Source organism: Pristis pectinata, chromosome 10, assembly GCF_009764475.1.
Source record: "Pristis pectinata isolate sPriPec2 chromosome 10, sPriPec2.1.pri, whole genome shotgun sequence".
Classification (NCBI taxonomy): domain Eukaryota; kingdom Metazoa; phylum Chordata; class Chondrichthyes; order Rhinopristiformes; family Pristidae; genus Pristis; species Pristis pectinata.
Window position 1 is genome coordinate 65,981,033 of NC_067414.1, and position 126,488 is coordinate 66,107,520.

Here is a 126,488-nt window from a genome sequence, read left to right on the forward strand (position 1 = left end):
CGGAGGACAGTGCGTATTGCAGACGATCATTGTGTACTATAGGCGGACAGTGTAATAGGCAGTGTTTATATTAAAGGTGGACAGTGTGTGTCTACCTGCTATGATCTGGATGTTGCCGGATGCCCGCAGACTGAGTTGACCAGGCTGGGTGAAGGGTCGCAGTGAACACCGTGCAGAGGGGGGCAGGGGACCGCACCGCTGGCTGCAGCCTCCGAATAGATGGCCAGCGAAATGATTCACGGAGAGGAAGAAGCGTCCGAACGTTCAAAACACACACTAGTAAAATACATCAGCTGCGAGGGCAGCCCGCGATTGGATAAGGTAAATACTTCTATCTTTCCGAAAGATCAGCCCCGCAGACTGTGCCCAGTATGAATATCAGCCGGAGCTGACATTAAGCATTTCAGTAACTGATCGGGCTTTATCTGTTCGGTTCCCGGTAGGAAACCATTGCATGGCTTTTCTGGTTTCGGTTTTTACTGTGATGGATTCTCCCTTAAGCTTGACACCCACGACTTGTATTTATAAAGCTCCATGTCGTCAAAGCAGCGTTTATTACTTCCACGTTTAAGAAAACAGCCAACCATAGACAAATGAATATGTTGGTTTTCCTGAATGTCAAACACTAGGGAAAATCCAAGAAATGATGGTTATGTTAACTGCTTTCTTAAAAGCAGGAGAGGTGTTGAATAATTTCCCCTCCCCAGACGAAAGAGATGAGTTATCTCCCCAGTAGAACTGAACTCCACTTTGAGCGCGATTGGTGGAGATGGAGGGAAATGAAATGTTCAGCTATTGTCCAAAGCCCAGACGTTGACGATATTTCCTCAAACGGGATATTGAGAACAAACACAAAACACAAATTGCTGGAAGCACTCACCGGGTCAGGCAGCGTCTGTGGAGAGAGAAACTGAATGTTTCAGTGATATTCTAGCAGAGCCTGGGCTAAGATTTCGGATATTATGGTGCAAAATGTGACCTGTTGCGCTTGGCGAGGCGGTGGTGTACACCCGCCGGTGAATATGTGAACAGACCGCACTGCCTAGAGCAAGAGTGCCGGCGAGGGAATTTAAATAAGGGCAGCAGAGTCAGGTTGAGAAACAGCGGCACACGCTAACCAACGTTTAATGAGTTACTTCCATGGTCAGAAGAGATAAATGCTAACTTGGAAAGCTGTTGGGGAAAATGCTACATCATTCCCTACACTTTCCACCCCACCCAACATTTCTGTTGCTGTACCTCAGAGATGTACTTCAACTCACACCCAGTCCATATTCCTACCAAGTCTCTTCATCTGTTACCCTCGGACCAGCTCCCAATTGGGCAGCTTCTCAGCTGTAAAATTCTCAGTCTTGTTTTCAGATCTCTCCATGGCCTTATTCCCGTCCTCCTGTGGAAATCCCTCCAGCCTGAATATGGTCCGTAATCTCCGCGCTCGTCCAGCTGTGGACTCACCCACCACTGGTGGCCACGCATCCAGCCAAGGTCCAGAATTCCCCCTTTGCAAGCTCTTTTTTTCTCTCTACTGGTCTCTTTTTCTTTAAGGGCAGCCCGAAGAAACCGATCACACGTTTAGGATACATGAGGCAGTAAATCACAGCCTGGATTGGCAAAAGTAGTTGAAACTGGCCTTGCTCACTCAATTTGTATTCGCCTCAATTTGCAACAATATGGTGAATCCTGCTATATGGGATCTGCTAGGCGACAGCCGTTGAAACGTTGAGTCTCAGACTTCCAGGCATGAGCCGCAGAACATAAAGTCTGAGGCCTTGTTTAGTGACAAATGGCACTGAATTGGTCACTGCACTTTGTCACTGGACTGCATATAGAGTGAAATACATTTTTTGGGAGATTCCCCAGCATTACACTGAGGAATTGTGATGGGATCCTGCATCAGGAAAGACCATGTAGGGTCTGAGCCCCATTGATTTTAATGGGAATTCCAGGGCAGTAGGTTAGGAGACAAAATGGAGAATCATTTTCAGATTGATAATGAGTGGGATGACACTGGAATCAGTGGTAGGGCCTCAAATATCTACATTAAGGATTTAGATAAAGTGACCAAGTATATTGTGGCCAAACTTGTTGATGATACAAAGAGGATGGGTTAGCACACTGTGTGGACAATATAAAAAGCCTGCAAAGGGATATAGGTAAATTAAATGAGCGACCAAGATATCAGCAGATGAGTAAAATATAGGCAAATGTGAGGTTATCCACTTCGGTAAGGAAGAATGAGAAGGAAAATTAGGTGACAAAATGTTACAGTGTCAAGAGATCTGGGGATCCTGGTGCATAAATTACGACAGACTGGCATGCACATACAACAATTAGTTTGGCAGGCCAAAGGAATGTTGGCTTTTGTATGAGGAATATGGAGCAGAAAATAGGAATGTTCTGATTCAACTTTACAGGGAGGTAGTGGGACCATTAATGAATATACTTGCATTCAAAGTAGTGCAGAGAAGATTCACAAGGTTGATTCCTGGGAAGAAGGGATTAAGCTACCAAGAGAGGATAAGCAAATTGGGCATATTCTTATTGGAGTTTAGAAGAATGAGAGGTGATCTTATTGAAGTATGTAGATTCTGAGGGTATTGACAGGGTGAATGCTGAGAACTCCCCCACCCGGTAGGAGTACCTTAGAAACAGGGAGAATAATTTCAGAATAAGGTATCATCCATTTAAGACAGAGATGGGGAGGAATTCTTTGGAATTCATTACACAGAGAGCAATGGAGTCAGAATCATACAATATATTCAACGCAGAAATTTGCAATCAAGCACAATTAAAGAGATAAGAAATAACGTAACACTTAAGTGTACAATAAAAAGTGGCACAGATATTGGTGATTAGAAGGAATACAAAGCAAAAAAAACAAAACAATTAGTAAGAGCCACGAATATGAATATTGGAAACAAACTCAAAATCAATGGAAAAACACTTTACAATTTTATTGGAGAAAAGGGGGTGGGCTGGATATGTTAAATAATGATTTTATGCCAGTACTTATAATAGAGGAAGAGGCTGGCATACTGGATAATCTAAGGAATGTAATCATGAATCAGGGACATGGACGTCAAAGTAAATGTAAACAACAGAATAATAGTAATGAAGAAAGTAAAGGCAATAAAGAATGATAAAACCCCTGGACCAGATGGCTTCCGTTCAAGGATTTTGAAGAAAGCAATGGGGAACACTACACATGACCAAATTTTACACATCTTTCTCAGAAACCTTTCCCTTGTTTTGGAAAAGAATGCATGCCACTCTTTGAAGAAGATGAGAGAGAAAAACAGAGAATTGTAGATAAGTCAGCCAAGGGATGCTAGGACACTTGTGCTTCCTCATGGAGTCCAACAGATGTATGCAGATCTCCTTAGATTTCCAGCACTTTTTTTTCCCCCAGAGTTCATTAGATTTCCATTGAATTCTTGCAGCCTCATTGAATGTGGTTGTGGACAGAAGGGATGTTTAAATTAATTTCTTTTTTGATTTAAATTTATTTAATTATTGTTGTGTTTTTAATAATTTTGTTTTAAAAGGTAGTATATTTAATAGTTTTGAGCCGTTGTCACAAACAAGTTCTCAGTGACAACTTTAACAGTCGGTAAGCCTGGAGTCAGGGCCTTATTGACTGTCCAGGCAGCAGTAGAGGTAGAACTTATCAAAAAGCTTGGAGAGATGTTGTGCTATGCTCGGCCAAACTAGTCACTAGAAGATATAGCCTAGTAAAAGATAAAATGAATAGCCATAAACATGGTAAATGGATTTCAATGTAGGCATTTGTGAGGTCATCCATTTTGGAACTAAATATGATTGAACTGAGTACTTTCTAAATGGATTCAAAATAGAAACAGCAGAATTGCATGGGTCATTAAAGTACTATGGTCAGGTATGGAAAATATTCCATAAAGGATAAACGGAAAGTTGGCCTTAAAACTAGGGGACTAGAAGGTAGAAGTTATGCTCCAACTATTCAAAGCCCTAGTTAGATCACACAATGATCTAACCAGGGCTTTCAGATCAACCTCTTTCACTCAATCTTTTCAGAAATGAACTTGGGAAACACTCCCACATGTTGTAGATGGCAGAGCTTTTGAACTCTCATCCACAAATGGAAATTGATGTTGGGTCAGTTGTTAATTTTAAAGAAAAACATAGATTCAAGCAGGAGTTAGCCATTTAGCCCCTTTTACTTGTTCCACTATTCAAAACGATCATCACTGATCTTTTGCCTTGGCACCATCTGCCCATATTCCATGATTGCCTTAATATCAAAAAGTCTGTTGAGCTGTGCCCTTTCAGTGTAGAGACTTCTGAAGATTTGCTGTTCCTCTGGGTGATGAATTTTCTTCTCATCTGAGTCCTGATTGGTGAACCCCTTATGTTGAGGCTTTGACCTCTGGTTCCAGATATCCAGGCCAAGGCATATATTGTCCCTGTACCTACCCTGTCAATTTTTTCAAGTTTCAGTGAGACCACCTCCCATTCTTCTAAATTCTAGAGAGCCTAGGCCCTGTCTGGTTAATCTCTCCGCAATGGACAATTTTCGCCATCCCAAAAACTGATCTGGTGAGCCTTTGCTGCACTCCCTCTAAGAGAAGAAAATTCTTAAGTAGGAAGTCATGACCTATACACAATATTCCAAGTGTGGGCTCTAAATTGCTGTAAGACATGTTTACTCTTCTCTTCAAATTCCCTTCTAAAAAAGGCCAACATACTGTTTGCTTTCCTCACTACTTGCCGTACCTCCATTTTAACTTTAAATAATTCATATTACAAAGAGACCGAGGTCCCTCTGAATATGAATACATTTCAATCTCTTACCATCTAAAAATACAATGCTTTTTAAATTTTTTTTCTATCAAGGTAGAAGACTTCACATTTTTCTCCATTATGTTTCATCTGCCATGTCCTGGTCTGTTCACTTGCATCTGACATTGATAAATTATTGTTAACCAAAGATATTGGGAGAAACAGGAAGGGTAGGTCTATGGAGTTTGGACATAGATTATCTCATTGAATGGTGGAATAGGTTTGAGGACCCACTCTTATTCCTATTGTTTCTATCTACATTGGGATTCAGGCATAAATTCTATGTCCATAAACCAGGCATAGAACCAGTAAATTTCTAAGTCTTACAATTTCCTTTCCTGTGACTGAAACTCGTGTATGACTTTAAAATGTGTTCCAAAGTTGAAACTTCATCTTTGATGAAGAACCCCATGGAGACATAGAGTTGTACAGCACAGAAGTGGGCCCTTCAGCCCATCTGGTCCATGCCAAGTTTTTTGCTCGCCCACACTAATCCCATTTCCACTCATTATGATGGTATCCTTCTGTGTCTTGCCTATTAAAGTGTCTGTCTAAAGGCTTCTTAAACATAGTAATTTTATTTGATTCCACCATCTCTTCTGGCAACAGGTTCCAGATATGGAACTCTCTGTGTAAAAAAGAAACTTACCCCTCAGCTCCTCTTTAAAACTCTTTCCTCTCACCTTAAACCTATGCCCTCTTTTTTTTGTTACCCCACCATGGGAAAAAAGATTTTGGCTATCTACCCTTTCAGGTCAGCCCTCAACCTCCTTCACTCCAGGGAAATCAAGCTCAGCCTATCAAACCTCTTCCCATAACTGAAGTCCTCCAAATCAGGCAACATCCTGGTGAATCTCCTCTGCACTCTCTCCAGCACAATCACATCCTTGAATTAGGATCACAACCTAATTCAGATTGATTGTATGGTGAGATATAGCTTTAATTTCTATTATACTTGACAGTTTTTATAAATATTGTGCTGTTTCCAGTCTTTCTATTCATGGATGTGACAGCTCAAAATAGCTTTTTGCCAGCTGAATTACTGAGCTCAGCTGCAGTGTTGTTTTGCGCAGGAATTGTTTATAACAGACCGACTAAGGGAATACCATTTTATTGATTGTATTTTTTCTAGCTTGCAGTAATGGAATGGAGCCATATCACTTCTAGTACCTGTGTTATTCTCTGTTGTATATTCCTATATTTGACAAGAATGTATATATATTCAGAGTGTCTCAAAATGCTTTACAGCCAATACATTATTTTTGAGCTGAAGTCACTTTTGGAATAGCAGTGACCAATTGTGCATCCCACAAACAGAAATGGAGAAACTACTCTATCTGTTTATGTGATGTTGATTGTGGATTAAATATTGGTTAGGGCAAAATGTATTAACTCCCTTGTTATTCCTTGAAGAACTACTGTGGGGTCTTTTGCATCTACCCGACAGGGCAGGTGGGCCTCATTTAAATATCTCTTCTGAAAAATTCATGTGTGGTACAATGATGCAGCACTAGTTCAGATTTTTGTGTTCAAGCCTTTACACATTGCGCACACATATACTTCCTAGTCTAGTTGAGGAAAACTGAAATTAATCCAAATTCTTTTGCCACACTATCAACCTGGCTAAGACCAACTTTAGTTAGCCTAAATTGGGGGATGAACTTGAAACAAGTGCAGCTGCTTATGTCACAGAGAAAACAATGAAAATAACACCTTCCTTGTCCTTGTTAGGATGGTTTTGTAGTACTTTTGAGATGTCATAATGTTGGACAAGAAACAAAATGCCCTTTATCTATGCACCAAGTCTATTTTGAATTGTTTATATTTTAAAATAATGTGTTAGATCAGTTTCCAAAGTGTGGTTATAGTGATAATGATAATAATATTTGTCTGCTTTAGGCCAAAACTTCAAGAAAATTGTCTATATGCAGCAAATTATGTTTTGCAATTGGAGGTGCTCCATATGAGGTGGTTGGAACTGCAATAGGATTCTTCCTGCAAATTTATCTACTTGATGTAGCACAGGTGGGTATATTTAGGAAAAGGATAGACCTGCATAAAATAATCTTTGGAAATAACTGCATTTTATCTTTTTGAGAACTAATAACTACTATTACCAATGGAAGTTGCCAGCAGTCACAGTGGGGTTATATTTAGTTCAAAAGTTGAACTAGAGAGTTCACTCACTGTCTCTAAATCGGCAGTGTGACATAAATTGACAAAGGTTCACATTGTGACTAAAACCATGGTCACAAAACCCTAGTTCTAATGTACAAATTGATTGAAAATGCATGCTTTACAGAGTCAACAATATACTATTCAATCCAATGAACTGTTTGTCATCCTTTTGGAAAGAAAACATTTATTGAGCCAAACAAATAGCAATACAACTGGGTGATTCTAATTCAGTTGAAACAAGTGCAGCTGCTTTAATGAAAACAAAAATGAAACAACACAGATCCTTCCATTAAAATAGAGAAGAGAACTAACAGTTTACAAATCAACAGGGACTTTACCCATATGAGAAGTGCAGCACTATATCTATAGTATAATCAAATTGACATAGTCACTCCATTGACAGTGAATGATTTAAAATATGTTAAGACCTTAAAGTCTGTGGACTCATTGGAGATACAGAAGTTGCAATCAATAGTATTAAATCAATGGGTCAGAATTCTATTCAGATTGGGCATGTGTTATATTAAGTGAGGTCTTGAATTGGGGCCCTGTTTGACTAGCAATTTGCTAAAAAGGTTTATTATATTCTTTCCTCTGCAATAGAGAAGCAGCTCTTATATTTGTGTCTGTGATTTCTCCAAGTCTTCTTACAACTTCCTGCACTATATTACGATAAATAGTTTGCTTAGTCTACCTACTCATGTAACCACAGGGATGTCCATGGCAATGAAGCAAGGCTGAATAAAAAGCTGATTTGTTCCCCCTTTCCTCTCCCTCAAGTCTACCACAGCAAGGAGTTGTTTATTTACTGGGCATGCAACAGAATTCTCTGTATTCTCCCCACGTGATGGAAGCTGTGCTTTGGGTGACAAAAATTATTAAATTAAACTTTTGACCTCCACACAAAACTTTGCCAGTTTTTGTCATTAGGGACACAGGAAGCGTGCAAGTAAGGATGAATTAATGAGGAGCAGAAGTCAGCTTAGCCCCTTATGCCAGCTCCACCAATAAAAAAAATCATGGCTGATTAAATTTTGCTCTCAACACCAGTTTCCTACACTCTCCCCACACCTACTGATTCCCTTATAGTTTAATTATCTTCAATGACCTTATGTCCATGTCTTCCTGGGGTAGAGATTTCCAGAGATTCACGACCATCAAAGGGAACTAATTCCTCTTTGTTTCCATCTGAAATGCATGACCCCCCTTACTCTGAAAGAACACTGCCTAATTCTCGATACCCAGCTGGGGGAAATAATCTCTCAGCACCCACGCAGTAACTCTCCTTCAGAATCTTGTATGTTTCCATAAGGTCACCTCTCATTCTCTAAACTCCAATGAATATAGGCCCAACCAGTTCAACTCTTCTTATGTCAATCCTGCCATCCCAGGACTTGGCCTAGTGAATATTTTTGCACTGTCTCCAGACAAGTATGTGCTTCCATAAACATGAAAACCAAATCCAGCATTCCAGGTGTGGTCTCATCAGTGCTCCGTAAAGTTGCATCAAAACTTCCCTACTTTTACACTTCATGCCTCTTGCAATAAAGTAAGGGTAAGCAGAGTCAGGTCCCCATCCACCCCTCAATAGTCATCTAAAAAATTATACCTAACATGAGCTTGTAGATGTCTGTGCACATGTTGACTCTATACAAGTAAGAACTCTGTCATATGTGGCTTCAGAAGCCAATGTTAAATTCCTGTGCGTACCTCTGATGGGATAGGGTTTTGAAACATCAAAATGTTTTCTTCCAACCAGCTTTTCTGAATGTATGTGTCCCACAGCACTGAGCATCAGGTTTTTATTATAATCTGATATCCCCTTTTGGACAAATTTATTCCTGCTAATGTGGGTGAACCTAGCTTGCCCACAATAATTCTCTGTCTGAGATTTCCATCAGAAGATCTTGCTGAACCTTTTTATTAACAAAGTCAAAGTCAAGTTTATTGTCATATGTACATGTATGCACAGGTGCAATTAAAAACTTACAGCAGCATCCACAAGAAAAACAAACTGTTACACAATTTTTTCATGAAAGAACACAATTAGAACAAAAACAAACATTTTGAAGATCTTGTAACGGTGGCACAAGCAGAATTCTCCCTTGAAACAAGGTGCAGAACTGAAGGTGATGGTGTTCATGTGCTGTACCAGTTATTGTCCTTTATGCTCGCAGTGCCACAATGTTTGAATGTATGCCAAAATAGTTTATGTCAAAGCAGTGCACTACTTTTGGAAAATACCAAATATAAGACCAATCCAGAGTTGCCAATCAATGGATTCTTTTTCAGATAGTGTATAAAGTGAGAACGAAAGACTTGAATTTACATGGAATATATTAAAAAAACATTAGAACTAGTCAGCATCTGTGGAGAACTCTGACAAATGAATGACTCTGTTTCTCTCTCCACAGGTACCGTAGCATTTTCTGTATGTATTTCAGATTGAGCATTTGTCGTGTTTTGCTTTTGAACTTGTATGGCGCTTTTCATCTCTTTCATAACATCCCATAGGGGTTTGCAGCCAATGAAATGCTTTTGAAATGTAGTCTATATCGTAGGAAATGCAGTATTCAATTTGCAGGCAGCTAGCTTCAACTAGTAATGTGATTAAAAACTAATCTGTTTTTGTGATGTTGCTTGGGAAGAACTCCCCTGCCTAGAGTTTAGGCTTTGTAACAGCTGTTGTTAGATCTGAGACTTGATAATGGAGGGACCACTCACCCCAGATTACCCAGGTTCTGCTATAGTCTTTCCAAAAAATTATTGATTTGGTTAGTCCACTTGAACTAGCTGGATATTAGTGGGAAAGCATTTGGTAATGGCTTGTTGATGGTAATGAAGATTATGGAAAGATAGTTGAGTGTAATCTCGTCAAAGGTGATTGATATCAAGTGTGAATATCGCCTGCTTTTAGTAGGTCTAATCCTGGATATTTTCCAAACACTGTTTCATCTTCTAAAGAGTAGTGAACATAATTGAACTCTTTGCAATTATCAACAAGCATCCCCTGACAGAGGGAAAATCATTTGTTATAGATAATGATGATTTGGAAAAAGATGCACCTGACAAATTCCATATCTGTTGCTCTGAATCTGGCCTTTATCCAGAATCATATTCCTCATGCTGCTGTGTGTTTATCAGTGCTTTCGTATAATTAATTGGCCAAAGCTCTTCCCATTGCATGTACCTGCACAATTCCAGTTGCATAGATTATTGCACAATTTTTGGTAACATTTTATTTTCAGTTTACAAACCTTGGAAACATCCAGTTATATCACAGATTTTACTGTCATCCAGGCGAGTTTGCAGCATTCTTATCTAAAACTGAAGGCTGAGAGTTCAAATTCCTGCTCCAGGAACACTAGATGTGAGTGCACAAAACTACTGTGACACCCCAGTGTAATACTGCAGGATTACTGCATCATCAGAAGTATCATCTTTCATGTGATATGTTAAACTAATGGGCCCATCTGTCATTTAGGTGGATGTAAGACATGACTTCAAAAGGTGAGCTGGGAAATTAATTCCAGCATCCTGATGAATATTTATTCCTCAATTAAACCACAAAACCAGATTTTCTGTATCACATTGCTGTTGTGAACATTCACTGTGCATGTTGGCTAGATTAGAACAGTGATTACACTTCAAAAGGAATTTGGAGATGAGACTGCAGATGCTGAAATCTGGAGCAAAAGACAAACTGCTGGAGGAACTCAGAGCATTGAGTAGCATCTGTGGGAAGGAAGAAATTGTTGATGTTTTGGGTTGACACCCTGCATCAGGACCTGTGTTTTAAAGCAGTTTGAACCCCACATAATTTGTTTGATAGGCCAAAAACATAGGCACAGATATTCTGAGGAGTGCTGACCAGGTTTTAGTTTGCAAGGCCAGCTTAGTATAATATTTAGCAGATGCTTCCTTAGTGTGGGTGGAATATCCAGTGAGATATAGTCCCAATCTGAAACTTTTGAGGCTTGAAGATCAGGAACGTACAAGAGATAGGAGCAAAACTGGTCCTTTTTCCAAAGGTACTGCTCAGGAGATTTTATTTAGGAAATGCTGCAAAGTAAGATTTCAGCTCTTACTTCAAGAACAGCTAAATTATGCAATGCACTATCCCATATCCAAAGCTAATGTTGCAGGTCTAAAACAAAATCTAGTGCTTTACCAACATCCACATTTCATTCATCTTTCCCACAAGTAATCTTACAGTGAATGCCAACAAGATTTAAATATCACCTTGAGACAGTACACAAATAAACAAGGACGATTTTTAGCACCTCACATGCCTACATAACATTGCAGAACTATACATTTAATCTGCTTGCACTTCAAGGTTGGATTCAGAAGCATACTGTCAATACAAGCTACTGGAATGCTATACCTTGCAGTGTTGAGCTCCAAAAAAATGGCAGCGCCCCTGTTAAATTAATAGTGCATACTGAAGCTTGTGATTTTCTCACTGATTTGGTGATCACCACCATGGGGCAGCAGAAAGGATATCAGGAAATTTGACTGTGGTCACACATGTCAAATTATCCTGAAAAATCTGTGCCATTCTAATGGAGCATGCCATTGAAAAATAGCAGGCCACAGTTTTGCCAGAAATTGAGTCCATTTTACTCATTTCCCTATTTAAGAAAACCATTATTTTTCAAATTTCCTGTGAATCCCATTCTTGTGACCCGAGTGACTGCTGGACTTCTATTACATATCAATATCCACTGTAATTGCATTGAAGTTGCTGTGGTTCCATGTAGGATCCTCAGGGACATCAGAAAAGGAAGTTAGTCTTTTCACTATTTAAATTCAAAGTACAGAAGTGAATAGTGAGGACTCTTGCTCAGCCAGACTCTTTGCTTATGTTACATTAGTTGTGAGACTTTCTGCTTATTCTTAAAAGTATTTTTTCATTTTTATTTTCAGATAACTCCATTTCATGCTTCCTTAGTTCTATTCATTGGAAGAGCTTGGGATGCCATTACTGATCCAGCTGTTGGATATTTAATCAGTAAAAGCAAATGGACAAAGATCGGGAGATTAATGCCCTGGTAAGTAAGCTTTATAAATATTATAAAAGGAGGTGTATACAAGGGATTGTCATGTTTTGGGATCAAACCTCAGAGAGCACTGACATTATGATGATCACCAAATCAAAGATGCAACTAACAGGCTAATCCTGCCTCTCATCTAGTAGGAACTCAATGGATGAGGACCATGCTAGTATCGGGTATATAAAGTTAGTAAGTGGTACCTTAAGGACATGTTGGCCTTTCAGCAAGGTGAGCAGATTTGCTACAATTCTCTGGAATATCAGTAGTTAAGAATGATTTGAAGTTTTGAAAGGAATTGATAGGGTAGACTGAACGGCACTGTTTTTTTCTTCTGATGAGGGAGTCTAGAACGTCAAAGCACAACCTTGAAATCAGAGCCAGTTATTCAGGAAAGTAGGAAGCAACTCTTTTCCCAAAAGGGTATGTGGAAATCACTCCCATAAACAGCAGTAGATGCAATCTCAGTTAGTTTCAGATCCAAGGTAGGAAGATTTTTGCTCAACATGTGTAATAAGGGAAATTGAGCCAAAGCAAATTGATCAAGATGCAGATCCATCTCCATCATGATCTCACAAAATAACAGAATAGGTTACAGGGACAGAATGACTGATCATGTTTCTACATTCCATTGTTCAGGAAAGGCAAATCCGGAAAACTTACTCCAAACTAATAGAGAGATTTGAATGAGGCACTTGTTCAAATAGGTCAAACATGAATAAAAATTAGATAATAATTTTGGCCTTAGTGCAAATTTACCTTTATACTCCATGAGAAATACATTTTCAGGGTAACTGTAAAGTTTATTTATGTTAAGGTTAGTCAATACCATTTTATCCCAGGGAATGTAATTTCTCTTAGTAGAACTTAAAAGTTGAAGGTTTTTTTTAAAAACAAGAATAGTCTTAGTGAAATACCAATATTATAGCATGCTTTCAACCTGCCATGGGTAGGAATTGTACATCATGTAGAAAAAAAACAACTGCAATTTTGGTCTGTTAAACTGAGAGCTCTATTTTCTCCTGGTAATAAAAGCTAGTTCATGAACCCTTGTGCAGTAATTACAAATAGAATAATGTTCTTTATTTGGTGCTTTATATAACCAACAATTTTAGTGAGGTATTGATATCAATGTAACTTTTCTATTGTTGTGAAACAATAATAGAAATTGCCCATAGAATGCATGTCTGTTATTGTTTTACCTTGTACTCCCTCAATGCACTGTTGTAATGAATTGATCTGTATGAATGGTATGCAAGACAAGAGTTTTTCCACTGTACTTCAGTACATGACAATAATAAATCAATTTACCAATTCAACTTGCCAAAGTAATAAATTTACTTTCTGACCCAATATTTGTGACCCAGTGCTGCCTAAAGCTGACTGTGGATAATAATTTCTTGCACTAGAATGCAACAATCATCCACCTATTACATAATCATATTCAATGCAAATTCACAATTGGACCCAATACCTCATTTGAATAATTCCAATGAGCCGTGGTGTTTTTTGTGGGGGGAGAGGGGTAAGGAAAAAAAAAGGGAAAAATTATTGAAACAGCTTCTCTGGATTAGTTTACCCACATCGTAGCTCAGGGAAGCCCAGAGAGGCTGAAGTAAATGGTGAGTATGGGCTGAGAGCATTCCAGTGGTGTGGTGTGAAAAAGGAAACATGTCTAGCTGTCCTGGATCCACAAAGTAAATTAAAGAAGTCCTGGCAATTCATCCTTGGTGATCAATACAGCAGCTGAATGTGTCCGGAACACGAGCAAGTTACTTCATGAGCAAGCTCAGGAAAGTGAACAGATCAGAAATTCAGATCTCAGTGACTCACATTGCACCAATTTTGTTGCAGATTTGCTAAGCCATTGGCACCATAGTGTCTAAGGCTTCTGTTTCACATTATGCTTAATGCAGCATATTCAAATCAACTTTTCTACGGAATTTAAGTGTGAATATATAGTTGGAAAAAAGTTTCATTTATGGCATATGTCCCAGCATTCCAGGAAACCAAGCCAGCAAATTAACCATAATGAAGAGTACATGTCAGATCTAACATGCAGAGAGGCTTTGAGGAAGGAGAAGCAGAGTACAGGGTATAAAAGTAGAAAGGTGAATGGGCTAAAGTGCATTTACTTAAATTCAAGAAGTATCAGGAATAAGGGTGATGAACTGAGAGCTTGGATAAGTACATGGTACTATGATATTGTGGCTCTTGCAGAGACTTGGCTGTCACCAGGGCAGGAATGGATATTGAATATTCCTGGTTTTCAGTGTTTTAAAAGGGATGGGGTGGGGGTGGGGGTGGAAAGAAGAGGAGGAGGGGTGACAATACTGGTCAGGGATACTACTACAGCTGCAGAAAGGGTGGATAATGTAGAAGGATTCTCGCTAGAGTCAGTATGGGTGGAAGTTAGGAACAAGAAAGCAGTTACTCTGCTGGGAGTATTCTATAGGCCCCCCGCAGATTGGGAGGCAGATTTTGGAAAGATGCAAGAATAACAGGGTTGTTATCATGGGAGACTTCAACTTCCCAAATATTGATTGGCTCCTGCTTAGTGCCAAAGGTTTAGACAGGACAAGAGTTTGTTAAGTGTGTCCAGGACATATTTCTGTCACAGTATGTTGACAGACCAACTAGAGGGAATGCCATATTACATCTAGTATTATGTAATGAACTGGGTCAGGTGACAGATCTCTCAGCGGGTGAGCATTTGGGGGACAGTGACCACCGCTCCATAACCTTTAGCATTGTCATGGAAAAGGATAGGAGCAAAGAGGACAGGATGATATTTAATTGGGGAAAGGCAAATTATGAGGCTATAAGGCTAGAACTTGAGAATGAAAATTGGGATGACTTTTTTTTTTAAAAAAGGGAAATGTACAGAGATGTGGTCGATGTTCAGGGATCTCTTGCAGGATGTTAGGGATAAATTCGTCCCAGTGAGGCAGAGAAAGAATGGTAGGGTGAAGGAACCATGGGTGACAAGAGGTATAACAATTAGTTAGGAAGAAGGCAGCAGCATACATAAGGTGTAAGCAGCAAGGATCAGATAGGGCTTGTGAGGAATATAGAGTAGCAAGGAAGGAACTTAATGGGCTGAGGAGAGCAAGGGGACATGAAATGGCTTTGGCGAGTAGGGTTAAGGAGAATCCCAAGGCTTTCTTCTCGTACGTGAAGAGCAGAAGGATGATGAGAGTAAAAGTAGGTCCAATTAGAGGCAAAGGTGGGAAGATGTGCCTGGAAGCTGTGGAAGTGGGTGAGGTTCTCAATGAATACTTCTCTTCAGTATTCACCAAGGAGAGGGGGACACTGAGGACAGTGTTGGTAAGGTTAATGTTCTAGAGCATGTAGATATCAAGAGAGAGGTTGTGTTGGAGCTGTTAGAAAATCTTAGGACAGATAAGTCCTTGGGGCCTGACAGAATATTCCCCAGGCTGCTCCATGAGGCGAGGGAGGAGATTGCTGAACTGTTGGCTAGGACCTTTGAGTCCTTGTTGTCCATGGGAATGGTACTGGAGGATTGGAGAGTGGCAAATGTTGTCCCCTTATTCAAAAAAGGTAGTAGAGATAGTCCAGGGAATTACAGACCAGTGAGCCTTATGTCTGTGGTGGGCAAGCTGTTAGAAAGGATTCTAAGAGATAGGATCTACGAGCATTTAGAGAATCATGGACTGATTAGGGACAGCCAGCATGGCTTTGTGAAGGGAAGATCTTGTCTCACAATCCTGATAGTGTTCTTTGAGGAGGTGACCCAAAATGTCATCTATCCATTTCCTTGCCTGACCTGCTGAGTTCTTCCAACTTTTTGTGTTGCTCCAGATTCTAGCATCTGCAGTCTCTTGTGTCTTCAGTAAACAGATTGTCCATTTATTTTCTTAAATGGAGTCACACGTTGTATACATATATAAATTGCCTTCCAAAGGGAGTTTCTTGTAGATGATATGTCAGTAATACTTGAATTACTGAAGTAGTAAAAAGCATTGTAACAGATAGTTAAATGCCAGAATAATTAAAGCAATGAATTATTCTAGAGATTTAAGAAATTAGATTTAGAGAGGACTCTGGCCCAGAATATTCTGGCTGAATGAACTGCCCACTGCTTGACCGTCTGCAAAATTCGTGATTTCCTAGTGCAGATCTTGCTGCAGCAGTTTGTTGAAGGTAATCTGTTCAAACCTAGGCAGCTGCACAGTGCCATTTTGTTTGAGATGATATCATGTGGTAGTTCCTTGAATAAGCACAGTCCACAGAAATGCATTAATAGTTTGCTAGGCTAACCCACACCCCAAGGTTGAACTGGCTGTTAAATAGTTTGAATGTTTGTGAATCTGACATTGAAAACCATTCAAAATGAAACACAGTATTTTAATTTATTTTAAGAAATGTTAATAATTAAACCAATTAAATACATGATATTTAACACAATTAGAAATGCAAATCATGAGGATTGCCTCTCTCCCTCGCTGCTTTTCTCCTCCATTGAAATGAATGGAGTCATTGATTTCTCACCAGATAGAACCTCACAGGAAATTTGGAATTTTCAGTTATGGGTAGTCCCAAGCTCTCTGACAGAGAAGGATGGAAGTGCTTTAGTTCCAAATGGAACTACTGGTATTTCTCATGAAAAATTAAAACTAATTAAACAAATCTAAGAATTTAACATTTGCAATAAATGTTAAGCTTGAAAATCAGAAAGAAGAAGCTTCTGAAAGGGTAAAGAAATTGTTATTCTCTTTTACTTTGCCTTTTGCAATGTAGTTTCTTCATCCACTGGTAGTTTAATCACCCAATTTCAAATGCAGAGGAATTGCCAGCTGAGGCCAAGGGAGGTTGATTAATCTGCACGACAATGGCTTTATTCTACATAGCAATCACAAAGGATTAATGGAATCCACATGACATGCAATTGCCTCTTCATCAGTTTTCAATGTATTTGTTCACTCCACTGCATTTTAATTATGAATGATTGACAGATTCAACTACAAAACTCTTGGCAGAAATAATTTCTGGTTGGAGTTTGATGGGTGGAAATTGACTATGACAAGTTTCATAATCAGTGACACAATGACAGTGCACACCCCTACCTTGAGGATGAAAAGGCTGACTCAAAAATTAACTTTTCTTTTTTTCACCCCCCCCCCCCCCCCCGGCATAAATTGGCACAGTTACAATTCCTCCTCTTTTCACTACAGCAACAATCCCCAAAATAAAAACTACACTTGGAAATTTGATTGCTTGGAACAAACATTTAATACTAGAAGTCCCAAATGTGTATCCATTGAGCATTTATGCAAATTATTTCTGGATAATCAATCTGGTTATCTTCATGCTTATGATGTGCATGTAGGAGATCCTCAGGCAAAATGTCCAACCATCTTCACCTGCTTTCTCAATTACCTTCCCTCCATCAAAAGGTCAAATACAAAGTTTACTGATTATCTTGGTGTTCAGTTCCTCTGTCAGTTTCTCAGATTATGAAACTGCTTATATGTGCAAGCCACAAGAACCATGTAACATTCAAGTATGGTATGATAAATGGCATTCATGCCACACAACTGCCAAGCAACAACCATCTCCAACAAGCATCTAAACACCCAACCATGACATTCAGCAGCATTACTGTCACTGAGTCCCCTATCATTAACATCCTGCAGTAATCATTGACCAAAAACAATTGGGTCAGCCTTGTCAATACTGTGACTACAAGAATAGTCAGAGGCTGAACATTCTGCAGTGTGTGATACCACACTCCAAAGCCCTTTCACTGTCTATACATCCCTCCTTAGGAGATTGATAGAATACTCTCCATGTGCCCAAACGAAGCTCAAAAGGATAACTCATGACCTCCTTCTCAAGGGTAATCAAGGATGGGCAATAAACACCAGTCTTGACAGTGATATCCACATTTACTAAATGAAGAAAAATGAAATCATGACAATGTAATCACATTAATTCACCTCATTTATTCCTGGGATGGCAAGCTTGTCATATGATAAGAGGTATGAAGACTGGGCCTATATCCTCTGGAGGTTGGAAGAATCAGATGATCTTAATGAAATTTAGAAAACCCTTACATGGATTAACAAAGGAGATATAGAGTCGATGTTTCCCTGGGCTGGGATGTCAAGAACCAGGGTCTCAGACCATTTCACTATTCAGGGCAGATAAGATGATATTTCTTACCCAGAGGGCAGTGACTCTTTGGAAGTCTCGAGCTAAGTGGGCTGTGAAGGTTCAGTTGCTGAATACATTCGAGAAAGGGATAAGTTTTAAGGTATTAAGAGAAGCAAGGGATATAGGTTACTGCAGTCAAGTGATGTCGAGATAAAATATAGCATGATCATCGAATGGTCAGCAAGCTTTGTTCTCATGGTCACCACTATTAATGATCATTTTATAATCATTATTATTTTGATTAACTGAACTTAAATTTCACAACTGCATTGTTGCAATGCAAATTTGCATCACAATGATGACACAAGATTTTGGATTACCAGTCCAGATAAAACACCAGGGCAAAGCTTTTCAATATTTCTTCATTAGTCACTAATACACCATGTGCCCAAATCTTGCATTGTATATACAAAGACCTCAAATGGACCAGGCCAAGTTGAGGTGCTTAAAAAAAGGGATTTGGAATCCTTGGCCTCACTAATTGAGTATGGATCACAAAAGCAAGGAAATAATGCTAAACTTCACTAAAATATTAAATAGGCCTCATCTGGGTAATTGAATTCGAAATGCTACTACAGGAAAAGAGGAGGATTGGGTAGTTCCAAAGAATTGTGACATGATGATCAGCTGATTAGCACTATCCTCTATTGTTTATTACAAAAACTATACAGACCTTCCTTGCATCATCACCAGTTTGTAGGGAAATAAGATTCTGGTTCACTGGGCCTCCTCTCATTTCTCCAAATAGAAACATAACATAAATTACATCAAACATCCCAAGGTGAATGTCATCAAAAGAACAACAGAAACCATCAAATTTCATGCCAATCCCATTTGCATTTAACAAATTCGAGGATTGATATCAGTTACAAAGAAGCAGCAGAAGAACCTCCACAACAAATCAGCTCTCAAGTACTTACTTCATTTTAATATCTTTTAGCTGTGATACTTTTGCAAGGCACAAACAAAAATGTTCAGGTTATTTTTCCAGTGGTTTTCCCCAATTCATCATTCACACATTTTTCAAACTAACACATACATTCACACTTATGCTTTAAGTCTCACTTTTTTTTCCCCAAATGATGTAAATGGTTTCAGCTGATTTCTTACAAAAACATACAAAAAAACCAAGAAAATAGAAGCAGGGGTCAGTACCTGGCCCCTCAAGCATTCAATATCATCATGGCTGATCCACCCCAGGCCTCATCTCCTCTTCTGTATCTGCTTCATACAACTCTCAGTCCCCAATCTTCCAAAAAATGTATTTACCTTCTCCTTAAACACCTCCAGTGATCTAGCCTTCACAACTCTCAGGTAAAGAATTCCAGAAATTCAGCCCCCTTTGCAAGAAATTCCCAAGCACCTCAGTTATAAATGACCACCCCTTACCTTGAAACTACCTTCCCTTGTTTCCACTAGAGGAAGAGTCTTGAACATCTCAAAATCTACCATATCATACTCCCTTAGGATCTGGTATCTTTCAGTAAGATCACCCCTCATTCTTCTGAATTCCAAAAGAATACAGGTGTTGTCAAATTTCACACCAATAAAGTGGCACAAGAATTAAATTGACACTGTGGACCAAATGTCAACATCACCTTCTCGTCAAAGTATTTGCATCTACCATTATAGGCTTTTTTCAATGCAAGATAGTTTACCTTTGATTCTGTATCATACCTAATGGGTAAAGATGTTTCAGATTTAAACAAGGATTTGCTGAAATGGAAGGTTAGAAAGAATTTTTAACTCAAGAGCAAAATGGTTTGAGTTCAGTGTCATGACCACAACTCCTACCCAATGACAGTGTTAAAAGGGCTGAACATTTTCAAAAACTGGGATTTGAGAATCCCTTTATGTTGCTCTAATCTTTTTGTAGTAATACAAGGATAATTTTGTCCTTCTCCCACTCAGCTTGAGGCAACCTTACTGAAAGGATTGGCTGTGATGCAGGGAATCACTTTGATGATCAACCAACAACTTGGTGTGCTGGCTGCAAGTCCTGAAGTTGGAATTAGTTTATTATTTTCACATGTATTGAGGTACAGTGGAAAAACTTGTCTTGCATACTGTTCATACAGATCAATTCATTACACAGTGCATTGAGGGAGTACAAGGTAAAACAATAAAAGAATGAAGAATAAAGTGCAACAGCTACACAGAAAGTGCAGCACAGGTAGACAATAAGGTGCAAAGTCATAACAGATAGATTGAGGTCAGGAGTTGTATTATAAGGGTTATCATCTTATTATACTGGGAACCATTCAGGAGTCTCATATCAGCAGGATAGAAGCTGTCAATGAGCCTGGTGGTACACACTTTAGTATCTTCTGCCTGATGAGAGAGGGGAGAAGAGAGAACGTCTGGGGTGGGTGGGGTCTTTGATTATGCTGGCTGCTTTACTGAGGAAATGAGAAGTATAGACAGAGTCCATTAGGGGAGGCTGGTTTTGTGATGTGCTGGGCTGTATCTACAACTCTCTGCAGTTTCTTGCAGGTCATGGGCAGAGCAATTGCCATACCAGGCTGTGATGCATCCAGATAGGATGCTTTCTATGGTGCATTGATAAGAATCAGCAAGGGTCAAAGGGGACATGCTAAATTTCTTTGGCATCCTGAGGAGGTAGAGGCACTGGTGAGCTTTCTTGGCTGTGGCATCTACATGGTTGGACCAGGACCAGCTATTGATGATGTTCACTCCCAGGAACTTGAAGCTCTCAACCCTCTCGACCTCAGCACTACTGATGTAGATGGGAGCATGTGCACCACCCCTCTTCCAGAAGAGAATAACCAGCTCTTGTTTCCTGACACCGAGGGAAAAGTTGTCGTCATGACACCATGTCACTAAGCTCTCCATCTCCTTCCTGTACTCTGACTCATTATCATTTGAGATACAGCCCACTACAGTGGTGTCGTCATCAAACTTGTAGATGGAGTTAGCGCAGAATCTGGCCATGCAGTCACAAGTGTATAGGGTGTAGAGTAGGGGGCTGAAGACACAGCCTTGTGGGTGCCAGTATTGAAAATAATCATGGTGGTGGTGTTGCTGTCTATTCTTTCTGACCAACAGACTGCAATCAGCAAGTCAAAAATCCAGTTTCAAAGGGAGGTGTTGAATCCCAGGTCTCAGAGTCAATAAACAGTCTAATGTAGACTGGTTCAGAAATGGTGAACTGTTGCGCAAAGAAAGCACTGTGGCTACTTCCTGGGCATCAGGCACTGATTCACAGGATATGGTAATTAGCATTGCACATTAGTTGGATATTACCAGAATGAAAGTCTGTCCTATTCATAAAACTGAAGGAGTTTAATGCCACAAGGGTTTCATCTATTGCAAATCTTTGGAATAGGACATTCCTTGCTCTCTTTGCTTGTCAGGGAAGACGGATTGTTCAGCTCTTCTGAAAAAGTGTTGATAACCTGATTAATCCAGCTGGCTGACTAATTTGGTACAAAACACCTGATTCTGCCAGAAAGACCATAAGACATAGGAGCAGAATTAGGCCTTTTGGCTCATCACGGCTGCTCTGCCATTCAATCATAACTGATTTATTATTCCCCTTAACCCCATTCTCCTGCCTTCTCCCTGCAACCTTTGACATCCTTACTAATCAAGAACCTATCAACCTCTGTTTTAAATATACCCAATGACTTGGCCTCCACAGCCATCTATGGCAGTGAATTCCACAGATTCACCACCCTCTGGTGAAAGAAATTCCTCTTCATCTCAGTTCTAAAGGGATGTCCTTCTATTTCTGAGGCTGTGCCCTCTGGTCCTAGACTCTCCCACTACTGGAAACATCCTCTCCACATCCATTCCATCCAGGCTTTTCAATATTCGGTAGGTTTCAATGAGATCCACCCCCCCCCCCCCCAATCCTTCTAAACTCCAGCAAGTACAGGCCCAGAGCCATCAAATGCTCCTCATGCATTAACCCTTTTGTCCCCAGGATCATTCTTGTAAACCTCCTCTGGACCCTCTTCAATGCCAGCACATCCTTTCTTAGATAATGGGGCCCCAAAACTCCTCAATACTCCATATATGGTCTGATCAATGCCTTATAAAGCCTCAGCATTACATCCTTGTTTTTATATTCTAGTCCTCTTGAAATGAATGCTAACATTGCATTTGCCTTCCTTACTACTGACTCAACCTGCAAGTTTACCTTTAGGGAGTCCTAGTGTAGGATTCCCAAGTCACTTTGCACCTCCAATTTCTGAATGTTCCCCCCATTTAGAAAATATTCTACACTTTTATTCCTTCTACCAAAGTGCATGACTGTACATTTCCCCAATGCTGTATTCTATCTGCCACTTCTTTGCCCATTCTCCCAACCTGTCTAAGTCTTTCTGCAGACTCCCTGCTTCCTCAACACTACCTGCCCCTCCACCTATATTTGTATCATCCGCAAACTTGGCCACAAAGCCGTCAATTCCATCATCCAGATCTTTAACGTACAACATGAAATAGCAGACCCAATACAGACCCCCTGTGGAACACCACTAGCTACCAGCAGCCAACCAAAAAAGGCCCCCTTTATCCCCACTCTTTGCCTTCTGCCAGTCAGCTAATCTTCTATCCATACTACTACCTTTCCTGTAATACTATGGGCTCCTATCTTGTTTAGCAGCCTCATGTGCAGCATCTTGTCAAAGGCCTTCTGAAAATCCAAGTAAATAACATCCACTGATTCTCCTTTGTCCATCCTGTCTGTTACTTCCTCAAAGAATTCCAACAGATTTGTCAGGCGAGATCTCCCCTTAAGGAAACTATGCTGACCTTTGGCCTATTTTATCATGTGGTTCTAAGTGCCCCAAAACCTCATCCTTAATAATGGACTCTTGCATCTTATCAACTACTGAAGTCAGGCTAACTGGCCTATAATTTCCTGTCCTTTGCCTCCTTCCCTTCTTAAAGAAGAGAGTGACATTTGCAAATTTCCAATCCTCTGGAACCATTCGCAACTCTAGTGATTCTTGGAAGATCACTGCTAATACCTCCACAATCTCTTTCAGAGCCCTGGGGTGTAGTCTATCCAGTCCAGGTGACTTATCCACCATCAGACCTTTCAACTTCCCAAGCACCTCCTCCTTAGTAATGGTGACTAAACTCACTTCTGCCTCCTGACTCTTGAATTTCTGGCACGTTGCTGGTGTCTTCCACAGTGAAGACTGATGCAAAATACTTACTCAGTTCATCTGCCATTTCTTTGTTCCCCATTATTACTTCTCCAGTGTCATTTTCCAGTGGTCTGCTGTCCACTCTTGCCTCTTTTACTATATGTCTGAAAAAACTTCTGGTAGCCTTATGTTATTGGCTAGCTTTTCTCCCCCTTATTGCTTTTTAGTTGCCTTTCTGTTGGTTTTTAAAAGCTTCCTACTAATTTTTGCAATATTGTATGCCCTCTCTTGTTTTTATGCTGTCTTTGACTTCCCTTGTCAGCCAGAGTTGCCTCATCCTCCCTTTAGAATGCTTCTTATTCTTTGGGATGAACTGATCTTCCATCTTTCAAACTATTCCCAGAAACTCCTGCCATTGCAGCTCTACCATCATCCCTGCCAGGGTCCCCTTCCAATCAACTTTGACCAGCTTCTCTCTCATGTCTCTGTAGTTACCTTTACTCAACTGTAATACAGATACATCCAATTTTAGTTTCTCTCTCAAACTGCAGGGCGAATTCTATCATATTATGATCACTGCCTCCTAAGGGTTCCTTTACCTTAAGCTCCCTAATCAAATCTGGTTCATTGCACAACACCAAATCCAGAACTGCCTTTTCCCCAGTGGGCTCAACCACAAGCTGCTCTAAAAAGCCATCTCATAGGCATTGTACAAATTCCTTCTCTTGGGATCCAGCACCAATTTGATTTTCCTAATCTAGCCGCATATTGAAATTCCCCCATGACCACTGTAACATTGCCCTTCTTGCATGCCTTTTCTATCTCCTGTTGTAATTTGTACTCCACATCCTGGCTACTATTCGGAGGCCTGTATCCAACTCCCATCAGGGTCTTTTTACCATTGCAGTTTTTTTAACTCTACCCACAAGGATTCTACATCATCTGATCCAATGTCACTCTTTGCTAAGGATTTGATTTCATTTGTTACCAACAGAGCCACCCCACCCCCTCTGCCAACCTCTGTCTTTTCAATAGGATGTGTATGCTTGGACATTTAGCTCCTAGCTGTGATCTTCTTTCAACCATGACTGAGGCCCACAACATTATACCTGCCAATTTCTACCTGTGCTATAAACTCATCTACCTTATTTTGTATACTGCGTGCATTCAAATATAACACCTTCAATCCTGTATTCACCACCCTTCTTCTCAAATTTGTCTCCATGTTTCCTGAAGTTAAATTCTTATCCCTTTCTAAACTTTGTCTTATTCTTTATTCTGGAGACTTCAGTAACCTCTCCTGCACTCTCCTTCCCTTTTACTCTATCCATACTCTTCCAATCTGTTGAGCCCAATCCCCCTACTATTTAGTTTAAAGCCACATCCACAACCCTAGTTATGCAATTCGCCAGGACCTTGGTCCCCTCCTTTCCTAGCACTGGTGCCAATATCCCACAAATTCAAACCCACTTCTCCCACACCAATGTTTGAGCCACACATTTAACTCTCTAATCTGATTGACTCTGCCAATTTGCATGTGGCTCAGGCAATAATCCAGAGATTATTACCTTTTTGGTTCTGCTTTTTAATTTAGTCCCTAGCTGCTCATATTTCCTCAGCAGAACTTTTCCTTGTTCTACCTACTTTGTTGGTACCCACATGGACCACAACAGGATCTTTCCCCTACCATTCCAAATTCCTCTGCAGGTCAGATGAGATGTCCTGAACCCAGGCAGGCAGCACAGCCTTCGGGTCTCTCAATCCTTGCGACAGAGAATTGCATCTATTCATCTGACTGCACTATTCCCAATCACAACTACATTTTCTCTTCTCTACCCCCTCTTGAATGGCTCCCTAAACCACAGTTCAGTTGCTCATTCTTCCTACAGCCCCCACTCTCATCCACACAGCGAGCAAGAATCTCAGTCCTGTTGGACAAGCTCAAGGGCCGAAGCTCCTCCAGCCTCTTGAATTCACCCTTTGAGAAGGGTGGTGAATACAGGACTGAAGGTGTTATATTTGAATGAACACAGTATACAAAATAAGGTAGACAAGTTTATAGCACAGTCAGAAATCAGCAGGTATAATGTTGTGGGCATAAGAGTCATGGTTGAAAGAAGATCACAGCTAGGTGCTAAACAGCCAAGCATACACATGCAGTCACACCCTTTTATCCTTTACCACAGACCAAATTAGAAGCAGTTAATCTAATGGATGTGACTGCCTCCAGGTAACTCTCCCCCTCTCTGATGTGTCATAGTGTTTGAAGCTCAGATTCCAGGTCATCATCTTTGAACCAGAGTTCCTCAAGCAACCAACAGTTGCTGCAGATGTGGTCACCAAAACCACAATGGGGTCCACCAGCTCCCACATCATACAGCTACAACACATCACCTGAACCCTGCTTTATTTAAAAAGTTGAAATTTAGTGTCTTTTTATTTAATTACTATGTTGTCAGTATCCTCATTCAAGTCTCAACTAGAAGCCAACTGAGCACGTCAAAGAGGAATGATTAAGGATCTTACCTAGTCAGCTCCAAAGCCCCACTCATATACTAGGCCACTCCTACAATGGAGCTTACCTTCCTTTTATTGGCAGCTGCTGCCCAATTAGCTAATCAACGAGGCTTGCTCTTTTAACTCCTTCCCGCTCTTGCTTCTGCAATGTGAAACTCACCAGCAATGAGACTTACTCTTTTAAATCCTTCCCTATGAAAGCATCATAACACAAAGAAATTGAAGGCAACGGTGACCCTAATTGGTACTGACATCACTGTTCTTCTGGTAGATGTAGGCTACAGGCCTTCATTCAGTAATTGCTGTGTTTATACATTAACTCCTAAAGTGGTGCATGAGTTGTGTAACCTTCTGAAACACTGGTTATGGGAAACTTTTGAATAAGGTTATCTTAGTTCTGAGGTATGTGTATATGAATGATATAAGAAAAGGTGGTTTCAATGCAGCCTGGCTCTGAGGGATGCCAATCTAACATCTTTCATGTCCTCATATTCTTTCTCTTCAAAGTATAAAAATAGAAATATTCCCTTTGAGAAATTCATATCCCCTTACATTGTAGCACTTTGAGGAGAGATGAATTAAAATTGTAAACGGGAATTTTGACTAAACCTTCAAGATTTAAATAATTTTTCAGTCCAAAGTAAAACTGATGTTCATTCTTTTGACAGAAAGTAGCATCCTCAATGTAAAAGATATTACTTAAGGACTATGCTCCTGAAGTTCTATCCATTGTTTTTATAGTAGCAGTAAACATTTTGGTAGACTGGGCTGGAATTTGGGATAAAAGGTGTTAAAAGGTTAGCCATCTAATTTACATGAGTCAATTTGGCCAGCACTTGTCTGGCCCTGTCATTCAGATGCAAACTTTCTCCAATGGATTTGAAGTAGTAGCTTCTAAGTTTCTATTTTATCTCATTTGGCATGACAAATCCATCTGCTATACAAGCAGTAATTGAAAAGAAAAATCAAGTGGTAGTCCTCCTAAGTCATGTAAAGTACAACTCCCTCCTTTGATGAACTACTCCCTGTGTCCAGCCTATCAAGCCCTTAAGGATTCTGTAAGTTTGATGAATCTTCTCTCATCCTTCTTAATTCTGAAGAACACACCATGTTGCAGTTGTACAAAACATTGGTTAGACCACACTTAGACTATCGTGTACAATTCTGGTAGCTACACTACAGGAAGGATGTGGTAACAATAGAGAGATTACAGAAGAATAGATTCATTATTGTTTATTGACTACAGCTCTGCCTTCAATACAATAATTCCAAGCAAGCTTGTCACCAAACTCCGAGACCTAGGACTCAACACCTCCCTCTGTAACTGGATCCTTGACTTTCTAACAAACAGACCACAATCAGTGAGGATAGGCAGCAATACCTCTGGCACCATTATTCTCAACACTGGTGCCCCACAAGGCTGTGTCCTCAGCCCTCTACTCCCTATACACTCGTGACTGTGTGGCCAGATTCTGCTCTAACTCCATTTACAAGTTTGCAGATGATACCACCATTGTAGGCCGTATCTCAAACAGTGCTGAGTCGGAGTACAGGAAGGAGATAGAGAGCTAGAGAGAGTGGAATGGTGTCATGACAACAACCTTTCCCTCAATGTCAACAAAACAAAAGAGCTGGTCATTGACTTCAGGAAAGGGGGTGGTGTACATGCACCTGTCTACATCCATGGTTCTGAGGTCGAGAGGGTTGAGAGCTTCAAGTTCCTGGGAGTGACCATCACCAACAGTCTGTCCTGGTCAAATCACGTTGATGCCACGGCCAAGAAAGCTCACCAGCGCCTCTACTTCCTCAGGAGGCTAAAGAAATTTGGTTTGTTCCCTTTGACTCTCACCAACTTTTCCCGATACACCATAGAAAGCATCCTATCTGGATGTATCACGGCTTGGTACTGCAACTGCTATGCCCAGGACCGCAAGAAGCTGCAGAGATTTGTGGACACAGCCCAGCGCATCACGGACACCAGCTTCCCCTCCTTGGACTCAGTCTTTACCTCTCCTTGTCTTGGTGTAGCAGCCAGCATAATCAAAGACAGCACCCACCTGGGACATTCTCTCTTCTCTCCTCTTCCATCAGGTAGAAGATACAGGAGCCTGAGGCCACATACCACCAGACTTAAGGACACCTTCTACCCCACTGTGATAAGACTATTGAACGGTTCCCTTATACAATGAGAATGGACCATGACCTCACGATCCACCTTGCACCTTATTGCACTGCACTTTCTCTGTAGCTGTGACACTTTGTACTGTTACTGTTTTTACCTGTACTACATCAATGCACTTTGTACTAACTCAATGTAACTGCACTGTGTAATGAATTGACCTGTATGATTGGTTTGTAAGACAAGCTTTTCACTGTACCTCGGTACAAGTGACAATAATAAACCAATACCAATGCCAATACCAAAATGTTGTCTAGAAAGGAGGGCTGTAGTTATAAGGAGAGATTGGATAGTCATGGTTTATTCTCAATGGAACTTAGGAGACTGAAGGGTGACCTTATAGAGGTTTATACTGGTCCTCCCCAGGTTATGGCAGGGTTCCGTTCCTGTGAACTATTCATAACCTAGTTTGCAAGTCAGAAATGTGGCTGCAAATTGAATTCCCACCCAGCAGAAGATACCTGCAACCTCACAGCAGCCAGCAAATCCATCTCACCAATCTCCCATATGCCTAATTCCCTAATATACCAGAAGTTGAAGCGAAAAGCAAAGTAATTCTTTAATTCCTCTGCCATTTTCTATTCCTATTATAACATCTGTTGTATCTGTCTGTCAGGGGCCAACATTTGCCCTCTTTAATCTTTTCCTTTTTACATACCTATGAAAGCTCTAAAGTTCTGTTTCACCTTTCTGGTCATATTCTATCCTACCTTTCTTTATCAATTTCTTGGTGCTCATTTGCTGAGTTTACATTTCTGACGCTATGATTCTAACACGGTCCCAGTCTAACTCAATTTCTCTTCATATCGCATGTATCCAATCATCAGGCCTACCTCCATTTCTGGTACATTATACTCTTCATTTTGTTCAATATCTTAATTTCTCGCAAACTACTATGGATCTTCAGATGTTTGATGCCTTGTAAGGGAGGTAATAATGTATTGCAGATTGCAATGCAATCTCATCTTCTTTACTAAGCAGGTGAATTTACAACCACCAGACCAGGGTTTAGGTTATAAATCAACAGACAATTTTATTTAACACTAAACAGATAGATGGATTGCATTAACAAGGTATTTACAACTTTAACAATCGGTGTCAAAACATTACAAATGTTTTCCTACCTTTAAATTTTAAATTCAGATAAAGCAGCCAGCTATTTTATTTCACTCTGTCTGGTACTTTCAGAGTGGCTGCTTAAATGAAGCTAGGTCTAAACCCCCAACTGAAAACTCCTAGCTGGAGAAGTGTCCAAACAGGGGATTAGAAATAATCACCAAGCCTATTTCTCTCAGAGATCTAGCCTCACCTAATCTCCAGACACAGCTATCAATCAAACTGATTATCCAATAATATTTCAAAGGTATTGCTCGTATTTGAACAGGATGCCTTGACTAATTGAGCAGCATCAAATATTTTAAAAGACTAGTTTCATTGAAACAAACCAGAAATTTAAAGAAGTAAATATAAATTTATAACAGAAATGATCATTTATGAACATTACTGTCATGAAAAAAAAGGTCTTGCAATATAGGGAGCTCTTCATTTGAATCATATTGGATTAACTGACATCACAAAGTGCTTATTAATACAAATGTTTAGGAGTTAATGGTTGATTCAATAAAGACAAACTAATTCCAGATTACAGAAGATGTTAATATTCTTTTTAATTAAAAATTGCTTTAAAGTACATAAAATATGCCATCAATAAAATGGCATTATTATACTTGGCATTCCTAATCTTACAAGAAATAAAGTATGAAACACACACACACACACCCACACACACCCACACACACCCACACACACCTCCACACACACCCACACACACAAACGTCAAACAGAAATACTGGCCTATACTGTTGGGCAATAAAAATAATAGATGATTCTATATGCTGACTTTTTCAAAATCAGTGCATCAAGTCATAAAGTCAAAGAAGATTTACAACACATCAGAAGGCTCTTCAGCCCATCATGTTTGTTGCCTGCTGTAAAGGAGCCACCAGCCTAATCCCACTTTCTAGCACTAGATCCTAGGTCCTGCAGCCCATGACTCTTCAAGTATGCATCCAAGTATTTTTCAAGGCTTATGAGAGTTTGCCTTCACCATCATTCAGGCAGTGAGTTCCAGACCCTTACCATGTCTGAGTGATAAACAATTTTTCCTCACTTCTCCTCCAATACGTCTGCTGATTTTATCTGTTCCTCCCAGTTTTTGACCCCTCTGCTAAGCAAAATTGGTCCTTCCTGCTTACTCTAAGCTCCTTTTAATTTTGCACATCCCATTTAAAATATCCCTCAGTATCCTCTGCTTCAAAGAAAACAGCCAAAGTAAATAGTTTCTAAATATCTGCTGAGCCTTGGTGTGTTTAATTTGCTGTCTGAGAATAAAAATGATCAGGGATTTGTTTTTAAATCAGAGTCACAAGATTAGGGCTCTTTTATTTAGAAAATTTAAATTGTTTTTATCCTTTAATAGATGTTAGCAAGGGTGATGTCACTGTGCCTCTGAATGCAAAAAGATTAAATTTATATTACCAACAAAAAGAAATTTCAGATACATCAGATGTTCAAATATAAATGATACCACTTACAGAGTTATTTCACCAGATGAATTTAATTAAGCTTTACTCAAAATGACCTTGCACTACCATTGTGGTTGTTGATTACTTCTGTTTATTTTTTTGGGATTTGAGCTTTGCTAGCAAGCCCAGCATTTATTGCCAGTCCTTTGCAAAGGTGGTGGTTGGTTACTACTGCATTCCCTCTAGAGAAGGCACTTCCACAATACTATTGGGGAGGGAGTTCCAGGATTTAAACCCAACAATGATGAAGGAATGACGGTATATTTCTGAGTCTTGATGGTGTGTGTGTCTTGGAGGGGAACTTGCAGGTGGTGTTGTTCCCAAATGCCTGCTGGCCTTGTCCTTCTTGATGGTAGAGGTGTGGGTCTGCAAGGTGTTGCCAGACTAGTCTTGGCAAGTAACTGCAGTGGTTGCCATCGATGATGGAGAGAATGAACGTAGGTTGGTGAATGGAGTGTAAGTCAAATGGGTTGCTTTGTCATGGATGGTGTCGAGCTTCTTGAGATGATGGAGACTACTAGGCATGTACTGTGACATCAAATGGCATCAAATGGCAACAATAGAATTTTACTGTGCAATTGAGGCCTGCAAAACAGTACAATGTAAATTTAAACTTGCTTTGGCATTATTTAAAGAGGAGTGAGCCTTATCCGGGTCACTGTCAATGAGTCTGCAGTATCCTCTTCCAGGTGGTTTCTTCATGGTACTCACTTCCACATCCACCTCACTGACAATGTCTTCGAGCCTCACTGATTCTGTTGTTGACACCCCCAAAATTCCATTCATTATCATCCCAACCAATAACTCCCCACCTCTCATCAATCATCTCCCTGATCATACCATTCCCCACTTAAAATCAAACCCCCTGAACATCTCCCCACTTCCAGGTCCCTCCCCACATTCCAACCCCCAATCCAAACTCACTTCCTCTGTAGAGTATACTATTGATAATGAAGGGATCTCACAGAGGTAAGGATTTTGTGTTATTATCGTCAAGTAAGGTCCTTTCTATCACGTGCAATGACCTGAGCATCAAGTTAATAGAATATAACTGTTCAAGGGCCACATACAAAATTGATGATGGACCCCCACCTATCAGAGATTCATTGTGCCTTTACTAGTGAGCTATACTGAAGAAAAGGTTCAACGATGCCTTAGTTTCTTTTGTTAGAACATTTCTATTAAAATAAACTATTCCTTCTGCATTCTTCCAGGATTATCGGCTCTACCCCTTTTGCAGTTGTGTCCTACATTCTCCTGTGGTATGTACCACCACTGAAAGCAGGGAAGTTCCTTTGGTATCTGATCTTCTATTGTCTATTCCAGACTCTGCTCACAGTAAGTACCTAAAATAGTGATTTAACACAGTCTGAATTATTAAAGTATCGTGCAAGGATTATAACAGGTGCAGAACTGAAGGATCATACAAAGTCATTTAAAGCAGACATGATGGAGGATAGTACAACATCTAACCATATATGAAGCATGTTTAGAGTATTTCTGGAGCAAATGTTTTGAAATAATTTGCTAATAAGATCTATATTTAGAGCAGGATGAATAGATGGGGCATACAGATATTATTCAAAGGAACCTGGATAAAGTAAACGGCTCACTAAAAGAGTTTATGAATTTTCATGCAGATAAATATAACATAATGGACCAAATAACAGAAAATGTAACAATGTGCCCTTTATCAATTGATAACTTCAACTGTTCTGCACATCACTGTACTTGATGTATCTGAACTCTGTTAGGTACACCAGAGTGGCATACTGTCAGGAAATAACTGACAGTCACTTCTGGGAGACTGCAGGCTATTCACTTAACTCAAAGTGCATAGAAACAAACTGAGCTGTGCCATGCAGCTCCTTTTCCATGTAGCAAGCAAAAGAACTTCCATTGATAGAAAGGTACAGGGGGGCTGGATTTTACTTCTCGGGGTCATTGCGAAGTACCAATAATTAGCATCTCATTCCTTCAGTGTTAGCCAGTCTTGTGGGCTTTGTATGAATGTGATCTAAAACAAAATAAAAGTAGCAAGAAAACCTATTTTTACTATCAAATCATTTATAATGTGGCCCATCATGAACTATTTTATGAATATGCACTGCTGGCATGAAATGTCACCCATCAGGAGGATGTAATGAGAATTGGGCATGCATCTTTCTGTTTATGCACTAACACTTGGAAAATCAAGGGTGGTACATGTCTGAATTCTGAATATGTAGTAAGCTTTGAATGCTATACAAGTGGAAAACAAAAAAATAGCTTTTTTTATTTATGTAATCAATTTTAAGAGGTGGTTTTGCCTAATACTGCTTGATTCCCAGTATACTAGAAGACGGCCTTGCATGAACTATATTATAAATCATTGAAGTATTTAAATCCAGTAGAATTTTGATGATTTCTGATTATATTTATCCAAATGATAATGCTATTTATCCAAATATACCACTCATAATTAACCACCAATCAATAACTGCTTCCATATGCTACGTAGGTAGGAAAGTTCTGTTATGTATTGAACAGTTACAGTACACAACTTCCCTGAAGATACACTTGTTTTAATCTTCAAACAGCCCCCAGGTCTGTGTTTCTCTCTATATTCCCTTGTATGGCTGTGAACCTTCAGGCTGTGATGGATTATCTGATCCATGGAACTCTATTCTCTCTAACTCAGGTGGAGCCACTGTAAATTTCACAGTCATATTCCAGACTGAACAATTCATGAACTATGCATGAGAGGTAGACTAGTTCCATTGAGTACTCTGCTCCAAATTTCATAGCACATTGGCGTATATCCATTACCGAAACTATTAGATAGAGGGAGAGCACAATTTGTGTACTGTGAACAGACCTGACCTGGAAAAGGTACAGAAATTATTTACTAGAGTGGCACCAGAACTGGTTACGACAAAAGGAAAGAATGCATAAGCTGAAAAAGGGAAGATTAAGGAGCAACCTGATAAAGACCATGAAAGGCTTGATATAGAATGGCTTCCAGTTGTGGGGGACATCAGATCCAAGGGCCATGAAAATAAGATAGTTAGTAATAAATCCAACAGGAAATTCAGGGGAATCTTTCCTACTGGAGATTTCTTGGAATGTGGAACTCACTAGTACGAGGAGTATTAAACATGAACCTCATAAATATTGTAAATGGGAAAGCTAGATTATCACATGAAAGAGAAAGGAACAGAGGAATATGAAGAAGCTGTGAGGAATACAAGTACTAATATAGACCTAACCATACAAGTAGCCTGTATCTATGCTGAAATTAATGTGTAGCATCATATAACTCTGTATATTGTAAAATCTAGTGAATTATTTGTGAAATAACATTTATATCAGTAACATACCAGTTGTTTTAAGTGTTGGGAATTATTATATATGTATGTTATCACTATGAGAAAATATAATGCAAAATTATTTGAAAATAGTCGGAAAAGTTTTGGTGAATATTTTTGCTAACTGCTTTGTGTAGTTTCGCACCGTGTCAATTTATTTTTATCTGTGATCCTTGTGAATTCCTTATGAAGCAGAAATAATGGAGAAGATGCATTGCTGTTATCGAAAGGCCAATTGAATATCTAATATATTCACTTGTTCCATGCACTCATAATTCTGCATATCAGTGGCCAAATCTATGGGTTGATATAAAGCTTTGGTCGTGAGGATGGAAAAAAATATATATTTCTCCCCTGATTCCAGTGCATTACAAGAATGAAGGCTTCAGGCCATCTCTTTTGGAGGCTTTATCAGTGCTTGTAGTGAAATGTTCCTCTGGTGAACCAGTGCCACAGAGAGAATAAGACTTAAGGGCCATTATGGAGACTATAATTTCCCAAGATATGTTTGTTTACAGATGCTGAAGTTTGCCATTTATTTCATTGAAGGAAGATTAAATAACTTAAAACAAACCTCTGAAGGATTTTTTTAGTTCTACTGAGAAGATTCCTCAGAGATCTGATGTTCAGGTTGGAGACAGAGTTACCAAATCAGTTTGTAATGCTGATCCCATGCTAGTGAATCAATGTGTCCCAGGAGAAATTAATATGGACATCAGCTTATATCTATTTGTAGTATCATCCCCTTAAATCAGGGAGATGAAGTGTTTAATATTTTCTTGTCTGTGCTTCCTGGAATATCATCATTTTCCACTAGAGCATTGAACGTCCTGCTGCACCATATAATCTTACCTTTACAATAGCATTGCATCCGGTGCAAACTCACATAGGCTTCTCCGGTTCCTAGTTCTTCACCAGTAGGCCTACATCCTATGCATTGGATAAATGATGATGTGATTGCAGAATATGTAATATGCACTGATGTATGTGATAGGTATTCTCTTATGCCCAACTCAACTTACCTCAAAAATGCTTGATAAGGTGTCCTCATGGGTGTTCCACAACTTCCAAAGGCTGTGCAATGTTTGCATTCGTTTTCTCAGACAGTGGGTCACATTTATCTGTAACAAATTAATTTCTGTTATGGTCGAGCTGAGAATTCACAATATTATGTAAACTGGAAATGTTGGGTATTATAACAAATGGTTTCCTTCAACATTGTAAAGACTGAAGTTTAATCATTCATCAATACGGTGTCTGTTTGAATGCCCAAGAATATGATAACAAAATATTCTGTTTGGATCTATGATACACTTAAAATAAATATGGGTGTGTGTACGTGTAGGAACTCCATTACCTTAGCACTCAAAAACATGAGACAGAATAACATTAACTGCACCTTTAATGTCCCAAAAGGTCAACTGCCTTTATTCAGTATCATCTGAAAATATAAATAATTTGCAATGAATCTCTGAAGCTGTCATTGATGTAACTTAGTACTGAGAGTGGGATGTTAGGTATTAGATCAGTGAATTAGTCACTTGTCCAGTCCCTGAGATCCCACTCTCAGTATTTCCTCAGCCCCAATGTTATTCCATAAATATGTACTTAATGTATTCTATCTTTCAATTAAGTTCTTCATTCCCACTGATTATCCAAAAATCCCAGTGTTTTGTGTTTAACTTATATGTTTAGCATTTCTATTTGTTCTCTGTTGAAGCATTTTAAAACAACTTACCCTATTTCTATGAAATTAAATTTTTTAAAATTAAATACCTCATTCTTGATTCATGGATATATGTGATTTCTTGGATTATTTGGAACATCATAATTCTGTGGTAGCTCTCCCACAGAAGTCTCGAGATTCTTATATCATGCATCTTACTGGTGTGATTTACCATTACCAAGGTGGGTGGAGCATTGTCTCTCGAGTTCCTTAATATACCAACTCATAAGGTAGTGGTGGATTAGATTTATCATTGCAGACTCTGAACTGCCTCAGGCTTTCTTAGTTAACATTTGGTTGAATGATGTTGCTGATGAAAATATTTTTTGTACCTTTTCACATAGCAAGCTATCTTCTGATTTACCTTTGAGATGTAACACACCTAAATTGTTAGTTTATTTCATTTGTATTGGAGATATCTACCTAGAATAACTCTTTCCATTTTAGCACCACTTTCCTGCACTGATCCCATATCCCTGGCTTCAGTGTCTCCCTTTCTTAATATTTTGGACCTTCTACATCTTTCTTAGTTATTAAATTCACATCCTCCCACTTACTACTAATTTTACCTTAGGGTCTTGTCTCAATTCCAATTTCTTTCCCACCCTCCTTCTCTCTAAAATAAATCTCACTTTTCCTTGTTTTCTTTCAGGTGCCATCTTTTTCATACTAGTTTTTCAATTTTTATCTGGTAAACATTCTCAGTTACTTACAGAAATGTTATAATAATTTTCATACCAGATTGGCAATGACTAAATCCTTAATTTGCTTGATAAACTCTCCTCTGTGGAGGCTGGAGCAGAATTTTAATTTTAATTTCAAGGGAAATAAAGAGCAACATAGATGAAGTCCCTATTTTAAAACCAGTCTAATAAAGGGAAATTGTATGAAGTGCAGTATCAGTGAGAATAATATTTTGAATTCATTACATTTGTTTAACATTTCCCTTGCTAATAAATATCATGTTTAGCAAATGTACAATGGAAAAAGACAACTGCAACATATACTTTGTAAACCAATACTTTGTAATAAGTTCGATTATGGGGAATTCTCCTATTGTATTCCATTAAAGAACAAATATATTCTTTTCTTTCCTGAAGATAATTTGAAATGGCAGGAAGTCCAAATGCACAAGTGAAAATATACAAACTATCAGAAGATAGTCAAAAATGGTCCGAATGACCTTAATTGTGAAAATCTGTGTGCTTTTGTAGAAGTATTAGAATAATAATAATAATCTGTGAAAACATTCGATTCCAAATAGGTATTTGTGGATCAAAACTACATACTGATTACTCCACGATCTGGAACATATCTGTCAAGTGATATTCTGTTGTGAGTTGCTCTTGATTAAGCACTGGGGACATTCCAAGGGAACCCTGCTAAACTTCATCAATTATATCTCCTTTTGCAGTGTTTCCATGTGCCATACTCAGCCCTCACCATGTTTTTAAGCAGTGATCAGAAGGAGAGAGACACAGCAACTGCTTACCGTAAGTATAATTTCTTCCAAAAAAGGTTTCAGTAAAATCAATGACATGTTTTATGGACATTTACTTTGAACTTATCTGAGGCCATCTGCTGGTAACGGTAAGTAGATGTGTACAGTCAATTAATGGATACTTTATAAACTGGAACATAACAACATAAGAAATAGAAGCATTCAACCCCTCATGGCTGCTCTGCCATTTCATAAAATTAAGGCTAATCTTTTAATTCGGTGTCACTTCCCTCCACTGATCATATATACCCTGATTCCATTAATATCTAAAAATGTATCAATTTATGCCTTGAATATACACAGTCTTCACAGTCCTAGTATAGAGAGAATTCCAAAGATTTACAATCCTCTGGGTGAAAAAAATCTCATCTTTGTTATTATTTTAAGACTGTGACCACTGGCTGTAGATGCCCCAGCCAGGGAAAATATCATCCCTGCAACTATCCAGCCCCATAGAGCCATTTCAATGAGATCGTCTCATTCTTCTAAACTGATGGAGGTCCACCAGACCTAACTTCTCCTCATATGAAAAATTACTCCATCTCAGGAATCAATTGGTAAACCTTTGTTGTTCTCCATCTATTGCAACTACATCCTTTCTTAGCAACTGTAATTGGACCTTTGCACAATATTCCAGATACAGTCTCACCCAAGCCCTGTATAATTGGAGCAATAGATCTCTTCTCTTAAATCCTCTTGCAATAAATCTGACTTATCACTTGCCTTCCTAATTGCTTGCTGGACTTGCACGTTAACTTTCTGTCATTCCTGAATAAGAATACCCAGGTCCCACTGAACGATGAAAGCTTTTAATCTCTCACCATTTAAAACCATGCTGATTTTCTATCAAAGTGGATGACCTCTCATTTTTCCACATCATGATCCATCTGCCATGTCATCACCCATTCACCTAGCCTGACTTTATATCCCTTAAGCCTCTCTGCCCACGCTGCCACCCAGCTTGGTATAATCAGCAAGCTTGATATATATCACTTGATGCCCAGATCTTGATGTAGATTGAGAATAGCTGGGGTTCCTAATGCCAATCCTTGTAACACCCCACTTGTCACAGCCTCAAAAACTGAAAATGGCATGTTTCATTCCAACTCAGTTTTCTGTCTGTTAACCAATTCCCAATCCATGTCAGTATATTACCCCCAAAACAGTGTGTTTGGTTTTGTTTAATATTTTCTTGTTTGGCACCTTATTGAAGGCCTTCTGGATATCCAAGTACATCATGTCAACTGGTTCACCCTATCTAAACTGATTGATGCAACCTCAAAATTTCCCCTATTGATGTCTGGCTATCTGATCTATAGTTCCTGGTTTTCTCCACCCCTTCTTTAATAAATAGACTCTAAGGAATTTTGGAAGGTGATAACAGCTATCTTCATAGCTATCTCTTCAAAAACCTTTGCATGTAGGTCATCAGGCTGAGTAATTATTGCCTTTCTGTCCCTTTAATTTCCCCAATGATACCTTTTTCATGAATGCTAATTTCTTTGAACTTCCCATTTACTCTAGACCTTCAGTTCTCCATTACTGAGGTTTTCTGCAACCCTTTTCATCAAGACTGACATGAAATATTTGCCACTTCCTTTTTCTCCAATATAATTCCACTTGTCTCAATCTGTAACTTTAGCTAATCTTTTCCTTTTTACATATCTGTACAAAACAATTACAGTCTGTTTTCATGTTCCTTACTAGGCTACTCCTGTAAACACTGTCCCTTTACTTATCAAGACCTTCATCATTTATTGCTGAATTATGCAATTCTCCCAAACCTCAGGCATTATTTTTATTGTATAAATTGTTAGTCTGTCCTTAGATCTGATGCTGTCTTCTCTTGATAGCCACAGCTGGATTACTTTCTCTGTTATTTTGCCTTAAAGACATGTATTAATTCTTTAATTAGCCTTTGCTTATTTACTGTCATAATTTTAATGTAGTTTCCCTATTTACCATAGCCAACTCACGCATCATGCCTTTGCACACTCAGTGTGGGTTGTTCTTGATTATTGTGTTTGTGTGAATCATCTGTACTTTGTTACTGACCCCATGAATGATATCTCAGGCTAAATGATTAATTTACAAATACAAAAGAAATAGCAATTTTGTGATTGACAGAAACTGTAAATTAACTTTGGAGTTTTGCATTATATTTACCAGAGGATGAGCCCATTATTTTCTTATGCAATTTCATTGCATTAGTTACATGTTGTTCATTGTCCCTACACATTGTCCTTGGGGTCCTTTAGTTCTTATTTGGAATACTGTTTCAAAGGAGATAATTGCAGAAAAATTTTTCAAGAGAGAACGCCATGTAATCATTAAGATATTAGGATGACCAATTTTCTATCTGTCAGAAGGATGATTATTCTGACCCTCATTTAAGGGCATGCTTGAGACAGGTTGATACCCTGTTTCAGATTATTAGCTTGCTCAAACTCCCACCCAAATCAAAGCCACTTATTTTTAGGGATTATCTTTCTCTGTATTGACTCTGCTCTCTTCAAACAGATATTGCCTGATCCCATGAGAAGTTCCCAGCGTCTTCTGTTTTATTTCAGATTTTCATCATCTGCAGTATTTTGATTTTGTACTGGTAATGGTTAAGGGCCCTTCTTACAGGTCTTGGAGATCCAACTTTACTTTAATGTAGTGGATGGCTTGCTGGAAGGCTACTTAAATTAATCGTGATGAAAACTATCAGTATTGTGATATTTTAAAGAAATAATTGACATTTAAATTTTAGTCAGCTGAAATGAGGAACCAAAATCCTGATTCAATTTCATCGTAATGTGATCATGATGCTTATGGTTTCAGATAACATTAGGTAATATTGTAGAAGAAAAAAATCATAACAGCTTTTAAAAATAATGCTGATCAGTAGGTTGAAGTATGCAGCTATAGTTGTGCAAAAAAAATTTTAAAAATTGTGGCATTACAGATTCCTTCACATATGAAAGTGCATGTTAATCTTTGCACTAGGTTGACAAGACTCCTGCACATCAAGTTGTTTGTGTGCTTTTGCTCTACAAAGACTCATGCCATGATTTCCAGAATCATTCCAGGGCGTTCAGAAGTGCCAGTGGCAATTGGCTTTCAGGCAACCATCTATTGCTTAGTGCATAAAGACTTAGTGCCATACAATAATAAAAGCTCTAGCTCTATTCCAGGTATGAAGAAAAGTTAAAGATGCTCTGCTGGTTTTCTGTGGAGGTGACCTACTCATTGTTTTCAAGAGAGAAGAAAGAACAATGTTTATTATAGCAAAGGATTTAAACATCAAGGGGCACAAATTAAACTTAGAAGCTCCAGAACAAGAAGGGATGTCTGATACAGCTTCATTACAAAGGGTAACAGAATTGTAGAATAAATCACCATTGAAGCAGAGATGATAAATGGGCTCAAGGGACATTTTTAAAGCAACAAGTAATTAAAGAATATGGAGAGAATGTGATTTTTGCAAATGGGACAGACTCATTGCAACTGGGAACTCAACACAGGTAGCATATGTAAGGTTTTGCCCCATTAATCTCTTACATCATTTGGATCATTACTTTAAAACAGTTTCCTCTTTGATCCCAAATTTTCATTTTCAATGTTTCTAGTATGCTGATTTTGAGATACATTTATCATTCATTCTAAAAATTTTCAATATCACTTCATTCCTGTATGATTTATATTTCCAATTAAAACCAAAACAAAAATAACATGGTATAAATTATCTTTTCACGTTAAAGATTTCAATTTTAAATATTGACCTAAAGCAAGATGAGAGCAAGTAATGAAGCTTACTTCTGCACCAAGTCTTGTCACAATAAAGTTATGGGTACATGATGATGAGAAGTGTTCCATTTGTTAGCACAAACGTCCCACGCCTTTGTAAAGCACAAAATGTACAAACAGGTGATGAGAAAAACATTACTGAATGTTGCAATGTTTCTTCATCAAGGAAAATAAAGTGTGACTTCTGTGGTTGCTACAAAAACACAAAACCTAAGGGGATAAAGTTGATAAAGAGAGAAATTAAAAGCAATATAAATTTTTCAGCAATTGCTTGTGTTAAATGTGTAATGCGGTAATAGATGCTTATTGTATTCTATTTGGTTCCATTGAAGCATTTAATGCAAATGACTTGGGGTGACTTTCTGCCTCATTGTAACACACTGTTGATTTTTCTATAACTAAGCAGCACGACAAATCACTGGATAAGATGATTGAAAGGAACCCAGCATTTTTCTCTTTCTTCTACAGGTATGACAATGGAAGCATTTGGAACAATGATTGGAGCTGCTGTCCAGGGGCAGATTGTTGCACAGGGCCATGCCTCCAATCACTGCTTTCTACAGAACATGTCAGAAGTTACCAGTACCAACTCCACCATGATAATCAGTCAGCCTGATGGCAACATCAGCACCTTGCAGCCAAAAGACTTACTCTCCCATACAGTAAGTAATTTAGCCAGAAATTCCAGAATTGGATAGGTAAAGGAGGAATTTGGAACAGAACTCATTCTTCAGGATTTCCTTCAGTTCCTGATTCCTACAAAAATTCCTGACGAAGAGGTGGGGTGTGGAATGCAGAAGCTGTAGTGGTGGTCTTGTGATTCTTCTGCTATACCCACTTTAACCTCAGTATGACCTTATGACTACATTTAGAGGTGAGCCTCCTGAGATGCCAGACTTCTGGAAATCTGGCTAATTCCACCCAGAGCACAGTGAATAATAAATGCCATTCCAAGAGGGTACTCTTGTCTTGCAGTGGCATTAAGTGGGGTCCATAATCCTGTACCCCAAAGGCAATTAGTGTCAGAAGAATCAATTAGTACTAGGAAAGTGGCATATCTTTACTGGAACAGACAACAAATCCATTCAGATCACATTGATTGACAGACCTGGCATTCCAAATAGAACAGTAACATGCAACTGTAGAACTCTGTTACCTGTGGCATGTCCTCTCTATTAAATGGTCTAAGCTCTTAGTTTTATCATGCATACTTGTCTCTCTCCAAAATTACAGGCTTTTTGTATGTTTCACTCCCTCCATCTTCTCACTTGAACGGCTCAGTGAATTGTTATTTTGCAAGCTTTCCTACTATGTTATTTTTGCTTCCTCTGGGACCTTTTCTTCAAACTCAAGAGGGCAGTCTTGCAGAATCCTTTCATGGCTATCATAAGCTTGGCAAATGTCTATTGTTTAATTTTATCCATGGAAAAGTACCTGATTTATATTTTGCATAGCTCCCACTGACGTGAATGAGTCAGAAATTATTTTATGGTGCATTTATCTCCTGTACTTGTTTCATTCCCTTTGGTGACTTGTAATGCACTGATAATATATTCTTTAACAATTGAAGCAACTGTAAAATACTTTCCTACTTAATTTTAATGCTAAATTTATGTGAAGTTGAAGGTGTTCTGCTTAAGGTTGTTGATTATTATCATTGGGGAATATACACCAATCATATGAGGTGGCCCAGTATGTTTTTGTTTTTCAGTTAACTTCAATGATCAGCCATTAGTTACCCCAAAATGCTTTTAAAATCCCCAAAATCAGTTTATGAGTTTTGATTTTGAACAAGAGAAGCTATCTTTTACAAAAATAAAGTCTTGCAGATACTGGAAATCTGAAATAAAAATAGAAGATTCCCAATCTACTCTGCATCTGTTCTTATGAATTGATGAACCTAGATCAGAAACATCAACTCTGTGTTTCTCTCCCTTCAGTGGCTGTTTGATTAGGTGAAGATATTTTATTTTATTTACCTTTTGATTTCACTAATATAAACCAACTCTATGATGTTTTCAGAAAGAATGTAGATGGCATCTAGATTTTCCTTTGACCCATCAGCTGTTGGATATGAGAGGTTACTAGATTTGAAAACATGTAGCTTTAGGGAAATTATGATTATAATTCCATGGTATATGGCAAAACACATCATTGTCAGTCACTTCAATTAAAATAAAGCTTAACATTAGGCTGTTTATGGTGGAAGATGACTTTTGCTAGAGATATTACTGTGCACATTAATTGCCCTAAGAAAGCACTTTAAAAAAAAATTCTTTTCTGCTCTTTGAGGCATATGATATTATTGAAGGATAGTAGAATTATTTCTTATATCAGATGTCTAGTGTTAGCATCAAACACTCAGGTCAAGAAACCCCAATAAATCTTCAAAGAAGTATTAACAATTCCCCCACATGAAGTAGATGTTGTCTCATAATACAAAGCGAGTTATATAAATGCTTTTAGTAGCATTATAAGGTAGCACTGTTTTCAATGTAACTCATATTGCTAATAGTTCTCTCAGTGACATGGATTTGTATCATTTGCTGTGCTTACTTTCCCTTTATGAAGACTTACTTCTGTTCAAGGCCGTATAAGTGAGCTGTGCTTAAAAGAAGTGCCTGCTGGGGAACTGGAGGACAAGGTTATAGCTCTTTCCATAACCTGCATTCCTTCTTAATATAGTTTCCTCAACAGGAACACAAAATTTAGCCCAATATTCTTTAAGTATATAGGAATACAACAAGGCCATTCAGTCCCAAGAGGCAATTCACTACTCTGTGAGATAATGACCAATCTGTATCCTACCTCGCCCAACTGCCTTGGTTCCACATGCCTTAATGTCCTTTGTTAGAAAAATCTGTTGATCTTTGTTATAAAATTATTAATTGTACTCACAATTTTGGTTGGAAAAATTGTGAAATCTCCACCACTATTTGGATGAACAACTGTTTCCTAGCTTCTCTCTTGAATAGTCTGACTGTGAACTTAAAATAAAATCCCCTTATCCAAGAGATTCTCCTTCAAGTTAAAAATAAAATGTCTCCAACTACCCAGTCAATTCCTTTCCAAAACAGAAAGACCTAAACTTATAAAAACTTTTTTTTAAACTTTTCAGGTCACCTCAAAACTTTATATATTCCAGGGAACAAAAGCCTACTTTATACAACTTCTCATAATCTAACCGTTGGAGCTCTGGTTGATGAATCTGCACCAATCAGCTTCCAGAGTCATATATTGTTTCCAAGATGTGGCATCCAGAGAAATAACTGGTCCTCCAGACCTAGTCTAAAAAGGGCTTTGTAAAGTCCCATTACCTTCCAGCCTTTACTTATAAAGATTAACATTCTATTAGCCATTCTGATTGGCTTTTTATCTATTACATTTTAGTGATTGAAGTATTTTGACTCCTACATGATATTAGACCTCCACTTCCTAGCTCTTTGTTCAAAAGATATGTGTACCTAACCTCCATCCATCCAAAATCATTATCAAATGTACCAGAATTGAAATAAAAACAGAAAATGCTGGAAACACTCAGCAAGTCAGGCAGCATCTACAGAAAGAGAAACAGAGTTCACGTTTCCAGTCAAATACCCTTCATCAGAACTCCCTGACCTGCTGAGTATTTCCAGTATTCATTTTTACTATTTCCGATTTCCAGCATTTGCAGTTTTTTTTGATTTTCATTTACCAGAAATGAAATCCATCTGCCAGAGTTTTCCCCTGTGTAATTTTATGCTCGTTCCCACCTTACAATGCCTTGTGTTATTGGCAGATTGGGATATATTGAGCTATCAATGTCACCAATAAACATGGTGAGCAATTGAGACCTCATGAGACACCAGGAGTCACTTCTTCCCAATTCATGGACAAACCCATTTCCCTACTCCCTGATTTATTTAATCTCCAAACCAGTTTAATAACTTGACTTCAATCCCATTGACAATTTCCATGTGGAGCTTGGTATGCCTAAATAATGTAGATGTTCCCCTGTGTATTACTTTAGTTCTTCCTCAAAGGAAGTCAATTAAGGTTCATCAAACATGACCTACCATTTGCAAATCAATATTGCTAGTCATTAATCAACCTAAATTTCTTTAAGTGCATCCATTGCTCTGCCTTGGTTTATGTATTCTAGTGTTTCCAACAATATATGTTAATCTAATGGTAAATACTTTTATGGCTTCCCTCGCCTTTAATTAAACAATTATGTTTTTAATTTCCCAGCCAAAATAAGCAGTTCTTGAATTGAGAGAGCTTGATTTGAAAAATCATGGCTTAAGAATTTGCAGTTTCTACAACTACATCCTTTGAAACCCAAGGGTGGAACCGGAGTCACTCTTTAGTGTTATTATTCCAATACCAGGACTAATCTTATGAGGGCACAAGAGACTGCAAATGCTGGAAATGTGGAGCAACACACAAAGGAGCTGGAGGAACTCAATGGGTCAGGCAGCATCTATGGAGAGAAATGGACCCTCGACATTTCAGGTCAGGACCGTTCATCAGGACTTCCCGACCTGAAATATTGACTAATCTTATGAGGATGTGTGTGTCCAGTCATCTCATATGTCCTGAACCTGTAGAAATCCAATAAAGTAGGGAGCCTCATCTGGCATACTGATGAAGTCCTGCCTCAAAAGCACCTTGACAGCCTTGGATGAGAGGCAAGTTCAGGGAAAAGCTTTACCTCTTGTCAAAGTTTGTGATGCTTTGGAAGAGATTGCAGGGTCACTGACAGAGATTTTTAAATCTTTGCTGGCCACAGGTGAGGTGGCAGATGATTGGAGGACAGCAAATGAGAAACCTTTATTCAAGAAGAGCAGCAGGGATAAGCCAGGTAATCACAGGCCAGTGAGCCTAATGTCAGTGCTGGGGAAGTTATTGGAAAAACTTCTGAGGGACAGAATTAATCTATACTTGGAGAGGCAGAGCTTAATCAGGAATGACAACATAGTTTTGTTGGTGGGAGATCCTGTTTGACTAATTTGAGTTTTTTGAAGAAGTAACAAAATATATTGATGAAGGCAGTTTGGTTGATGTAGTTTACATGGACCTCAGAAAGGCCTTTGATAAAGGTCATATTGAAGATTTATCAAAAAGGTTAGAAACCATGGGATTCAAGGCAAGTTGGAAAATTGCATCCAAAGTTGGCTTGGTAATAGGAGACAGAGGGTGATGATGGAGGGTTGCTTTTGTGATTGCAAGTCAGTGACCAGTGGTGTATCATAGGGATAGGTGCTGGGACTTTTGATGTTTGCCATGTACATTAATATTTTGGATATAAATGTGAGAGTAATGACTAGTAATTTTGTATATGACATGAAAATTGATGGTATTATTGATAGTGAGGAGGATAGTCTCTGATAACAGAACAAGACTGATCAGCTGGTGAATTGGCCAGTGCAATGGCAGATAGAATTTAAACATGATAATTGTAGGTAATGCATTTTGGTAGGTCTAATTAGGGTAGGATATACAGTCAGGATAGAAGAGGAGAGCAGTAGTGACAGGGGATTCAATAGTAAGGGGAGCAGACAGGAGATTCTATGGACTTGAAAGAGACTCCCGGATGGTATGTTGCCTCTCAGGTGCCAGGTCATAGATGCCTCGGATCGGGTCCACGCATTCTGAAGGGGGAGGGCGAACAGCCAGAGGTCGCGGTACATAATGGTACTAATGACATAGAAAGGAAAAGAGGTGAGGTCCTGAAGAGGGAATATAGGGAGTTAGGTAGGAAGCTGAAAAGCAGGACTGCAAGGGTAGTAATCTCTGGATTGCTGCCTGTGCCACATGCCAGTAAGGATAAGAATAGGTTGATTTGGCAGACAAATGCGTGGCTGAGGAGTTGGTGCAGGGAGCAGGGTTTCAGACTTGTGGATCATTGGGATCTCTTCTGGGGAAGGTACGACCTGTACAAAAGGAATGGGTTACACCTGAACTGGAGGGGGATCAATATTCTTGCAGGCAGGTTTGCTAGAACTGTTGGAGAGGATTTAAACTAGTTTGGCAGGGGGATGGGAACCCAAGTGTTAGGTCAGAGGTTGGTGTATTTAGGGTACAAGTAGATGCAGCGTATAGAAGGACTGTGAGGAAGGATAGGCAGTTGAAAGGGCAAAATTGCAGTCAGTTCGATGGGCTGAAATGTGTCTAATGCGAGAAGTATCAGGAACAAGGGTGATGAACTTAGAACTATGACGTTGTGGCCATTACAGAGACTTGGTTGTCACAAGGGCAGGAATGGCTGCTGGATACTCCGGGGTTCAGAAGTTTCAAAAGGGACAGGGAGGGAGGTAAAAGAGGTGGGGGAGTGGCTTTGCTGATCAGGGATAGTATCACAGCTGTAGAAAGGGACGACGTCCTGGAGGGATCGTCAACTGAGTCAGTGTGGGTGGAAGGGAGCAATCACTCTATTGGGAGTATTCCACAAACCCCCAAGAGCAGCAGAGACACTGAGGAGCTGATTGGGAGGCAGATTTTGGAAAGTTGCAAAAATAACAGTGTTGTTGTCACGGGTGATTTCAAGTTCCCTAATATTGATTGGCAACTCCTTAGTGTAAAGGGAATAGATGGGGCCGAGTTTGTTAGGTGTGTCAGGAAGGATTCCTGACACAGTATGTGACAGGCTGACTGGAGGAAAGGCCATACTGGACCTGGTACTAGGCAATGAGCCTGATCAGGTTTCAGATCTCTCAGTGGGAGATCATTTTGGAGACAGTGACAATAACTCCTTGACCTTTACCATAGCCTTGGAGAGGGATGGGAGCAGACAATGTTGGAAAGTATTTAATTGGGGGAGGGGGAATTAGGCAGGAACTTGGGAGCGTAAATTGGGAACAGATATTCTTGGGGAAGTGCACAACGAAATGTGGAGGATGTTTAGGGAGTACTTGCATGGGGTTCTGGATAGCTTTGTGCCACTGAGGCAGGGTAAGGATGGTAGAGTGAAGGAACCATAGTTGACAAGAGATGTAGAATATCTTGTCAAAAGGAAGAAAGAAGTTTACCTAAGGTTTGGAAAGCAAGGATCAGACAGGGTTCTGGAGAGTTATATGGTAGCCAGGACAGAGCTTAAGAATAGACTTAGGAGAGCGAGAAGGGGGCATGAGATGGCTTTGGCAAGTAGGATTATGGAAAACCCCAAGGTGTTCTACACATATGTGAAGAATAGGAGGATGACTAGAGTGAGGGTAGGATCGATCAGGGATAAAAGAAGAAACATGTGCCTGGAGTCGGAAGAGGTAGGGGAGATCCTTAATGAATACTTTTCTTCAGTATTCACCAGTGAGAGAGACCTTGACGATTGTGAGGATGGCGTACAACATGATGACAAGCTTGGGCATGTCAACATGAGGAAAGAGGATGTGCTGGAACTTTTGAAAAACATTAGGATAGATAAGTCACCAGGGGCCGGATGGGATATATCCAAGGTTATTACGGGAAGTGAGGGAAGCGATTGCTGTGCCTTTGGCAATGACCTTTGCATCCTCACTTGCCACAAGAGTAGTGCTAGATGAGTGGAGGGTGGCAAATGTTGTTCCTTTTTTCAAGAAAGGGAGTAGGGATAACCCTGGGAATTACAGGCCAGTGAGTCTTACTTCAGTGGTGGGCAAATTACTGGAGAAGATTCTTAGAGACAGGATTTATGGGCATTTGAAGAAGCATTGGCTGATTAGGGACAGTCAGCGTGGCTTAGTGAGGGGCAGGTCATGCCTCATGAGCCTGATTGAATTCTTTAAGGATGTGACAAAGCATATTGATGAAGGTAGAGTAGTGGATGTGGTATACATAGATTTAAGTCAGGCACTTTGTTAAAGTTACGCATGGAAGGCTCATTCAGAAAGTTAGGAGGCATGGGATCCAGGGAAACTTGGCTGTTTGAATTAGGAATAGGCTCACCCATAGAAGACAGAGGGTGGTTGTAGATGGAGTGTAATCTGCTTGGAGGTCAGTGACCAGTGGTGTTCCGCAGGGATCTGTTCTGGGACCCTGCTCTTTGTGATTTTTATAATTGACTTGGAGGAGGATGTGGAAGGGTGGGTTAGTAAGTTTGCAGATGACACAAAGGTTGGGGTGTTGTGGACGTGTAGAAGGTTGCTGTAGGTTACAATGGGACATTGATAGGATACAGAGCTGGGCTGAGAATTGGCAGATGGAGTTCAACCCAGAAAAGTGTGAAGTGATACACTTTGGAAGATCGAATTTGAAGGCAGAATGCAAGGTTAATGGCAGGACTCTTAACAGAGGGATCTTGAGGTCCACGTCCATAAATCCCTCAAGGTTGCTGTGCAGGCTAATATGGTTGTTAAGGTGTATGGTGTGTTGGCCTTCATTAGTCGGGGTATTGAGTTCAAGAGCCACGTGGTAATGTTGCAGGTCTATAAAACTCTGGTCAGACCACACTTGGAGTATTGTGTTCAGTTCTGGTCACCTCATTCTAGGAAGGACGTGGAAGCTTTAGAGAGGGTGCTTCCTGGATTGGAGAGCATGTCTTATGAGGATAGGTTGAGTGAGGTAGGGCTTTTCTCTTTGGAGTGAAGGAGGATACGAGGTGACTTGATAGAGGTGTACAAGATGATAAGAGGCATAGATCGAGTGGAAAGTCAGAGACTTTTTCCCAGGGCGAAAATGGCTAACAACAGGGGGCATAATTTTAAGGTGATGAAGGTACAGTATATAGGTGATGAAAGAGGTAAGTTTTTTACACAGAGAGTGGTGGCTGCATGGAACGCACCGCGGGCAGAGGTGGTGGAGGCAGATACATTAGGGGCATTTGAGAGACTCTAAGACAGGCACATGAATGATAGAAAAATGGAGGGCTATGTGGGAGGGAAGGGTTAGATAGATCTTAGAGCAGGATAAAATGTTGGCACAACATCGTGGGATCCTATCTTACCTAGAACATAGAACATTACAGGGAGTGGTGAGGAATGGCGGGATATTGGTATGCGAGTGTATAGATCCTTAAAGGTCATAGCACAGGTAGATATGCTGGTGAAGAAAATATACAGGATGCTGGCTTTCAGTAGTTGGGGCAAAGGATATAAGGATAGGGCGACATTGTACAAAACTTTACAAAACTTTGGTTAGGCTATAGGTGGAGTATAGTGTGCAGTTCTGCTTGCCACACCATAGGAAGCATGTGATTGCAGTGGAAATGTGCAGAGGAGATTTACCAGGACATCGGGACATCATTTACCATGAGATTTACCAGGATGAAATGTTTCAGCTATGAAAAGAGAAAGGATAAGCTGGGTTTGTTTCTCTTGGTGCAGAGGAGGCTGTGAAGTGTCCTGACAGAGGTATGTAAAATTTTAAGAGGCAAAGATGGGGTGGATAATGAGAAACCTTTTACCATAACAGAGACCTCTAAAACCAGAGGGCATAGGTTTAAGGTGAGGAGTAAAAGGGTTGGAGGGTATCTGAGGAAAATTTTTTTTCATCTGGAGGGTGATTGCAATCTGGGATGCACTACCTGAGAAGGTAGTAGAAGCAGACACTCTCACAAGATTTAAAAAGTATCTGGATGAGCACTTGAATCACCAAGGCACAGGAGGCTACAGACCAAATGCTGTAAATGAAATTGGATGGGTACTTAATGGTTGGCATGGACAAGGTGAGCCAAAGAGCCTGTTTCTGTGCTGTATGACTCTAAGTAATTGTTCAATAAGTGTTCCAGTTCCTTAACTTCATTTGTTATGTTATTCACATCTATTTTTAAAGATATATCCTTTTGTGGGAAAATCTGGAATTAGGGAGCATAGTTTCAGAGCAAGGGATTGATCATTTAATATAGAGATGAGGAGAATTTCCTTTGTTAGGAAATAATGAATCTTTGGTATTCTTCACCCAAGAAAACTGTGGAAGTAGAGACTGAATGTATTCAACACTGAGATAGTCAGATTTTTGGATCTTACCGGTGTCCAGGGGTCTTGGGGAGTAGGTCGGAGTGTGGAGCAAGCTCAAGAACCATATGGCCTACGCCTGCTCCTGTTAAGTTCTTATTAATTCCAACCACCCTTGCAAGTTTGTATGCAAACATAAATGGGATAGATTTTCAACTTGGTCTCAGTTTATCCCTTTCAGTAACCTAGTGATTTAACCGCTGAACATTTTATATTGAAGTATGATTGCATTGTTTTTTTATTTAAATTACCCTGCTTATTTATTTAATATAATGAATGTAATTTTATGTGATAACAACAATCGTAAGAGATGGGTGGCTGGTCTGGTGCCACCCCTATGGATTACACAAGTCAAATTCTCTCCATTTCTTTCAGAAACCTTAATTGCTGGAACCAAAGTAAGACTTCCTTATTTTTGTTTCTTCGATTGAACAGTTTTAACTTTATTGTCTCTGCTCTTTTATAGAAAGATTCGTACATGATTTCTGCTGGTGTTGTAGGAGGCATTTACATTTTTTGTACAATTGTTCTGTTCTTTGGCGTGAAAGAGAGAGATGGTAAGTAACTGCACTGGTGGTGTGGGGCCTTTCTCATGCCAAAATGTTTTTGAAACACACAAGTAATTTGTTGTTTTCAAACTAAGATTAGTCTTAAATGTACATTTTCCCCCCAAAATGTACTTTATTCACAAAATTAGTAACTATACAATGTGAATTATTCTTTTGTCAACATTCACAGTACTTTGTATATTGCTATGTTCACTTTAAATATTTCCAATATTTCAACAAGACATCTATTTTTCTATTTCCAAGTATTCCATTAGTGATACATCTGAGGGATCATTACACAAGACTCAACCCCTTATGCCCCTCCAATGTGGCTTTCCTTTCCCACAGCCTTTGCAGTGGCTGCACCAACCTTCAGTGCATCCCTCAGCACATAGTCCTGCACCTTGTAATGTGCCAGTCTCCAGAATTTGGTTTTGAACAACTCCTTGCTTGGGAAGATCAGCAAGCTGCAAGCAGACCACAGTGCATTATTCACCGAGTGGATGATCCCCCAGCAATGGTCAATGTTTGTCTCAAAACATGTCCCCAGAAATGACCTGTAAAACCCTGAGTTTTGCAGCTGCTCAGGACGAACCTCAACAAAAAAAACTCCTGCATTCCTTTACAGACATCTTGGCAAGCCCTCACTCCAGAGACAGATGGATGAAAGTGCAGATACCACGAGGACAGGGTATGGTATGAAGGATTTGACATGTAGGGCCCTCTTCACCACCAGCCAAACAAGGTCTTGGTGCTTGTTTCAATGTTCTGGTAATGGGGAATTCTGCCAAATAACTTGGACAGTCTCCTCAGGGAACCATCCAACAGGTTCCACTGTGTCCGTTTCCTATAGACCCTCAAGGATATTCTGTGCAAATGACTGCCTGATTGACTTGTGGTCGCAAACATTTCCATGAGATAGAGGTGGTGTGGCACATCCTAACTGAATGGAGTGTTCTGCAACAACATGGTCTGCTTTGCAACACTGGGGACAGGCAGAACCTCAGCACACAGTGAAACTTGGTGTTTGTGCAGCTTGGTGCAATCACACACAAAAGCCCTGATCAGGATGAGGGCCATGTTGGGCCAGCCATGATCAATGATTATATACACTCTACAGTGCTGCAATAAAAATTTATGGAATAGTTTTATTTAATAAGGTTAAGTACAAAAAATCTGAAATGCAGGGCTTCAGTAATTTGCATAATTTCTTAAATTAGAAATATGAGTTTTATTGAAGTCATTTCTTCCCACTGTGAATGAATAATGTGAGTAAACAATGGATACAAATAGAAAATGCTGGAATTACGCAGTTGCAAAGACAAAGGACCTATATCTGAAATGCTAATTTGTTGTTTCAATCTACACATGAGTTTATTTATTTCTCTGTTTCCCTTCACATTTCCAGCAGTGTTTCTTCATTTTACTTGATATGCAATAGCATAGTTGGGGGGAGAAACATAAGCTAGAAGAAAGTGAGCATGAAGTTTTCATGTCTTGATTCTGCCTCAGTATTCAGAAGAACTAATAAACTATTCAAGATTACTCATTTGGTTTGTAGTTTTATCAGGACTCTTCCAGTGGCTGACAGGGAAAAAAAACTGTTGTGGAGTGATTATTGGTGTATTAGAGGGGTTGGGGAACATATAAACTATATGTGATTAAGCCCTTAACAAACAACAATTTACACTGTAATTTAAAAAAAAGTTAACTTTAAATGATCTCAAGAGTACTCAGAGCTCAAATAGTTAATAGTCCATCAAATAAAGTAATATTGGTGAAATATTTGGGTGCTGAGGATACTATTATTTTTACAAGTGAGGTAATCCTGAAAGTTACTGTAACTGTAGAAAGCTGTTGCAAAAAAAGCCTCCACAAGGAGGAGGGGAAAAAAAGAGTTTGTGAAAAAGAAGCTGTGAAAAAGAACAGATCAAAGTTAACTGGATCAGTAATATCCTACAATAAGAATTGAATACAGCAAAGAATAAGTACTCCTGTAAGATGAAAAGGATATCCACTGAGGGATGAGGCTCAATGAATTAATAATAGATTGACTTGAAACTTTAGTAAGTTGTTTTTCCTCTGTTTTAGCATTCTGGTTTCTGACTCAGAAGGTGATAGTTTCAAACTCCAGGTCTATAGCATTTAATTGAGGTTGATGCCCAGAATATAGGGGATGCTATATTATCAGTGAGTCTTTACATGAGGTGTTAATTCCTATTTATCCAGATGTAAAATGTTCCAACTCACTATTTGCAGATTAACTTGTTTCGCTGTTGTGATTCTTTCCAGCAACTCCACAGAAACAGCTGAATTAGTCGTCCATTCAATTGCTGTTTCTGCACTCCTGCTGTCTTTATTTATGCAGTGTTTTCCACAAAGCAGTAGTGTCCATGCACCATATATTGTGAAGTACCGAGGATGCTATATAAATGCAAGTTCCTTCTTTAGAGGAGGTACTGAAGAATATTGGAAGCATGTACGGCTTGATAATGGAACTGGGACAGGTCACTGGGGACATGGATCTAAAGCCCCAAGGCAGCCAAATCCCAGTCGCCAAACTCTAATAAAATATGAATAATAGGAAAGCTTTCTTTCAAATTAATTGGCTCATGGGATACAAACCTATCTGGCAGTAGCAGCATTTATTGCCCATCCCTAATTGTCCTGAAGAGGAGTCAATCACATTGGTGCTTCTGGATTCACAGTTAGGTCAAGACTGGGTAAGGATGTCCCTGAAGGGCATTGGTGAATCAAATGGGGTTTTACTGGAAAAGCTGGTAAGCTGTGCACCTTTTGCTGGTTAAGCTTTAACCTCAGTTCTGCCAATCTGCACCAATGTTTCCAGATTTAGATAAATAAAATTTTCCCCCACAAAAAAGCATTCGGCAAATGGCCCAGTGTGGATTCCTAAGTAGCTTGTAGGCTCTAACCTGGCAATGACTCAGAAGTTCCAGACAATAAGATGACCAAGACAAATGTATACAAGATTATGTGAATGCAGGATTTAACACAGCAGCGCATCAAATTAAATATATTTTTGAGTTTGTGGTTGTGGTTAGTGGGATCAGTGCTATAGTCCTAGCTGTTCCAAATCTATATTAATGATTTGGGTCCAGTGTAATAAATCCAAGTTTGCTGATGACACTAAGCTGGGTGGCAGTGTGAGTTGTGATGAGGACATGGAGAAGTTTCAAGGTGATATAGACAGGCTAACTGAATGGGTGAGGATGTGATGAACAGAATACAATGGGAAAATATAATGTTATCCAATTGAAATAGGGGAAAAAGTAGAAAGGTGGAGTATTTTTAAAGAGTGAGAGATTCAGAATGATCTGGGTGTCCTTGTATATGAATTACAGAAAGTTAAAGTGCAGGTACAGCAAGCAATGAGGAAGACAAACAGTAGGTTGGCCTATATTGCAGGAGGATTTGAGTACAAGAATAAAGATGTCTTACTGCAATTATATAGGACGATGATGAGACCACACCTAGAATATTATATCAAGGTATATTTTCAGTACCTAAGAATGGATACCATTGGGCTAGAGACACTGCAACTCCAGATTGAACCAAATTAATTCCTGAGATGAGGGGAGGGGTGTGGTGGAGGGATGGAGGGGTTTATTCTAGGAGTGGGATTAAACAGAGTGGGCCTATACTCCTTTGAATTTAAAATAATGAGAGATGATTTTGTTCACACACACACACACACACACACACACACACACACACACACACACACACACACACACACACACTTCCTATACGGCTTGACAGGGCAGGCACAGGGATGACGCATCTCTTAGATGGCTGTCTAGAATGACGGGCACAAAATAAGAAACTGGCTGTTCAGGTCTGAAATTCCTTCACCAAAAGGGTACTGGTTCTGTGAAATTCTCTACCCATGAGGGGTGTGGAGGCTAAGTATATTCGAGATGGGGGGTAAATCCATTTTTGGATATTAAGGAAATCGAGAGAAATGGGAGATTACAGGAAAATAGTGGGCTGAGACAAAGATCAACCATGATGTTATTGAATGGCAGAGCAGAATTAGGAGGCCAGATAGCCTGCTCCTGCTGCTGTTTCTTATGTATGGCATAGTGGAGAGGAAATATCATGCAGGGTGTCTTATGGGCTGCTGAAACATCATTGTCCCTTTTTTACTTCACCAAAGTTGAATTTCGTCTGCATTTTCAGCAGGAAGCTCTGGGCAAAAATTAATGGCCTCTAATTAAGGTGGGTCAGAAAATTACTACACTTAATGAACAATTAACACATCATAACTGTAGTGCTCAAAATTAGTTTAGAGTGTCCTAGTTTTAATGTCAGATGAGACCAGTATTCTCTTTCTCTGATCACTTAAGACAACCTTTGATTATTTAAAGCTATGTTTCTTATAGACCATTTTTGTAGAACTTATCTCCACTTGGAATTGTTGTAACCCTGGCCCTTTCTTATTATTTTAATGAAGAAGAGAATAAGTGTTGAGAAGTTAAAGGTCTGAGTATTGTTTTTTATGTATTTCTTTACATTGAATGCCAACATTTATTGTCCATCCAGAATTCCCCTGAGGAGGCAGTTAAGAGTCAATCATATCAGTACTTTGTAGTCGTGTATAGACTAGACTGAATAAGAATAGGAAATTTCCTTCCCTGAAGTGTATTAATGAACCAGTTTGGGTGTGTCTTTAACAACAGTGCTGTAGATTCATCATTACCATGACTGATCTAGTTTCTCTATTATTCCCCAGCTATCATTCTGAGAGTTTTTAATAAATGGTTCTTTTTCAGGCTGGAACAATGTGCGGTGCCCCAAGGATCAGTGCTTGGCCCTCAATTACTTACATTTCATATTAATGATCTGGAGGAGGGGGCAGAGTGTAAGGTGTCCAAGTTTGCTGATGACACAAAAATAGGTGGGAGGGCATGTTGTGATGAGGATATTAGGACTGCAATAGGATATAGATAGGTTGCGTGAGTGGGCGAAAGCTTGGCAAGTGGAGTTTAATGTGGGAAAGTGTGAGGTTATGCCTTTCAGCAAGAGGAATCTAATAGCAGAATATTATCTATAGCAGTTGAGCAAAATACGGAGGGACCTAGGTGTTCTTGTGCATGAATCACAAAACCTTAACAGGCAGGTGCAGCAAGTGGTTATGTAGGCAGATGGCATATTGGCCTTTATTACAAGGGGGTTACAGTTTAGCAATAGGGAAGTATTGTTGCATTCGTCCAGGACACTGGTGAAGCCACATCTGGAATACTGTGCACAGTTTTATCCCCTTATTCGAGAAAGGATGAGTTAGTAATTCAAGGAGGCAGTTCAAAGGAGATTCATTAGGCTCATTCCTAGTTTTGGAGAATTGTCCTCTCTAAATCAGCTGAAGAAATCAGCTCTGGAAACAATCAGCTGAAGAAATTAGATCTCTGCTCTTTGGTGTTAAAAGAATGAGGGGTGGTCTTATTAAAACACATAAAGATCCTTAGGGGCATGACAGGGTAAATGTTGAGATGGTTCAATTAGTGGGAGAATTTAAAATTGAGGTGTGTAGGAATTTCTTTTCGCAGAGGGTGGTGCATTTCTGGAATTCTCTACCTCGGACTGTTGTGGAAACTAGATTATTGGGGTTATCTAATGAGGTAGTGGATCATTATTTGCATGATAAGGGAGTGGAGGGCTGTGAGTACTGGCACAGAAGAGGAGTTGAGCCCTGGAACAGATCAGTCATGACCATATTGAACGGTGGGGCAGGCTTGAGGGACCGATTGGGCTACTCCTGCTCCTATCTTCTTGGGTTATTATGTCCCTAGATTAATGGTCCAGAATTCTTGTTCCTAATCCAGTAATTTAACCAAAATGCTACTGTATTTTTAAACAAGACAAGACAAAATGGAACATGTTTAAAATTTCAGCAGGAAAGAAAGTTGAAAAAGTAAAGTAGGTCATTTTAACCTAACATATTCAATGGGAAACTGTAAGATCAGACAGATTGGCAATTTACACCTTGCTCATTGTAGAAGATTTGTAGCCAATTTGATCTGTCTGGATGACTCAGGTTTAAATGATCCTATGGACTTGCATTTATATAGTTTTATTTTCACAATTCTTAAAAGGGTTTTAAAATACATTTCTTAACTGAGTTACTTTGAACACTAAAGAAACCTTACGTGTGCAAATATGGAAGACATGACAAATATTCATGTTATTTTTTAAAGAGTGTATGTTTAATTAACCTTAACTCCGTACGACCTCTGTTCTTGAAAGTCATTCTGAAAGCCTCCAATCTGATATCTGGTCAACCAGTTCAGTGTAGTCTTTTTATGAGATTCATTTTGTATTTATTAATATTGCATGACTTGTTTAATGAAATATGAAGGGCAAGTAGTTTGATGTTCCATTTTTCTTGGTTAGACCCCTACACTGTGAAGTCAGGCAAACCAATTCCTTTCCTAAAAGGAATGAAACTTGTGATGAGACATGGCCCTACGTGAAGCTGACTACAACTTTTCTCTCATATCTTTGGCCCTTCAGGTAATCCTCCTGAACATTTAACTCTGCATCATAAAAGGACCATAAAATTGCACTGCATTGAAAATATAAGAAATACATGAATGTTACATCTTATAGGAGCTTGAGCATGAAAATGAAATCATCTTGGTATCCATTGAAAATTTTAGATAGGAGGCATTAAAGATGTATGTTTCTAGTTCTTAACCATTTCTGAGCATTGGTGTTGCTATTGCATTATTCTGGGGTGATTTTTCCATGTTAAATATTCTATAAAATGCAGGTTGATTTTATCTTATCATACACTTGCCAAGAAAAAACTAAATATTGCATCATTGCACAAATATTATAGTTATTTGCTTACGTAAGATCATTTGTTAATGCAAATAAATTTTATGTGAATTCTCCTTGGTTTGGATTTGAAGGAGGATCCCATCTTATGTCTTTTTTTATATTGAGCATGATAAAATGAATGAAGGTCATGTTCAAATGTCATCCATAAACTGTGGTGGTTATAATGTAGCAGTTCCCAGTTTTCACTGACGAATTTGGGAAAAACTGGCTGCAGTTTCTGGGGTCCACACAGGTACTGGTCCTCCCTAGGTTACGACAGGATTCCGTTCCCGAGAACAGTTCGTAACCCAAACAGTTTGCAAGTCAGAAATGCGGCCACCTGGCAATGTATTTAAATAAATACATAAGCAAAACAAGAGCAATGGGCTGTTAAACCAGGGTGTTTAACTCAACCATTAAGATTTCTCTGCAAGGTGTAATGATATTGCCGCAAACCACAGCAGAAGATCCTGCAGCCTCACAGCAGATAGCAAATCCATCCCGTCAGTCTCCCAAATGTTCTGTACAAGGCATCCATAAGTGGGTGTTCATAACCCTGGGAAAGACCTGTATGGTTAAACTTGGAGATCCTGAAGTTGCTAGCCTACTCTTTCACAGGGTGTGCTATTGAAGCCTTCACCAGTGCGATCAACATAGAAATCACTGTCAAGCCGTGAACTTAAACTATTATGCATTAAAATTTAAGTTATTTTTGAATGAACAAAGCTTGATATTTTAAATATTTACTCTCATCATTTCTGCCTAACATTCCCAGTTCACCGTTGTAAGGAGTAAGTCAAACAGAAATGAGTAGCTCTATATGTGAAGATAAATGCAGAAATTGCCAAGTTGCTACTGGAACAAAAACAGAAATTGCCAGAAACACTGGGTAGGTCAGGGAACATCTCTGGAGGGGGAGAAAAAACACTGTCAGCATTTCAGATTCATGATCCATCATCTGCATCTACTGGTTTTGTTGCAGTTTCCAGCATCTGCAATGTTTTAGCTTCAAGTTTCTACCTGTAGTTGTTCTGGTCTTCCAGAAGTTGTACTAAAAGAAAACTTTGAAATACTTGCAACACATAAATTTGTGTTATTTATGCAATAGGCACTCAATAGCCATTCCAGAAAAAAGTTGTCATGACAGATAGCTAACATCCAGATAAGTCATAGTTACTGTATAAAAGTTTCATTCGCAGTAAAAATTAACCTACAGGTATAGAATTTCATTCCTTTAGATAAATATTGCCAGTTTAAGAAAGCATATATAACTATTTCATCTCTCTGTTCATCTTTCTCTCAATTCCATCTGTCTCTCTTTTGCTTTCTATACATGATTTGACACTGGTTAACTATTTTAACTTACACTTCCTATTGCAGAATTCAAGAGTCATAAACCATTCTCCAGTTAGATTAGTTAAAGTCACAAAGTCTGAGATCCCTTTAGAGAATGCAGTAATGTATTATTTTCAAAACATGTTAATTTTAGTGCAAAAGTCCACAGGAAAACTGTGGGCAAGTCTATATGTAATGATCACTTGATTTTATTTATTCACCATTGGTCACAAAATTTGAGCTGACTTTTCTTCAATTTAAAGGTTTTCATTTTAAATATTTTAAAATGTTTTGAAGTTTCATTGTCAAAATGATGGCTTGTGAAGCGTATGAACCACATTGTTTGAGCATATACTGTGTATATTATAAGAATTTACTTTCTCATTTCAGCTTGTAGAGGGGAATTTTGCTCTTTTTTCGCACCTATGCTGTAGATCTTCGACATCATTTTCAAAATATTGTCCTCACAATTCTGGTATGTTTAATTTTAGCACTGTTTTTATCTTAGTGTACACACTTACACATAGAGTTTTTGTGAACAAAGTGCTGCTTCATGAAGCAAGGACATAAGAAAATATTAACACAAACCCAAATAATATTTTAGAAGCTATATGTGGGTGTTTAATGGGTGCCAATGCTAGAACTGAAAATCCTGTTCATTTGTCTCTTCATGATCCTCCTTCAAATGATTTTTGCTCTTGAGAACAAACAGATATTGATGTCAGTGCTACTTATCATGTCAAAACATTCTGTATAACATAATGGGTGTTTATAATGATATAGGAAAGAATCTCAGGGCTATTCACCCACTATGATTAAAGTATGGGCCACTTTTGTACCTTAGTGATTTGGAGACTAAATTACAGAATGTATTCATTACACTATGAAATAGGTGATGAAATTTTACTTTGCAATATGTTTAGAAAGGAGAATGCAAACGAATAAAGTTGCCAACAGGCATTAGATTGAAGCTAATATTCTGAAATCCAGAATGAGAGTGAAACACCTCTGGGTTGATTTGTGTGCAACAGAATTAGAGGCAGAGGGATCCTGTAATTTGGCAGGACAGTACTGATCAACCTGGAGTTTGACAGGACTGGAGGAAGGATCCTCAATTTTGCCAGGACCGTAGAGAAGACCAAACGGTTTAACAGAACAATAGCAAGGATTTTGGAGTTTGGAAGGAATGCAAGGGGATTCTCCAGTTTGAGGGAGCTGTAGCAAGGGTGCTGGAGGTTGACTGGACTTTAATGTGTATTGCAGGGTATGACAGGGCTTCAGAGAAGATCCTGGACTATGGTTGGAATTAAGTGGGGATTCTAGGTTTTCAGAGAGCTGCAGTGTGGATCCTGGAATTTGACGGGACTGCAGTGCAGAACCTGAATTTTTAGGAAACTGTTGATAGAATCCTGGTGTTGGAGAGGAGTATAAAGAGGATCCTGATTTTCAGAGGAATGTCATGATGAGCTGGAGTGTTATTGGGATGGTAGCAAGGATCCTAGAGTTTCACAGGAATTTAGAAAGAACCCTGGATTTGTCAGGACTCTGGCAAAGATCCTGGAGATTGAGAGAACTTTAGTGAGGATTGTGGAGTTTGGCAGGACTATTGTGAAAATCCTGGGGTTAACAGGAATGGAGGAAGCATCCTGAATTTTCCAAAGACAGGAGCACAGATCCCTGGGTTTGCCTGCAGTCTTGAGAAGATCCAAAGTTTGATTGGAACATAGGTAAGGTCCTGGATTTTCAGAGAACTGCAGTGAAGATTATGATGTTTGCCAGGACTACAGTGAGGATCCAGGACTTTGCCAGCATTGCAGAGGGAATCCTTGAGCTTCATGGAACTTTTAGAGAGGATCCTGGATTTTATAGGAGTATAGATTAGATCCTGAAATTTGACAAGACTGTAGTGAGGATCCTGGAGTTTGACAGGAAAATCATGAGGATATTTTTGATACATCAAAATGATTTGAGGAGAATTATTTGAATCCCCACTATTTAAAATAAGTTGAATGTTTTTGGAAAATGCAGAAAATTCTTAATTGGGTGGTGAATGGCCAACTAGACAGTTTCCGGAAACAATGTTTTTCTTACAATTTTTGAATTTTACAGGAATAATTTACTCATAATTATCAATTATGCACCACCACTAATGACCATCCATGACTGACCAAATTACCAACTTACAGGTATCTGCTGTTGTAGCCATCCCATTCTGGCAGTGGTTCCTCCAGAGATTTGGGAAGAAAACTGCAGTTTACTGTGGCATTACTGTATGTATCAAAACATTTTTATTTCTACTTTGCACTTGGGAATATTTTATAGATTTCCGTAACTCCTTACAAAAGACATTTGTATATGAGGGGGATGAAGTTTCTCCATTTTCCATTCCGCAGTGTCAGATCAGAAAGAGAAAAGTTGTTATATTTGACTGAGAAGTGCTGCATCTACATTAATTCCATTGTGTGACATGGGAAGCTCAGTGGCTATTTCATCCTTTGGCAAGTGGAAAGGAAGACCCTGGCACATCACACATTCCCTGCCTTCTGCTTCTGTCCTGCCATGAAGGTTGTTGATGCTGGGCTGTGTGACCCACTACTGCGTCATTTTGGAGAGAGTCTGGTAATTCCCATTGCACCCTCCCCTCAGAGATCTCAAACAAAGCTCCCTTTTCATCTTCCTGGGATGTTCTGCTGTCTCTAAATGACCACCATCTCTCCAGATGTTGCAGGGGAACTTCAATATGATTTAAACTTGGAAGAGATGAATAAAGCAGAGATTAGTGGAATAGAGCTCTTATCAATATTGCCTCACTTACATTATTGTCCCCAGTCAAAATTTATATCATTGTATTCAAAGCAGGTGAAAAAATAGTTGATGTTCCTTCAATACTTACTGTTATAAAACACATCGATATAATAGCAGCATTTCTCACCCAAATGATCCTTTATCCTGTATCACCTTTCTTTTCCTTCTGATTTGTGCCATGCAGGTGACGTCTGCAGATGGAAGGGAAGGGATAGTGGGGTTCAGGCAAACAGTTAACAGTACAGTGGGACAGCAATTAGTTCCACCGCCTCACAGCTCTGGGGACCTGGGTTCAATCCTGAATTTGCGTGCTGTCTGTGTGGAGTCTGCATGTTCCCTCTTGTTGCCACCTGGAATGCTGTAGGTAGTCTGGTTTCTTCCCACATCTGAAAGACATGCTGATGGGTAAATTGCCGTGACCAATTAACCTCTTAGTGTAGGTAAGTGGCAAGATAATCAAAAGGAGTTGATGAACATGTAAAAGAGAATAAATTGCAGTGGTACGGCTAAATAAGGAGGATGATGGCTCTGAGGGAATTGCTCTGTAGCGAACCAGCTGGACCTAGTGAGCCAAATGGCTTCCTGTGTCATAAGTAAGGAATTAAATAAGTAAGTAGGTAAGTGCACGTCCCTGTGCCCACACAGCATTCCAGCAGAGGTCGGCAGCAGCAATATCCCTGGATAACACATATCTATCTTTGGCCCATCTGTGATATTCCGCTCAGCCCCAGTGAGGTTGAATAATTCAGCAGAGACAAGATCTGAATCTGGGATTGCTGTAATCTAATTGTAGCTTTGTTTGGTTAAACCTTTAAGGGCTGAAGTTCCAGTACTTGTGGATGGTTTTAACCATAGGGTTGGAACTTAGACCTGTTAGATTTCTGTTCCAAGTAAGACCAGGCTCAAAATCTCACTGGGAAGGGCAATAAATGTGTCATTGAAGGGATATAGATCCTGAAAATTCAAAGCCTTAATGTTCTAAATCATTCATTTAGGTAAAGTTGGATAACAATGTACTGTGACAACCTTTCTATTTGTCTGCTTTCATGTGTTTAGCAGAGAAAACCACTGATGGATAGAAAATAGTTCAACATTTCGCACTAAATGGCACAGGGAAACATCAATGTAAATCTATTGCCCTGAGATAACAGTGCAGATTTGTTGATTTTGTTGTACTCCTTCCTGTTTACAGTGGATTATTCCATTTTTAATCATGATGGTTTCCATTCCAAACAATCTGATTATATCCTACGTGGTAGCAGTCTCCTCAGGTCTGAGTGTGGCTTCGTATTTCCTTTTGCTGTGGTAAGTAGCTTGGATTTATTTACCTGATTTGGGATTCACACGTCCAGTGGTCGACTTGGTAACTATTCCCTCACATGTAAACACACTCATTGATCCAAAGCACCTTTGTGTAAAATACACTTTTTCTTAGTGATAACTTCTCACTGCAAAACATGCTTCTCTACAGAATAGTCTCTTTCACCTTATTTTTTCCATCTGTCCCAAATTCAGCAATGTTGAGAATATCTAATCAGTTTTGCAACTCATATCCTGAATCTAATTTTCTTTTCATGGGTTTGCAGAGAAAATTCTAATTATCTGGATCCTTATTTCCATATTTATGTTGGAGGCAGAGATGAAGGCCAAGCTGGTTCTGCTTCAGGCTTTGCTTTTCATCATTTTTCAAGGGCAGAACTCACTCTTCACCACATCAAACTGTTGTGTTTGGGGAAGTTCCCAGGACATGGCTAAATTAAATCCTTTAGACCCTTTGTAGGCCTTGATAAACTGAGGGTTGGTGCAAATGCCTTTGGTGGCTGCAAAAACACTTTACCAGGTAACTTGTTCCATCAAAACTACTCATGGTTTTATAGATAACTTCAACTTCCTCTCTCAGAACTCTGTTAGGCCACCTTTTCTGCTGGAAGGAGAACAATCCAGCTTCTCCATCATATGACCATCACCCGTCATCCCTGTAAACCTCCTCAGTATCCTTGATCCTAAAATCCTAGTATCCAAGGCCTTGATGTCTTTCCTGAAGTATGGTGCCCAGAATTATATACATTAATCCAGTTGAAGCCTTATCAATGAATTGCAAAGGTTTATCATTAGTCACTTGCTTTGGTTTCCAAGGACCATTTTTCTTAAGCTTGGTATTCCTTACGCTTTCTTAAGCATTATCAATTTTGCCCTGCCACCTTTCAAGAACTTGTGAATATCAGGGCCGACTATTTTTACAGCTTCCCTCCTCCAGCCTCAAAATTGTACAAATTTTAACTGCATGTGCAAAGTATCTGGGATAATATTGCCACAGGGAAGATAATCCATAATCTATAGTAAAACGTGCACGAGAAATTTCTTGTATTTCTCATATTACCTTACAATATAGAAGGTGGATATTTGGTCCCTCAAATCTACCCCAGCTCTCAGAGCTTCAGGAAGCAAGAATATAAGAAAATATTAACTCAAATCCAAAACTATTTCAGAAGCTAGAAGTGGGCGTTTAGTGGATGCCAAAGCTGGAACTGAAAATCCTGTTCATTTGTCTCTTTGGTATCTTGCTGCAAATGATCATTGTTCTTGAGAACAGACAGTGCTATTTATCATGTCAAAACATTCTGTATGACAGTATGAGTGCCCTTATGATATAGGAAATAACCTCAAGACTACTCATCTATAATGATTAAACAGGAGCCAGATTTGGACCCGAGCATGGTACGGTAGCGTAGCGGTTAGCGCGACGCTATTACAGCGCCAGCGATCGGGGTTCGATTCCCGTCGCTGTCTGTAAGGAGTTTGTGCATTCTCCCATGTCTGTGTGGGTTTCCTCCGGGTGCTCCGGTTTCCTCCCACATTCTAAAGACGTACCGGTAGGTTAATTTGGGGGTTTAAAATGGGTGGCACGGACTCGTTGGGTCGGAACGGCCTGTTACCTTGCTGTAAATAAAATTTAAAATTTAATTTGGAGGCTGAATTACAGAACTCATCCATTACTCTATTAAAAAGGTGTATGTGTATATCGCTTTACCAATAAGTAATTAAATTTTACCTTGCAACATTTTAAAAATGGAGAAAACACATCAACATATTTCACAAAAGGCAAAGATTGACTCATTGAGTCTATCTCAGCTCTCAGAGTATTCCCATCAACCCCATTCCTCCACTTACTTCTCTGTAACCTGTTCTTTCACACATGCCTATAAACTCTGCTCTGATTCTCCGCCTACACCAAGGGTAATTAACCAAGCAGCGTCTTTGGGACGTGGGAGGAAATCAGAGTACTTGGGGAAATTGTGCGGTCACAGGAAGAAGATGCAAACTTCGCACAGACATCATCAGAGATCAGGGTTGAACCTTGGTTGTCGGAGCTGTGAGGCAGTGCCTCATGAACCACTGTGCTGCCACTGGTGTGAATTGCTTTTGGCCTCTTTTTATTGTTGCCAGAATTTTAGACAAAACACTGTATCAGTTGTGCAAGTAGCATTTCTATCACATTTCTGCTATAGCTATGATGGTGTATTGGGAGTAGCTTTGAAGAAGTTCCTACCTTACCCATTTAGATAATCCTTTGCTTAAGATATTTGCCAACCAGCAGAAAATATTATGTTGATTGGTGTCATGGTTCATATTAAAGATATAAGGCAGACACAATGTCAGCCAATCAGCAATTCCATAGGCCACAACTAGGAGTTCTCTGCCTGTGCACTGCAGGATAGAAGTCGGGAACATGCAGGAGATCACATAAGACCATAAGTCATAGGAGCAGAATTAGGCCCTTCAGCCCATCAAGTCTGTTCCGCCATTCGAACATGGCTGATTTATTTTACTCTCTCAACCCCATTCTCCTGCCTTCTCCCTGTAACCTTTGATGTCCTTAACCAAGAACCTATCAACCTTCACTTTAAATATACTCAATGACTTGGTCTCCACAGCCATCCGTGGCAACAAATTCCACAGATACACCACCCCCTGGCTAAAGAAATTCCTCCTCATCTCTGTTCTCAAGGGATGTCCTTCTATTCTGAGGCTGTACCCTCTGGTCCTGGACTCTCCCACTGCTGGAAACATCCTCTCCACATCCACTCTATCCAGGCCTTTCAATATTCAGCAGGTTTCAATGAGATCCCCCCTCATCCTTCTAAATTCCAGCGAGTACAGGCCCAGAACCATCAAACACTCCTCATAGTTTCCCCTTTCATTCTCGTAAACATCCTCTGCACCCTCTCCAACACCAACACATCCTTCCTTTGATATGGGGCCCAAAATTTCTCACAATACTCTAAATGTGCTCTGACCAATGCCTAGTAAAGCCTCTGCATTACATCCTTGCTTTTATATTCTAGTCCTCTCAAAATGAATCCTAACATTGCATTTGCCTTTCTTGCTTCCCACTCAACCTGCAAGTTAACCTTTAGAGAATTCTGCACTAGGACTCCCAAATCCCTTTGCATCTCCGATTTCTGAATTTGCTCCCCGTTTAGAAAATAGTCTATGCCTTTTCACTGCCTGCAGCCTATACACTGCTTGTGGCCCACAGACAGATCCTTAATAACGACATGGGCACGATAATTTAGTGTGGCCATAGGGCTAAAGTAGGGACAGAGGCGACTGTGAGGCAGATCATCTCAAGCATGATCCAGTCCATTATCTTTTCAAAAAAGGTAACATTAAACAGAAGCAAGAATAAATCAGCAGACTTAAAAATGCAGTCATCAATTCAAAACGTTACATAAAGTCTGTTATTTTTTTGAACTAAAATAATGCAAAAATTTTAAGGTGCTATTTGCATAAAAGAAAAGATACTGTAAATTGTGCCACTTTTGACTCAGTTAGTTTCAAAGCTCTTTCTAACCAATCTATTTCAAACAGAATCATCAATTCTTATTTGAAGAATCCTTGGCTATTTTCTAAATAATATACTTACACATGTTATTTGGGGGAAAAAATTCTATTTTGGAGATTTAAACAATGGGAAAACAATAGCATTTCTACTCACAGCATTAACCTTGCACATGTTACAATCCTGATGGGTCTGACAAACCAACCTGGGGTGATGATGAATTGGTTGCAGATAAAAGTGTGAAAAAAAAAATGAGGAAGAATGACAGACCATCTCCTCACAGTCTCAAACTCAGATGATTTATGTGTATAGTCCTTCAGAAAGATAGCAGCAACCCTTGTCAGGAGGAGACCACCAAAGCTGTTTTTAAATTGTTCTATTGGTGGGCACAGTGGGATGTTCTCATGATCCATAACAGGGTAGACCCTCAGGCCTGTCATACACAATGGAATACCATTTTTTAAAATGCTAGTCAGCATCACAAATCTCTGCAGTCAAGGTAACTGAAATTTTCTACACTATGGATGACAGGTGCACTATTATGTAAAGAATTCGCTGGCATTCTGCCATTGTACATTTATAGGATATTATTGCTTGCAAGTACCCTGTGTAAAAATCTGTTTGCTTTTCATTGCAGGTCTTTGCTGCCTGATGTTGTTGATGACTTTAGACTTCAAAACCTATTCATAAAAGGATTAGAACCTATATTTTGCTCATTTTATGTTTTCTTCACCAAGTTTGCTGCCGGAGTCTCTCTTGGGTTCTCTACACTTAGCCTTGAGTAAGTGTTTCAGATACATCTTTTAAGATGCTTTAGAATCAGAATCAGATTTATTATCACTGACTTATATGACGTGAAATTTATTGTTTTGCAGCAGCAGTACAGTGCAAATCACTTCTCTTTTAAAACACACATTCTTATTTATTCTCTGTCTCAGTAAATTGAGTGAGAATACTGTAAAGACACAAGTTGTTTTTAAACTTATTGTGAAATATGGAGAAGAATGTCACATAAATGCAGGTGTAGAATTCACACATGAAGGGTGCAGAGTGAAGATCTACTGTATGTACACTGTCCCATCCCAGTCCTACCCTGCATCAATGCTGTATCAGTGAACCTAGACATCTTCTGATAATGGCTTCTTCTTGCTATCCATTCACTGATATGTGGTGCAGCACAATTCAGAGGAAAGGCAGTAAGATGATACATTAAAGAGCCCTCTGAAATTAACTGTGGCACTGGGCATTCTGCTGCTGGTTTTCAATCAAGCTTAGTCATTTGAGCAAGTTCAAAGGGCATTATATTAGGATCTTTATGATTTTATTTCATTTATAGTTGGCTGACACAAAACCTGCACAGTATTGATTTGATATATAATGGCGGATTTTACATTGACCTCACTGGCCTAACTCATGTGAAAACTTTGATATTATGTTCCCAATACCAAATATCTCCAATCAAGATTGTTAAGAGTCATAATGTGAGAAATGTATACACAAGAATAGATGTCCTAAAAGCTTTATGGTGAAACCTGTTTGTTTCTTAGTTTTGCAGGCTATGAAACCGGAGCATGCTCTCAACCCCCTCCTGTGGCATTCACCCTAAAACTGCTAGTGGGAGCAGCACCCACAGGACTGATAATCATTGGGTTATTGATATTCCAGTTTTACCCAATAACAGAAGAAGTCCGAATGAGAAACAAATTGGCACTCCAAGAGCTAAGGTACATACTTATTGCGGAAGGGCTTAAGTGTGTCTATTTTAATGCAAGAAGTATCAGGAATAAGGGTGATGAACTGAGAGCATGGGGAAGTACATGGAACTATGACGTAGAGGCCATTAGAGAGACTTGGCTGTCACAAGGGCAGGAATGACTGCTGGATATTACAGGGTTTAGGTGTTTCAAAAGGGACAAGGACGGAGGTAAAAGAGGTGGGGGAGTGGCTTTGCTGATCAGGGACAGTGTCACAGCTGTAGAAAGGGAGGATGTCCTGGAGGGATCGTCTACTGAGTCAGTGTGGGTGGAAGTCAGAAACAGGAAGGGAGCGATCACTCTATTGGGAGTATTCTACAGACCCACCCCCCCCCCCCCAATAACAGCAGAGATACTGAGGAGCAGATCGGGAGACAGATTTTGAAGAGGTATAAAAATAACAGGGTTGTTGTCATTGGTGATTTCAACTTCCCCAATATTGATTGGTACCTCCTTAGTGTAAAGGGGATAGATGAGGCAGAGTTTGTTAGGTGTGTCCAGGAAGGATTCCTGACACAGTATGTAGACAGGCCAACTAAAGGAGAGGCCATACTGGACCTGGTACTAGGCAATGAGCCTGATCAGGTTTCAGATCTCTCGGTGGGAGAGCATTTTGGAGACAGTGACCATAACTCCTTGACCTTTACCATAGCCTTGGAGAGGGATAGGAGCAGACGATATGGGAAAGTATTTAATTGGGGGAGGGAGAACTATGATGCTATTAGGCAGGAACTTGGGAGCATAAATTGCGAACAGATATTCTTGAGGAAGTGCACAGAGGAAATGTGGAGGTTGTTTAGGGAGTACTTGCATGGGGTTCTGGATAGGTTTGTCCCACTGAGGCAGGGTAAGGATGGTAGAATGAAGGAACCGTGGTTGACAAGAGATGTAGAATGTCTTGTCAAGAGGAAGAAAGAAGCTTACCTAAGGTTTAGAAAGCATGGATCAGACAGGGCTCTGGAGCATTATAAGGTAGCTAGGATGGAGCTTAAGAATGGACTTAGGAGAGCTAGAAGGGGGCCTGAGAAGGCCATGGCGAGTAGGATTAAGGAAAACCCCAAGGCATTGTACACATATGTGAAGAATAGGAGGAAGACTAGAGTGAGGATAGAACCAATCAAGGATAACAGAGGAAACATGTACCTGGAGTAGGAAGAGGTAGGGGAGGTCCTTAATGAATACTTTGCTTCAGTATTCACCAGTGAGAGAGACTTGAAGTTTGTGAGGATGGCGTACGACAGAATGATATGCTAGAGCATGTCGACGAGGGGAAAGACGATATGCTGGAACTTTTGAAAAACATTAGGATAGATAAGTCACCAGGGCCGGATGGGATATATCCAAGGTTATTACGGGAAGTGAGGGAAGAGATTGCTGTGCCTTTGGCAATGATCTTTGCATCCTCACTTGCCACAGGAGTAGTGCCAGATGATTGGAGGGTGGCAAATATTGTTCCTTTGTTTAAGAAAGGGAGTAGCGAAAACCCTGGGAATTACAGGCCAGTACTTCAGTGGTGGATAAATTACTGGAGGAGATTCATAGAGATAGAATTTATTGGCATTTGGAGAAGCATCAGCTTATTAGGAACAGTCAGCATGGCTTTGTGAGGGGCAGGTCATGCCTCACAAGCCTGATTGAATTCTTTGAGGATGTGACAAAGCTCATTGATGAAGGTCGAGGAGTGGATGTGGTGTACATAGATTTTAGTAAGGCATTTGATAAGGTTCCTTATGGAAGGCTCATTCAGAAAGTCATGAGGCATGGGATCCAGGGAAACTTGGCTGTGTGGATTCAGAATTGGCTCACCCATAGAAGACAGAGGGTGGTGGTAGATGGAACGCATTCTGCCTGGAGGTCAGTGACCAGTGGTGTTCCGCAGGGGTCTGTTCTGGGACCCCTGCTCTTTGTGATTTTTATAAATGACTTGTAGGAGGATGTGGAAGGTTGGGTTAGTAAGTTTGCAGATGACACGAAGGTTCGTGGTGTTGTGGATAGTGTAGAAGGTTGCTGTAGATTACAACAGGACAGTGATAGGATGCAGAACTGGGCTGAAAATTGGCAGATGGAGTTCAACCCAGAAAAGTGTGAAGTGATACACTTTGGAAGATTGAATTTGAAGGCAGAATATAAGGTTAATGGCAGGGGTCTTAGCAGTGTGGAGGAACAGAGGGATCTTGGGGTCCACATCCATAGATCCCTCAAGGTTACCGCGCAGGTTGATAGGGTTGTTAAGAAGGCATATGGTGTGTTGGTCTTCATTAGTTGGGGTATTGTGTTTAAGAGACATGAGGTAATGTTGCAGCTCTATAGAACTCTGGTTATACCACACCTGGAGTGTTGTATTCAGTTCTGGTCGCCTCATTTTTGGAAGGATCTGGAAGCTTTAGAGAGGGTGCAGAGGAGATTTACCAGGATGCTGCCTGGGTTGGAGAGCATGTCTTATGAGGATAGGTTGAGTGAGCTAGGGCTTTTCTCTTTGGAGAGAAAGAGAATGTGAGGTGACTTGATAGAGGTGTACAAGATGATAAGAGGCATAGATCAAGTGGACAGTCAGAGAATTTTTCCCAGGGTGAAAATGGCTAACACGAGGGGGCATAATTTTAAGGTGATTTGAGCAAGGTATAATGGGGATGTCAGGGGTAGGTTTTTTACACAGAGTGGTGGGTGCACTGCTGGCAGAGGTTGTGGGGGCTGATGCATTTGGGACATTTCGATAGCCACATGAATGATAGAGAAATGGGGGGCTATGTGGGAGGGAAGGGTTAGATAGATCTTAGAGCAGGAATAAAATGTCGGCACAACATCGTGGGTCTAAGGGCCTGTACTGTGCTGTAATGTTCTATGTTCTATAATTGTTTTTTTTTCAAAGCTAAGAGCCAGTGGGGGAACAAGGGCAGAAGGCCCCATTTCTGTTCTAGAGGTAAAAATTCCTCTCAAGCAATAGCATCGAGTGAGTGGTACCACATCCACCATCCACTATGCTCTCCAAGCGATATTCAGTCTGTGAAACAAAACCACAGGGTGGGAGGGTAGTGGGGATGCAGGTGGTCAATGAGATGCTGCTTGTGTTTCCTGTTCACCCTTGACAGTAAATTTCTACCTCCTGTGATTATTAGACCCAGAGTCATGATCAAGTGCATGGGATAGAAGATATTTATATTGTTATAGCTTGCATGGTCTACAAGTAGAACATCTTCAAAAACTGTAATGGAGTTATTTGATACATTAATTTTGACTATATACAGAAGATTCATTGTTCTAAACAATGGGCCTTCTTTCAATAATAGTGCAATTACAATGCTTTTATTCTGTAATAAGTGTAGTCTGGTTTCATCAATGGAAGTCCTACCACAGCACAATGCAGGAATCAAATTAAGAGAAAATGGGTGTCTGATGTAACTCTGAAATATCAAAGAGACCAGGATTTATGGTTGCCTAGTAACAGATGGCAGCCAAAGTGGCAATAGTGGACTTTCTGATTGGTGCCCTACTGCTGGCTAAAATAATTGCTGTGCAAGGCTTTTTCCTATAATTACTGTTATCCCTTATGAGGACCATTGTGAGTTCTTATCATTAATCTGAAGCTGAAGCATTTGTCACCATCTTAAGAACTCTTAGGCCAGAGAATGTGAGTTGTTGCTGGCCTAACATATGACTATAATTTATTCACCGTTTCATTTCCTGATCATGATGCAAGGCAGAGAGTAACCTACGTCTGCAGGGCTGTGTTAGTGTGACCACCACAAAGAAATACAATGTGTACGCAGGACAGTGCAAAGTCAATGGAGTTCTGAGTCCCATGTGGTGGTTGAGATCTGAGCTAAACTTAGCTGCATGCTTCTTTTAAATGCTGGTCTTTAAGCTGTTAAGGTCAATTGAACGTCTGACTATTGGCTGCCGTTCAGGGGAGACAACATGTCGTTGGCTTTCATGCTGAACTTTTCATATTGAAAACATCACAGTGCCACACCTTAACCCAGCATCACACAGCTTTAGTCTTTGATCATTGCACCAACATGGCCCTGAGCTAGAACATCTCAGGGAGAGCAGATGCCCACTTATTTGTGGGACCGCTATCCACAGGACTGTGAAATGGGGTGAATATCCTTTGGAAAACTGACTGAAAGGCCTCCCTGTAATAGTTCCAGTGGTGAAAGGTGCTTGGGGGTGGTGGGATGCTGATGGTTCCCTTTTGATGTCCATGATGTAATTCCTTACGATTTATACAATATGTAAAAAGATCATAGGAGCAGAACAAATAAAAATGGGACCAGTCTATTCAGCTCCTGATGGCTGCTCTACCAATCAATCAGATTGTAGCTGATTTTTCTTAACCTCAACACCACTTTTCTGCACGAAATCCACAGCTCTTAATTCCCTTAATATCTAAAAGTATACAAATCTCCGTCTTGAATATACTCAGTCACTGAACTTCCACAGCCCTCCAAAGATTCACTATCTTCCAAGTAAAGGCTTCTCTTCTCTGTCCAGAACAGTTTATCCCTTATCTTGAGACTGTGCTAGATTTCCACCCCAGGGGAAACATCAACTGTACATCTATCTGTCAAGCCCAGTGAGAATTTCAATGAGATCACAGCTCATTTTATGAAAGTCAAGAGGGTATAGCCCTAGTCTGCTTAATCTCATTACAAAGCCACCATCCCAAGAATTAATCGAGTGAACCTTACAAGTCATAAGGGTTTACATAGAGAATGTTCCTCAGACTCTCTTGTAAACATTTGAGATTGAGACATCTAATTATTACATTCTAAATATACCATCAAAATCAATACATGATTAATGCCAGAACATACTGAGGTTATTTGGTGAAAGACTGAAAACAGGTGCTAAATGGTTGCTGTGCTAATAAGACAGGTCTGTTTGAAAATCTGGAGTCAGCATGCAATTTTTGGTCTAATTGCTAAATATGATAATTTGAAATTGCCTGAAGGTGTGGAAAACACTTGGGTTTGTTATTTAAATGCTGAGAAGATTCATAGCGCAGTACCAGGTCCACACACCTACTTCCACTGACTGACACATGGCAACATGTGCAGCTGGCTCAAAGACCAAGTGAAAGGTTTGACTAATGAAGGAGATCCTGAGTAGGAGGGATGTCATAAACCAACAGGGAGGGTGGGAATATGAGAGTCACTCCACCTTCCTGTCCGACTCTCCTTCAACTGCTGGTCATGTTGCCCTCTTACGGCCAGGACAGACCCCTATCAAAGTACCCATGACCAAGCGCCACCTTTCCCCTGATAAGTCCTAATAGACAGAGTAGCACAGGACACACTCATTTTAGATGGTCTTCAGATAATTCCCGGACTAAATGTTGATAGAGTAGTGTTAGCCTTGATAATGCATCCCAGAAATTCTCAAAAGATGTGTTTCAAGAATCCTCCTCAAGCACTCCGCAGAAAGTGAACAATAAAAGGCGATCTATATTTAAGTAAGGTGTGGAATCTTCACCAGTAACTTGTTTACTTCTTCACCTCCAGTTGGTGTTAGCAGAGGACATTGGGTCCAGCACCAAAGGCAAAGTGCCATGCAGCCTCGTTAATGAATGCAGAAGGCACTTCAAATGGGAATTAGCCCTATGCACCTCCAGACAGTAGATCAGATGCAAGCTTCAACTCCTGTACAAATGTGGTAGTTGATTAAAATCAGTGTTTCAGCTTAAGGCTTCATCTTGGTTATCTTGATGGCACTTTAGCACTTAAAGTATCCAGGGTAAACTGTCCTGCTGATTTTAAATCCTAAGGTGGCACAATATAATGGATGTCAAGATGTTTTCACTAGTGGGAGAGTTTTGAATGAGGGGAAAGAATTTCAAAATAAGGAGATGATTGTTTAAAACCAAGGTACATAGAAACTTCTTCTCGCAGAGGGTGGTGAATCTCTGGAATTCTCTGTCCCTGGCAGTTGTGGAGGCTAGATCATGAGAAATATTTAAAAGTGGTGGTAGATAAGTTTTTGAGAGATGAGGGGATCAAGGGCTTTGGAGATCTGGCACAGAGGAGGAGGTGAGGTCTGGGGTAAATCAGCCATGATCATATTGAATGGAGGGGCATGCTTGAGGGCCGAGTGGCCTAGTCCTGCTCCTACTTCCTTGTATTATTGTGTTTATGTTTAAAGGTTTCTCAAAAATTAGAACTCACTGAAGAAAGAGAACAAATATTTTAATGAAAATCAAAAAAAACTACAAATCTGAATTAAAAACAGAAAATGCCACAAACACTCAGTAGGTCTAGCAGTATCTCGGGGAAAAGAAACAAAGTTAGTGTTTCAGGTCTGAGACACTTCATCAGAATATGTTTAGTTGTTTTAGTAGTTATTGTTTTGATACCTACACAAAGAATTCTATATTTTATTTGAAAGAAATATAAAATATAAAATTCTTGAGCGTGGAACCATGATGAACATGGACTGGGGAGAGACGATGCTGGACTTTGAGTTGTGAACTAGTTCTGCCATGTCTCTGCCCCCCTCTGTACATGACGAGAAGTTGAAATTTCTGTAGCTGTTTCCAAACCCATCCTGACAACACTTGAAAGATATGGAATTGCCAAAAATCTCTTTCATCTTTCTTGCAGCCAAACCTGAAGTGTCCTGGCATGAAATATTTTAAGTTTGGCTGTAGATAAGGCAAAATAGTAACACCTGGTGATCACAGTGATTATCATGACAGAAGAGGAAGACAGAATTTGGAATCGTTTTCTCTTTCCCTTTGCCCATGGTAGCTGCTTTCAAACAGAACAAAAAATGCCATATCACTGCCCCCTTGAAGTGACCTCCAGCTCCACATCTTTTTCCTCCTCCAACAGACCCAAAAAAGCATTCATACTGGCACAGATGCCCAGCAGAAAGAGGCTACTCAAATGACATAGCCTGATTGCAGATGCTCCATCAGAATCACGGGAGGAGGTCAGCCACACCCACTATCCTAATGGCTGCTTGATTTTTAGGGTTGAAGTTCACTTAAAATCACTTTGTTGAATGGCAGATTTGGGAGAAGAAATAATTATATCTTAACACCTTGAAGACAATCAAATCCATAGAAAAGCAGAGTTTTGTTTTAACAAAAGGTGAAATGCAATTTCTACTTCAAGTACTTAATGTGCTCTTCTGCTTTACAGGAACAACAGCCAGAACTGTGATCATCCACTGAATGACATGCGGAGAATATTGTGACAAATATCAAGACAGAAAGTGACAATCATTTACAAGCCATAGATTCCAAAGTCTGCAGGAATCACTACTGCTGCAATACCTGTGTATATTACATTAATTGCAAAAGGATGCAAAGGCTATTGCAACAATTTCTATTTTAATACACTTTTTCCAGTTATTTTGTAAACCTAAAAAACTGAATTTATTTCATATAAAGAGAAAAGATGACAATGTGTAGAAGGTTAACTTAACATTGAGTAAAGGAATGTATAGTGTTCATACATTCCCTTTTATTTAATAGGTTTTTCAAATGTTAATTTATTACATAATAACTACTAACAGCAATTTTCTGTGATTTTTCTTTACTTTTGAGAAGCATTGTTTTTCAATAATTATAATAATTAATACTTTTTAATAAATTATCCATGCTTTTAGAAGATTGTAAATATTTGGAGAACAAAATGGAGCTTTCATATTCTTAAGTAATGAAATACTACAAGGAATATTTATTATGAAAGATCAAATTATTGGCAAATTAGGTACTTCAATATTCTCACAAAACAAAACACTAAAAAAATCAAACTGTTAAAAGACTGGGGCACTACAATATTCGTGCAAGTGACATAAAATGCTATTAAATCTCCAAAATCTGATAATTTGGTTTGAGAGTTTTGAAATATGTATACTTATTCACATGCTGTAGTCACTAACTGTAATTTTCCAAACTGCACTAGGTAAAGAAGAATATTGGCCAGAGTTAAGTTATTATGAGGTTTTCACAGTGCTGAATGTTGAAGACTCCCTAGAATTTGTGTAGATATGAAGTTACAATGCAAGTGATTCAATGGTGATGTGAATTAGTGCATGTATCTTTCACCTTTAATGCAGAATGCAAGTTTATTGAATCTGTTTGATAATTTTAAAGGATCCATTGTGAAATGATGAACTCGGCAGTCTCAGTATAGTGCTTGAGAGCATGAACTCCAAGCACTCATCAGCACAAAGTTTGGATTTAGTCTTACGGTGGGGAACATTGGATGCCCACTGCAAGGCAAGGAAACTAAAACAGTTGTACTGGGAGATACTTAACTGAGATCAAAGGTTGATCATGACATTCTATCTGAATGGACGGATCTGTGATCATTCTATAGTTGTCTTGCAGTGTTTGATACTGATACTACATTTCCAAAATTTTCAAACAATTCCATTTCCAACATTAGCATTCACCATGACATTTTTTAGAGATTGTCGAGAAACAACCATATATTTAAAAAAGTAAATTACAGCCAGATGAAGTAATTGGAACCAATATTTTGTTTGTTTCATGGAGAAATGTTTGGATTAAATGTCTCACAATCACACCTTTGACACCATGGTCCAATTTAGAATTTTGCACTTTCCATTAAATTTGGATTACCATTTGTCATTGGTAGTGGAGGATTGAAGTCGATAGAAAGGATAATAAGTAAGTGAGTATTATCGGTAGGCAATTAATTAGTACCAGTTCCAGCCACTACCCAGGCTTAAAAGTCATTCGTTATACATCTTTAGAGAATAATGGATAAAAAGTGATGGATGTAATCAGCACCCCGAGTAGACTTAGATTATAACTCACAGTAAGGGTGTTATTTTAACGAGGTATTTTACACAGTTTATAGGTTAGGATTTTTCTCTGTGAGACAACTGCCATTATGCAAACAAGCTTAATTTCTTGGAAGTAATGTATTGTAGACCTGTGAACATTGGACCTGCCCTCCTGACTGCATTATTAAGAACAGTGTCCACAATCTGGCTCCCAAACAAGGAGTGCAGAAGTGACAGACAATTTCAGAGGCCATATGCAATTGTGCCAGTGTATACTTTGCAGAGTAAAATTACTTTCAAACTTACTTCAGCAGCCATGTCCAGATGAACTCTCTGAGAGAAGAGCCCAAGTACAACTGATTCCAAAACTTTCTCCTCCAGTACTCTTGGAATGGGACAGATTAATCACTTTTTCCTCATGCTGAAAGAAAACAACAACCATTGTCTCAATAAAGGAAAAAGATATTAAGCAGTTATATCTTGTAATAGATTATGATGTGTCGCTGATCTAAGGGACTGAGTTCTCGGAATTTATCATGGGAGATGCTATGGATTGTATATGTTACATTCCAAGAATAATCAAGATGATGGTTTAAGAGTAATGCAGAAGTAGTTATTTTATTCCTGTTTGTTCATAATTCCCAAGTCAAAAACTGGGCTGACATTCATCGGGAGTTAGAACAAACTCTAAAATAATACTTTCAAATTCTTATTATACAGTTATTATAATGTCTGTGGGATTAACTAACTGCCTATAGGATGTGACCTTCCGTGTAGTCTCATATGAGTGTTTGTGTTAACAAGCTGAAAATACAGGGAGCTAGCTGTTTCTGACTCACACTTTTACAAATACAGGGAAGTGGGTGGGGGCCAGAAAGTGAGAGAAGGAACAATAATGCTTGTGGGATAGATGGATATGGGTGAACTGAATGCTAAGCTGCAATTTTTACAGAGGTGGCAGACGTACAAAGTGGGTGTTGAGGCTTGGGAGACTTCCCCACATCTGAGTCAGAGTCCGCTCTGAGATCAGCAGGGAGGTGAGAAGGAGAGAAATAGTCAGCATCACTAGCAGAATGCTGGAGAACAAAGGAACAAACCCCAACGTGCAAGCAAATGACGAGCTGGAGGTTTGAGACACTTTAGCACTTCTATGCCTCCTGGTCCAACACCAGAAACCAATTAAATCAAAACAATATGACCTATGTTTTAGTTTCCTGTCCAAACTCTTCCTCTTGCTCAGATGAAATGATAGGGAAACAGCAACTGTATCTCTGCTCAGCCTTCCAACAAGAATAACTAAAATCCAGGTGATATTTCTAGAGCCTAATTTACATATTTAAAGACCCCTGCTTATTTAAGAGCAGAAATAAAGAATGGAACAGAAAATTAAACATTATGTGCAACTATATCTAATATTTCATTGAATACCGTGGAGGACATGGAAATATTTTTCACCAGATTTAGTTGGTCAGAGTTAAATTGTGCATGATTGTTAGCAGTTAAACCACAAAACTATCTGAATGAAAGCACAAATTGCAAATCAGACATAACAACAAAAGTGTCCATTTAAACAGCATCAATAAGACAGGAAGATGTCTCAAGGTTCTTATCAAACAAAATTTGAATTCAGGCCACATAAAGAGATGATGAAAGTTTGGTCAAAGAAGTAGATTTTAAGGAGTATCTTAAAGGTGATGAGAGGTAGCGAGGTGCAGGGCTTTAGGGAGGGAATTTCAGACTTTAGGGACTGGCAGGTGGGACTAGTCATTGAGCAATTAACTTCAGAATTGATTAAGAAGCTGGACTAGACACAGAAAGATTGTACAACAGATAACTATTATGAATGCACCTGCCTACAGTCCTTCGAGGGGAGGGAGTAGGGGTGTTGTTAGCATGGATATGGACTAATCAGCTCCATAATGGCTGATATATTTTAACTCAACACAAGTGAAATTAAAAAAAACATCAGTTATAAAACCACATATACTTCAACATCATTTTGTTCTCTTCCTGTTTCACTAACATTCACCTTTACAATAAAAATAGTTTAAAATCTGTCATTAACACAACAAAACTAAAGAATGTTAACACTAATTATAACACATTCATCTGTAAGAGATATCTGGATAGTGAGATTTGCTTCTTAAAGATATTTTGCACAGTTCCATTATTTGCACAGCCCAGCAGTTTTGTATCAGTTAGCCAAAGCAGGCTAGCCAGAATCAGCAGAGCAAATGGGTAAAACACTCATATCAACTTCTCAGGAACCGGTCAACCTTTTCCATTTAGCTTGGCAATGTTGCACCCATTAGTCCCCCGACGTTTGGTGATGGTTGCTTGTGTGGGAATATTTGAACAATTTTGAATGATAGTGAGGTTAATGTGTCCGAATGGCCAAAAGCCAACCCTTTGAAAACACTTCCTGGTGATGTATAAGGGAAGTTGCAATTTAAGTTGGCATGTTATAAATACGAAAAATACAGTATAATTAATGTAACCCATTTTATTGAAAACTTGTTAAATAAAACATAGCTTTTATAATGTTTGCATCTAATTTTCATTTCTTCAATGCCAGTAAATGATTTTAGATCATTCTTATCCTAAATTTCTGTAGAAGGTGAACTATTGTATATGGAATCAAAAAGTCATTTAAAAATATTGCTTGGCACAAAATTTCAAATTGCTACAATTGTGTTGAATGAAATATATTGTCTAAAGAAGTTCTAGAAGTACCTGCTTCAAACATCATGCTTTAAAGTGTCAAAGGTATTTCAAAAAGATAAAAACTTCTTATCATTGTTTTACTTGGAAGTAAAATGTCCAAACATCATCTTTTTATCTACATTCTTCCCTTATGAAACATAATTAAACTGATACAACTTAAACCATCTGTACTTTCAGGAACAGACAGATCATTTTAACTCATCTCCATCGCAATAATACCTAACATATCTGCATTTATAAACCATAATCAACATGATTGGAGAAGGCTCAAGTGGCCATATGGCCGACTCCTGCATCTGATTCTAGTATTCCCACGTAACACAATGGATACCCACTGAAGCAAATAAAAAAACAGTCTTGCATGTAGTCTGCCACTGCAGGCTATTGCATCTCAATAGTGCTCATAACACATTAAGCCATCACTGCTTGGATGTGCCAATAGAGCAAAAAGATCTTCACCACTGTCGGTTAACAATAATAATGTTAATACTGAAAAATATTGCAAGGTACTTCACAGGACTGTGGTTAATGAAGTGCAATCTGAGCCAAAGGGGGGGGGGGGGATATTAAGGAGGTGAAGTGCAGCCTCTTCAAGGTAGGTAGAGAGTAATGGTTTAGGTAGGGAATTCCAAAACATGGGCATAGCTGACTGGAGGTACTGATGTCAATACTGGGGAAGGGGAAGAAGAGAGGTGCATACAAGATTCATAGAATAGTCATGAAGAACAGCTAGTCAGGGATGGAGCTTTGTAATTTCCTTATACAGTGTTCTAGTTGACGGCAAAAACCTATGTGCCAGATGTCTTCAATCGAGGGTAGCTTTCTAAATTTCAGGATAAAAAGAACACTGAAGTCTTCTTGTTTGCATTGTCTCCCAGTTGTTGATGAGAATCTTCCTCGTAGCCTGGCATGCATACATAGTGATGAAATTGAGTTGGGATGGACTCAGTGGGATGGATGGAGCCTGCTGGGGCTTTGGCCTTGAGAGATAAACCTCCCATTGGGTTAAAAAATATTAATCATAGTGGGTAAGGAGATTTCATAGCTGTTAGTGGGTGGGTTGCTGTGAATCATGATGCTTAAGGCATCACAAATGTTAATGGAGCAGCTGGAGAGGTAATGAAGCATCGTAGCTGAATGACTCATAGCAGAATAATCTTTAATGGAAGGATGATGCAATAATTGAAATAAAGTGACGGTGTGACACTTTTATGCCCTTGAAAACTTCAAAAGTACTTCTAACCTGCATTAAGTTATAGCCACACAGTGTACTCACATTATACTCTTAGTATTTGGTATTTTTGAAGGTGTTTATCTTTGCATTATTCACAATGAGAAAATCAAGATTAAAAGCAGTAAGCTTAACATTTCACACATTCTGATTTCCTGAATGACATTTAATACAAGGTGATCAGAGTTAACTTCTTGTTATGTTCTCATCCTTGGAGTAACAGTGCCTATTACAGGGTTATGTAATTGGACATCCGTGTATCTTGACAACCTGGCCCTTGAAGCAGTTCTATTTGCATTATTTCCTGTTCACTGGTTTATTTTGCAGCACCCTTGTGCTGTATTGGTTGTCAATGGGCTAATCATGTGCTTTCTGTCATTATATAAATCCAGAATCAAACCTTCAAGATTTGGTGTTTCAGCAGTTTAAGCTCTGACAGAAACTTTGTTTGTGACCTCTAAACCTCTAAATATCCTTATTGAACATTAAGTTTGAGGTTTTAGGAAGTCTTGTTCAGTGTACCATTTTATCACTGACAACAGTGTGGAACCACAGAAGCTTACAGCACAGATGATGATTATTTGGCTCATCACATCACTCCCAGGATTTTACTAACCCAGCTCTCCCTCCATAGTCCTGGAGTATTCCTTTGTTTTCGATATTTATCCTTTTTCCAATCTCTCTGTCTCTGCCTGACCTATTTAATGAAGCAAAACCATGCTGCAACGGCTCTTGATGTCAAAAGCCAGATTTGTGCTATGGGCCCCTGTCCACCAGGAAATGCTCAGACTAATTTCACATACTATCCAATAACAGCAAGTAGGCAAGGGAGGCTTGCATCTCTTCAGGCTAATAAGCATTCAAGCCAATGTATAACACAATTCCAAAATCTCTAATATTAAAACACAATCAGATTTCAAAGTGTAATGTTAAATACACAGAGCAGTAGTTAGGGTCAAATTTTATATCAGCTTTAGTGTTGGACCATAAATATGTAGGCAGTGCCCAACAACTGTATGGGAAATCTTTGATTAGACAGAAGTGCTATAATTTGGAATGTTGATTTAAGATTGTATTAAACCTGAAAATGCAGCCACTTCGCAGAATTTTTATAGGTTACCAAATCTTGTTGCCCAGAGTAGGTATTGGTTTCTGAAAAAATCACATCCTCTTTACCTATGGATACAATAATGCTTAAAGAAAATATTTGAATGAATTTGTTTTCATATTTTTCAAAATCATTGGGCATATGTTTTACCCTAAATCCCATTTACTATTTATTCTTTAAAGGAATTATCTCTAATTGGTATCCCAGTATTTCAATGTGAAAATTAAATTACATCATATACAATATTACATCACAGCCTTCAAACTAACAGCCAACCTAATGGCACCTCCATCTTCTCCAAAATATTGCGCAATCTTGAACATTTTCATTCAATGTCTTTGAAATTGTTTTCAAATCCATATCCTTCATTCTAGCTCTTGGTGGATTGTGATGGTACTCATGAATTATATCTTCCGTGACTGTGACAGGATTGTATTATTGTTTCTCAACCACTGGCAGCACAACAAAAGAGAGCAGATATTTCAGTTCCTGCCTGACTCTACACATACACTCCTTCAAGTAACATCTTGCTACCTTTTTAATTAGAATTCCAGTTTTGTTTTAAATCCTTCTGGTTCCCCCAACCTAGTTTACAAGAAATCCACACTGAGGAATAAATCATCAAACCTATTTGATAATTTCTGGATTTTAGGTGGTACAGCAGTCATTATTTGATCAGCATTCAAGTTTTATTGTCACAACCTATTAAATCTAGAGTTTGTAGAATTGCTGCCAGCTCTTAAGATGAGAAAAATAGCAGATGTATGTGTCACTTTTATCTTTTTTTCAAGCCATGAAAGCAAATTATAGTATTCACAGTATCTCCCACTGCCACCCATTCTTGCTACACATACATCCTGTAATGACTGAAATGGAAGACAGTTACTTTAATAGTCTGTCAAATTGTCAGTTTGACAGCTGGGGGCTGTAGATGTTGAGAATTTTAGGGCAGCTTCTGTAACTTACTTAGTTGTGCAAGTTGACACTCAATTGGCAAAAGCTAAAAAAAATGCCCAGCATGAAACTTGATTATAATTCATGGTGTGAGATACAGGATGTAGTAGCATGAGGAAACAGCACATATAATTTAACTAAAAATAAAGCACAGTACCCTCAAATTGCTCAGGAAATCACAAATCAATGGTTTCATGATTTAGGTCCCTTGTTTACAGACATGATATATTGATAATTAATTTCAATCTGAGTTATAACATCTTAGGGGAATATGTTGAGAGTAAATCATTGTACTTAACTGCTGTTTGTTATTAAAAGTATCCCCATTTGTAAAATTATATACTCAAAAGAGGAATTTCTATGGGTTTCAGTAACTTTATAAATGTAACAGAATTTGCTAATTTCTAGGCTGATTATTACATCAGCGTTCCTCCTGGGTCATCATTGACGAGAAACTTTCTGCAGCTGCCAAAATTAGGTCAAAGGTTGGGCATTCTGTAGTGACTGGCTCAATTATTTCCCCGATCCTCTTTACCAACAACAAAGTACAAGTTAGAAGTGTGAGGAAATAGACCCCATCCACCTAAATGTGTGCAAGAACCTTGATGCTAGCCAGAACAAAGCTCACCTCTTGCTCTTTACCAGTTGACTATCTTTGCTCTCCATCATTGTATACATATGCTGCAGTGTGGATTATCTTTGGAAAACACTTGAGCAACTTATTAAGGCTCATTTGATAGCACTTCCCAAAATGATCACCTTCACTGCCTAGGGCCGCACAGTCAGTAGTAGAACTACTGCCTTACAGTTCCAACAACCCTGGTTCAATTCCAACCTCTGGTACTGTCTGTGTGGAGTTTGCACATTCTCCCTGTGACTGTGTGAGTTCCTTTGGGTGCTCATGTTTCCTCCCACATCCCAAAGGGTTGATAGGTTAATTGACCACTGTAAATTGCCTCAAGTGTGTATGTAGGTAATTGGCAGAATATGGGAGTTGATGGCACTGGGGGAGAATAAAATGGGATTAGTATACGCTGAGTGGATGCTTGATGGTTGGTGCGGACTCAGTGGGCCAAAAGGTCTGTTCCCATGCTGTATGACTCTGAAACAAGGGCAGCAGATGCATTGGAATGTTATCACTTGAAATTCACACACCGACATGATCTTTCATCAATGTGACAATTTTCTGCATTGCACTGCCTACAAGCCCCATGAAACTACCTTCATGGCATCGACTGCAATGAGTGAAAAAGTTCACCCCACCTTATCAAGAACAAATGGAGAAGTGCTGACCTTTCCACTGATGCCTATATCCCTAGTAACAGTACTGTCTTAAATTGTCATTGAAAGCTCTAGGTCAAAGATATTACATATTTGCTTTCAAGTTAACCTTCTCAAAGATTAAGCCCAACATGCTGAATTGAAGCTTGTTCATTATAATTTGTTTGCCTCTGCAGTAAGAAACTCAGTCTGTTTTGATTCAACACTTCTATTTTTACTTCAGCTACTGGGCCAATTAAATGTACTCATGTGTTCTTCACAAAATTTCCCATTGCTTGCTTTCTATTTAACTACTCCCTATCTTTTTAAGGTACTTTTCTGGAGGTGTAAGTATCATCCAGAGCACTGAAGGCTTCATTTCCTTTGATACTTCTTAAAGTGTCATGGGGATGGTAGTTCTTAAGCTCCTTTACCATTGAGCTTGGTGTCTTTTACTGAACTATTCTTTGAAATCTATAGGTCTGGGCCTAAAAGCACCTACACTGGAAATTCAAACTTTCTCATTTATGATATTTTTTGGCATCCCACCACACTTCAATCTATTTTCCTTGGCCTTGTGTAAAACCAGCACCAACTATTGTTACCCTTAATGAAACCATCACTGAAGAATACATCAAAACAAATAGATCCAGTCACATTTGGTCCATCAGTCAGAATTTCTCCTCTTGCATTGGGCTGGTCATGTCTGGCATACCCACCTTGTTTTTTTTCCCCTGCTTGATCTCTGTCTACTCTGTAGTCCAATGCTTCAATAGTAGATCGAGACCACACACTCCAAGCAGGCACAGGGACACATGCATAAACATACATGCATAAACTATTGTGTTTCCAGGAAAAAAAACTGCATTTCCAAACAGCAATTCCTCCCAGCAATTCTTACACATTTTATCCCCATTGCAATTAATTTTCTGCATCTACCCAGCTAAGAGAAAAATAAACTCCTGAAGAACCCAACGGGTCAGGCAGCAGCTGTGGTGGCAAAGGGATGATCGGTGTTACAGGTCAAGACCCTGCATCAGGACTGAGAGTATAGAGGAAAGACAGGCAGTATAGAGAAGTGAGAGGGAGGGGTGAGACAGAGGCTGGTAGGTGATTGGTGGAACAACATAAGGAAGGGATGACGGGCAAATGGATCAGATGGATCGGGGATTGGAAAGGTGAACCAAGGGAGAAGAAACCCAGGTAGGCAGGTATGTGGGTGATGGGCAGATGGGGGAAGGTGATTAATCGAGGTAATGAGGGGTGAGTGAGGGATGGAAAAGGTGAACAAAGGGAGAGAGGCCCTGGGTGGAGCAGTGGGAGTGGGAAAGGAACACGAGGGAATGGTTTACCTGAAAATGGAAAATTCAATGTTCAAACCATTGAGCTGTAGGCTACCCAAATGGAATATGTTGCTGTTCTCCCAGTTTGTGCCTGACCTCACCGTAACAGTGGAGAAGGACAATGACAGACAGGTTAGTATGGGAATGGGAAGGGACATTAAAATTACATGCAATAGGAACCTCAAGATGGCCATTGCAGACAGAGCGCAGGTGATCTACAAGGTGGCCATCCAGTCTTCACTTGCTCTCGCCAATGTAATCACTAGCACCAAATACAGTAGACCAGGTTGGAGGAGGTGCACAGGAATCTCTGCAGGGTCTCAGCCCGAAACATCAGCCATCCCTTTGACTCCACAGATGCTGCTTTGCCCGTTGAGTTCTTCCAGCAGTTTAGATTTTTGCTCCAGATTCCTGCATCTGCAGTCTCTTGTGTCTCCTACCCAGCTGATGAATGTAATCATGCTTCACTGCCACGAATCCCGCGCTGTCATGATATTCAAGACTGGTTTCTGCTTTCAATTTTGTTTCTTCTTGTCATCCAGCATCATCTTCTGTCATCCTTGAACCTGATCTTTTTGATGTGGTTCGTTGGTAACTGGATGCAGCAGTTAATTCCGTCAATGCCTAAAGGTGTAACAGGAGGATAGTCAGACATCGCATCATCACAAACAGAGGATATCCTCAAAACTGGATATGCTCAGAAGACTTTCTCCATAGTTCCAAGGAAATTTAATTCCAGGGGCCTTAGGAAGCTATTATTTGTTAACTCTGGTCCTAAGTATTTTTTTCTTCATATTTCCCTATGTCGTAGAAGAGGGCCATTTCAGTTGATCGTCTATGCCATTTCACAGGACTATCCCATTGCCCCATTAATTCTTCCATCCTCATCAACTCCCCCCCCCCCCCCCCAGGTTCTATCACTCACCTACATTCTGGGGGGTAATGTACAATGTCCAATTAACCAACCAACCTCACGTCTTTGGGATGTGGAAGGAAAGCAGAGCACTCAGGGGAAATCTATATGGTCACAGGAAGAACATACAAACTCCACACAATTAGCACATGATTGAGCCCAGTGCTCTGCCACTGTGAGGCAGCAGCCCCACTAACTGCACCAATGTACTTCTCATGCAGGACTGGTCTAAGCTCTCTCCACTTCAGACACAGCAGGTTTTCAAAATAAGATGACATTTTCCACAAGTATTTAATCCTCTGAGATTGGTGGATTAAAGGTTAAAAATCAAGGACCTTTTCTTGATGTTTATTTTGCAACTATTGTCCTGCAGGCTCCATGGACTCACATTTTGGCAGCACAGGGTATCTGCCCTTATGGTGCTTGTAAGAGAGGCATGGGGAAAGAAGTGATCAGACAATTCAGTATGCTGAGTAGCAATTTCTAACAGCCTCTCTTTTGAGTCAAAAGTGTTGGTGGTGATCAGATGTCCTGATGGGTAAGGAGATCTAGGGTTTAGACCCAGGTGACAAAGAACCGGAGTTGGATTTCCAAGTCAGGATAGAGTGCAGCTCGGAAGGGAACTTGCAAGTGGTGGTGTTATCATGTGCCTGGTATAGAGGGTGTGGATTTTGGAAGTACTGTTGGAGTAACTGCGATGCATTTTGTATTTAACACACACAGCAGTCATGGTGTGCTGGTGATAGAGTGGTTGATTGTTTGTGTAACAGGCACGGTAGCATAATGGTTAGCATAATGCTTTACAGCGCCAGCGACCCGGGTTCAAATCCGGCCACTGTCTGTATGGAGTTTGTATGTTCTCCCCGTGTCTGTGTGGGTTTCCTCCGGGTGCTCCGGTTTCCGCCCACATTCCAAAGACGTACAGGTTAGGAAATTATGGGCATGTTATGTTGGTGCCGGAAGCATGGCAACACTTGTGGGCTGCCCCCCAAAAATCACTATGCAAAAGACGTACTTCACTGTGTGTTTCGATGTACATGTGACTAATAAAGATCTTATCTTATCTATCGTCAGGGATAGGGCGTGGAGTTGCAATCAAGCAGACTGCTTTGTCCTGGATGGTGTCAAGCTCCCTGAGTGCTCAACACCCAGTCCTGGAACTATAATTATCTGATCATGCTCCTGATTTCTGCGTTATAGATGGTGGAAAGACCAGCTGGGGTCAGAAGGCAACTAGCTCACTGCAAGATACCCAGCCTCTGGCCCGCTCTTGTAGCTACAATATTCATGTAGCTGCTCCAGTAGATTTTTTGATGAATGGTGACCCCTGCAATCTTGATGATGGAGGACATGGCCATGGTGTTGTTAATTTTTACAGGCTTTACAACTGGGATAAAGCAAATATTCCTTTACTTTTCTAAGCATATTTTTTAGGGGCAGTGTAAGAAATTGCAACTCCAATACTTAGAAATACTCTTCCATTTTACTTAAATCTATGGCTCCAAACATGGTCACATAGCCCCGGCCCAGATGGTGATCCTGTTATTGAAGGCTCCAGCAAATTCAGTTTTCAACTGTGGCCCTTAAGGGAGATTTCTCCAAATCAGTAGTTTGGTTTCTAGATTTATGGGGATTGAGCAATATTATAGACAATTCATGCAGGAGCAGTCTTTAACAATTGTGTTCCATTATTCCATTGACAACTGATTGTCCAATGAGTGAGTGATAACGATCGGTTTATGATTGCAACAATACATCTTATCCATCACGGAGTGCAAGTTTACAAAATCTGCCTCAACATAGTAATGAAGGAAATCTATTCCACTTGTGAAGATTAATATCCACTTTAAATGAGTAGCTAACAAGAAGAATGCTTGAGTAGATCTTTCCAGTGTTTTCCAGATGTGAAGCCTGAAAAGTGGGCAGTATTCAAATAAAGTTTCATCCTTAAGGCTCTGGTCTTACGGAAGCACAAGAAAAGCATGGGGTGTAAAATAATGCTCAATTTATAATGTTCAGTCATTTTATAAATCATGAGTGGTACACAGAAAAGCGAGACAATTATTTTTGATGTACTGAGTGGTACTCGCCACTTTAGCTACCTAATATAAAACATATCCTAGCTCTATCCTATTGCTCGTTGGCATCTAAACTATCTCAGCATTTTAAAGATCTTCTATGTTCCATCGCAATTCTTCAGACTCTTTTAATATCATGAAAACAAGCTCACCTCTGCAAGTCTGTCTCATAACATAGAACTCTAAATTCTGAAATCACTCTAGTCGATCATTGAGCACATTAGGGTGTCTAATATTACACACAAAGCTCCAAATACAATCTCCCGTGGTGATCCTCACAAAATTAGGAGAAATGTTTTGTCCTTGAGGTGGATCCTTTTATTTGATGATCTTTGATAGCTGCTTCCAATTGACTAACAACATTCACTGAATGATCAGTCGTGCGCCAAAGGAGGACTTTTATGGATTGTAATGCTAGACTAATACCTTGTACTGTCACTGACATGGAGGATGGGTTCTATACAAAGGAAGTATTATAGTGCAGCTACTATGGAGCCATTATGTTACTTCCCGGGAGGCAATACATTTTCCATCAGTGCGGTTGACAGAGGCTCCACATTCCTGTCAAAATGTTACAAAAGAAAAATACCACAGAAACTGGCAATCTGAAATTAAAATTAAAATGCTGAAAATGCTCAGAGGTCACACAGAGAAAAAGAGGTGATGCTTCAGGCTGATGGCCTTACAGCAAAACTGGAAAAAGATAAACTCTTGTAAATATGCTGAGAAAAGGGGAAGGGGTGAGCAGAACAAGTGAGAACGACTGTGATACTGCAGATTGGGAACAGTTAAATAGTTAAAATCCTATTTACTCTCAGTCAACAAGATTGATGGGAAGTCATATTAAGGAAAAGTGTAGCAGGTCCCAGTAAATTACTAATGGAAAGTAATGGATTGGAATTAAGACCAAGTGTGTTGACACCATTTACACTTTACCAGCAAACATTGTTGGGATGGTCCTCCTTGCCAGAAAAAATAAGCAAGTTGAGCTTTCCTCTGGAATTCCCTCTTTAAACTTCTCCAGATCCCTCTTCTCCCTTAAGAAGCTCTTTGAAATTACAGTTTTGACTAAGCTTTGGGTTACTTGTCCTAATTTTTTCTTTTTCTGGTCTGATGCCAATTTTGACCTGATTGAGCTCCCGCAAAGCACCTTGGATGTTTTGCTCTATTAAAGGTGCTAAGTAAACATAAATTGTTGATGTTCAACATGAGGGCAATATTGGTTTGGCTCGTGTGCAATGTTGCTGAAGGAATAATGATGGAGATTGTAAGTAATGAGGTCATTCAGTGACTATTGCCTTTTTTGTATTTGGTTTTTGGATGGGTATGTCCAGTAATCAGTAGAAATGGCACCAAAGGTCATGGTGGGTGAAGAAATAGCTGGCACTGGGCAGTACAGGTCCTTGGTAAATTTGACATCCTATTTGTCAGTTTAATTCAGGAGGTCCTTACTTTTACCCAGAGAATTCTGATGGGGACTTGGTAAACCTTTGTATAATTTCATGGGCCAATATTGTTCCACAAAATAAATCACGAGGATATAGCAGATGAATGAGCACTGTGGAACAAAAGGAGTGGGTGATCTTTGCTGCCAGTTTACCACCTGTCAGGGCAAGATGAAAATTACCCTGAAATGTTGAACCATTTCCCAGCCTATCACTAATATTCTTATATTCTAACAGTGAAATAGTATCCTTTATGAAAACTGCCACATCACATCCTTTTCTCTCACAAATATTCTTCCGTAAAAAGGAAAAACAATTTTCCGATTCTGTCAAAATTACCCTATTTGAGATCAATGCCCTTCCTTCCTATCCTCCTCTAATCTAAATGCCCAATCTGAAAAGCATTGCCCTTTTGAAGAAACCCTAAGTCTCAGTACGGTTTTAATGCTGGAATATAAACGCATGTTGTTTCACACTTGCTTCTGAGTCAGAGGGCTGTGGGAATAAGCCACACTCCAGGATGCGAGTATTAAAGTAAAGGGTGGAAGCAGGTAAGGATTGCTGGAACATTCCAAGTTTGGAACAATACATGAATATGCTTTGTGGAGGTAGATTTTGCTATAAATTTACCTTCTAGGCTCATCTTTCAAAATGAACCATGATATTTATTCCAGCTATGGTGCAACAGATTGAAGGCATGCATATTTCATTCATTTACTTGCCATGCGGAAAGACTGATTGGCTTTACCATCTGGTTTCACCTGCCCATCAATCCTGCATTATCTGGTTTCACCTGTCACCTACCACCCTCTGCTTCTACCCTTCCATCTCCCTTCCCCCACCTGACTCCATCGACCTAAAATTTTCTTCTTTTTTTCTTATGTTTCTACCTATCATCTACCAACCTCTGTCTGACCCTCTCCCTCTCACCTTTTCCCTTTATACTCCTAATGCAGGATCTCAACCCGAAACTTCAATCATCCTTTTGCCACCACAGATGCTGCTCGACCCTCTGAGTATGCTCAGCACTTTATTTTTTGCTCCAGATCGCAGCATCTGAAATCTCTTATGTCTCCTCTCTGGCTTTAGCATGGCCATTTTTCTAAAAATATTAAAATGTCAGTCATATGTCCCTTTGTCCATGTATGCTGGACACAGCATCGATCCACCTCCTCCCCTCCTGAGTTCACCTCCATGCAGAGGACAACCTTCATTTGCTGTGGTTTCAGGAAAATACACCTCAGTATTTGCAGAGGGAGGTTGTCTGCAAAATTATGCAACAGGCTCACTATTCTTTATTATTATAATCCTTCCTCGTTAACTAAGTCCTTATTTGCTGGCAAGAAATATAATCCCTTTAAAGCTCTGCAGTGAAGCTTTAAGAACCACAGCTGCAACTAAGACCTGGCCTCTGATAAGGCCAACTCAGTCCAGGCTGCTTATGAATAATAATGCAAACATTGGGAGTGGTTCGAAGTCAACCATGTCAACTTCTAACAAAAGCAGAAATTAACTGTGGGTCAGCATTGCAACTAGAAAATACATTAAGTTACTTTTTTTCTTGAAGCAAATGAATTTAGATTGAAAATAAACTTCTTTTTTCTGTCAACAGAACCTTTGGCTGAGCAAGCTACTCCCCTCACAGAACGTGTAGATTCCTGTCAAGTTTACAGTTGTACCAAAACCAGGAGGGGCTGCAGAATCTTAAGAGACATCTAAGACATGACAGTACAAGTCAGACAAAATATGTAAGTGAGCAGAACAATGACAGATTCAATTTAATGCAATCAAATGTAATGTGCTGCATACATGGTCATCAATGGTGAAGCCAGAAGAGACCTAGGAAGTCATTGTACATCTGGCACCAAACATATCCAAATGACAGAAAGCACTGATCAGCAGAGGCAATAGGATGTTCAACTCTGTAGCCAAAGGAGCAGTATGTGAATCAGTTGTAGTGATCAAATCTCACAATGGAATATTCACGCCCACTGTATCTAGCCTAGGTTGCCTAGAAACAAGAGAGATTTTCAAACACTGGAAGAATTGCAGTGAGCAGCAACAGAGCAGGTTCCTGCTGTTGGAAGTTCAAGTTGTGAAGAAGAACTGGAGAAATTTGGCCTTTTCAACTTGGAGACACCTGAAAGGTGGTTTTGCCTACATTTAAAACCTTGCATGGTTGTAGGTAAAGTTAATACAAACTATCATTTCAAATAAAAACAGAAAATGCTGATGATACTGAGCAAGTCAGGCAGCATCTGTGGGGAGAGAGAACAGACTTACATTTCAGGTCAGTGTCCTTTCATCATGGAGCTAAAGGGTGCAGTGCCAGCAGGTGACATGTAATTTTGGCTGTGATGTCAGGAAATTATTTTTCATACAAAGTAACCAATATCTGGAATAGTGGAACCAGAAACCTTGGAACAATTTAAAAATAACTGGACATTAGAGTCATGGAATGGTGATTGGATTAATTAAGATATATCAGATTGCATACCTCAGTTGTGATGATCATGTGATTTATTCTGTAATTGCCTGTGTCAATGCATTTAGAGATATTCTTTTCACAAGTTTTCCCCACTTATCTGTCATAACCTCAGCAGAAATTCTGTAGAAATTCTGAAGAAAAGGCAGAAGAGGTTGTTGGACCACTTCTTTTTCATTTCAGTGGATTTTTATTGAACTGGATAATCCCTTAATATTCAAATTTCTAGCCTAAAAAACTGCTTAAAATGGCATCGAGAAACATTCAACTGAATCAATGCAAATTCAGTGCATAAACTAAATTTTCAGAGCAGACATTCCATTCCTGAACAGTATAAACAGAATATTTTTACAGGCAGAAAACTGTCCAATATTTGTAGGTGGTGTGCACAATATAAATCATTTTGTCTTTTTCAGTAATCCTGAGTTGTATTCATGACATCAGTCACCATTATTAAATGGGCTCTGTTTAATAATGGATGTGAAAGAGGAAAAAGTTCTGAAGTCATTTATGTGCTCAATATCTAGACACATTGTGCTTATCTTTTTAATAAGGGACTGTGTTCAGCTGGGAGTATCAGAAGGAAACAAAGACATCTACAGATGAAACAGGTGAAGAAAGAAAATGGAGGACCGTGCACATATCAGAATCGTTGGACCCTGAAGGAACATAGGATCAAATTAGTTCTACACAGATGTTACTTTATGAGCTGGTAAAGCTTTCTGAACCAGTTACATTGATTGAAATAGAGTGAGTAGGGTTATACTTTTTCAAGTCAACATAGAGAAAACATAGTCTGTTGTGTACATAGTTTGGAAATTACAGGAAAATCTTCTGATATTTGAAAAGAAAAATATTTATTGCCTGAATATACTTGTTTAAATAATGGAAAATATAAACTATAGCAGAATTTGTTGGAATAAGACCGATGTGAATTGTGTCAAAAGTGGAAGATTTAAGGCTTCAGACAAAATGTAGAAGTATTGTATGAAAAGATCCAATATATTCATAACAGCACATTGTGTAAGTTCATTGGGTGTATAATTTGACTTATTAGAGTTTAAATTCTGAAGAGAGCAATTTAGTTTTGATTATTAGCTTTGTTCCACTTTATTTCTAGGTTGACGAGAAAAGCTTAAAGTGCAGCAGACCCGCTTCAAAATTTTATTCATTAGCCTAAACAATACCATTCTTCTGCAAAAATCTGTCCTGCAACAGGGCACTACTCAGTATTGATAAGATTTTCTACTTTGTAATCCAGAAACATGCAGCATTAAACTCACAGCAAGGGCCCAGGAGAAAATAATATTTATCTGTAGCTCCGGGTGCAAGCAGATAAACAGGTTGAGTCTCACTGGCCAATTTGAAGCAATGAAGATTGTCTGGAAAGAGCAGTCATGTTGGGAATCATTAACATTACAAACTTTTTTTTGTAGGATCCTACCATTTACCCAAGGCTCATGTGTATTCATTAAAGCTAGCTTTTTTCCCTCATATCCCTCAACTCTCCAAAGGAAAATCAACATAATTGAATAGGTTCAAATAATTCAAATATAATTTGAATGTGCAGGAAAATAAGAAGCTACAGAGAGTAGTGCACTCAGCCCAATACATCACTTGCACCATCGGAAGTACCTACATGAGGCGCTGCCTCAAGAGGCAACATCCATCATCAAAGTTCCCCACCATCCAGGCCATGCCATCTTCTTGCAGCTACCAGCAGGCACGAGGCCAGGTTCAAGAACAGCTACTTTCCTTCAACCACTCAGTTCTCCAATCAACCTGCACAACCTAATCACTACTTCATCACTACCTCAGTGTGGCAACACCATGGGGCACTTTGCACTACAATGGACTTTTGCTTTTTTTTTGTTCTAATTGTGTTCTTCTTGTATAAGTTACGTCTTTCTTGGGAATGCTGCTTATATGATGCTCTGTGCCTGTGATGCTGCTGCATACATGTATTTGTGTACACGACAATAAACTCGACTTTTGACTAGAGGTTTGCCTGCCTGTGTTTTGCGACAATAATCCAACCATTTTATAGAGTTATGGTTCTGGAGTAAGTAATTTCATAAATCAAAAGAATCTCCACCATGTGAAGCAGAATACCAACGTAGCATGAGCCACTACTGGGCCAATGCATGTGGCATGTACATGAATCAATGAAATACTCCAATAATATAGCAAACGTTTTGTAAGGGCACAGTTGTGCAAAGTATTAAACAAGTTCATTCCAGTCAGGGTTCAGTTGTAGGAACAATTGCATTTTGTTTTGCATTCAAATCTGACAAAATTGTTTTGTTGAAAAAGAACATCTGAAATATAAGCAACTTCCATTGTATTTCATATTGGCTCAGTAATAGAATTTGTGGCTAACTCAGAATGCTCTGGGTTTAGATTCTACCATTGGAGTGGAGAGTTCAATCTAAATTGTTAAAGGTGGCGGCTGTAAGCTCAATGTTAAATTCACTGTTAGTTCAGATGACCATATCCTGTTGTTGTACTTCAAGAGGACCCATGGAGCTCACCTGTTGTCCTCATCAACATATATACCACAGCCAACACTGCAATATAGATTTATTGATTATTTACCTCACTGGTGTTTGCATAATGTTTGTGTGCATAAATTAGCTGCTATGTTTGCCTACATTACAATGACTGCACTTCAAAGGTAATTTGTTGATTGAAGTAACTCGTCATGCCCATTGGATGTGAAAGGTATGAACTAAAACTAATTTCTTTGTTTCAATAGTTGCAAATTTTTGAAGTGATATAAATTTCTCCACATATTGTCCAGGGAAGTCATTCATTAACTTTTCACAGCATAAAATCACTTCATATATTCCAGATTATTTTCAGGTCAATTAGAGAATCCACTGACTACTCAGAATTCCCACGGTCTGGCATCTGGGTCACCATCTGAATTTCCTGTTGTTCACCTTTTGGCTCTGGTGAAAGAAAGGAATGAGGCAAACAGACAGGCACAGCTGCCCAAACCGATGCCTTTTAAAAGGTACCAATGATTACCTCTAATTCTAGGTGATATCAATAGATCATCTTATTGCTACCCAAACACACCTTTATTTCACTAATTTTACATGTCACTCAAAAGTATAATAAAATTTCTAATGAAGCTGGTGAGTTTAAAGGGAGTGGGAAATATATGAGCAAGCCAAACCCTGGTTTCAACGTTGGCTCCACACCATGATCGTGCTCTGGACCTCCAGCTCACAATCCAGACAAATGAGTGAACCAGATCCAAACCATCAGGATTTCTCAATATCAGGTCCAGATTATTGGAGTTTTACTGCATTCCAGTCCATCACTGTGAGAGCATTAACATAATAGAATGAATCTATAGGTTGTAACATGTGGCCTCTCAAAGTAGCATGGCATGAAACTTCCAAGCAGCTACAAATGAACACAGACTTTATCATTCACAAAGGTTTTACTCTACTTATGAAAATTAGTCATTTCATTCTCAGGCGCGCATAGTATCACTTACAAATATTTCAGTGCAGCTATTTACCTGCTTAGTAGAATGTCACAAGGTAACATTGACTATAGATAAGCTTGTGTATTGCAGACAAATTCTTGCAGAAAGATAGAGGTATGGTAGATGCAGCCATGAATAACCTAAATAACATTTTGATATGGTAAAAAAAATTTTAAATTTTATCATTACCAGGGAATGGAGCTTTAATAAGATTAAAATGATATACTAACTAAAGCATATTTTACTGTATTCTTATTCTGTAAATCTGCATAATAATGGTAAGACCAGCAGTCATTGCCCACTCCTAGGTGCCTTTGAGCCACCTTGAATCACTACAGTCCTTGCAGTGAAAATACTTCAACAATATTATTAGGTAGGGAGTTCCACTATTTAGACAATGAAGGTATGATGGTACTTTACTACATTAGGATAGTTTGCAACCTATAAGGCAACTTGTAGTTGTCTCCAATCCCATTACTGTCTTTTTTTGATGATAAAAGTAATCAATTCTGGCAGCGCTATTGAAGAATTCCTCAGTGAATTTTATAATGATACAAATGATACATTTGTAGTGAAGGGAGTTGATTAAGGGTGGAAGACTGGATGCCAATCAAGAGTTGGTTAAAGGTGACTCCCACATTAGGGGGGTGGGGGTGTTCCTATAAAACAGTTTGTTGCGCAATTTTCAGTAATGTGAAGCCACGTTATCTGTGTACACATTGAGAAATGTGAGTTGAAGAAAAATTGTGCTTATTTATTTAGTTTCTTTTTCACATTAATTCAGTGAGAGTGAATTTTATTCTGTATCTCTAATTTTTGGGTAGTGATTTGTGAATTCTGAAGGGAGAATTTCAATTACCTGAAAGCCATAACAGCATTTTCTTTCAAAGATACTTCACTTCAATTAAGTGGCTTTTCATAGCCCAGGCCTTATTCATTATATATACAGATATACTGTATAACATACGAGTTAATAATATTTGATTTTTTAATGCTATTAAATTTCAACATTAAGCATTTATTAAACATTGCTCCTGAACTTGAACACCAGAAGGATGTAGCATCTTAGATAAAGATTGATGAACTGAAAATACAGAAAGATCTTGAAATGTGGGAATCACACACCATCTTTATAGGAGGACTGTTTCTTCAGTTAAAGAAATTTTGACCAAACAAGGAATATAAATTCACCTTAATTCATGCTGTAAAAACTAGTGTCAAAGCTTGAATCAAAGTACCGTGTAACTGATATATAAAATAAGTAATGTCAATAATTTTTAAATAATTTTTATTTACACTGTCAGACTAAGATACTCCAAAACAATTTTTTACAGATAATTTCTCAAAAGATGTGAATAATAGAAATATAATCTAAGAAATGCAAAATATAGTAACTTCAGTTTAAATAAATATATTAACATGAAGAAAAGCTAAAAAAGTCTTCCAAATATGGATTCTGTTATTTCAAAAGCCCAAGTACAATCTTCTCGTAGCTCCAAAATACTTCAGCAACAACATATTTTGTCTTGTAATATTGTAACACTCTATCCAAAATGATCCAAGATAGTTGTAATTTTTGGTTTAAAATGGTGGTTGTAAGCACCCCTGCTGCTAGCCATTACATCATTCTTTATGACTGCAGTTTAACACAAAAAATAAACTAATATTGGTCTCTAGAATTTCTAGCTGCATCACCAAGGTAGACAGGGGAACAAAACAAATGCAACATTAAGGCGTCTTTTTAGATCACCCTGAACTATTCAATACTCAGTTTTCTTTGGAGTATACACTAATCCAAATATAGCATGCCATCATCAACAGCAATAGAGCATCAAACGATAAACAAGCTGACAGCTCCCACAGTCTTGCTGCACAGAATCACATTTTCTCTACTCCACTTAAAACTACAATTGTCATCAAAAGTACATGTTAAATTAGCTGATCTTAAACAGCTTGTGAGATCACAGAAGTACTTTAGGTCAAAAGTAGATGGAAAACTTCGGTACAAATTCTGCTTTTCATTATTACATTATAAAATCTACAACTACACTGGTGTAGCATTTCCTCATAAAATTACACAAGGCAGTCAGAATAACTTCAATAGCTTTAGACTGGATATTGTTCTGGAATTGTTTTCTAACAAAACTGATAGGACACATAGAATCTACATATCTAAATATCCACAGGAATATTAAGACCACTACAAATGATGGGAAATACAACACTTAAAGTTAGCTCAGAAGCTGCTGGCTATTCTGTGCTACAGAAAGGCTTGAGGTCTTATATGAATAATATAAACAATGTTTGACTGAAAGAAACTTAAATGTACCATATTTTGCAAATAATGTAATATTCTGGCTCATTGCAATACCAAGAAATGTAGTTGATTTAATAAAAATGAAAGTAGGTATAAAATCATATGAATCTTATTTCATCTGACAATGATAAAACCAAACTGCAACAATCACAGCCTCTATATTTCAGGTCATTACACATAAATCAAAGAACCTGACATTTAGGTTATGTTCCTTACCCCTGTTATACACAACTGCTCATAAACAAAACTTTTGTTGCATGCACTACAACCAGGTTCTACCAGAATTAGACAAATTAGGAATTCAATCGTTGTAGCCCATTTGGGTTTATGGATTATTGTGGCCCAATGCTACCTGACTGAGACACCATCTGGAGATTCAAAACCAATTATCCAGTTACTACAAAAATATCAGCCATACTAATTAGATATGCTACAGGTGAGCTGTAATTTTTCAGCTTCAGCTTTTGCCAGTTATATAATCCTCTGTCTATTCAATAAATGGACAGGAAATAGCAAGCGGACCAATGTGTAAGTGAACAATCTTTAGATGTTTCACTTTCAAGAAATAGTTGCCTAGGGTTATGCAGGTGGATGAAATAGCCAACTGATTTTAAAATAAAACTACAGTAGTTTAGGAAACTCACAGTGTTAGCAACAGCTGAACAGTACATTCCACAAAGTTGTTACAGTTTAAAAATCTGAAGAATTCATGTAAGAAATTTAATGAGCATCAACAGAATTTAAACTGGTTAAATGTACAGGCAAAGTTGAACAAATTAATCTGAACAACCAAAATGCAATGCTATTTTCAAAGATGAAAAGGGAAACTGTTTTGCAAAACTGATTATGTCCCCTAAAACCATGAAAGTTTATTAAATCTCTTGAAACAATTCTTAAGAAAATCAACACTTTATTTTCACAGACCTTCTTTTATCACTATGGTTTTAGATTCTTTCATACATGACTTTTACAATTCAAATGGCGCTATGCTGTCAGGACATACCTTCCAAACTGTTCAGTGACAAGACATAAAGGGACTTTGGGTGGGGGAGAGGAGGGTGGCGGGGATACCCAATCCTCAGCAAGATCCCACATGGAGCCTACTTCTATCAAGCAAGCAACTGTTACAGCTCCTCTCTCTGGATATTCTTGCTGAAAATCCTGCCTCAATCTATTACTAGAGACTCAGAAACCTAGGCACAGGTAATCTCAGCACCTCATCCTGCCTCTTCTTGTACCACTGAACCATTAAGGGGAGGGCAGAAGCTTTTCCCTTTATTTTATGAAAGTTCTCAAGTTCAGATGGGACCCAACGTTTCTAGGACTCAACGTTTTCTGCCCATTCATGTACATTCATGCAGGATTCATGGCAAGATCACACCAGAAGGAAGGATGAATTTTAGTCTTATCTTTTATGAATCCTGATGAAGGGTCTTGACCCGAAACGTTGACAGTTTATTTCCCTCCATAGTTGTGTGTGTTGCTCCAGATTCCAGCATCTGCAGACTCTCTTATGTCTCAGCCTTAAATTTCAGTTTTGCAGTAAGATTTATTTGAATCTAGAGTCAATGATTATAAAACTACCTTCAGCATTCCAAACTCCCAACAGCAAGAAAGAGTTAGGCATTGAGGCACTAATCAACTTCCCAATGAGATTCAAGAGGATATATTCATGGGTTTGCACTCAGATCCACTGAATGACTTGATAATTAACTTAAATTCATGGAAAACAATTAGCAGCTTCCTTTAAAAGGATGTGCTTCAATTCACCTAATTCAATTAACCTCGCAATCTAGCATACTCAGGTGCAGATCCAGAATCTCCAACTGACAATGCCTATGGAATTAATTTACATTGACATCCAGAAGGCATTCATTAAGGATTTATACATCAGACTAAGATGAAAGATCATGGAACAGAAGTCAAATGATTACTTAGTTACAAGAGGAAGCAGCAGACAGCGAGTGGGGATAATGTGCATGGACTGAATTTGAAAGGTGGCTAGTGAATCTGCAACTATTCACTACATTATGACTTAAATAATTTACAAGTCCAAGTTTGCTAATGACATAAAAACTGATGAATACCAAGTTGTGTATATAGACAATGTTGGATTAAATGAGAAGGCAAAAGTATGACAGATGGATTTCAAGAAAATTTGAGGTCATCCATTTCAGATCAACAGATTAAATAGTAAACAAAAACCTTAAAGATCCAGAATATAAAGTATAATAAGTTTTAGTACAGCTATACCAAGTCTGTTCATTAAAATATACTAGAGTCAGGCTGAAATAAAAGAGATAAAGGGACACTTCCATGGAAGTTTTCAGTATTTTGAAAGTAATTGATAGGATATAGAGAAACTTATCCTGTAATTGGGGAAAAAAGAAACATAAAATCAGTGCTAAGTCAAATCAGAAGAAGAGCTAGGAAACATCTGTTTATTCAAAAGATGATTAAAGTATGGAATTCCCTCCCTCTTGCTGGCTTAATTAATACATTCAAAGTTGAGATCAATAAGCATATATTGGCCAAGGATATATAAAAGGACATGGAGAAATGGTAGGCAGATGAGATTAAGAAACCAAAAAGCTATGATTGACCATATTGTGGAACAAGCTTGAGAAGCTGAATGATTTAGTCTTGTGCAGTGTTCCTAATGAAGTCCCCAGCAGGAAGAAAACTACCTGATACTCTGTATGTTCATATGATTAAAATAGACTCAAATACTTTATTATGTGTTTGCTCATTTATGAATATCACAATTAACAAGTGAGTTGAAAGAGAAGCTCGTTAGTATTTCACATTTGTACAAGTGAAGGTTATGTTGTACTTCTGCGGCTGTCCAAATTAAAACTGCTGGTTGGAGATGGAGGCGGTGGAAATTCTAGAGATCCTATTGTTTGCTTCCCATCACGAATCATAATTTCCTGTTTGGGTCTGAATGTTAATGGAGCAAATCCGTCATTATCTGCAGTCAGAACTATCCAATTAGAACCTACAATAAAAATAAGAAGGTTACTACTTGATATCTAAAACACAACTGAAACAAAGTTACAAAATACACATGCTCCAAGTAATCGTTACAATAAAAAATAAATGCCAGATAACAATATCCCTTAGAATCCTAATTAAAGTAAAATAGTTTTATTCAAATTTTTCAGAAACTTCAAACTTATTTTTTTTAAACTAGAAGTTCTGGTGAACACTTTGTAAACCCAAAACTCAACAGGACCAACTATATTGTTCTAACACTTCCAATTTCACAATGAATTCAAGCAATTGCTATCAGCTCAGTCATCTCTATGAAGTACAATGTATTCAAACTTTAATCTTAGAAAATAATCTTAGAAGATGGTGTTATATCATAACTGCAGTTGTTAAACCATTGGGAAGCTTACCAATATATATCAGAATATGAACAAATTTCATTCCTGATTTACTGCTAATGTAGTCAAATGTGGCTGGCCTAATGAATCTGTGACTTTATCATTTAGGAAATTATACTACAGGTTATGAGTATTATGATATAAATATAATGTTATTTACTTACTTTCATCTTTTTCAATTAAAATCAATCTATATGTTCATGTAAAATTTTAGAATGTTATCTGTCTGTCAGTTACAAGGAATTTGTAATAAAATTGTACATTTCTTCAAAGGTGCATGTATAAATGGATTAAGTATTCTTTTAGTACTTGTTAATTCCCATATTTATATTCACTAGCATAACATTGTGTTATACATGAGATCCCAATCTGGAGAGCAATGGAAATATTGCAATCATCAGAGAAATTCAAAAAATGAAATACTTTATCACACCTTGAAACTTGAACACTTAGCCAATCACAACATTTAACTGCAACATCTTGAGGGTATTTGGATGAAATTAAACACATAATCTGCATTACCACAACAATCTATATAGGAATAATTCAGCTTGGGTTATTAGGATAAATAAATATGATAACTGATTATCATCCCTCAAATACTGTCTATCATATTTACTGTCTATCATATTACTGTCCATTAATCTGTCTATCCCCTTTCCACCTGTGCTGAGGATTGCACCTCCAGTATGATCTCATGTAAAAAAAAGTCTGTAAATGAATCAGCAGAGCTAAAGAGAGCAAAGTAATATTGTATACATTTCAGATAAGCAGCAGTTTGAAAACTCTCATTATCTGTGTTTACTGTAATATTTAAACCATGTATTAATCAAATATGAACATTTTAACTTTTAAATCAGCATCAACATAGGCATTTCAAGGTACCAGAGGGATGAAAAGAATACCAAATATCTGATACAGTAGAACAAATAAAAAAAATTGCAAAGGTGGGGTGAGAGAGGTTGGCAATCTCTGTCATTGATGCCTGGCCACAGGCAAGGAAGAGGAGTGTGTGGAACGTGAACCATTGCTAATTATAGCATCGCTTATGATGGCCCAGCTGTGATCAGCTAAATCAGCACAAAGTGCGGGTGAATCTCAGACCTTTCTAGACTGCATAAACAGCAGCTAAGATGCCATTTAGGCAAATACTTCTCTGGTCACTGAGTCAACTTGAAAGCTTATGCTACTCAAATAAATATTTTTATCCTGATGAGACACACATAATTAAACTCTGATCATTCAATGAGTATTCTCGAATAAGGCCATTTATGACAGTTTAAATCATTTGTTTTGGCTGTGGAAATAAAATTGATTAGATACAATCTTCTGAGCTGCAGAATGTCAGGTTTGGGGTAAATGTGGGGAAAGGCACAAGTGAATTAATTTCAATCATATTCCACAGCAATTTCTGATAACTGACCATTGTCACAATAAATATGATTTTTTATCGATTCATTCTTCTTACTAAAGTGGATCCACCAAGTAAAGCGGTATTTATCAAAAATGTCAATTCTTAGGAACTCAAAATACTTTTAGCAAAATCAGTTCTATTTTACCTTCAAGGTTACAATGATCACTGAACCACAATTAGTGAGATTGCTTTTTGCAGCTGTATCAGTAAGATGTCAAAGCATCTCTCTGAATTGCTGTGGGGTTGCTAGGATATGGCTAAGATCTTAACTACGAGGACACATGAATCAAGCAAAACAATTCATTTTTCTTTTCAGTAAATTACATTTTGAGCTGGATTTAAAATACAGTGTTACAAAATGCAGAATTTGAAGGGTGGTCAAGGGTTGGTAAAGGCAGAGAGAAAAACAAGGAACTGAATTAAAAAAAAAACTTGGGGTTAAAATGTCTTGAACAGAAATAAGAAAACCTTAAAGGGCCCTTATCAGAATTCTGGAACTCAGAAAATACTGGAAACAAATATTGGATCTTGAAGCAACAAGGAAAATATAAGAATTACACTTTGTGGTTTGCCCAAGCATAGCAGCTCCAAAAGATAGCAGTAAACATAACATTCCTAAATATGTTTCGTTCAAGAAAGACAGAAACAATTATGAAGGGCTATATAAAAAAGACAATAAGGTGATAATGAAGCTATGAGAATTATCAGTGGAAAGAAAAGCAATGAAGGTTGGCTCTGCCCAAATAAACTAATGGACTGAATGATGATTTTTTTAAATTAAGCAATTAGATAGCTTAGTAAATTTTACTGTCTTAACAATGGGAAACTATTAACTGGAAATATAGAAATGGAAAGAAAACCTTTTGTCAAAGGTGTATTTAGAAGAATATCACGATGTTGCGATTATCCATAATAACAATTTTATTTCTATATAATGAATAAGAATAGAAAAAACAAATTCAGACTAGTTCATGCAGATGCCATCCAAATAGCTTGCGAAAGAAGTAATGGAATCTCATGCAATCAGTGGCCATAATTTAATCAAATCTAAAATCTGGCAATTGCTACCATCCATGACTAGGATAGAAATATTTGATTACAAGAAAGCAAACTACAATAAGATGAGGAGAAAATGCTGAAAGAGTAGTGAAGAGAAATGTAGCTGAATGAAACTGATTAATATAATTAGCTATATAGGAGCAAAAGTAGCTAAAGAAGAAAGCAAAAGGGTGAAAGTGTAGGCATAGTTGGCATAAGGCATCATAGAAATGTCAGCTTTTTTTAAAATACGAAAGCAAAACATCATATGCTGGAAATCTGAAATAATAACAAAAAAATACTATAAATAGTCAACGGATCAGAAAGCACCTTCAGAGACAGTTTCAGACCAACAGCCTGCTGCGTATTTATCAGCATTTGGTGAAATTATAAATTTCACTCTTTTATATTTGTTAGCTTTCCATCCTGGATAACTTCTCCAGTACCCCATCATTTTTTATAATTGCAGTCAGTACTCTGTAAATTTCTGTCATTAACAGAAAGATTTTCATTTTTAATTTAAAAAATTTAACCCAGTAACGGTAGCGTAGCGGTTAGCGCGATGCTATTACAGCGCCAGCAATCGGGGTTCGATTCCCGTCACTGTCTGTAAGGAGTTTGTGCGTTCTCCCATGTCTGCGTGGGTTTCCTCCAGGTGCTCCGGTTTCCTCCCACATTCTAAAGACGTACACGGGTAGGTTAATTTGGGGGTTTTAAAATGGGTGTGGCGGACTCATTGGGCCGGAAGGGCCTGTTACCACGCTGTAAATAAAATTTAAAAAAAAAATTTTTAAAAAGTCTTAAAAGTAAATATGACCATAAAATATACCATGTTTTACAGGCTCCAATGTTCCTTCAAAACTATCTAATTTTAGTTGTATGTAAAAAAAAGTATGCAACAGCTGAATTCAGTTCAAAAAGAAAATGCAGCATAAGGGGACAGTGCAATACTCAAGTTTTGGCAGCTACTAGTCAGTATGACATTAATAATTTGAGGATTCTTACAGTACACTCCTATTTCCTATAACTTATCTTTAATTTACATTTGTATGCTCAGTTCTGACCTATAAAAATTGACAATAAATACTCTTCATGAGGAATAAGTAACATTCCCATTATTGGCAATATTGCATACATCAAAAATGTATGTGATACTGCTTGGTACAATATATGAATGATGAAACACCAAAAACGGAGAGCAAGAAATTAGTAACCATGTCTAGAAAGCAGACAAAAGAAGTGCAGAAAATTGAAAACTGTAAATCAAAAACTGCAGATGCTGGAAATCTGAAATAAAAACAGAAAGTGCTGGAAAAACTCAGCAGGTCAGGCAGAGTCTGTGGAAAGAGAAACAGTTAATGGTTCTGGTCAAAGGCCATTCTTCAGAACTGTGGAAGGGAGAAAGCAAGTTAGTCCAAGTGACAGAGAAGATGGGGGAGGGCAGTGGGTGGAACAAAGGAATGTCTGTAATCTGGTGAAATGATGTAGCCATTGAATGGGTAGTTAAACTCTTTGTCCGTGTAATGGTATTGTTAATGGTGTGAAGTCTGGGTTATGTACTGTCTGGTCCACTGGGATGTGCTGAGCAGGCCAGAAATAAATAGAAATAAAAGAAAATAAAGGAAATAAAATAAAAGGGGGAGAGGAAAGAAAGAAGAGCAAGTTATCTGAAATTGGAGAATTTAATATTCACTCCTGCAGGCTGCAACATGCCCAGAAAAAAAATAAAGCACCGTTGCTCCAGTTTACATTGGATCTCGCTGTAACAGTGCACCATCCAGTACAAATCCACAGACTCCTAAAGCTACCTTGATTACACTTCCTCCCATCCTGCCTCGTGTAAGGATTCCATTCTGTTCTGATGATTAAGACATTCTGCACAGGTGCCTTTCAAATGCCTTCCTTTGTCCTGAACCATGGCTTTCCCTCCGCCATTCTGGACAGAGTCCTTTTCTGCATCCCATCTAATTCCCGCACCTCTGCTCTCACCCCTTCTCCTCCTGGACAGAGCAAGAACAGAGTTCTCCTGGTCTTCACCTTCTCACCTATGAACTGATGCAGCTCTTAATTCCTTTACCCCAACTCTAGATACAACTATTGAATATTCTCCTGGCTGGCCTCCCATTCTCCACAATGCCTAAACTTTTGTCTCCTATCCATGTGCCGCAGACCCAGAAAATATTACGATGCTAAATGGTGGGGGGGGGGGGGGGAGGTGGAGAGGAGTGTGAGAGAGAGAGAGAGTGCACATAAGAGAGTGAGAGAGAGAGCATGCATCAGAGAGGGATAGCTTAAACAAGTGCAGAAATGTTACAGTAATGGGAGCAATTTGCATGGTTTCCAAATGAGAAAGCTAAAAAATCATTTTGGGGTCGGGAGAACGGAGGTCTCAACACAAGAGGTACCTGTGAGCAGGGTTAATATGCTAGTAGGATTATCAAACGAAGGACACATGGATTGAAAGGTACACTCAGCCTCGTTATCGATGAAGCATAGGGTATAGGCTTTCCAAAAACACAGAAAAAACTAAGGCCCTCTCCTATGTATCAAATAGGACCTACAAATAAACATAAATATGATCTATAATGTTCTAAAAGCATTAACACATATTACTATACATTGTAAAACATTTAAATAACAAAAGGGAAATGAGATTAGTTTACAAAACAATACAAAGATATCATAAAAATGCACAAACCTTTAATAAAATAATCTTGAGCACCACATCATCTCAAGAGGATATAATGCAGTGCTCAACCCCTTCTCAGATGTTGGGGGAGTGGTTAGAATTTCCTCTGGGCCAACAGTTCTTGACCGAGGAGATGGAGGCTGGAGGAGTGGGAGCTTGAGAGCAAGATGAGGAAAAAGAGGCACAGAGCTGCCATTCTCCCATTGGCTTGGCCTTTTTAAATAACACACACATGCAGAGAAATACATCTGTAAGCATTTCATTTCTTTTGAAGACATTTAAATACCTTTTGGTGCGGCTCAAAGCTTTTGAAAAATTCGAGATGAGTTGAATATGTGGATAGATAATCAGCAGATAACAAGGACTGAGTGTAAAACAGAACCCCTAGTCAAATATGACATTTCATGGATGTAAAAACAATTATATAGTAGTCACAGGGATATTAACTACCCTGTTGTGAACTATGATTGGTATTACAGAAATTTTAAAATAGAATCAAGAAACCTTTTAGAGCCATTACATAGAAAACCTACCAAGAAATGATGCCAGTGTGGGACTTGAGAATGAAGATGGGCGGGTGAAAGGTGTATCAGTGAGAAAGTAATTCAGTAGTAGTGATCATGGTTAGTTATATTTAGAGAAGTTACAGTGAAGAATAAGTTAGATCAGCTGCGAAAGTTCTCATGGGGAAAAATATATATTACAAAGCTAAGATGTGATATAGCAAAAGTGGACCAGATGAGTCACTTGAAGGTGAATTACTGTCTGTTGGGTAGTGGACTTAAATGTCCATCAACATGACTGGCTTCGTAACTCCACTGCTTATCAGTCTGGCAAAATCTAACGGAGATTGCTGTGAGAATGAGGCACACAGCATGTAGTGCACAGGCTAATGCAAGAGCAAATTCTACCTGATAGACCATGATATCATTGACAGGAGTCAATAATATACATTCCTTTTGGAAACAAAAACCCATATTGAAGGCAACTTCCATTGTATTTTATAGCTTTGTACTAAACTGGTTAGATTCAAAATAGATTCTCACAGCTCAAAACGAGACAGTCATGAAATTCAATGGGCCATCAGCAAGAGGAATTGCACTCCGCAACAATCTACAGCCTCATGTGCCAGCATATCCTTCACTCAATCATTACTACCAAGCCAGAAAACAAAAAAAGGAATCAAGAACAAACTAAGAACAGCAGAAGGAAAATCTAAAACGAAAAGATCAAGATGCTGCAGTTACACTACGGAACCACAGAACTAAATTGTGGGCGTAGCATGCTGTGGACAGGGCTAAAATATCCCACAACCAACGAAAACAAATCAAAGCTCTGCAGTCTTGCTACATGGAGTTGTAAGTGGTCACGGAACATTCAACTGCCTATGGGGATGGAAGTTTCATGAATCCTAAGATCTTCAATGACGACGGAGTCAACTACCTGACTGAAAAGGACACTGAACAGGGTTCAGACATTTCAGACCATGGAATCTAGGGGAAAATGATAATTTGGACAGAAAAATGCCCCTGTGACAGGAAACTAAAGGATTGGTTGACAGTTGGTTTTTGTGCGTGGAAGGGTGTTGGGCTCTGCAGGGCTAGATATTAAAATTTTTGCTTGTTATGGTTCAAATTAACGGCTCACACTTAAATTTTGGGGAATGGGGAAGAACTCTGTTGATGATACAAAAATAAGCCATGTGATAATAAGTAAGAAAACTGTAGACTGTGGGAAGACATCAAGACTGATAAGATGGCCACAAAAAAGGCAAATAGAATTTAACCTGGAGAAACGTGAGGTCATACCTTTGGAAAAGGCAAACATTGGGAATTATAGAATAAACAGTTGGATGAGAAGAAGTGTAAAGGAACAGAGGGACTTTGGACAACATGTTCAAAGTTGCACAAACACAGCAGGCAAATAAACTGATATAGAAGGCATTCAGCATACTTTCTTTCACCGGCTCCCAAGGAAATACTTAGGACCTATTAACCCGGTCTCAATCCTGAGTCATGCCACCATTCCCTGATTTCAAATACTGATACATAAGGCTTTCTTGCATTGCTCCAGTCGTGGGTCTTGGCCTTGGTGAGTTCCATCCCCATGCGTCCTTGGATGCAGCATTTTCCCACTGGTGTTCCCTCCTACTTGTTAGTCATAGTTCCACTTGGTTTGCCACCAGGTGTTAATATAGTCCATGCAATCACTTCTGGCCTTGACTGGTTCTTTGGTCACTTTTAGCCTAACCTACATTCATCCAGCTAAACTATAAATATCAGGTCTATACACTGCAGAAGAAATCAAAGTCTGTTGTGCTCTGCTGCAATGGGGTTTTAGGAAATGAGATGAAATCACTTAATGAGTTAGTATTCTGAGAAAAGCAAAATGAGAAAACAAAAGCACTATGCACAAATTATTTTCAGTGACAGAAAGAAGGGCATGCAAATAATAGACAAGCAGTCTGGAATTTACAGGAAGAAGCAGAAACAAGGATCTAAGAAAAGGCTATTAGCAAAGAAAGCAGTCTCAGGATATGAGAAGGATCAGATCATAAATTAATGTTTGATTACGTCAAGCTGAGGTACTGATTGTTATATTAATTGAGAGAACTGGCAATTGTTAAAATCGAGATGATAGTACTCCTTTGGACAATCTGCATGATATTCAATGGATTTGTTTCAAATTATCATTGCCAGGCATAAAAAGTGCTAGTGCATTATTTTTATATGGAGCTTTTTGAACATCTGATCATCATATTAGAATACTGATAATCCATATGCTGAAAAAGTATTATTAGTAAATAAATACGATCGACCATCTGTCCTACTTGCTGAGTTTATAACACTGAATACCAACGTCAGGCTTTAAGACATAATCGGGTTTCAGTGATAAGCCTTAGCACAGTAAGCTCCAGTGATAATACAAGAATTTTTTGCGTCTGTTTGGGTAGCCGTTTATTGTTTGAACATTGTGGTGTTACACTGAACATTTAAAGAAGAGGTTTCTGTATTGACCACTTTTTACAAATTTATTGTAAAGGTTTATTGAAAGTAATTGTAATGACAAAATCCATCTTACATTTCCAATCTTAACATTTTAATTTGAAAACTTGCCTTCTTTTTCATTTTAACCTTATTTGATTCTGTCTAATATGAACAGAACTGATGTTTAAATATATTACAGGCACAAATTAAGGTCCACAGCAAGATCCACTGGCAAGCCAGCTTTTAAGTAAAATCATTATGATTGGGGTAAATATATGTTTTCAGTACAAAATTGGGAAAAGCTTTGAACACGGCTCAATTATTTGTGGTGTTCTAAATGAACACTTTTCAAACTCAGAACTATATAATTAAACAAATTGAACAAAACTGCTAGAGTGACCTTTGAAAATTAGTTATTTAATAGTGATTTTAAAATTTTAAATGACATGAATTTGCAGACATTTGGCTTCCATTAAAAGGCTTAATTCTCTGTGACAATAACAAGTTAAGAATATGAACAAAGCTGTTCAGTGACTGACATTTTCTAACATGGCTATCAGTTATCTTACTTCTCTATCTCAACATGATGATGCCATGCCGAAGAATGTCCAATCACAAACATACAGTGGTACAAAACAGAACTGTCAATTTTGACTACATACGGTGATGCCATAATTCCAAGTCAGAATGGAGTTGATTCAGTAATTTCTCCCATTTATACAATAGAGACAACAGCCTCTACTTGTTGCGAGTACTTCCCTAAGTTCTGCCCCACCTCCAACTTATTTGTTGGGAAACAGAGTAATCCTAAAAGGCACAATGAGAAAACTTTGGGTTTTGCATACCCAAGGATTTCTGCCTTCCTTATTAATATATATGTTTCTGGAGAAAAAAGATGGAGCATTTGGGGCTATTACATATTGATAGAAACTTTCATTTTTTAAATTGCACTTTTTACTTTTCTTTGTTGTCAAGCTGAGAATCCTTGATCCACACCAACAGTACGCTGGAAAGAATGCCACTCATTGCCACGTTATTTACAATTCCCTTCGAGCCATCTTTAAAAGTAAGGTGACAGTCTCTCAAAACTAGGAAATAAGTATCTTCAGTCATATCAGTAATATAGAACAGGAATCATGGATTTGTACGAAAGATGTATCCAATGTAACCTGGTTAATGGATGTAGTTACACACAAAAAGATGGAGGAACTCAGCGGTAAGGCAGCAACTTCGGAGGGAAATGGACAGTCGATGTTTCAGGTCTTGACCCCTCATCAGGAAAGGGTCTCGACCCGAAAAGTCAACTGTCCATTTCCCTCCATAGATGCTGTCTGACCCATTGAGTTCCTCCAGCTTTTTGTGTTGCTCCAGATTTCCAGCATCTGCAGTCTCTTGTGTCTCCATAATGGATGTAGTTAATACCTTTAATCACAATTTTCATCTTGAGAAGCTCTCTCTGGTAACATGTCCAACTCAGGATCAAAACTCTGCCTCCCTAGTAATGTTTCTAACGTCAGAATATTTTGGTCACTACTGAAAATAGAATAATACATTTACTATTCACAAACTGAAACTACTTACCGTAAAACATTTCAACAACAAAAAGGTTAAAAACTTCTTGGACTGTACTTAGACGAAGCTTGCCTTCACAAAGGAGAAAAGCTCGTTTTTCATCCACAACTGTATTCTCCTGCAGTTTTTTCTTCAAAACATAATTATAAGGCAATGTTATTTATTGTAGATATAATTCCCTCAATCAGATAATTTAAATGAATTTCATCAACAGTGATTTAATAAATTATGTTTATGACCTCCCAATGTACATATGATTTGGAATAATCATTAAAATCTGTATATTTTCCACAAGGAACAGGATAGGGGAGGGAATATTGTTCTTTGAGCTGAGGATGCTGGTTTAAAGTTTCTTTCTCCAATGGTTATAGAAAATTTAGGCAAAATTATATTCAACAATTTCAATACAATTCCTGTTGGATGCAGATCTATGAATTCAAGTGTTCATAACGTCAGCTAAGTTGTAATTTCACTCATTTAGACCCGGGCTAGAAAGTAAATGGAAAAGTCAGGCAGTAGATGAGGAATTCCTTCTCAGTGGGGCATGATTCACTGCAATTCTTTACCACAGAGAGCTGTGGAGGCTCAGCCATTGAATATATTGAAGGTAGAAATTGACAGACAGTTGAACTACAAGGGAGTTAATTGGTATGGGGAGAGCACAGGAAAGTTAGCTTGAGGCCAGAAGTGGACCAGCCATGACCTTACTTAATGAAGGAGCAGGCTCTAGGGGTTGACTGGCTTACTCCTGTTCCTTTTTATTTTATGTACTTGTGTTATGTTCTAAGTGCAACTAAGCTGAAGTCAAATTTTGGTCTGCATAGACACAGTGGGCCAAATGGTTTGTCACCATGCCATAAATTTCTACGATTCTTTGAGCAGTTTATTTCCTATATTCTGCTAATAGAAAAGTAAATTACTAATTATTGCATACACCTGTAAGAAAGACTAACAAATTATCATTGCAAGGGAAGAAGATACTCCAGTGAGAGAGGGGGATTTTTTCTTCATTCAATGTCACATCAATTTAAAAAAAAATAAACAGTGGGGGTTGTAGGTGGTATGGAAGAGTAAGTGATTGGTTCCCTTTAACACCTTGCCATTTACCACAGATAAAGGTCGCAAGAAGGGTTTAGGTGAGTTGAATGAGGATCAGAGTTGCAGGAATTAAGCAAATACTTCAGTTATGGAGTGGCATATGCTGTAACCCATTCTATAAGGGCTTTGGAAAAACACCTCAAGAGCTGGCAATGTACATGATAAGCAAAACAGCCTCCTCCTATCTAAGGTTCCATTTTATGACAAGAATACTGTACTGTTGAAAGCTGCCTAAATCCCAAGGGTAACAAGTTGGCTACCTCTGACTACAGGAGCTTACAATGAAAATATAAATATTTGGTTTTCTGTGTTATCACTAAGGAGTTCCGCTGTGAAGTTCAGTTTCATTTAATTTTGAAAATGTTTCATGTTCAAATGTTTCATGTGTAAAATGAATTTAAAGCTAGTTTTATTAATTTTATCACCAAATAAAAGTTGAATAGTCTCTCAGCTTTAACTTTACAGACCAACCCCTAAATAACAGAGCTAATTTTATTAGTTCTGTAACAAATGACTAATCTTTAACAACCTTAATTTATATATCAAACTCTAAATAAACTTAAATACTTGCTTTTCCTTGTTCTTCTTATTAAAAGGAGTTTCAATGTAAGATTTAATTTATTTAATTTAAAAAAATATTTAAGCATCTGACCAAATAATTTAAAAAATGGTATTTTAATAGAATTAATTTCAACAATTAACAATAGCAAGGTTTCATTGCTACGTTGCATTTATTGTTTTTAGAATACTGCATGAAGATTAAAGTTTTGAAGTCCTCCTGCAGGAGTAATTGAAGTCAGGTCAAATAAATCACCACTTTGACTTCTCTAATTAAGAGGAAAAGCTAAACATCTACCTTTTGGCAACATAACCAAAATTAGAGGAAAACAAAATACCTGACAGGTGACATATAGAAATGAAGGATCAGATGAATAGGCCATTGATGACTTCTTTCCATTTCTTGTACAATCTGATATTTGAGAAAGGCACTGTTTCATTTCTTTGAAGCTATCAAGTAATTTTTCCATTTTTCTAGATAGTTGTTTAATTTCTTCATTCACTTTATCACTGTCGTTCAGTGAAGTTCTTGCACATGATAGTCCATCTTGATCTTCCTTAAATAAGACTGGGCTACTCAAATCTCTATTTAGTGGTCCAAGTCCATGCATTGTTATGGAGCTATTTACAGGTTCTGCATCATAGTTTTTCAAAATCATTGCAGATTGATTGAGTGCAGCTCCTTCTGTTGGTTTTGGAGTGCTTGCTTCTGAGCTCTGTTCACTACTGCTGTTCCTTATTTCTTCTATTAATCCCTTTTTATGACTTGGAAATTGAATTGTGGTATTCCCTGGCAATAATAGTTCTTTTCCTGTAACTGCTTCTTCCTTGGACAAATTTTCAAAATATTTCTTCATTCCAGAGATATTAATACCTGGCTGCCCAATCTTCAGATTGTCTGAAGAACCATCTAACAAGAGCTTTTTAGTCATAAATCTGATTAAATAACGATCTGAATTAGAAGATGGGAGAAAAGCAGGGTCATTTGATTTCTGCCTCCCAACTAAAATCAATAACAGTGTTTCAGTCAGAAAACACATACCTTTTGGCCGTTCATTCTTTTGTAAATGGATTTGCTGAATATTAGGCATACTTGAAGGAGTTACTGAATAGAGTAATATCACGTTACAAGTATTGGATGATACAGCAATTGTACATCGATGAGGATCAAAACTTAATATATCAGGGACCAGAATCCCAGGTATGCTTACTTTTCTAGTTGTTGTCACTTTTCTCTCAAAGGTTACAAGAATCAGATGTGAAGAATCATGACCACTTCCAGTAAGGCAATCCTTTCGCCGTAGGTGAATAAGGGGGCTAGGATCAGACTTTCGATGATTTGCTAGAATATGTGTCAAGTCTACACTATCAGATGATAAAAATGTCGGTTCTTCTATCAATGATCTTGAGGAATCTATTGAATTTCTTCTTGTATCCATAGAATGGGTTTCATCCACAGCTAGCATTGTGGGTCGTGAAATTAAAGATCCAGTTTCTGATGTGGGTGTAACATCAAAGGCAAGACCAGCATTGAGACCGCAGATTTTATCAAGAGGCAGTTCAGTTGTCACAACCACTTGTAAGTCCAAACATGCCTCCACTGCACAGATATATCCTCCAACATCAAAAATAGGGCAAAAATTGCATGCATGAAGAGTCTTTTGAGTATTATTCCAAATATAAGAATGAAGGGTGCTGCCTATGGCAATCACTAAACGATTTCCATCTGTGGTCCAACATGCACAATGAATCAAGCCACTACCTTTGATCTCCACTTTAACTCTACGATTATCAATCTGCACCGCAAACAATACCGAGGCATCCCTTTTTGTTAGCACCACCAAGGCATCATGTTTTGGGTGCCACACACAGCCTTGTTGCAGAATTGGAAAAATCTCTCCTAGTTCACAAGTTTGGGAAACCAATAGTTTGTTTTGTTCTAATGTGCTGTTTTGTAACTGCCATACAGTTATATGTTTTTTATGCTGAACAGCTAGCAATGCTAGAGTTCCTGTATAACAAACAGGACCCCAATGAAGCCCATTCACATGTTCAAAACTTCCAATAACACTGCTATCTCCAAACTTTACCTCACCATTGACAAGGTAAACAGCAGTGAGAGCAACTTGCTTTCCATCTGTCCAGGCAATCCCATGAATTGGATGAAGAGCTTGATGCAATACATTAATTCCAGTTCGCAGCAATTTCGCTTTTCCAAGCTCCATGCTGACCATCTTCAGAATTCTGGAGGTAATAAGAAAGAAAATGAAAATCTTGATCAAGCAGTGTATTTTCTTCAATGAATCTTACTCACAAAGGCCTTATTATGGCATATATCTGATTAAATCAAAGCAAATTCATCTGTTAATGTCTGCAATACAGTGGATGCATGTTTATCTTACTGAGGTGAAAGATATAAAGGTATAACCTTTGCTTACAGCAGTCTGTTGCTTACCTAAGGCTTCTTCAATAGAGCTGGCCTAAAAAGGAAAGCTACAACATTTAATCTATAATGAGACTTGAGCTGATTACCTTCAATAGAAGTCCAGACATTACTCGTTTTTCCGAGTTAAAAATAATGGATATTTTACATTCTCGCCGTGGAATTAACATACAAATCAATCAAGTGCAAAATAATGGAGAACTAACAGCTCGGATTTTCTACTGCATTAAATATACCAGGGACCGTATTTTTCTGCTGCTTTTTGAAGAACAGGAAAATAAAATTGAACAGAAAAGCCAACTTTGGTAAATTTTTGATCAGTTCTTCTGTGACACAATATCTTGCAATGAAAGTCTTGGATGAAAATTTACCGTAATGTATTTTTAATCCCACATTTATCGATAACTGACAGTGGTGATATTTTTATGTTGCTTACAACCTTAGTGGTAGAAGTCATGTGTAAGTCTCAAATTTGATAAAACCAAATTATCCCAAAAATCAAATGATACTAAAACTAGTGGCTCACACATGATAGCTGTAAAACTAAAAGCCAGCAATTTGGTGAACAACATAGATAACAACTGAGCAGTGCCAAGAATACTCATTGATGACAAAGTGTAAAGTTTTGATGTGCCACTAGGAATGACGTGGTTTATAGTTAAGTCATGTGTACATGCTGTACCACTAAATCACTTCCATTAACCTCAAGTATTCTTTTTCGACCTTAAACATCAGTAGCAACATAAATTGTTAAAGTCTGATACATATTGATCTATGACTAAATCTTTCTTTTCTTTCTGAGTGTCAAAAATATTTTAAATGTGTACCTTCCAATAAGCTTCCCACTGGAGTAGAGCAAATGCAAAATTGTTCACCTTATGTAGATTCCAATCCAGAACCAAGTTCACCCCAATGACAGTTGTCGAGTTGCAGTGCATGCAATTGTACAGGGGCTGAGCTTCAAATCCTCGTCTATTTGTTCACTAAAGCATATGAGAAAATGGTCCTTGCGCTTAACATTCACAAAAGAAAGGCCCTCTACAAACCTGCCCTGACTGTATAACATCACCCTTCAATACCTAATGTCCAAACAGGAGCCTGAACTACACGGATTACTTCCCATATCTCTGAAGCCACTTCTTAACAAAGACTGATATAGATGATGAATTTCACCAGTGTATTCAGTGCACCAGCACAGCCTTTGGCTATCAAAGGAAAAGTGTTTGAAGATAAAAGCTCACACTCTACCAGACTGCAGTAATCCCTGCTCTCCTGCACACGTCTGTAACATGAACTATCTATAGCAGGGATATTAAAGCACATTGACGCTGACTCTGCAAAATCCTCCAAATCCGCTGACAGAATAAGTGAAACAATTCAGTATCCTCTCCCAAATCAACAACCGTAGAGTATACTTAGTCATCATTCACATGCTTGTGAATGTGAAGGCACCAGACTTCAGAAACAGGCACAATTCCAAACTCCTTCATGGGAGCAGATTACCAAATGGACAAAGGAAGTGATTCCAGGATGTTCTTAAAGCCTCCTTGAAGTGCAGTGTTCCCACTGACTTGAGGGAATTTCTGGCCCAAGACAATCAAAATTGAGAAAGAACATTTCGGATGGCTTCACATGTATCTGTTGGAAGCATATAAAAGCAGAAATACTGAAATGGACTGGTAATGTGATCCTTGACCCCAGGAGACTGCCTGGGAAGAAGAAAAACACAGCATAAGGTTTTGTACCAGCAAGCCACTGATGCAAATGGAAAAGGGATTCTTAAGTTTTTAAATTTTCATACTATGTATAAAGTATCATCTCCATGCATAACTGTCCACTTTAGTTATTATGGTCCAATGACAATAAATGTTTGGTTTGGTTCATCGATGGGTGGGGAATGAATGGTGAGAGATAAAGAGAGAAAACAATTGCCATTAAAGTTGTATGTTGCTTAAATTTAAATTTCTAAACCAATACAGGAAAACACGTAGAATAAGTTGTTTACATACTTCCCTTCTCTTTCAATGCAGGATCATCTACCAGCTGCGCAACAAATTGTCTTCCTGCCAACCCAGCACCCTTCCAAAGTTCAAGTAACATAGGAAGAGATTAAGAATATGTATGCAAAATAAAGAAATTTATCACAACATTGTAATATCCCAAATTAATTCATAGTAAATATCTTCTGAATCTTAGTTATGCTGTTGCAAACTTTAACACAGAGTCCACTCACATATGCTGATGAATGGCTAGTTAACCTAGTATTGGTTGAAAGATGAATGTGGTTGAAGGATGAATGCAGTGAAAACACCAGGAGGGTTTTATTCTACAAAATAAATCATTGCAAGATGCTTTATATCCATCTGAAGAGATAAATTAATGCCCTAAAGTCATTTCTGAAAATCTGATTTAAACTTACAACATTATGACTCAGAAGTGTGAGTGTTACCTACTGAGCCAAGATCTCATTTGCTTTGGCTGGTAGAACTTTTAGTACTAAATTATTTCTTTAAAATTTTTTGCAATAGCAAGATAGCGCTTATTGCCTATCTGTAAACTTAACTGTTACCTACGTAGGGTGGAACTAGATTACCTACCAATCACTGAGTAAGGGTAACATGTCCATCTTCCTGAAGGGCACTGAATGACAAGTTTTTATTTAAAGGATAGCTTTCACAATCACTATCGGGCACTAACACTCAAACCAATATTTTAGAACAATTCTGCAGTTTATTATGCTGAGATTTCTCAATGCATGGATTATCAATGTTGTGATAAATTTCTGTATCACAATTAGATTATTAATTTTAATAAATAAATTCATCGCACTTTTGAGTTATTCTAATAGAAGATATTTTTCTTCACACTCTAGGGAATTTTGGTGTTTATACCCTTTCATTCATATTGAATTCATTTTATATCATGGAGCATCAGTACTCTCTACCCCTTAAACAATCAGTCCAACATCCAGCATTGGTAGGTTAGGAACTTCTTCCAATATAAATTCTGAAAAGACCAAAGCCATTAGTTTTGGTTTCTGTCACAAACTCAGATCCCAGTCTCTGACACCACTGCTCTCCATGCATGCTTTCCATCACCAATATTAGCAACCTCCAACTCTGCAAGACTTCCCAATTCCACATCTGCATCAGTTCATCTACTGCTGAAACTCTCCTTCATGTTACCTCAAAACATCACTTTTCTAATCCATTCTAGGCCTCTTGTGAACCCAACGTCATCCTAAACTGTAATCCTTATCAGACTAGGTCCCATTCAAAATGACTCCTGATAAACCACCCCGATTTTAAAACTTTTCTCAGTTCCCACCTCTGTACCTTCCTTCAACTCAAAAACTACGGAAATGTCTGGGTTCCTCCAATTCTAGTGCAGTGCTTATCCCAGATTTGAATTGCTTCACCAAGGTGGATGCCAAAGCCCAAGCTGGAATTCCTTCCCTAAGTTTCTCTACCTATCTCTCCTATCTAACAATCCTTAAAATCTACCTCTTCAACAACTTTTGTTTATCTGGCCTAATATTTACTTATGTGGCTAGGGCTCAAATTTTGTTTGATAACACTAGTTGAAGTGCTTGGGATATTTTACTGTACTGAAGATGTTATATAGATACATATTTGTTGTATAAGCAACAAACTGAATAAAAAGCTGTTATAGTTATTGTTTATTATAATAATTAAGACCTTAGGGCAAGTTTAAACTGAGGAGTGATGTCAATAAAAGTTAATTCATTAAGACAATCCCAGTTCCAACCTTTGAGATGCCCGGTCTAAAAATTCACTTGCTCTACCCCAGTATATATTCACAAATTGTGGGCCTATAGTTTTTTAATTGCTTCAAAAAAAACCACAGTTAAGGAATTACAATCTAGGGATTTGTACTCAAGATTCTTCACAGAGATGAGATTAGTGACCAGATTATTTTAATTTGTTCATTCACAGGATGTAAATGTCACTGGTAATCAGCAGCATTTATTGATCATTGCTTAAAGTCCACTGAACTAAGTGGGATGCTGGACCATTTGAAAGGGCAGTTAAGAGCCTGGAGTCACATAACAGCCATACTTCTTTCCCTGAATGGTTATTAGTGAACCAGATGGGTTTTGCAGCAATCCAATCCAGTCATTTCACACAGTCACCACTATGGACACTAGATTTTTAAATCTGTATTTATTTAATTACTTCAATTTTAATTCCCCAGTTGTTACAGTGGGGTTCAAGTTTCAATGTCTCTAAATTAAAGGTCTAGTAATTTAACTGCTCTGCTACATTACAGTATTTTTTTTATATCTTAGGTAAGGGAAAATTCAGAACAGGATATGTGATCACTTAAATGATCCAGAGGAATGATAGAGTCTTCGTTTAATGCTCAGTTAAGGCACGGTTCAGACAGTGCACCACTCCCTCAATACTGCATCCACAAGACCATAAGATGTAGGAACAGGAGTAGGTCATTTAGTAGGATCATGGCAGATCTGACATTCATCATCCACTTTCTTGCCCTTTCCCAATTATCCTTACAATTAGAAATCTATTTTAGCTTTAAAATACACAAGGATTTTACCCCCAGAATTCTCTGTGGCAAGGAGTTCCAAAGAAATTCTTTCTCATCTCAGAACTAAATGGGCACCCCCTTATTCTGAGGCCATGCCTTCTGGTTCTGGACTTCCCCCATGAGAGGAAATATCTCTCAGCATTTAGCAGGTCTAATTTCCTAACAATCTTAACCCTTTCCTTGTAGGTCAATCCCCCCCATATCTAGGATCATCCTCATGAACCTTCCTTAAAAGGCAAGAACCAGAATTGTTCACTACATTCTCTCTAGTGCCTTACACAGCTGCAGTAGGAGTTCCTTTCTTCTACGCTCCAACCCCCTTGAAGTAATGCCAACATCCCAATAGCCCTTTATATTACCTACTGCACTTGTCCTAGCTTTCAGCATTCTGTATACAAGACCATCCAAGTTCCTTTATGCTGCATATGCTTCCAGTTTTCTCTATTTAAATACTTGTTCCTCCTTCCAAAATGAACTTAACAATTTCTTAAGAGAGTAGACTCGAACCCGTGAATGAGCCAGGAGGGCAGACTTTCAGCAGTAGATGAACTATGTGGAATGGGGAACTGCCACAGCATTGAAAGCGAGTAGTCTTCAAGTTATTAACGTGAAGCATTAACTTTGTTTCTCTCGCCACAGATGTTGCCTGCCCCTTTTTATTTCGATCACTTGCTTCGCCAGGTTGGGGGTGGGGTATGTGTAAGTGGCGTGGGGGTGTGTAGAGGGGGCAGGGTAACCCCACCTCCCCAGGCAGGGCTGCACCTCTCCCATTCACACACTATCGTTGGATGTCATGGACAGAAGCCGAACAATTGGGAAGGGGGGAGGGGTGTGGGGGGAGGGGAGAAGGCGTGGGGGAAGGGGAGGAAGGCGTGGGTGGGGAGGAAGGGGTGGGGGTGTGGGGGCCATAAAGGCTCCTTCATCTTTGGACCCAGGCTTTGGCGCAGCTTCATTGCTCCCGGGTAACGTCCGGGGTTTGGATGCGATCCGTTCACAACTGGAGGCCCCGGGAAGCCCTGACTCACCCTTCCGCCCTCTCTCACTCTCTCTCTGTCCGGCCCCCTCAACAACAGCGGCAAGACGCCTCGCCGGAAGCACTGCCGCGGCTCCCGCTGCGCTTCCGGTCATGCGCAGACGGAGCGGATAACGTCCGCACCAACCGATGAGGGTGTGTTGGACCTTCCCCTGCGGTGGGGCACGACGAAGGTGGATAACTGTGTGGAAATGGCAACAGGAGTAACTTATCACAGCCTCGCTGCTAAGATGGTGGAAAGCCTCGGTGATGCACATAGCCACCACTTTCACAATGAAGCAGCTTGTCCTGTTTTGGTCAAATACCTTGTTCAGCAGAGATCTGAGCAGTCTAAATTAAAACACGGCCTGAAACACAGCCAAACCAAACCCACCCGGGATCATGTACCCGAATGACCATCGCCAAAAACGTGCTTGATCTGCCTGAGAATGAAACGCCGGATATTGATAAGAATAGAGTCCGTACGCTAGTCGTAAACAAATCATTTTGACTTGGATAAAGTACTGATCTGAACCTAAATATTTTATCAGAAATGAAAAATAGAAAATGCTGGAGGTTTCAGCTAGGCAGCAGCGCCTGTAAAATGATTTAAAAGAAGGCGGCATTTCAGTTTGAAGACCCTTCATCAGAACTGGAAAAGCGAGAAAACAATTTAGCTGTAAGTTGCAGAGAGCATGAGGGACAGGTGGATAGGACGAAGTGAATGTCTTTGATAAGCTGGAGCCATGTTTTCCATGATGATACGCTGTTTACAAGGCGAAATGCATAGATTAATGAGGACGGTGACTGAGAAAGAAAGAACAAACAAAGGAAGGTGGAAAAGGTAAAATGTAGGTCAGAGTCATTCAAGAGAACTGAATGCTAAAAGAATATAGGAAATGCCCAGCAGATCAAACTATGTCAATGGAGGGAGCAAAACTGAGTCAATTTTCCAAATAGATAACTTTTCAGGAGAATTTTAAGATGAGGTGCTTGTTCCTCAAGTTTACATTGGTTTCATCAGAACAGTGCAGAGACTGAAGACAGCTTAGAGTGGAAGTGGGATAGAGAATTATAGTGAAAGCTATAAATTGTCACCCAATTTGCATTTGGTTTTTCCAAAGTAGAGGAAGTCACATCATAAGCACTGAGTACAATACACTAAATCTGAAGAAGTACAACCAAATTGCTGCATCAAGTTAAGGAACTGTTGGGTTCCTGAATTATGGGAAGAGTTGGTATTAAAGAACAGATGTTCTATTTACTGCAGATGCATTGGGAATTGTAGCAAGAAAGGAAGTGCATAATTTGATGGAAGGACCAGAGAATCACAAAGGGTATGGTCCCTACAGAATACTAAGAGGAGAGAGGAGGGGATGATATATCTGATGGGGGAATATTTGTTGAGGTAGTGGAAATTGCAAAGGATGAACAGTTGTATGTAGAGACTGGTGGAGTGGAAAGTGAGGATCAGAGTAATTCTATCCTTACTCTGGCCAGGAGAAGTGGGTAAGAGTAAAGGTGTGGGAAATATTTGAAACCCAGTTGTGGAATGGAAGCCATGACTGAGGAAAAATGTCGACACAGAGGCACCTTTGGAAATTCTTGTCATCAGAACAGATATGACAGAGGTGGAGAAATGGGGAGAATTGAATGGAGACCTCAGAGGAGGGAGGTAACTCTAGGAACCTGTGGACTTGTAATATATGTTTGTCACTAACCTATCTCCTGAGAGTGACACAGAACAATCCAGAAAGGGAAGGGAAGAGTAAGAAGAACCATGTGAAGATGAGAGCAGGTTTGACAGCAAAATTAATGAAAATTTACAGGTTGTGGAAGCAGCACCAATACAGTCTTCTACTGTACGTACTAGAAAAAGAGTTAAGGGGGCCTGAATGGGACTGAAACAACTGTGCCATGTATCCCACAAAAAGATAGGCTTTGCTTAGATCCATGCAGGTTTCTATTGCTGCACCTTTCATTGAGTCATAGAAGTCAGAGAGTCATACAGCACTGAAACAGGCCCTTCTGCCCACCAAGTTTGTGCTTTTACATCTACTTACACCTATCTTGCTTTTTATTGTCCCCACATTCCCATCAAATCCCACCAGATTCTACTACTCACCTACATAGCAGGGGCAATTTACAGTGGCCAAATAACCTACCAGCCCACACATCTTTGGGATGTGGGAGAAAAACAGGATAACTGGAGGAAACACATGCAGTCAATTGAATTGAGCTGAAGGAGAAATTGTTTCCATGTGAGAATGGGTTCATCCAGACAAATTTGTGTGTTGGTGGAGGGTAACAGGTTGGGCTTCTTTTCAAGGAAGAAGCAGAGGGCTGTCAGATCATCCTGGTGTGGGACGAAGGTATCCAACCAGCACGTCTATTTTGAGAATGAGAAAGAAACAAAAACCTGTCAATACTAGAAATCTAAAATGCTGAAAATACTCAGCAAGTGAATCATCATCTGTTGAGATAGAAACAGAATGAATGTATCAGGTTGATGACCTTTCATCAGAACTGGGAGAAGTTAGAAGCTGAACATAGTTGCAGGAAATTGGTGAGCACCCCATAGAGACAGTGGATTTTTTTTTATAAAATAAACTTTATTCATAATAAAAGACAAACTATATACGATTACAAAACAGTGCAAACCTTTACATTCATGTACAGATCATTCATTATTGTTACCTTTTTATATAGAAAACAGCACCGATGCCACACGTGTGGCTCCCTGGAAGCTACCCGGTCCCGTATTTACAATATTTAGGGGCTTTCTCCCTGTCCCCACCCCTCCCTCTCCAGTGGCAGAAGAACCCTAAACTGTAGTCCTTTCCCACCGAGCCTTTGCATTGGCTGCGCCCAGTGGATGCTCGGGTTATGATCCTCCACAATTCTATAGATTTTTGAATGCTGCCTGCAGATTAGAGCATAGCAAATGTGACCCCACTATTTAAGTGAGGGAGAGAGAAAAAACAGAATTACCTGTTAGCCTGACATTGGTAATAGAGAAAATGCTGGAATCTATAATAAAGGACGTGATATCAAGAAACTTAGAAAATAATTATAAGATTGAGCATAGTCAACATAGATTTATAAAAGGGAAAGGAATTATTGATGTTTTCGGTCTGAACCCTGCTTCAGGACTGAGAGGGGAGATAGCCAATACAGAGAGGAGAAAGGGGAGATGATACAGAGGCCAGAGGTGATTGGTAGACTGAGGGGGTGTTGAAGGATGATGGGCAGATCGAGGCAGGTAGGGGGAGGGTTGCGTGGAGTTGGGAGACATGATAGAAAGAGGCAGACAAAATAAAGGAGGAAGGTGGAGACGGCTGCTGGAGGGTGATATGCGGAAACACAGAGGCTACCAGTGCTGGAATCTGCTAAGTAAGGAAGATGAAAATGGGAACCATCAGCGGAGAGGTGAAAGGCAGATGGATGCAGGACTAGATTGGGGGGGGGGGGGGGGGGGTCGAGAGGGGGAGGAAGAGCCAGTGGGTGAAATATGTGGGTGGTAGGTGGATGGAACCGGAAGGAGGATGGAAATGGGTGATGGGGGCTGGGTGGGGGTGGAGTGGGGATGGGAAAGGAGACAAGCATAGGGAGGCTGTAGGAGGATCAGAAGGAGCAAGGGAGAGTGGCGGGGTGGGGGAACAAGAGGTGAGGGTTACCTGAAATTGGTTGTAGACTACCCAGGCGGCGTATGAGGTATTGTTCCTCTGGTTTGCATTGGGCCTCACCCCAGAAGTGGAGAAGGCCAAGGATGGACAGGCGGGTGTGGGAATGGAAAGAGGAATTAAAATGGCATGCAACTAGGAACTCGGGATGGCCACTGCTGACAGAGCACAGGTGTTGTCTGCACTTGGTCTTGTCGATGTAGAGGAGGGCATATTGGGAACTCTGAATGCAGTAGACAAGGTTGGAGGAGATGCACATGAATCTCTGCCTCACCTCAAAGGACTGTTTAGGCCCCTGGATGGTGGTAAGGGAGGAGGTGTAGAGACATGTGTTGCATCTTCCGCAGTTGCAGGGGAAGGTGCCAGGCGTCAGGGAGGGGTTGGTGGGGAGGGATGAGCGGACCAATGAATCATGGAGGGAGTGATCCCTGTGGAAGGTAGAAAGGAGTGGGGAGGAGAAGGTGTGGCTGGTGGTGGGATCTCGTTGCAGCTGGCAGAAATGATGAAGGATGATGTGCTGGATTCAGAGGCTGGTAGGGTGAAAGGTGAGGACCGGGGGACTCTATCTCTGTTCTGTCTGGTGGGGGGGGGGGGGGGGGGTTGACAGCAAAATTCCAAGAAACAGAGGAAATGTGAGAGAGGGCTCCATCAGTCACAATGGAAGGGAAGCCATATTTGCTAAAACATGAGGGCATTTCAGATATCCTGGAATGGAAGGCCTCATCTTCAGAACAGATGTGACGGGGCTGGAAAAATTGGGAGAAAGGGATGGCATCCTTACAGGAGACAGGGTAGGAAGAGGTGTAGTCTAGATAGTTGTGGGAGTCAGTGAGCTTATAGTAAATGTCCATGGATAGTTTGTCTCCTGAGATGGAGACAGAGAAATCTAGAAAAGGGA

General features: G+C 39.1%; 2 protein-coding genes and 1 long non-coding RNA gene across 4 annotated transcripts; 2 read left to right on the plus strand and 1 right to left on the minus strand.

The window, feature by feature from the left end:
* Nucleotides 1-219: 219 nt before the first annotated feature.
* LOC127575493 (sodium-dependent lysophosphatidylcholine symporter 1-like) lies at nucleotides 220-76,775 on the plus strand. Its single transcript, XM_052025426.1, is given in 17 exon segments — nucleotides 220-321; nucleotides 6,718-6,843; nucleotides 11,926-12,050; nucleotides 31,840-31,963; nucleotides 37,113-37,191; nucleotides 41,460-41,653; nucleotides 51,366-51,456; nucleotides 57,859-57,924; nucleotides 57,927-57,978; nucleotides 58,478-58,586; nucleotides 60,013-60,042; nucleotides 60,044-60,097; nucleotides 61,809-61,892; nucleotides 63,620-63,732; nucleotides 67,908-68,051; nucleotides 68,818-68,994; nucleotides 76,164-76,775. Coding segments are annotated over 17 exon segments (1,725 nt in total). The 3' UTR covers nucleotides 76,219-76,775.
* A 16,110-nt stretch (nucleotides 76,776-92,885) lies between these two features.
* On the plus strand, nucleotides 92,886-95,239 carry LOC127575355 (uncharacterized). The gene is made up of 3 exons (XR_007957038.1): nucleotides 92,886-92,984; nucleotides 93,877-94,034; nucleotides 94,443-95,239. It is a non-coding gene; the product is annotated as an uncharacterized LOC127575355 (long non-coding RNA).
* Nucleotides 95,240-98,126: 2,887 nt separating this feature from the next.
* Nucleotides 98,127-122,113, minus strand: wdcp (WD repeat and coiled coil containing). 2 transcript variants are annotated; one of them, XM_052024663.1, is made up of 4 exons: nucleotides 121,921-122,113; nucleotides 114,222-116,127; nucleotides 112,237-112,357; nucleotides 98,127-102,136 (listed from the first exon to the last, which is right to left on the minus strand). In XM_052024663.1, exons 2-4 carry the CDS (start codon nucleotides 116,115-116,117, stop codon nucleotides 101,961-101,963), a joined length of 2,193 nt encoding a protein of 730 aa, XP_051880623.1. In that variant the 5' UTR covers nucleotides 116,118-116,127; nucleotides 121,921-122,113; the 3' UTR covers nucleotides 98,127-101,960. The 2 variants fall into 2 exon arrangements, with proteins under 2 accessions (XP_051880623.1, XP_051880622.1); XM_052024662.1 differs by lacking the exon at nucleotides 121,921-122,113 and adding an exon at nucleotides 117,154-117,284.
* Between the last annotated feature and the right edge of the window lie 4,375 nt (nucleotides 122,114-126,488).

What these genes read in the sequence shown, in the direction of transcription:
- wdcp (XM_052024663.1), bottom strand. Translation starts at nt 116,117, where the DNA reads ATGGTCAGCATGGAGCTTGGAAAAGCGAAATTGCTGCGAACTGGAATT. An exon ending in TTCTATATGTCACCTGTCAG is followed by an intron (nt 112,358 to 114,221) that starts GTATTTTGTTTT and finishes TATGTTTTGAAG; the next exon opens with AAAAAACTGCAGGAGAATAC. An exon ending in TGTTGTTGAAATGTTTTACG is followed by an intron (nt 102,137 to 112,236) that starts GTAAGTAGTTTC and finishes TTTTTATTGTAG; the next exon opens with GTTCTAATTGGATAGTTCTG.